The following is a 128325-nucleotide window of genomic DNA, read 5'->3' as shown; positions in this document are numbered from 1 at the left end:
TCTCCAAAACGTATGCGGCAAACCATTCTCCGAGAAGTCTTAGATTCTGTCCGAAGTGGAAAGAGGGAAAGGGAAGGAGGTACTGGGATCACTCCAAAGGTCAAGGCCAAGGAAAGCAAAACAACCACCCCCCAGGCCTCTGACCTTGACCTGTACCATCATTTCAACCCCTCACCTCTGACCTTGACCTGCATCATCATTTCAAAACCCCAGCATCTGACCTTGACCTTGACCTGCATTATCATTTCAACCCCTCACCTCTGACCTTGACCTGCACCATCATATCAACTACTCACCTCTGACCTTAACCTACACCATCATTTCAACCCCTCACCTCTGACCTTAACCTACATCATCATTTCAACCCCTCACCTCTGACCTTAACCTACATCATCATTTCAACCCCTCACCTCTTACCTTGACCTGCACTATCACTTCAACCCCTCACCTCTGACCTTCACCTGCACCATCATTTCAAGCCCCCTGGGGGTCTCCAGGTGACCACCTCTGAGTATTCATTCCTGACCACCTCTCATGCCCTGGGCTTCTTCCCAGCAGTGTGGACACCTTTGGATGTACCCTTTTCCCCTCCCTGAGGGTCCAATCGTGTAGCTTAGAGCCTTCCCTTCTCAGAGCAGAGCCTCCACTCCAAAGCCTCTGCTTCAGCCGTGTCTTCCTCAAGACACAGGCACCCCTCACCCCCATGCTTGTGCTCTCTCCCAAGTGTGACGTGGATGGATATTCTCCATCCTCAGTTCTCTGGCCAGTCCCTGCCCCTTCCTCTCCCCGCCTTGACTTCCACCCTCTGTCCCTCATGTCCCTCCAGGAAGCTAGACCATAGCTTCCTCCACACTAGCCAGATACATGCACCCAGGGCATGAAAAACAGCCTTCCCCCAACCCGGACAGCCCCCCAACTCTTCAGGACCCTAGCGTTCTTCTAGCTCAACAGCCAGTTCCAGACCAGCTGCAAGCTTTAGAGATAGATTGGTTTTCCTGATGAAATTCACTAGCTATTTACCAAAGCCCCTTCCAGTATAGACATATCAGGAAAGAAAGGAAGGAAGAAAGAAAGAGTGGAAGGAGGGAGAGAAGGAGGGAAGGAAAGAAGGAAGGAAGGAAGAAGGAAGGAAGGAAGGAAGGCAGGCAGGCAGGCAGGCAGGCCTTTTAAGGTCAGGGCAGTAAATATAATTCCACTTGGAAGTTTAAGAAAAAAAAGAACCATTTTATAACCAAAGACAAGGCTATCGACTTCCATTCTTGGGGGCACAGGATTTCCTTGTGGGTTATTTCATTCAGTCATTCACATTGGGACAGGCACATTGCTAGTCTCTGAGAATACTGGTTACAGTATTCTCAGGGGTCAGGGCCTAGCCAGTCCCTACCTGGCAGCACCCACATGTCCAGGGCCACCCTTTGCCCTTCCCATAATGGACCACTCTATTCAGGAAATGCAGGTCACGGTCTGGATGGAATGAGGGGGAGCTCTTTGAGCAGCGACCCCTTCCCATCCAGCCTGGCCAGTCCCACCTGCTGGATTCCACCCCAGGGCCTCAGAAGCTGCCCCCACCCCAACCTAGACAGCCCCAGACCTTCTCTTCAGCCTCAGGGCCAAAAACTCAAGTGCTGCTCTGGTCAGTCTCTGGAGACTTCAGTGTGTCGTGTGTGTATGTGTGTGTGTATGTGTGTGTATTTGGAAAATATGGGTTTTTTCTTTTTCTCCAGTCTGTACTAAGGGTGGCAAGGCCTCCACATGGAGACTGTGTGTCTTTGTAGACTTTCCCTAAACTCTCTCCACCATCAGTCAGTCATTGCAGAAGTTTCTGAAGCCCCCTGGACTCTGATGCCAGCCCATCCACTTCACCCACCCAGATGTATCCGCTCAGTGAGGATGGACGCGGCCTGGGCATCCTCCACGCCCCCACTGTCTGTAAATGTCATGCTGGAACGTGCTGCCATGCCAGCCACCCCGCAGTTCCTGGCTGTCTGGGTTTTGAAATTGTCTCTAGAGGGCCGGGGTCAGGGGGTCATTGGGCACAATTCCAACTGTCTAGAATAAAGACCATGGGGCAGCAGGGGGAAAAGAAGATGGAAAGGCGTTTGGGGAAGAGTCTATAAAGAGCAATAAAATAATCGGTCCAAGGGGAAGTCACGAGGCTGTGGTGTGATATTCTTCTCAGAAACATCCCCCCCCCCATGAGACAGGCCACCCACAGGCCCCTCCTGATCCTGGGGCCCCCACTGCTCTGGGCACAGGGAGCTTTCCACTCAGTGTCTAGGTACAAGTTCCCGGCTCCCAACAAGGACATCTCAAAAGATCCGGAGCCCACACACACTCAGGGGCTGCACAACAGATGGCCACCGCTCAAGGTCAAGATTGACCTCCACACTCAATGGGGCAGCTTCCAATAGGGCACCATCTAGAAGCAGGCCGGAGATGAGCATTTGATGATGGATAGGAAAAATGCCTGCACGGGGAACCAGGAAGCCTTTGGTAGCTCCTGCCTGTCATCCTAGCTACTCAGTCAGCCAGTTCAGGCAAGAAAGTCCAGGAGACTCGTCTCCAAGGAACCATCAAAAAGCCAGAAGTGGAGCTGTGACTCAAATGGTAGGACACCAGCCTTGAGTGAAAAAGCTAAGGAACATCACCCAGGCCCTAAGTGGCACAAACACAAGGGGGAGGGTGGGAACGCCAAACAAGGATGTGATTTCAAGTGGCACCAGGTGAAACCTAGGAATTGCTCTTCTTGGAGGCAGAGCCTCCACACACCGGCATCAGTCATTAGCTCTCAGGCCTTAAGCACTCTGAATGGACACTGTAAGTAGCCACAAAGAACATGTAAGGAAGGTTGAGGGACTGAGAGAGTGGCTCAGGTCATTAAAGCATTAGCCTAGCAAACACAAGGCCCTGGGTTCAAACCTCAGTACTGCAAAAAAAAAAAAAATTCAGATGCCAGTGGCTTATATCAAAAAGCTGTACTGGAGGCCTGGCTCAAAATAGTAGAATGCTAACATGGAGTGAAAACAAAGCTGAACACAAAGCTCTGCTCTGAGTTCAAATTCCAATACCAGCACACACACAAAAAAATTCCATCAGGACAACAGTGGAAATTCAAACAATAGATCCTGGCCGGGCGCTGGTGGATCACACCTGTAATCTTAGCTACTCAGGAGGCTGAGATCCGAAGATCGTGTTCAAAGCCAGCCTGGGCACAAAAGTTCGTGAGACTTTTATCTCCAATTAACTACCAGAAAACCAGAAATGGTGCTGAGGCTCAAGTGGTAGAGTACTCACCTTGGGTTGAAGAGCTGAGGGACAGCACCCAGGCCCATAGTTCAAGCCCCACGGCACTCTCTCTCTCTCTCTCTCTCTCTCTCTCTCTCTCTCTCACACACACACACACACACACACACACACACACACAGCCAGCAATCCTTGCTAGGCACCAGTAGCTTGCATTTATAATCCTAGTACTCAGGAGGCTAAGATCTGAGGATCACAGTTCAAAACCACCCTGGTCAGGAAAGTCCCTGAGGCTCTGATATAGCACTAGCCTTGAGCTGAGGAGCTCAGGGACAGCACCCCAGCCCAGAGTTCAAACCCCACAACTCACACACAAACACACACATACACATGCACGCACACACGCACGCACACACACAAAGCTGGCAATCAAGTCAGAGGCATGCTAGAAAGTAGGGAGGTAGACTAACTGAAAAGGCCCTGATACTTTTTTTTTGGGGAAGTGGGGGAAGGGACAGTTGTAGGCACTCTTATCACTTGAGCCACATCCGCCAGCCCTTCTTTGTTTTACTTTCTAGGTAGGGTCTCAAGTTTTTAACCTGGGATCAGCCTCAGATCAAGATACTTCTGCCTATGCCTCCTGTATAGCTAGGATTGTAGGCACAAGCCACCATGTCAGGTTTTTTGTTTTTTATTTTTTTCCCCTCCGTCATGGGGCCTGAACTCTGGGCCTGGGTGCTGTCCCTCAGCTCTTCAGCTCAAAGGTAGTGCTCTATCACTTGAGCCACAGCGCCACTTCTAGCTTTTTCTGCTTATGTGATGCTAAGGAATCAAACCCAGGGCCTCATGCAAGCACTCTACCATTGGGCCACCTTCCCAGCCCCCCATATCTGGTTTAGAAGTTGAGATAGATCTACTTTTCTCTTGGCTGGCTTTGAACTTGACACCTGATTTCCACATGCTGATTGGCTGGGATTACAGGTATGAGCCAGTATGCCCTACCTGATACTTTTGCTAAATGGAAAAATGAATGAGGCACATAAAAGTAGAACATCTCACACACACACACACACACACACACACACACACACACACACACACACACACACACACATACACACACACTTCTTCCCTGCTGGAATGTGATCACCAGTGGCCTTATATTCATCTGGGCTAGGATGGGTAGCTACTGAATGAATTTGGGAATGGATGGTTGAAAGGAGGGGCCTCCAGTTGCATGGAAGCACAAGAGTGTGTGGAAAATGGTGACCACGGAGAATGGCTAAAACCTTAGTAGGGAGGGCACAGAGAACAGGATTTCAAATACATAGTGTTGGGGCAGGAGGTCTGCTGAGCAATTTGATCTAAAGGAAATGAAAAGGCCTTCAAACCCACTCAGAACCCACCCACCCAGCTCCCAAATGCACGGGAAGATTTCTAGCAAGTTCCCCCATCTGCCTCAAGTCTATCCCCACCAAAGAAGAAATAGTGGGCTTCTCTTCCCCTGCCTCAGTTTCCTTCAATTGCACCTCTGTTGTGGGAAGGGCAACTTAGTGGACACCTGGACATGCTGTGGCCACTGCCCATTGTCCTCTGAGTCCCTGGAGAGTCCCTTACAGGTCATTTCTGCTCTGTGGGACCAGCGCCTGAATGCTCTGCATGCCCCTAAAAATCGTCACTCCCCACAGAAAAGGGGCCCACCCATTTCTTGACCCTTCAGGGCCAGTGGGCAATTAGGATATGTGATTGCCTCATAATAACTTTGCCTTTTCTCCAATTAATCTGTGTTTGCTGGTTGACTTCGGGGTGTGGATGGGGAAATCACCTTCCTTCATACAATGTATACCATATACTGTCATTCTGCAGAGAACGGGCAGAGTCCAGGCAGTCATGTGATCATGGCTATATTTGAGAAAGCAGGAAATGATATGCATTGCCTTATTGAGTTCATGAGAAAACCATTTTTAAGAACCTGCCTGAGGACTGCTTGGGAGACAGAGATCAGGAAAATATAGGTCCAAGACTAGCCCTGGCAAAAAGTTAGTGAGATTCTACCCCATTGCAACAAATAAGCTAGAGGGGGTGACAGGTACCTGCAATCCCAGCCACTCAGGAGGCATAGGTAGGAGGATCATGGTCTGAGGGAGGCCCTAGCAAGTAAACAAGAGACTCTTCCTGAAAAGGGGTTCAAGATGATGGAGTACTTGCCTAGCAAGTACAGGACCTGATTTCAAGCTCCAGTACAATCAGAAACAGGGAAGGGAAAAGGAAGGGAGAGGAGGAGAGGGAAGGGAAGGGAGGGAGAGAGAAAAGGAGGGGGAGAATGAGGAAAGGAAGGAAGGAAGGAAGGAAGGAAGGAAGGAAGGAAAGAAGGAAGGAAGGAAGGAAGGAAGAAAGGAAGGAAGGAAGGAATTGTGAAAGCGGAGAGGAATAATCAAACTACAAAACATCCCTACATTTAATTTATTTGGTAGCACCTAAAATGAAAGAGATTATATGCCTTGAGATCACAAAACCTTGAGACACAGCTCTAGCAGACTGCAAAATAGCATTCCATTACCATTCACAGGAGAAAACGAGAAGAGCCAGCAAAGCCCTAGGTTTCTGTAGCAACATGCATATGTATACACAGGCAAAGAGAAAACTCTGGAAGCCAGCCCATGCAGATGACAAGAACAGTCCCCTTTGGGAAAGGAAGTGTAACCAGGTGATTGAAGCCTTACCCATACGGCTTGGTTGGGTTCAATTTCTGTGTGTGTGTGTGTGTGTGTGTGTGTGTGTGTGTGTGTGTGTGTGTGTGTGTGCGCGCGCGCGCCAGTCCTGGGTTTGAACTCGAGGGCTGGGTGCTGTCCCTGGGCTTTTTTTTGCTCAGTGCTCAATACTATCATTCTACCTCTTGAGTCACAGCTCCACATCCAGATTTTTGGTGGTTAATAGGAGATAAGAATCTCATGGGTGTAAGGAAAGGCACAGAAATAGAGAGACAAAGGGTGAACAAACGCAGCAGTGGTGCTCACTGGACACTCTGTTGAAAATGAACTATACAGGGGCTGGGAAGGTGGCTCAGTGGTAGAGCGCTTGCCTTGCATGCCTGAGGCCCTGGGTTCGATTCCTCAGCACCACATAAGCAAAAAATCTGGAAGTGGCGCTGTGGCTCCAGTGGTAGAGCGCTAGCCTTGAGCTGAAGAGCTGAGGGACAGCGCCCAGGCCCAGAGGTCAGGCCCCACAACCGGACCCAAAAAAAAAAAGGAAAAAACAAAAAGAAATGTACTCTGTACCCGATTTATGTAGCTGTAACCCCTTTATACATTACCTTTATAATCACAATTTTAAAAAGTTGTAAAGAGTCTCATGGACTTTCCTGACCAGGCTGTCTTCCAACTGTGAGTCTCATATCTCAGCCTCCTGAGTAGCTAGGAGTGGGCCACCAGCACATTTCTTATAGATGAATATTTACCACTATTTGTTCTTCATTTCATGGCCCCATCTCTGACCAAAAAAAAAAGATGCTCACTGAATGCTGGTAGCTCATGCCTGTAATCCTAGCTACTTAGGAGGCTGAGATCTGAGGATCAAGGTTCAAAGTCAGCTTGGGCAGGAAAGTCCATGAGACTCTTATCTCCAATTAACCACCAGAAAACCGGATGTGGCACTGTGGCTCAAGTGGTAGAGCATGTGCCTTGAGTTGAGGAGCTGAGGGACAGTGCCCAGGCCCAGAGTTCAAGCCCCATGGCCAAAAAACAAAAACAAACAAACAAACAAAACATTAACTTTGAATTTGAGAGTATGCCTCTAGCTCACCGGCAGATGAGAGTGAGGCTGAGGGTAGCAGGGTGGCCGAGCTCTACGTTTACGTGTCTGTGTGGCCGGTGCTCTAGGGCCCAGCAGTGTGGCAGTCTCCAGCCAGGCCCAGGGCCACTTGCTAAACCCCAGACACTGAGCTGACCTCAGCAGTGTCTCAGCTGGAGTGGGGGAGGCTCCTGACTCTTGGCTCCAGGAATTCCACAGAGACAGCTCATGAAACTGGAGAAGCCTGTGGCGCATGATTGTCTCCATCCCTCAAAGAGAGTATTTTGAGAAGTCTAATTACATAGTGGGGTTTTCATGGGATGAAGAAAGAGGGTCTAGATAAGCTCTGGCTGAGAAGGTTGGCTGGCCCGTCGTGGGCAGCTCTGCGGGGCTAGTGTGCCCCCTGCAGGCGGATCAACATGGCTGCAGCCACATGTTCCTACAGCCTGAGGAGGGTACCAGGGCAGCCCAGGCATCACCCATAGAAGATACTGACCTGCTTGCTGTGTACCCTGGGGTGAGTTGTTGACCCTCTTTGAGGCTCATGAGCCTCAACAATAAATGAAGAACCATAATGCCCATCTTGTGTGCTTGATGTAATTATTAGAATTGCAAATAACCCCAATGGGGTCATTGCTGAGTGCCAGATTACTAATGACTAAGTAATACGTTTTGCACAGGGCCTGGTATGTAGAAAGGCCTCCAAATGTGGCTGTGTCAGCAGCTCCATCATCATCGTCATTTGCATGGCATATAAAAATGCCACACAGCAGGTTGGGACTGGTGGAAGTCTGGATAGTGGTAGTTGATTGATCTCCCCAACCCCTTCTCCTCTCTCTCTGCTCACTCTGACCCTCACCCTTTCTTCTCTTCCGGTCCTTACAAGTCACCCAAGCCCCGTGATGTATCTGGAAGCTCCCTAGTGCCTAATAACTTTTGGGAGACAATCAGGAGCCAGTGAGGCCTGTGGCTATGAAAAAGATGGGGTATGATGGCCACAACTGCATTTCCAGCACACTCAGAAGTCAGAAGGCTGAGATAGGAGGATCATAAATTGGAAGCCAGCCTGAGCTCCATACCAAGACCCTGTCTCAAAATAAATAGATAACTAAATAAATATTCTAACCAAACCAAAAAGATACACGAGAGATGTTACCCAAAGTAGGCAAAGGAAGGGAAATTTCTGGGCTGCACCAGGGTAGAATAGGGGAAACTAGGAGTTCATGGGGATACAAAGTTCAGGGTTCAATCCTCAGTACCCCCTAAAAATAAAAATAAAATTAAGAAAAGCAACAGGGACAGGGGGTGGGAGGAGGTTGCTCCTAGTTTCCTTACTGACTGGGTTCTCTTGTTAGTTTCTGAGAGAATACCTAAATGCTTTCATTTTATTTATCCTAGGTTTTTGTTTTCTTTGATGTGTTGTACTGGGGTTTGAATTAGGGCTTCAATTTAGGGTCTCCTGTTAGTGCTCTGCTTTTCGCTCCAGGCTGGAGCTCTACCCCTTGGGCTTCAGCTCCACTTCGTTTTTTGCTAGGAATTAGTTTTTGTTTTTTGTTTTTTTGTCAGTCGTGGGGCTTGAACTCTGGGCCTGGGCACCGTCCCTCAGCTCTTCAGCTCAAGGAGAGCACTCTACCACTTGAGCCACAGTGCTACCTCTGGTTTTCTAGTGGTTTATTGGAGATAAGAGTCTCATGGACTTTCCTGCCCAGGCTGGCTTTGAACTGTGATCCTCAGATCTCAGCCTCCTGAATAGCTGGGATTACAGGAATGAGCTACCAGCACCCGGCTTTTGCTAGATATTTGGAGATGGGGGTCTCTTAGATTTGTCTGACTGGGCTAGCTTCAAACCATGATTCCCAGATCTTAGTGTCCTGAGTAGCTAAGATTACAGGTGTGAGCCATGGATGTCTAGGCTCATGGGTGTTTCTGCATTAAAAAAAAAAATGTTGCATTGCAGAATGTAATTTCTTACTACTAGTAATAAGATCATCTGATGTTTTCCCCTAAATTCAATGCTTCTTAATTGGTCAGGTTGCTATAAATTACAAGATGCTACAATATAGTTAGTTGTACAAATACAATGCTTTTTTGGTTTTTTCCCCTCTTTTCCTTTCTCTCTTTCCTTCTTCCTTTTTTCCTTCTTTCTTCCTTTCCTGTCATTTATTTATTTATTTTATCAGTCCTGGGGCATGGACTCAGGGCCTGACCACTGTCTCTGAGTTTCTTTGGCTCAAGTTTAGCACTCTACCACTTGAGCCATAGTGCCACTATAGGCTTTTTTGTTCATGTGGTACTGAGGACTTGAATCCAGGGCTTCATGCATACTAGGCAAGCATTCTACCATTAAGCCATGTTCCCAGCCCCTTTCCTTTCTTTTAGACAGGTTCTTGAAATGTAGCTAGGGCTGCCCTTGAACTTGATCCTCCTGCCTCAGGCTCCCAAGTGCTGTGATCACAAACTTGTGTCCCCATATCAAGCTTGGTTTTAATTTCTAATTCTGTACTTGATTTCCAGTGGTGAGGGAAAATTTTGCTCCTGAAGCAAAATTCCCACCCAAGGTTGTTCAGCTACCCACTACCCAAAACCTAGAAGAGTCTGTAAAATGAGGAGTTATTCCAGCCCCAAGCTCTGTCAGAGGACTAGAGAAACTGCTTGCATAAACACATTCGTAAGCAATGAGATTAGACACAAACATAAAGCATCTAGCAAATGTCTCGATGAAAAGCAATATGTCACTCTCTAGACAGAAACAAACAAAGCAAAACCTGGGGTCTTAGTGCAAGGACACCTTGAGAAGATAAGTCAGGAGCAGCCCATAAAAACCTCTAAGTCCCACCACAGCTGTGCCTTCCTGGAATCCCCAAAGCTCAGAACGGAGGCACAGCTACTCAGGAGTTTATTATTCCCCCATAGCTTTGAGCTCCCCAAATCCCCATGAAGCTCAGGAATGATGTGGCTGTGGGGCGTGTGGGCCCATCAGCTCCAACAGCCATTCCATAAATCAAGTTCGCACTTCTGCTGGCCTCAGACTGCTATTCCCAAGGTGACCTGGGAAAGCAAAAGCATAGCTGCTCATCTAGGGGTGGGAGACATCTGCCTTTCACCTCAAAGAACCTTGACAATGCCAACAGGACCGGTTCTCTAGAAATAGATCCTTGCACACTCTTCTACTTTTCCTTCATCTCAGGAAGACTTCAGGGAGAAAAGGATGTCTTCCCGTGACGTCAGCCAATTGAGAGTCTATAGAAGAGCTAGGATTCCAGGTTTCTGCTATCACATCAGGATTGGTCTTCATTGTTAATTCTGGTCTTGATTTCCAGCCCTGAACAAAAGCTGAGATGACCTCAACCTTGTCACCAGTGACCTCTCAGGTAGCCATTAAAATTCTAGAATGTAAGCCGGGCACCGGTGGCTCACACCTGTAATCTTAGCTACTCAGGAGGCTGAGATCTGAGGATCACGGTTCAAAGCCAGCCCAGGCAGGAAAGACCGTGAGACTCTTATCTCCAATTAACCACCAGAAAACTAGAAGTGGCACTGTGGCTCAAGTGGTAGAGCACTAGCCTTGAGCTGAAGAGCTAAGGGACAGCACCCAGGCCCAGGGTTCAAACCCCACCACTGACAAAAAAAAAAAGTTACTCCAGACGCCCGTGGCTCATGCCTATAATCCTAGCTACTCAAGAGGCTGAGATCGGAGGATCACAGTACAAAGCCAGCACAGCAGGAAAGTCTGTGAGACTCTTGACTGACAATAAAATAAAATAAAATAACCAAAGATGGGAGCTGGGAATGTGGCTTAGTGGTAGAGTGCTTGTTCTAGCATGCATGAAGCCCTGTATTCAATTCCTGAGTACCATATAAACAGAAAAATCTGGAAGTGGCGCTGTGGCTCAAGTGGTAGAGTGCTAGCCTTGAGCCAAATAAGCTCAAGGACAGTGCTCAAGCCCTGAGTGCAAAGCCCCAGGCCTGGCAAAAATAAATAAATAAATAACCAAAATTGAAAATGGAGCTGTGGCTCAAATGGTAAAGCAACTGTGAGCAAAAAAGCTCAGGGACAGCACCAGGGTCCTGAGTTCAAGCTTCAGGATTGTCAAAACAACAACAAATAACCAATGTTAGAAGGAGCTAGAGGTGTGGGCTCAAAGGTTTGAGTGTGCAAGCATGAGGCCTTGAGCTCAATCTCTATATGGAAGAAAAATAAACCTCACTCCTGGGAAGGGCCAGAGAGGACCTTCATTTGCTGGGGTATCAGAGGAGACCAGGTGGTTTGAAACACCAAGGCCACACCCACCCAAGGTAATGAAATGTCCTGCTTGAGGCAGGCTCTGAGAGGACTCACAGCAGGGCACTGGAAAAATAGCAGTTCCAGTGACTAAAATGAAATCTTAAAAAACTAAATGGAGAATTGTATGATATAATCCTAAGTAATATGCTTTTTTATATCTTTTTTATTTCAATCTTATTGTCAAGGTGATGTACAATTACATAAGCAAGATAGTGAGTACATTTCTTATCCAACCTGTTACCCCCTCCCTCACTTTTCTCCCTCTTTCCCTCCCCCAGTCCCCAAGTTGTATACATTATTTCCAACTTAGTGTTTGTGAGTGTCACTGTTGCATTGGTTCCCTTTTTGTCCTTTGTCTCACCATTTTTTGCTCCCCTTCCCTAATTCAGAGAAACACACCCAGGGTACCAAAATCAAACACACAAACAACAGGGGATAAACCACAGGGGTAAGGTGGTTTGTTGTTGTTGTTGTTTCTAATTCATTCTTAATTTAAAAACAAAAACTAAACAGAAACGCCTCCCCCACAGGCCTGTCAAGAAGCGGGATGGCTGTGCACTGCGGAGCTCACCGGCTAAGGCAGCCACCGACGGCGCAGACCCAGGCACGGCACAGCTGCTCACCGTAACGGTAACGGGGTTGCTGCTCACTGGTTTGCTTTCCACTGCAGTGCCCAGCGCTGGGAAATGGATGAATGAATGAATGACACCTTTGCCAGTGCAATCTATGTGATCACTTAAGTTCATCCACCACTTGCCCCCATTTGCTAGGACTGAAGGGCTCTCTGAACAAAACCCGAATAGTCACAGACGAGTCGGAGTGTGGAGGTAAGACTGACAAATGTTCAGAATAAAAGGCTTAAAATCTGGGCAGAAATTTCCCTGGGGAAGGCTCCGCCCTCCTTGTTGGCCACACCCCTAACTCCTCCCCCTTCTCAACGAAGGTCACCCGCAGTGCGGGAGAGGCTAACTGGGCGCGCACCGTGCAGGACGCAACAGCGCATGCTCACTACGGTCCTTCTCGTTCTCTCCCATCCCCGCCCCCTCAAGGAAACCGGAAGCCGCTTTCCACTCGGTGGTTCCTAGCGGATAGCGGGCCCGGAGGGGTAACCGGGTGGAGACGCCGGCTCAGGGCGGCCGCCGCGGTGCTCCACGGGATGCCGGCGGAGAATGACCTCAAGGTTGAGGGGTGGGGCTGACGTCACGGGCCAAGATGGCGGCGGCGGTGGTCGCGGTCTCCTTGAGGCGCTGGTTCCCGGTTTCCGCCCGCGGCGGAGCCTGCCTGCAGGTGAGCCCCGGGCCCGGAACAGCGGGAGGCTGGCGGGCCCCCGGGGCCTCCCGGAGCGGAGGGGGCCGCGGAGGGACCGAGGGAGCTGCGGCCCCGGCGTCGGGGCGGGGGAGGACCGCGGACCCGGCCGCCGGGCCGCCGGGCTCGCCGCATCGCCGGCCGTTATCCCGCGCCGCCGCCCCGCGCGGGCCGGGCCGGGCCGGGCCGTGTGGAGACGGAACGGAGAGGTGCCGAGCCGCCCTGGCCCGTTCAAGGTCACCGGGCGAGCCAGGGCCTGGAACTCGAGCCCGGACCCCGGGACCCCGGGTCTTCCGTTGTGCCCCGTGGCTCGCAGGGCGGAGACTCGGGGACACCCCTCCCTGTCACCCTGGAAGGGGCCGGCGTGCTTCCGACCCCTCGGAGGTGACACGAATGACCTCGGCACAGCTGACCCCTAGGCTGACGAGGCGGAGCGCGCCCGCCCTCCCGGGCCACACCGACCAGCGACGCCGAGCACGTAGACGTACGTCGGTGATTGATCCTAGCTGCTCAGGAGGCTGAGATCTGAGGATCGGGCTTCAAAGCCAGCCTGGGAAGGAAAGTCCCTGAGACACTATCTCCAATTGACCACCAAAAAGCCAGAAATGGAAGCGTGGCTCAAGTGGTAGAGCCCTGAGTGGAAAAAAAAGCCAAATGAGAGTGCCCAGGCCCTGAGTTCAAGCCTTAATACCGGTACTAGCACGCAAGTATTTACACACACACAGCCAGCCACTGGTGCCTCTCACCTGTAATCCTAGCTTCTCAGGAGGCTGAGATCTGAGAATTCAAGGTTCCAAGCCAGCTTGGCCAGACAAATCCCTGAGACTCTTAACTCTGCTCAGCTGTCACTTTTTAGGAGGAGTCTCTCCTGGAGACCTCATGTAGAATTGTAGTGGCAAAGCCAGAACTACCAGGCTTATTTCTTTTACCTGGCACCTCCTCATATATAGTTTTATTTTGGTTTGGTTTTTTTAGCTTCTGACACTGGTTACACATCTTCCTCCAATTACTATGTAATTGAGGAGGTTGGTTGAAGCGTGTGCCTGTTTTACACTTGTTCCCCCAGGGCTACTGTAATTATGTATTGGACAATCAAATGAATCTATACCCAAGCCCGCTGCCATGTAAGAGCTTGATTATTATGGCTGTTCCTTGAGTCTGTTGGAAGAAAAACATCTTTTTTACTGTTGGATTGTGTGTTTGCTTTTCACCACTTGAAAGGTAGCTAAAAGGTTGAGCATTGGAATCAAGTGATGTGTTTGCAACCTGGTGCTGTTAATATGGATTTATTCTGTAATGGGAGCTGTTACATTTTTTTTCTGTGGTGGTAGGGCCTGAACTCTGGGCCTGGGTGCTGTCCCTCATCTCTTCAGCTCAAGGCTAGCGCTCTACCACCTGAGCCAGAGCACCACTTCTGGCTTTTCCTGCTTATGTGGTGCTGAGGAATCAAACCCAGGGCTTCATGCATGCCAGGCAAGCGCTCTACCACTGAGCCACCTTCCCAGCCCCTTGTGACATTTCTCATGAAGATATTACAGACATTGGAGGTGATTTGGCTTGATGTCTGCCTCTTGGTAAGGGTTCATTGATTGAAATCTACAGGACAGACTTACAGATTTCTTAGGATAGTTTTTAATGGATCATACATACCAAAAGCCTGTGGATTAACCTTTGCACAGGCTTCAAGATGAGCAAAACTAATTGTTTTGATTCTGGTTTCATCTCTAAGTTGTGGGGATATTGTTGTTGTTGTTTTCATCCAGTACTGGAGTTTGAATCCAGGACTTGACACTTGGCCCAGCTTGTTTGCTTGGCTGGTACTCTACTACTGAGCCACACCTCCAGCCAGACTGTGCTGTTACTTGGAGATGAAGTCTAGTGAACAAGCTGACAACAAACCATAGTCCTCCAGAGCTTAGCCTCCTGGGTAGCTAAGATTACAGAGGTGATCCAGTGTCCAGTTTCCCTAGTTGTTTTGATCCCAATATCTTCTCTAGTTGAATTATAGGCACATGCCCTTCTCAATAATGTTCTTGAAGGGGCTGAGAAGGTGGCTCAGTGGTAGAGCGCTTGCCTTGTATGCATGAGGCCCTGGGTTCGATTCCTCAGTACCACATAAGCAAAAAGAAGCCGAAGTGGTGCTGTGGCTCAAGTGGTAGAGTGCTGCTAGTCTTGAGCTGAAGAGCTGAGGGACAGCGCCCAGGCCCAGAGTTCAGGACCCACAACTGGACCCCCCCCCCAAAAAAAAAAAATGTTCTTGAAATGGTAAAATAATAGCAATGGGTAGTAGATTAGTGGTTGCTGGAAACTGAAGAATAATGGTGGGGGATGGGCTGGGAAGGTGGCTCAATGGTAGAGTGCTTGCCTTGCATGCATGAGGTCCTGGGTTCAATCCCTCAGCACCACATAAGCAGAAAAAGCTAGAAGGGGCACTTGAGCTGAAGAGCTGAGGGACAGTGCCCAGGCCCAGAGTTCAGGCCCCCCGACCGGCAAAAAAAAAAAAAAAAAAAAAAGAATAATTAGGGGTGTGGGAAGAAAGTAGGTGTGGCTAGGAATCATGGAGATGTGTGTGTTCTACATCTTTACCATCAATGTGAGGATTCTAGCGCTGTGGTATGCCACTGTTTTGCAAGGTGTTCCCATCAGGGAAGACTAGGTACAAAGCATGTGAGATCATTGGTATTTGTTGCAAATGCATGTAAATTTGTAATTATTCTAAAATAAAAATTGGGATTTGCCAGGTGCCTGTAATTATTCTAAAATAAAAGTTAGGATTTGCCAGGCGCCAGTGGCTTATGCCTGTTATCCTGGCTACTCAGGAGGCTGAGATCTGAGGATCATGGTTCAAAGCCAGCTCTGGCTGGAAAGTCCGTAAGACTCTTATCTCCAATAAACCACTAGAAAACCGGAAATGGCACTATGGCTCAAGCGGTAGAGCGCTCTCCTTGAGCTGAAGAGCTGAGGGACAGCACCCAAGCCCTGAGTTCAGGCCCCACAACCAACAACAACAACAAAAAATTGGGATTTGTTTTATGCCAGTCCTAAGGCCTTGAACTCTGGGCTTGAGTGCTGTCCTTGTGAAGTGTTTGTTTGCTTTTGTTTTTTTTCCCTCAAAGCTAGTGCTCTATCACTTGAGCCACAGTTCCACTTCTGGCTTTTTTTGTGCTTAATTGAAGAGTCTCATGGACTTTCCTGCCCTAGCTAGCTTTGAACCATAATCCTCAGATCTCAGCCTCTTGAATAGCTAGGATTACAGATGTGAGCCACTGGTGCCTGGCTAAAATAAAAAAGATGTTCTTAAAAAAATAAATTGTAAGCCGGGCGCTGGTGGCTCACGCCTGTAATCCTAGCTACTCAGGAGGCTGAGATCTGAGGATCGCGGTTCAAAGCCAGCCCGGGCAGGAGAGACTGTGAGACTCCTATCTCCAATAAACCACCAGAAAACCGGAAGTGGCGCTGTAGCTCAAGTGGTAGAGCGCTCGCCTTGAGCTGAAGAGCTGAGGGACAGCGCCCAGGCCCAGAGTTCAAGCCCCATGACCGACAAAAAAATAAATAAATAAATAAATAAATTGTAGGGCTGGGAAGGTGGCTCAGTGGTAGAGCGCTTGCCTTGCATGCATGAGGCCCTGGGTTCGATTCCTCAGCACCACATAAGCAAAAATATAAAAGCCGAAAGTGGCGCTGTGGCTCAAGTGGTAGAGCGCTAGCCTTGAGCTGAAGAGCTGAGGGACAGCGCCCAGGCCCAGAGTTCAGGCCCCACGACCAGACCTAAAATAAATAAATAATAAATTGTAAGAGCAGCCGGGCACTGGTGGCTCACGCCTGTAATCCTAGCTACTCAGGAGGCTAAGATCTGAGGATCACGGTTCAAAGCCAGCCCTGGCAGGAGAGACCGTGAGACTCCTATCTCCAGTAAACCACCAGAAAACCGGAAGTGGCGCTGTAACTCAAGTGGTAGAGCGCTCGCCTTGAGCTGAAGAGCTGAGGGACAGCGCCCAGGCCCAGAGTTCAAGCCCCATGACCGACCAAAAAAAAAAATTGTAAGGGCTGGGAATGTGGCTTAGTGGTAGTGTGCCTGCCTAACATGCATGGGTTCAATTCCTCAGTACCACATAAACAGAAAAGGCCAGACGTGGCAATGTGGCTCAAGTGATAGAGTGCTATCTTTGAGCAAAAGAAGCTCAGGGACAGTGCCCAGGCCATCAGTTCAAGCCCCAGGACTGGCAAAAAATAAAAAATTGTAGGTATGGGCTGAGAAGGTGGCTCAGTAGTTAAAGCACTTGTCTTGCATGCCTGAGGCCCTGGGTTCAATTCCTCAGCACCACATAAGCAAAAAGAAAAAAAGCCGGAAGTGGCGCTGTGGCTCAAGTGGTAGAGCGCTAGCCTTGAGCTGAAGAGCTGAGGGACAGCGCCCAGGCCCAGAGTTCAGGCCCCATGACCGGACCCCCAAAAAAAAAAAATTGTAGGTATAAGCCGGGCGCCGGTGGCTCATGCCTGTAATCCTAGCTACTCAGGAGACTGAGATCTGAGGATCGTGGTTCAAAGCCAGCCCGGGCAGGAAACTCCATGAAACTATTATCTCCAATAAACCACCTGAAAACCGGAAGTGGTGCTGTAGATCAAGTGGTAGAGCGCTAGCCTTGAGCTGAAGAGCTGAGGGACAGCGCCCAGGCCCAGAGTTCAAGGCCCCCGACAAAAAAAAAAATTGTAGATATACGATAACGTGTATGACTCAGAATCATCATGCTGAGTGAAAGGAGGTAGACACAGAGGCAGGTATGGTGACAGCAGGGCAGTAGCTGGGCATGGGAAGGGGCCTGGTGGTGAAGCTTAAGAGACCCTTTGGGTGGAAACGTTCTGTGATGGGGTAGACTAAGACTGCTTTGTCAGGACTCACAAATTATGTGCTTAAAATTGGTGCATTTATTGAAATTAGTCATACTGTATTAAATCTAACAAAAAAGTCAGAGCCTTCCTCTTTTCACTTCTTCTGAAGTACCACAAGGGGGTGACAGCAGATGTGTCACAAAATAGGGCTCCTGGTGCTTTGGCCAGCTTAGTGGTTAGATCAAAGATAAGCTTTCCTCTTTACCTCATCTTCATGTGTTTTCTTCTTTTGTGCTGGGAACTAAAAGCTACATTTCCAGCACCACCTACTTTGAGCCACTTTTACAAGCAAGTAATAGCATTGTATTTTTTGTAGTCACTCAACCTTCCTGAAAGCCCTATGGGAGCTGCTGCTGTGGAAGGAAGGAGGCAGAGGTAGACAGTGGAAGAGGAAGGACAACTCTCTTCACCTGACCCACCAGCAGCAGCCCCAGAAGTGACCCAGGATTCTGTGGTTCACAGGGTGAAATCACTGCAAATGCTGCCAGTCATGGGGAGATACAGAAGCATGTCACAGAGAGCAGAATGAAGCTGTCAGTTCCTCATACTTACTTTGGGTTCACAATATTCTTGTCAGGTTTAGTACCCTTGCTTGTTTGTGGGGGATTTTTTTTGGTCAGTCATGGGACTTGAGACTCAGTGCCTGAGTGCTGTCCCTGAGCTTTTTTCCCTCAAAGCTATCGCTCTACCATTTCAAGCCTCAGTGGCCACTTCCTGTTTTCTGGTGCTTTATTGGAACTAAGAATCTCATGACTGGTGGCTGGTGGCTCATGCCTGTGATCCTAACTACCCAAGAGGCTGAGATCTAAAGAGTGTGGTTTGAAGCCAGCCCTGACAGGAAAGTCTGTGAGACTCTCATCTCCAATTAACCACTCAAAAACTGGAAGTAGCTCTGTGGCTCAAGTGGTAGAGCGCTAGCCTTGAGCTGAAGAGCTGAGGGTCAGCGCCCAGGCCCAGAGTTCAGGCACCATGACCCCCCCCTCCCCCCGCCACGTGCATGCGCACGCGCGCGCACACACGTACACACACACACAAAATAACATTGTATTTTTAAATCTAGTTTTAGAATGCAAACGTTGATTTAATAACTATCATAGTTTTCTAACTGGATTGTCAGATCTACTCTGACAATTCTCCCTTTATAACTAATTTATATCTTTGATCCAAAATTGATTGTGTCATTTTCCTTCATTTAAGTGTTCCCAGTTGGGAGTAGTGGTTTATACCCGTAATCCCAGGACTCAGCTAGACAAGGGAATCAAGTGTTTAAGGCCAGCCTGCATTACTTAGTAAAACCACTACCACCCCCCACCAAACAAAGGTGGAGTGGAGCCATGGCTCCACTGGTAGAGTATCTGCTTAGCAAATACAAAGTCCTGAATTCAAATCCCAGTACCCTCAAAGAGCAAGGTTCTTTTGTCATTGCTCTTAGGGTAATATGAAAACTCCATTTGTAAGTTCACGTTCATTTGCTCCATCCTTCCTTAGCTACCTGTCTCCCATGTACACTGCTCAGGTAGTCCCAGGTGTTCCAGCTTCCCTTGCAGCCTCTGCATCTCCCAGCCCTGTGAATCAAGCTTCAACCATTGGCTCAAACATCACTCTAAGACCTACTCCAACCTTACAAAGGCCTAGGCTACTAAGTTCACCTGGGATCCTCTGACCTCCCACTGTCCAAAGTCTGAAAGGTTCATCCAGATAGCTCCTCTGATCTTATACTGACTTAAGTCTGGATGTTCACCCAGAGCCTCCTTGACCTTTCCCATCAGGATTGCACTTGACTTAATCTTGTTCAGTCTGTTCTGTGGAAATTCGGGTCATGTCCACGTAAGTACTTATTGTAACCCTAGCCCTGACATGGTTTGAAGCCTCTGCCTCATCACAGGTACATATATTGGCTGGTAGTGAGCCACTGCCTCTGCGTGAAGGCCTTGTATCAGTAATGTGTGATCTCACATTCACAGTTTTATCACGGTAGCCTAATAGAAATATCTTCATCTTTTTTTCCCCCTATTTTGTCTTCTTTAAATGTTAGGCCTGCCGTGGGATCCAGACAGCTGCAGCGACAGCTCCTCGTATCAAGAAATTTGCTATTTATCGGTGGGATCCAGACAAAACTGGAGATAAACCTCGCATGCAGACATTTGAAGTTGATTTGAATAAGTAAGTATCTCTGTGCAAGTTACGTATGTGATAGAGTTCCGTCTAAACTGAAATAGCAATGATGACCTGGGCAGTAGATAAGAAACAACAAGTACCTCTGGGCCCTAAAGAGTGACCTGCAGTGAGCAGACCTAGCTGAGAATGACATTGGAAAGAGACAGCACTGGTGCGCTGCCTGGTTTGTTTTGTTTTGTTTTGTTTTGTTTTTGACAGTCCTAGGGCTTGAACTCTGGGCCTAGGTACTGTCCTTGAGCTTCTTTTGCTCAAGCCTAGCACGCTCTACCACTTGAGCCACAGCGCTCCTTTCAGCTTTTTCTGTGTATGTCGTACTGAGGAATGGAACCCAGGGCTTTATGCATGCAAGGCAAACAGTCTACCACTAAGCCACCTTCCCAGCCCGGCTGCCTTGTTTTGCCTCAGTGGAATAGCCTAGGTAAAAGAAGCCTTAGGAGCCTTACAGTTTAGGGCTACAATGATAACTGGAAAATGAGGGACAGATCCTGGAAAGAAGCAAACTGTGGGAGCAGAGACTTAGGAACTGCTTGTGTCCCAGACAGTCTGCTGAAGCCTAACCCCACATGGTCCCTTGGGAGGTATTAGGGGAGGGAGATGTGCGGGTGGGGCCTTCAGATGAGATTTGAGCCTTAAGGAACTGACCTCAAGAAGATCCCTCTGCCTCTGAGCACACACTGCAGAACACTGTAAGAACACTGGGAAAGAGGGACAGAACCCTTGCCAGAAAGGACCATGCTGGGAGCCTGAACTTAGACTTCCCAGTCCCAGATTCAGGAGAAACAAATTTCTGTAGCTTAAGCCATCCAGCCTGTGGTATTTTATGTGGCCTGCAGAGAGTAACCTTGAAGTGACCCAGCTGTTAGAATAAGCAAACAAGGAAATTTTTTGGGGGGAGGGGGGTCCGTTCGTGGGGCCTGAACTCTGGGCCTGGGTGCTGTCCCTCAGCTCTTCAGCTCAAGGCTAGCACTCTACCACTTGAGCCACAGCACCACTTCTGGCTTTTTTCTTTTTGCTTATGTAGTGCTGAGGAATCGAACCCAGGGCCTCATGCATGCAAGGCAAGCACTCTACTACTGAGCTAACTTCCCAGCCCGCAAACAAGGATTTTAAAGCAGTTATTAAATAATTGTGCTTCAAGGTTAAGGAAAATATGCTTATAATGAGATGGAAAATATCAGCATAGGATTAGAACTATTAAAATGGACAAGTTGAGGCTGTATATGGTAGAAAATACGTGTATTCCTAGCAAACAGGGAGGTAGGCATACAGGGATCTTTGTTCAAGAGTAGCCTGGGCAAAAGTTATCAAGAACGAGCCAGATGTGATGGTGCATGCCTATAATCATAGCTACTCAAAAGGCAGAGATAGTAGGGTAGAAGTTCAGGGCCAGCCCAGACAAAGTTACCACTAGACCTTATCTGAAAAACAAGGAAAAGTATTGGGGGCATGGCTTAAATGGTAAAGTGTCTATCTAGCAAGCACCAGACCCTAAGGTCATTCCCAGTACAGCACAAAAGGAAAAAAAAAATCTAGAACCAAAAAATAGAATCTCTGAATTGGAAATTTCCCTACCTGGCCTTAACTACAAGTTAGAAATAATTTAACAAATTGCCTCTAAAAGACAGATGGTAGGATGGGTTTTTGGAAGAGAAAAGCATCCTTAGTGATTTAAGAATAGTATCAAAAGTATAACGTAATAAAGGATGGTGGCCAGCCCACACAGGAGGCTCAGGCAGGAGCGTCAGTGAAATTGACAACTCTTAGATGTTATAGCTCAATAGTAAAACATGCCTGTCATACATGAGGCCCTGAGTTTGATCCCTAGAACCACAGAATAATTTAGAGAAAATAAAATTGCAACTATCAAGACACAAGAATTATCAGTACAGATCCTGTGGATATTGAGAGATCATCATTAGTAATTTGATGGTAAAATCTTGAAGAACTGATGAAGTGAAATAATCCCTTATTAAGTATAATTCCTCTTAGTTGGTTCAAGCTACCTTCCCAAACTAGAAGCTCACAGTGGTTTGGATTCATTTTCTTATTCTCTGTTTTGATTACTGTCCAGAGGCTGAAAATAAAAGCAAACTTTGAGATAAATTAGAGAAAGCTTTGTAAACAGCTTTAGAAGAATAAAAACAGAAACTTTCAGTTATGGACTTTGTCTCCTAATTTGCATATATCTACTACTTTCTGTTTCCTGGAGATATATATATGCAGTGTCATCAAGAAAAAACTGTAGAGCCAGGCACTGGTGGCTCACACCTGAATCCTAGCTACTCAGGAGGCTGAGATCTGAGGATCATAGTTCAGAGCCAGCTGGGGCAGGAAGGTTCATGAGACTCTTATCTCCAATAAACTAACAGAAAACCCAAGCTGGTGCTGTGGCTCAAGTGGTAGAGCGCTTGCCTTGAGCTGAAGAACTGAGGGACAGTGCCCAGGCCCGAGTTCAAGCCCCACAACTGAAAAAAAAGAAAACACTGTGCTGGGGGGGTGATGGTGGAGGGTATGGGGGGGAGAGGGGGAGAAAAAAAAAAGAAAACACTGTGCTGTAGTTCCAATCTATAAGAAACATGGGAGGCATGGGAAGCTCAGTTACTCAACAAAAGTTCAAGACCAGCCCCAGACTGGTGTGCCTAGGACCCAGTACCACCAAAACAAAGAAAGTTCTGCTTACAATCTGAGGCAGCCAACTCAATCCTATATCCACAGGCATGCTGTCGAATAGCAAGGAGGCTGAACTTGCATAACTGTTTCTTTGTCAGGTGTGGTCCCATGGTATTGGATGCTTTAATCAAGATTAAGAATGAAATCGATTCCACCTTGACCTTCCGAAGATCATGCAGAGAAGGTAAGTGTTCTATTCCAGGCAGGCTGCATCCCTCCAGAGAGGCTCAGACTCCATGTAACAGAGATAACGGAGAGAGAGAGAGAGTAGCTGCAGCTCTGCCAGGGGCCTGGCTGCTCCTGAGCCTTTTTTGTGGTGTGTCAGTCCTGGGCCTTGAACTCTGGGCCTGCGTGCTGTCCCTGAGCTTTTATACTCAAGACTGGTGCTCTGCCACTTGCACCACAGCCCCACTTGCAGCTTGGTGGTGTTTATTGGAGATAAGAGTCTCACAGGCTTTCCTGCCCAGGCTGGCTTTGAAGCAGGATCCTCAGATCTCATTCTCCTGTGTAACTAGGATTACAGGCGTGAGCTGCTGGTGCCCTGCTTGACCCTTCCTTTTTCTGGGTAAAAATGCCCAAAATTGAGACTGCAATGCAAATTCTTAGTTCCTGTCTGGAGCATTCTGTGACATGGTGACTGCATCTTGTCGTCCCTGTCAGCTGCTGTGCCTTGGGGGCTGGTGAAGATATGCTGGCTTGCCTCGTGCAGAGCTGAGCTCATTGCAGAGGGAGCAGCCAGTTCCTGAGACCTGCACACTGCCTCTGGTGTGGGGCAGCGTGTGTATACCCTGGGCTCCCAGCATGCTGTGCACAGTTCAGCGTGGAAGATGTTGAACCAGTGCCCTCACTGTGTGATCACTGTGGAGAGAGTGAAACTCCTGCCTCAGTAGCCATGTTCTTACAGTACACATTAGAAAATAATTACTAGGAAGTGGCGCTGTGACTCAAGTGGTAGAGTACTCGCCTTGAGCTGAAGAGCTCAGAGACAGTTCCCAGGCCCAGAGTTCAAGCCCCACTACCAAAACAAGAAAAGAAGGAAAATAATTATGTGTACAGGGATGCTTTTTTTTTTTCCCCCAGTCTTTGTGCTAGAACATAAGGCCTGGATGTTGTCCTTGAGCTTTCAAGGCTAGCACTCTACCACTTGAGCCACAGCTCCATTTCCAGCTTTTTTATTTTTCCTGTAATTAATTAGAAAAAAACAGTTTCATGAGGCTAGGTGCCAGTGGCTCATGCCTGTAATACTAGCTACTCAGGAGACTGAGATCTGGGGAGGTGGTTCAAAAACAACCTAGGCAGAAAAGTCCCCGTGAGACTTATCTCCAATTAACAACTCAAAAATTAGAAGTGGCTCAAGTGGTAGAGCGCTAGCCTTGAGCACAAAAAGGCTCAGGGACAGTGCCTAGGTCCTGAGTTCAAGCCCCACAACCAACCCCCCCCGCCCCCCAAAAAAAAAAAAAGTCTCATGGACTTTCCTGCCTGGACTGGCTTCAAGCTATGATCCTTGGATCTCAGCCTCCTGAATAGCTAGGATTACAGGTGTGAACCACTGGCACCTGACCACAAATGATTTTCTAATATGAATTGAAGGGCTGGGAATTTGGCTTAGTGGTAGAGTACTTGCCTAGCATGCATGAAGCCCTGGGTTCAATTCCTTAGTATCAGATACACAGAAAAAGCCAGAAGCTCTGAGGCTCAAATGGTATAGCACTAGCCTTGAGTGAAAGAAGCTCAGGGACAGTGCCCAGGCCCTCAGTTCAAGCCCCAGGACTGGGGGGGTGGGGGTGTGTGTGTCTGTGTGTGTCTGTGTGTGTCTGTGTCTGTGTGTGTCTGTGTGTGTCTGTGTGTGTGTGTGTGTGTGTGTGTGTGTGTGTCTGTGTGTCTGTGTGTATTAAAACTCAAGGTGACTTAAAAAGTTCCACAAGTGGCAAAAATTGCACATGGTTCTATGAAGACTGTGCATTTCTGGGAAGCTGGAAGGTGCTGGTAGGACTGGCCCTTAGTAAACAGATAAGAAAACTTAAACGCAGAAGTAATTAGGGGGCTTCTGCAAGAATACCAGGAGTCAACCAAAGCGGCAGACTCCAAGGCCACACACACGAGCTCACCAGGCTTGGAAAACCTGGGACAAAACAAAAACTGGAGGGAGCTTGCTTCTACAGGTCCCAGAGCTATCTTCCTAGTATGTAGCTTTGCAAAAGAGAAGCCAGGAGAGATGTCACAAGAAGTCAGTCCTGGCTGAGGTCCTGGGTGGGTGCCTGGTTTTTATTTGCTTAGCTAAGAGAAAACCGGAATTCATACTTCTCCTTGGAAAGTCAGTGTTGAGTCTTTTTTTTTTTTTGGTTGGTCGTGGGGCTTGAACTCTGGGCTTGGGCACTATCCCTCAGCTGATCTTCAGCTCAAGGCAAGCACTCTACTGCTTGAGCCACAGTGCCACTTCCAGTTTTCTAGTGGTTTATTGGAGATAAGAGTCTCACGGACTTTCCTTGCCCGGGCTGGCTCTGAACCGTGATCCTCAGATCTTAGCCTCCTGAGTAGCTAGGATTACAGGCGTGAGCCACCGGCACCCAGCAGTGTTCAGTCATTATATTGGGAGGGAGGAGTCGTTCAGAGCCTGAGGCATCCACGGTACTGCTCTGTATGGACACAATAGATAGAGTAAGAGCCCTCCTGGTAGACTGAGCTGACCTCCATCTGGACACAACCAAGATGTGTTCACTGGGAACTGTATCTACTAGAATTTGAGTTCAGGGGGCTGGGAAGGTGGCTCAGTGGTAGAGCGCTTGCCTTGCATGCCTGAGGCCCTGGGTTCGATTCCTCAGCACCACATAAGCAAAAAGAAAAAAGCCGGAAGTGGCGCTGTGGCTTAAGTGGTAGAGCGCTAGCCTTAAAAAAAAAAATCAGGCCGGGCGCTGGTGGCTCACGCCTGTAATCCTAGCTACTCAGGAGGCTGATATCTGAGGATCACAGTTCAAAGCCAGCCCGGGCAGGAGAGACCGTGAGACTCCTATCTCCAATAAACCACCAGAAAACTGGAAGTGGCGCTGTAGCTCAAGTGGTAGAGCGCTCGCCTTGAGCTGAAGAGCTGAGGGACAGCGCTCAGGCCCAGAGTTCAAGCCCCACGACCGACAAAAAAAATCAGATCTGGGAATGTGGCTCAAGTACTACCTAGCAAACTCAAGACCCTGAGTTTAAATCCTAGTACCAATAAAAAACAAAAAAGGAGGGCTGACTATTCTCTTGAAACCCATGGCTGTATCATGGAGGTAGCACTAGTATAGGAAATCCACAGTCTGACATACAACTCAATCTGCAGCCTCTAAGCTCAGGGTTCCTCATAGGCATAAAACAGCTTTTGGAGCTCCAGCTCTTAGATCTGCATTCTAGGCAGGAAGGAGGAAAAGGCAGCAGGCATGTTCCATGTCATACCTGCTGCTGTGTTAGAACTGCAGTGGCCTAGAAGGAAGGCTGGCAGGGGGACCGGACCTGGCATGGGTGAGGACAAGGCACTGGTGCTTCTCTCGCAGGAATCTGTGGCTCTTGTGCAATGAACATCAACGGAAACAACACTCTAGCATGTACCCGGAGGATCGACTCCAACATCAACAAAGTGTCCAAAATCTACCCTCTTCCACATATGTATGTGATAAAAGATCTCGTGCCTGTGAGTTTCCACATCTCTTCCAGGTGTTGAAGGGGCTGTGTGTGTATGTACGTGCCTGTGTGTGCACATACATGCTTATGCATGTCCAGTCAGTTCTTCAAGCTGGTTCAGGGTGTTTACAGCTACTCTTGGAGGCAGATGGTAAAACAGCTCAATGGGGTTATCTCCCTCCGTGTGGCTACAGAGCAACATTAAGAGCATTAGGAAACTCTGAATGGCAGGAGATGAATGCCTAGAAAAATCCTCCCAGTGTATTCAGTGAGGTTTGGTCAAGAGTCATGGGGCGTGGCACTTCTGACTTAGAACAACCCCAGAAGTGAAGGGTGAAGTAGAAAATGGAACTGTAGAGCGGTGCTGACTGGGCTTTGTTCCCATCCCCTTCCTCCAGCTGCCTACCTGACCTGTTCTTGAGGCAGGCGGGAGAAAGGATGCAGGGTTGGACTGCACCGGCTGGGTGAGGGAGAGGTTTTCTAACCGGCCTCAACTTGGCCTGGACTCCTCCACACTTCTAGTTTTCCATATGTCCCTGCCCGGAAGCAAGGGCTCCTGAGTGTGGCATGTGTGTGTTCGTGGGCAGTAGAGTAGGCAGGGACCACAAAACAGGGTGAGCGGAAGCTGGCAAAGCTGACCTTCCTCCTCCTCCTCCTCCTCCTCCTCCTCCTCCTCCTCCTCCTCCTCCTCCTCCTCCTCCTCCTCCTCCTCACATAGGATATGAACAACTTCTACGCACAGTACAAGTCCATCGATCCCTATTTGAAGAAGAAGGACACATCCCAGGAAGGCCAGCAGTATCTGCAGTCCATAGAAGACCGGGAGAAGCTGGTCAGCAATCGTCCTTAGCACTGGCGTGAGGGGAGGTTGCTGGGAAGGTGGGGGCAGTATGCATGCAGACCACTTAGTGTATTGTAACACAAACTTTGAGACAGGCAGAACTAGCCCAGAGCCCTGTTCTTCCTAATGCCACACTTAGTGACCGGTGCGACTGGCCCGGTCTGATTCCATATGTCAAGTAGAGACTTCTCCTATGCTACTTTACCTCCTCTGAGAAGTCTTCTCTGATTGGCTTCTCCCTGCACATTGCAGGTGGAGCCCCAGCTGTGTGGTTGTGGGTGCCAAGGCTGGTACTGCCTCCTGTTAGCCACACACTCTAAGCTGGCCTCGGGGAACTGTTCCCATGCTGCAGAGCAGACCAAACTCCAAGGTCCTAAAGGGCAGACACTCTTTAGGACCTCTAAACTTTCATCCTGATGTGAGTTGTATGAGTGGATTAATGAATTGTGCCTTCTAGGACTGGAGGAATATTCAGCCTCTTTATAAATATAAACTGTTTTGGAGAGTGCTAGAGGGCCTGGTCTGTCGTCATGGAGACGGTTGGGGTCCAGTGATCACCTTGCTATTCTGTGTCACACAGTGCACATGCAGCTCCTCCTGCTGCAGTTTCTAGTTCCCAGAAAGCCCTGTCAGTCTGGGGCCATCTTGGAACCACTCCTAGCTTACCTAGTCAACTCACATTCTTCACCCCTTAAGGTGGTACAGTTAGAAAAATCAACTGCCAAACATGTTTCCTAAACAGTAGAAGTTTACTTCTTTGATAAACATGGACTGGGAATAGAGTTCAGTGGTAGAGCACCTGCTTAGCATGCTCGTACCAAGTCCCAGCCCAGCACCACACAGACACCAGCATTTGTGTAGCATTTCTTGATTCCTTAAATTAATATGCTATGCTTAACAAATAATTGAAAAACACAGGAAGGTTTTTTTTGTTTTGTTTTTTGTGGTGGTGGACATGAAAACCAGGCCTTGGTCATAGTAGGCAGTGCTCTACCACTAAGCTACACCCTCAGCCCTCAGAGAACTGATTCCTATCGATAATTCCACCTCCAAAGTAACATTCATGTTGGGCGCCAGTGGCTCACATCTGTCATCCTAGCTACTTAGGAAGCTGAGATCTGAGGATCATGGTTCAAAGCCAGCCTGGGCAGAAAAAGCTGTGAAACTCTTATCTCCGATAAACCACAGAAAAACCGGAAGTGGCACTGTGGCTCAAGTGGTAGCGCACTGGCCTTGAGCTGAATTGCTGAGGGACAGCACCCAGGCCCAGAGTTCAAGCTCCACAACCGACAAAAAAAAAAAGAAAGAAACATTCATATTAGTGTTTTTCTTTTTTAGTTGTGTTTTGTTTTGTTTTCAGTTTTTATTTCTGGCTGAAACCCAGGCCTCCCACATTCTGGGTATGTGCTACTGAAACCCAGGCCTCCCACATTCTGGGTATGTGCTATGCCGAGCTACCAGGTCTGCCTTGAGCTTCAGTAATATGCACAGGCATTATTAAACATTGCACTGTTCCTGAACAGTGAAATTGTTTCCAATTCTTCATTATCAGTAAAGCTAGATGAACATCTTTATCCTTAGGATTCTGCCCCAGAATTTTGATTTCCTTTTGCAGACTTTTGTATAAATGGGCAGAAGGAAGTGCTCCTTGTGTGGCTCTGGTCCTTTGACCCCACATGTTCCAAATTGGTGGGAGGTTGCCAGCTGTCGGAAGCCTGGCCCTCCCACCGGCCATCTGCGTGGAGTGTAGGCCTGGGTCTCAGCCTTAGGGATCTTATCTCTTACCCTCTGTCCCCTTAGACACCTGTGTGCCCTTCTGTTTTGTTGTTTTTCATCCATTTCTGTTGTTGCAAAGTCAGAAAGCCCTGCTTGCTACAGGACTGGCTGGACAGATGGAGCCTGTGCAGCAGGTATAAGAGAAGCGGGAGGCCACGGGTCACATCCAAGCCCTGTGCTCACCCTGGGCAAGGGCTTGAACCTGGGTTCCTCACCTGGAGTCACATACCAGCTCCGTGCTCACCCTGGGCAGGGGCTTGAACCTGGTTCCTTACCTGTGGGCAGGAGCTTGCTGGGGAGTGCTCACTTCCTGGGAAGTGCTGTGCCAGCAAGAAAGGCCCAGTGAGGGAAGCAGGAGTGGCATTCCCCCCGGAAGCTGGTGGCCTCTGCCCACACTGGGGTGGATGGCCATCTCAGGCCTTTGCAGTATGCTGTTTCATGTCCTGTTGATTTCCTTGTCTAGGTAAGCAAGGTGTATTGTTTGTTAAGGATGAACACATTTTCCAGGGACTGTAGGACTGCTGAGCTCCAATCCAGCAAGGTCTTAGATTTAATTACACATCTGCAAACCTTCCCTAGGACTCTGCCAGGAATACTCATAGGCAGGCAGGCAGGCCCTTTGTTGCTCACCAGCCCAGGCTCTGACCCCTTCTCTCCCCACAGGACGGGCTGTATGAGTGCATCCTCTGTGCCTGCTGTAGCACCAGCTGCCCCAGCTACTGGTGGAATGGGGACAAGTACTTGGGGCCTGCAGTCCTTATGCAGGTGAGGCACCCCTGACTACTTCACAAGAAATTGTGAGTCCAGTAGCTGGGTGTCCCAGAGGGCTGGGGACCACAGGCCAGCCATCTGGGGTCCTTCACCCACATTGGCTGCAGGCACGATGGCTGGCTGCATTGGTTCACTCAGCTCTCGGTACATCTGGAGCTTCATCTCAATGCGTCTTTGTAGCTGTGCGCTGAGGCTTACCCCATGGACAGGCATGCTTTTTAGGAAACCCTGCCTAGACATGCACTGTGTTCCTGGGCTCCTCCCTGTACCCATTCACTTACCTGCATCGGGTCAGCAAGCTCCCATCTCCTACTCGGAAGGCTCGTGAACGAGGAGCAGCTGCTCAGCTCAAAGACAGGAGAGTCAGGGTCTACAGGTTGCCTAAAGAGAAAATAGGCCTGTCACCATCATCCTATGTACAAATCACTGCATAGAAAATGACTTTATTCCCAGAAAGCTCCTTCTTTTCAGATTTGTGGTCAGTTTTTTTTTTTTAGCATCTCAAAAGACAACTTCATATTTCTCATTTCCCCACAGAAAGGAAGTCACATAGCTATGTGACCGCAGTGTGGGAAGCTGGACAGAGAGTCAGGTGTACTCATGGTCACTGTACTCTACAGTGTGGGGAACTGTGAACTGTGTAGCCGGGCCGTGCTTAGCGTGCTGGCCCCTGGGAGTTGAAAGGTCAGGGGCTGGAGATGTGGCCCAAGGGGTAGATCCCCTGCCTAGCAAGTAAAGGCACTGAGTTTCAACCCCAGCACTGCAACAACAACAAAAAAAAAGATCAATGAGTGGGACCAGGGCCAGCAATAGCATTAGTTTGCTGGGCAGCAGTGAGTCCAGCACGGCAGGGGCTTGAGACAGAGGAGCACATAGCCCAGCCCTGCCACTCCTTACAAGCTGGGCAGGATGAAAGGACTAGATGACGCCCCAACAGTAGTAATTAAGTGCTGAGGCACAAGCACAGTGTGGGCCCAAGCCTTGTAGGGATTGCATCAAGCAGTCATAAAAGAATGGGGACCCGTTCTTGAAAGGCCAGCAGGAACTCAGGTTAGCGAGAGGATCGCCCCACTCTGCACTCACAGAGCCCTTCATGAGCCCCAGTGCTGCTTCAGCCTGGCTCTGCTCGGAACAGCCTGGCTGACCCAGCCCTTCCTTCCAGGCCTACCGCTGGATGATCGACTCCAGAGACGACTTCACCGAGGAGCGTCTGGCCAAGCTGCAGGACCCCTTCTCTCTGTACCGGTGCCACACCATCATGAACTGCACACTGACCTGTCCCAAGGTACTGGGGCCGGTGGCCCTCTGCCAGGAGTAGCCTCGCTCCCCCAACCCAGTTGGTGATTTGAAATGAAAGGGGACTGGACCAGTGTACCTCTGGGGGCTCCACCAGCCCCTCTCAGAGGAACACGTCTGTGTTCGTGGGCAGCGGGGGCTAAGTCCCTTCCTGCTCCATCTTGCGGTAAGCTCTAACCCAGTCCCCTTCCCATAGCCTATCTCTGTGGAGCTCCAGCCACCGTGGTCTTTACCCCACCCCTTCATCCTATAGCTCACGCCCTCCATATCCCCATCCCCACCTTATACAGGACCTCCCTCGTCCCTACCCTGAGGAAACTGCCCATAGCCCATTACAGTGGGGTGGCTGGTCATGGACTGGCTGCTTCTATCAGGTGCCAACCCTGGTCAGTCCTGGCCCTTGGGGAGGAAGAGCCATGTACTTCCAAACACAGCTGCCTTTTGGGTGGAGGCCCTGAGCAGAGCCGTTTCAAGTCACACAGATGGAGAGCTGGGGAGCTAGTGAGTGAACGATAGAGCCGAGCTGCTTATCAGATTCCTTATTTCTTCCTGGAATCCTCTGTGTTCCCAGCTCCTCATCTGATACTTCCCAGAGAAGCACACTGGGATCCAGGGTGCCTGTGCCCACTCTCCATGCAGCTCTGCCTGGCCAGCCTGCCTCCCGTGTCACATCGCTGCAATTGCATCCTCTCACCTCCTCTCGAGATCTTTCCTTCTTCCTTTTCTTGTGCATAGCACTTCATGTCAGTAGAGTTGCCCTCCTAGGATGAGGGCCCCTTTGCTCCCTCAGATAGGGCCCTGTCTAATTTTGCCACTGACTTCCCCAAGGCTGGAGATCTCTGGGTCATTATCAAGCCCCCCGCAAGCATGTCATGCTTCAGGACAGACTGCAGCCACAGCCCTCAGACTGGCCTCTGGGACTCGGTGTGGTATTTACAAAGGGCCACCAGGTCTCTTCCACCTGCTGTGGAGAGCTTCGATATGCCCGCCTGGGCCGGTGTTGACACTGGCCTGGGTTCCTAAGGGAAGCATTACCAGGCTGTGTGGGCAGTCAGAATACACTCTGCCCTGCCCTGTTTGTCTACGAGGGTGAGCCACCTGGAAGGAATTGTGTATAGTGGGGCTTCTGCCAGAGCTGCCATTTTTTAATATGCCCAGGTAGACAAGGAGCTCTAGCCCTGGCGCACTGCTGGAAGGACTTGATTCAGAATACTTGAATACGGATTCATTCGCCTCAGCCAACGACTTCACCATTGCCCTCTATACTGTACCCTTCCCACTGACACTCCTCTTTCCTCTGTAGGGGCTGAATCCAGGGAAAGCAATTGCAGAAATCAAGAAAATGATGGCCATCTATAAGGAGAAGAAAGCTGCTGCTTAGCTCCTGCCCACGGCAGGTGACCAGCTCAAAGCTGAATGTAATTTGCATCTAACTTGAATTCCTCCAGAGGATTTGATTTTCCATGAATGCAGCCAGTGTGACAAAAATGTTAAGAAATAAATGTTACTATACTTTATTAACAGAAGAGTGCGCCTGTGCCTTTCTGAGTACGGGGACCCTGAGTCGTGCCTGGGGTCCTTGTCTTGGGAGAAGGGAGGGCTTAGGAGACACAGAGAGACAGGGTCCTGCTCCCTTGCCACTCCATTCTCCCATGTGTAAGGTGGGGTTCTGTGGGAGAGCTCCTATGTGGAGTCAGAACACTCAGCACGTCAGCTAGAAGTGCAGTGGCATCCACTTTCTGCAGGGTCAGGATTCGTATGTGTAAATCCAAGTCCTGGTGTCTCCTGTGTTGGGAAGGTGTGCAGTGACCAGGCCGGCCATGACCTGCTCGCTTCCACAGGTGACTCAAGGAACTCAGCACTGCAACACTGGCTCCCCCATGCTGTGTGCTCCCATGCTCAGATGCCAGGTGGGAGGCAAAAGGTAGAAGCCTTTCCAGACTCCCCAAGCCCCCACCTCCTTGGATAGCTTTGATACTACAAATGAGTGGCAGATATAAAACTCCCTTCAAAGGTAATGTTATAGCAGCTCTCATTTTTACCCACCTAGGCATGTGGGACTCCAGTGTAGATTAAGAAACCGCATGTGTAAAGTTTACCTTCTTGCATTGGGTCTGCTTAAGTGTCTGACATGATTAATCATAACAGGCTGTTAGTTTGTACCAGACCCCAACAGACTAGGCTAAGAGCCAAACTGGAGTTCCCCCAAGTCACCAAACTGAAACTTGAGCTATCTGATCTTCCAAGTAGTCAAAAGAGATAACACGGCTGGGAAGGTGGCTCAGTGGTAGAGTGATTGCCCCACATGCATGAAGCTCTGGGGTCGATTCCTCAGCACTGCATAAAGCAAGATAACAGCCCAGTCTCCCACTCCCAAAAGCCAGTTTCAGCAGCCATGACAATGAAGCTCCTTCTGCCTCTCCCCCTACACAAAAGAGGCAGTGGGCTAGCAGTCAGTTCTTTCCTTTTTCTGGCAATACTGGGGTTTTGAACTGAGCGCATCCTGTTTGCTAGGCAGGTACCTCTCCACATAACTACAACCCCAAGCCCTTTTTTGCTTTTGATATTTTTTATAGAGAACCTACTTTTTGCCCAGGCAAGCCCAGACTGAGATCTTCCTAGTTATACAAAATAGCTAGGATAACAGCATGTACCACACCACACAACTATTGGTGAGATGGGGTCTCAAACTTTTTGCTGTGGCTGGCCTTGAACCTCTGTCCTTCTGACCCCACCACCCAAGTAACAGTTCTTTTGTTATTGTTCTATTGGCTCCCGTCTTACAAGAATAGCATCTGTGAAATGACCGGTCCAATTTTTATTTTTTGTTCCTGCTTTCCTCAGTCCTTCTCTGTCAATAAAACCAATTTCCTCTGCTTGGTTCACTGGAATGTTAATTTTATGGAATGAAGAGTTGCCTAGTTCTATTTCTTTTTTTTTTTTTTTTGGTTGGTCATGGGGCTTAAACTAGGGGCCAGGGCACTGTGCCTCAGCTCTTCAGCTCAAGGTGAGCACTCTACCACTTGAGCCACAGCGCCACTTCCAGTTTTCTGAGTGGTTTATTGGAGATAAGAATTTCACAGACTTTCCTGCCCTGGCTGGCTTTGAACCGTGATCCTTAGATCTCAGCCTCCTGAGTAGCTAGGATTACAGGTGTGAACCACCAGCACCTGGCTGAAGAGTTGCCTAGTTCCAAAATCAAAAATAAGGCTGAGGCAGAAAGTCTGGGGCTAGCCTGAACTACAGAACAAGACCCTGACCCAAAATTTTAAACAAAAGGAAACTGGGCATCGGTGGCTCACACCTACAATCCTAGCTACTCAGGAGGCTGAGATCTTAGGATCAAGTGTCAAAGCTGGCCAGAACAAGAAAATCTGAGCCTCTTATTTCCTATTAACCAACCAAAAGCTGGAAGTAGAGGTATGGCTTAAATGGTAGAGTATTAGGCTTGAACAAAAAAAGCTCAGGGACAGCACCCAGGCCCTGAGTTCAATCTCCAGGCCAGCCTACATACAAAAAAATTAAAAATAGAGGCATAGCTCAGTGATAGGACAACACTTGCTTAACATTCATGAGGCCCTGAGTACTCTCCTCAAAAAGTAAATACCACAAAAAGTAAGTTAAGGCTACTGTTTTAAGCTGTAGCCAGAATCCCAGGTGATCTCAGAAACAAAGACTTCTAGTATCATGAGGCAAATAGCTAAGAAAATAGACTGACTCGCCAAGAATGAACCTTAACATTTCTTACAAAGGGACAGTATTAGCCCAGTGGCCTACACCTGCAATCCCAGCACTCTGGAAGCAAACACAGGAAGATCTAGAGTTTAAGGTCAGCCTAATGCTATACAATGAGACCCTGTCTCAAACATTAGTCTCAGGCATTACAAGAGAGATGACACACAGGAAGTTTGAAGTAATAAATGTTTAAAGGGCCAGCCTCAGGAAACAGAACCAGGAAGTAAACTGAAAAGCTGCTACAGCAAGTTTCCCTCCAACCAGTTCCTTTTAGATGTTAAGTTACTGGTTAGGGAGAGAGAGAAAGGTACTGTCCCATCCCTTCATGGAGGCCTTGAAGAGCCACAGAGCTCCTTAATGAGTAGAAAAACAAAGGGCCCGTGTGGCAAATAGAAGTCCTGAAACTCACCATAGTCCTTGTGTTTTGGGTAGGCCTAAATGACAAGTGTCCCCATGTCTTAATACCTATCTTTGCCTCCCAGAACCATTATCTCTTAATTAGGGGCTTCAGGAAAAATCCTAGCTGCCCAAGAGATCTCAATTCATAGCCAGCCAGTCGAGGAAAGTCCTGGAGACTTATCTCCAATTAGTCACCAAAATACTGAAAATTGAGCTGTGGTTCAAGCAGTAAGGTACTACCCTTAAGCAAAAAGGCCAGCAAAGCTAGACACTGATTTGTCAGGCTGTAATCTTACCTACTCTGGCCCAGGCAGCCCAGGTAACCACCAGAAAACTAGAAGTAGAGCTGTGGTTCAAAGTGGTAGAGCACAAGCCTTGAGTAGAAAAGCTCAGAGATAGGATCCAGGCCTGAGTTCAAGCCCCATGACTGAATTTTAAAAAGGCAAGCAAGAGTCCTAGGCCCTGAAAAAAAAAAAAAATCTTAAAGTTTTACCTTCATTTCCTGTATGGGAGCAGGAAATGTTTCTCCCTTGCAGTTTTGCCCTACTTTATCTCATTGAACTAAAACAAATCCTTTCTAAAAACTTCCCCTGGAAAGCTCCTGGTTGTGAGACACCTTCAAATGCTTTTCTCTATAGATCTCAAGTTCCTGTGATTTTACATAGAAACTAGAGGAGCTGAGGGAACTCAAGTCATCTGTCTGCCAGTAAGAAATGAGAATGATTTATATCCTGAAATCTAGAAGCCAGGGTTACAATTTAAAAGGCCAGTCAAGGTGGTTCACATGTATAATCCTAGCTATTCCAAAGGCAAAAAAATTAGTGAGACCCTCACCTCCATCAATAGTTAGGCATGCTGCACAGACCTGTCATCCATGCAGGAATAGAAGGATCATAGTCTGAAATTAGCCTTGGCAAAGTGAAATCAGGTTTTTAGACCCCGTGCATTCCACACGTCAAGTCTGGCCACTCTCCCTCTCCCCCAACAGATGCCAATAAAGAGACCTGGTGCAGGGCACTATAATCCTGGCTACTCAGAAATCTTGAGATCTGAGAATCACAGTTCAGCGCCACCCAGGGTAGACAAATTCACACGACTCTTATTTCCAAATAGGAAAAAAAAAAAAGCCAGAAGTGGCCAGGCGTGGTGGCTCAAGCCCATAATCCTAGTTACTCTGGTGGCTGAGATCTGAGGATCACAATGCAAAGCCAGCCTGGGTAGTTAAAGTCCATGAAACTCTTTATCTCCAATTAACCCCCAGAAAACCAGAAGTAGAGTCGTGGCTCAAAGTGGTAGCATACTAGTCTTGAGCAGAAAAAACTCAAAAATAGCACCCAGGCCTTCAGTTCAAGCCCCACAACTGACCCCCCAAAAATGCCATAAGTACAGTGCCAGCCATGAGCATAAAAGCCAAGTGAGAGTTCAAGGCCCTGAGTTCAAATCCCAGTACACACACACACACACAGGCACGCATGCACGCAAGCACGCTGGGGGGAGGGGGGAGATTGAGATTGAGAGATGGGGACAAAGGACATGGGATATGGTAAAGGGCAGAGAAAGGAGATTTATTACATGGCAGCTGCAGGAAGATATCACTTCAGCACATCAGCATCTTCAGGGGTACAGATGTGGGATATGTACCTATATAGACAGGGAACTGGGGGAAAGAGCAAAGATATGCACTGTTAAAGAGTCACTGCCACAGGCTGGGCCAGGGTGGTTATCTCAGTCCTTGCTCAAGAAGGTTATCTCTGCCTTCCCGGAGCAGGATAACTAGTCTTTGTGCCCAGTGTACAGTCAGTCCCAAGGAAGCTCTGATGCCCTTAGGGGCAGACTCAGTTCCCATAAAGACATTATTGATGAGTGATGACATGTCCTTCCAGATTCCAAGGTGACTCCATATACCAAGGAGGCAGAGATGACAGAATTTTCTCCTGATTTTAGTTAATTCATGGGCCAAGCAAAAGCAGCTTTTTAACCTTTTACAAAAACATGAGACCCTAAACCCCTAATAGCTATAGCAAAAAGGTGGGGGGCATGGCTTAAATGATAGGGCCTCTGCCTTAGCCAGCTGGAAACCCTGAGTTCAAACCCCAGCGTTGCCCAAACAAACAAACATGGCTGTGGTGCAACACTAGAGCTTGGCATGTGCTAGGCCCTGCTTTGCTCTCCAGTGCTACAAGGGAAAACAGAAATGCTAAAGGAATCTTTGCCCTTAACTGTAGCATACAAATTCCTGAGTTCCTCAGTAAGACAGTACAAAGACAGGCATTAAAACTTAAAATTCAGGGTTGGGAATGTGGCTCAGTGGTAGAGTACTTGCCTAGCATGCATGAAGCCCTAGGTTCAATTCCTCAGTACCACATAAATAGAAAAGAAGCCGGAGGTGGCACTGTGGTTCAAGTGGTAGAGTGCTAGCCTTGAGCAAAAGAAGCTCAGGGACAGTGCCCAGGCCCCAGGACTGGCAAAAAAAAAAAAAAAAGTTTAGAATTCAGAAATAAGAACCAAAAAAAAAATAAACCTCAGAGCCGGGCACTGGTGGCTCATGCCTGTAATCCTAGCTACTCAGGAGGCTGAGATCTGAGGATCACGGTTCAAAGCCAGCCCGGGCAGGAGAGACTGTGAGACTCCTATCTCCAATAAACCACCAGAAAACCGGAAGTGGTGCTGTAGCTCAAGTGGTAGAGCGCTCGCCTTGAGTTGAAGAGCTGAGGGACAGCGCCCAGGCCCAGAGTTCAAGTCCCACTACCGACCAAAATAAATAAATAAATAAATAAACCTCAGGCCCACTCACAGCCAATAGTCAGCACTTGAATGGCTATGTCTGTAGACAGCATCTGAATCCTTAATTTAAACCTAATGGCAGAGGAAGATCCAATATCTTGGATTTAATGATAAGTGGACTTTGCTTTTTTTTTCTTTTTCCTTCCTTCCTTTCTTCCTTCTTTCTTTCCTTTCTTTCTTTTTCTTTTTATGAAAGTCCTGGGGCTTGAACTTAGGGCCTAGACACTGACCCTTTGCTTTTTTTGTTCAAGGCTAGCACTCTACCACTTGAGCCATAGTTCTACTTCATTGTTTTTGGTGGTTAATTGGAAATAAGAGTCTCATAGACTCTTATCTCTTCTCAGGCTGGTTTTGATCCAAGATCCTCAGATCTCAGTCTCCTGAGCTGGGATTACAGGTGTGAGCCACCAGAGCTGGCTGGTCCTTGATCTTTTTTTTATTTTGGTCAGTCGTGGAGCTTGAACTCTGGGCTTGGGCACTATCCCTCAGCTCTTCAGCTCAAGACGAGCACTCTACTGCTTGAGCCACAGCGCCACTTCTGGTTTTCTAGTGGTTTATTGGAGATAAGAGTCTCACAGACTTTCCTTGCCCAGGCTGGCTTTGAACCATGATCCTCAGATCTCAGCCTCATTAGCAGCTAGGATTACAGGCGTGAGCCACCGGCAGCCAGCTATGGTCCTTGGTCTTTTAGGCAAGGCTGAGAAAAGTCATTTCTCCTCTCAACGCTCACTAGCTATCCAGTGACTGACAGCCTCTGGCTACTCAAATCTACTTCCCTTCCTTGTTCCAGAAAACTGCAAGACAAATGGCTGGAGGCCACTTTACTAGGTGTCTAGACAACTGGAATCTTACCTTGGGGTTGTCACTAGTTGAGCAATATTCCTTTTTGTTGCAAAAATCTGGCAAAACGAGAGGAATGGAGAAGTGGGCCAATGCCCTGGAATTTACTGGCCCAAGTTAGTGCTTCCTGGCTCTCCCCAGCTAGCGCCTGTGTAGTATGGTCACCACACAGGACCCTCAGGAGGGAGCAGCAGCCCTGGAAGGAAGCTGTTAAATCAGTCCTGGCCCACATGTGACTGGAAACTTGTGCTGTGGTTTATCTGAGAGGAGACTCCAGCCCACAGACTGCCGGGATGGCCACAGTGAGAGCCACTTCCTCACAGGTGAGCCAGCAGATGGCAGGGCCAGCCATCTCTGTGGCTTGGAAGGAAGCTTCCTCTGGCCTCCTGCCTCATCCAGGCGGTGCTGAGCCGCTGCAGGCGGGCCTCCTCCGCAGATGGCTTGAGATGGACTCACTGCAGTGGCAGGTGGCAGTCACCAGAGGGACAATGTGACCCTCTGTTCTTGTGTGGCTTAACCCAGCACCAGGATCTGACATCAGCTGGCCTCCGCCAAGCACCTGTCACCTCATTTTGCAGGGGAGGGCGGAGACTCAGAGAGGGAAAGTAACTCTGTGTGCTCTCGTTTAGGCGTGCCAATAGCAGCACTTAAACTCCCTGAGCTGTTTTGTTCAAGGCTAGCACTCAACCACTTTGAGCCACAACTCTACTTCAGCTTTTGGCTGGTTAATTAGAGATAAGAATTTCACAGACTTTCCAGCCCAGGTTGGCTTTCAACCACAATCCTCCAATCTCAGCCTCCTGAGCAGCTAGAATAACAGGCATAAGCCATGGGCATCGGCTCCAAAGTGATGGTCTTAGGCTCACACAGCTGGAAAGCAACTGACACATGCAGGTCTGTCTGTTGCCTGAGCCCAGTCCTTCCAATGGTGCCACACTGCCTACTGGCAAGGCCAGCTGAGCTAGCCATTTCCAAACCCAGCCTCCTGCTGCCCCAGGGGGGATCTGGGACCCTGGCAAGGTGGCCTGCTAGACACCAGACTAAGCCTTGGGGTTGGGGAGAGGACCTCAAGTTACACAGCCTGTCCATAATGGAAGTATCATTTGCCAGTGAAATTCCTGTGCCCCAGGTGGCCAACACAAAGGACCTCCAGCCTGTTCCAACAGCAATCTGCCCAGCACAGCAAGCGGCTTCTCTGTCCCCAGCTGCCCAGCTGCGAAAGGCCAAAGGCTCCTGTGTTCAGGATGCCACACATTCCTCTACCTCTACACTCCATCCAGCAAGTCCTGGGTAGCTAGCTCTTCATGACAGAACTGCCATGGTCTCCTACACTGGAGAGCACTGGAGAGTGCCCCCTCCCCAATCATACCCCACCACAGCTCTATCTTTTCAGCACTTTCTTTCTTTTTTTGGGGGGGGGGTCTGGTCGTGGGGCCTGGGCGCTGTCCCTCAGCTCTTCAGCTCAAGGCTAGCGCTCTACCACTTGAGCCACAGCGCCACTTCCGGCTTTTTTCTTTCTTTTTGCTTATGTGGTGCTGAGGAATCGAACCCAGGGCCTCATGCATGCAAGGCAAGCGCTCTACCACTGAGCCACTTTCCCAGCCCCTTTTCAGCACTTTTTAATATCAGCTGTTTTTGAAAATTCTAATAGTAGGAAACTGTAGAGACAGGAATTAAGGAGAAGGTAGTAGAGGCAGGGCCATGACAGGGTCAGGAAGTCAGGACCATGGGTTCAGGGCTGAAGGACAGGACCTTGGAGCAGGACTATAGGGACAGGGAAAGCAGACAGCAGACAGGGATGTGTCCATTTGGCTCCCCCCGGTATTCCTGGCGCCTAGAACATTTAAGTGACACTCCACAATTGACATGGGACAAACTGACTAGAGAGGACCTGGGCCAGGCCTGCCCCCTCCCCCCCCCCCAGCATGAACTTCCCCTGATTTTCCCTGAGGTCTCATAGATGCTGCTCTATCCAAAGGCCATCGACTCTGCAGTCTAGGGGCCACCATACCCTGTCCTGTCACTGTGGGAGAGTTTGGTACAAGTATGAGGAAGTCTGAGGGCTCCGGGCCTCTCACCAGTGTAGGGGTGTCTGTGGGTCAGGCCATGAAGCTTCTGGCCTGGGTGATATCCCACCATCTCTCTCTGGCATTGTCCAAGTCTCTTGGACCTGGTAACCCTGCTCCCTGAGTCCGTACACATCGCTGTGAGGCATCTGTGGGCAAGTGTGTCTTCCCGTGTGGCAGCCAGGTGCTGTGCCCTAGGCTTCACATGTGTTCTCATGGGATGCTTGCACTAGCCAGGCATTGCCAATGTCACTGTCATCCTACAGGTTAGGAAATGAGGCTCAGAGAGACTGGTTGATTTCCTTATGGTCACACAGCCTAGAAGAGAGAGGCCAGCTTCTACCAGGAGGGGTAGTCCCCAGTCGCGGTAGTGTGTGCAGCGGTGTCTGAGGCAGGCCGAGATGGTGGGAGGGGTGGGAGTTAATATCTGTCTCCACCTCTGCGTGTCTGGGTGTTCATCTGGAGGAGGCCGGCTTGGACTACAAGTCCCGGCAGGCTGAGCGTGGCGGCGACTGACGTGCAGGAGTGGGCGGGGCCTTGGCGGCCGCAGAAGCACAGACTGCGGCACCTCGGCGCGCGCCTCCGCGTCGTGCCTGTGCCCGCGCCCCCCGCCCGCGCCCCGGCCCCCGGCCCGCACCCCGCTGCCTCCGCGCCCGGACCGCGCCCCCCGGGGCCTGGCGCACGCCGGGCCGGCGATGAGCGCGAGGAGCCAGCATGAGCGCAGGTGAGTCGCCCCGCGGGGTGGCCCGGTGCCCGGCACGGGCGGCATCCCGCCGCGGGGCCGCCAGCCCGGCCCGGGGCCGCCGCCTCTCCCCGGGCCTTCCCGGAGCGGCCGGGGCCCGAGGGCGCCGCGCGCCGCCGACCCGCGCCCCGCCGGGCTGCTGGGCCTCGGGGTCTGCGGGGCCCCCCCGCCCCGCTCCTGCCAGCTGATCCCACTGCAGGTGGGGGCGCGGGGCGCCGTGCGGGGGCCTCCGGGCACCCCCCCCCCCCCGGCCTGGGCCCACTGGGCCGGGGACGCCGGGTCTCTGCAAAGCCTGGGGCCCAAATGGCGTCCGGGACCCTGCCTCAGGCTCCCGGAGGATCCGGGGACCACACCCTCCCGGCCCCGGCCCAGGCCGGGGGGATGATAAGCTCCTCCTGCCAGAGCCTCGTTCAACCCCGCCTGCTGCCCAATGAAGCCCCAACCGCCGCCTCAAAACAGTGCAGCTGCGGGCCGGGACACCTGTACCTCTCCCTCCACGTCCCCATGCAGGGAGGGAGGGAGGGGGAAGGATGCAGACTGTAGAGCCCTTGCCTAGTGAGCAAACAAAACAAAGATTAGTGAATACATACATACATACCAAAAAAAAAAAAGAATAAGGAAAGATGGCCTTAGATTCAGATTCAAACACCAGTCAGACAGACATGGACACATGCACCCGGCCACAGGAGAACCAGTCAGGGAGGTCGGAGCTGCCACCCTGGACCACTGCCTGCAGATCAGCAGGAAGCTGGGCTTCTGCAGGAAGGAAGCAAGAGGTTCCCCCAAATGGCTTTGACTCCAACCCCTCTGCCCCACAGTCTTGAAGGCATTGCCCCAGGGGTGTGAGCTCAGACCAGAGCCAAGTCCAGCCTTGGCCACTCATGGATATGTGACATTGTGCATGCTGATCAACCTCTCTGGGCCTCTTCTTTTTTTTTTTTTTTTTGGTGCTGATACTGGGGCTTGAATTCAGCCTCAAACTCTCCCTTGGCATTTTTGCTCAAGGCTGGTGCTCTACCACTTGAGCCACACCTCCACTTATGGCTTTCATTGGTGGTTAGTTGGTGATAAAAGTCTCATGGACTTTTCTGCCCAGTCTAGCTTCAAATTAGGATTCTCAGATCTCAGTCGTCTGTGTAACTATGATGATAGGCGTGAGCCACCACTGCCCAGCTCTTTATTTTTTAAAATTGATATTTGTAATGCTGGTGACCAAACTCAGGGCCTGGTACTTGCTTGGCAAACACCCTACTGCTGGACTACAGCCCCAGCTCCTGTGCCGCATTTTAAATGGGGATCTTACGTTTCACTGAGTCTGTGAAAAGTAAATTAAAATCCACTAATTTCTAGCTGCTTCTCCTTTTAAGTTCTATGACCCTGGTTTGGCCAGGAGTTAACTGCTGTTCCTCACTTTCCCCATCTGTAAAAAGGGGAACTGATGGTCTCCCTCTCAGAAAGCTATGTGGATGAGTGAGTGCTCTGTGTCCCACAAGCCCTGGAGCCCTAACACTGCAGGACAAGTGCAGAGGAAGTTCTCAGCCCAACCAGGCCCGCCCAGGCCCGAGCTCACCCACTACTAGGGATGGCTGAGCCGTGGAGACTTGCAGGGTGACCCTGAGCCACCAGAATTGTAGATAAGCAGACCCACCCAGGTGTTTTGACAGGTGTCCTGCAGGACAGCTGGACAGTGTGCCCTCAGCTCTTTGTATGTGGGAAGAGGGGCATCCTAGAGGGTTTGAATTCCTCTTTCACCAGCTCTTCTCCCCCTTTCCTGAGATTGGCTGGGAACAACAGATGTGTAGTAGACACAAGGAAGAACTTCCCAAGGGGAAGAAGGAGCACTGTTCAGATCCTGGGGTGCTTGAGGAAGGGGGTAGCACTTGCACACCTCACAGCAGACTGAGGTGGGAGGGGTGTGGAGAGACCCCACAGGTATGCACTCAGCCAATCAATGCAGGTGTGAGCAGAACCCCAATAACACCTATATAGCCAACGAAGGCAGGGAGTACTTTGGAGCAAGACAGGCCCCTGGAGGCTCAGGGTTCTCATTTGGGAAGCCAGGTAAGAACCCACCCCACCCTGCTGGCGTGGGTTGAGTCAGATGGGCACACAGGTGACTGAGGCCTTCGTCCAGGCTCAGCCAGGCCTAGCTTCTTTTCCAGCCCCAATAGTCTGGAACACAGGCTGGTCTGAGGCAACAAAATGGCTGTGGGGATGGACAAGGGGTGGACAAGAGGAAGCCAGGCCGGAAAGTGGGTTAGGCACTACCACGCCTCCCAGCAGGGATCCAACCCCCTGTGCAGGTATCAGGACCTCTGGCATCCCATCCTACAGATGGGCGATGGAAGCCCAAACAGGCTGAGGCACATGCCTCACTAAACACAGCCTGCTTGGAAGAGAGCCAGGAAAGCCAACTCATGATGAAGGCGTGGCTGGTGACGGTGGCTTTTGGCAACTTAGTCACCTCTGTGCCTCGGGACCCAACCACAAAACCAGGATGAAAGCAGTACCTGCTTCAGAAGGTTCTAGAAGGGATAGAGGAGCTGCCCCAGGGGGCCCCTCCATGCACCTCACAGGCACCCAGATCAGCTCCCAGGCAGATGAGAAGCCCCACTGCCCCACCTGGGGGCGCTGTAGTCTCTGGCTCTCTGGCAGGCAAAGGCTGTGGCCTGGCGGTGGCCATGGTACCTGTGAACCAGGAAATATGGAGGGTGCCCACTGTCTGGATGGGGCTCCTCTGTCCCACCCTGGCCATGCTGGAGAGCAGAGGCTGTGCTGTTTGGGGAGGGAAGGCAGACTGCCATCATTCATGCATGCATTGCAAGTGTGTGTGTGTGTGTGTGTGTGTGTGTGTGTGTGTGTGTGTGTCCCGGCGATCAGCCTCCTCCTGGCTCTGTGTCACTGCCATCAGTTTTCTGAGGCAGTGGGCCACCATGAGCAGGCGGGGGCACTGCCACAGATGGCTCTCCTCTCCAGTCCTTTGGTTTTTGCGTCACCAGGCAGAAGAGGCCTCAGGCGGCACAGGGCACATGCGCTATTCATTTTCCTAACTTGCCACGTGACTCCTGAAGCCCAGGATCCCGCCCTGGCTTCCTGGCTGCACTGTTGTCTGGTGGCCTTTGTAGGAAGAGCTTGGTGCTGAGCACCCTTGGGGGTACCGAGGAGGGTTAAGTGAGCTAATTTGTCACTTGGGAAGAGGTTGAGTGGCGATAGCTGTTCTTATTGTCCTGACTAGCACAGCAGTTATTTGCACCTTGTCTCTAGGGATCTGGGACAGAGAGGGCAGGGCTGGTCTGATGGGGATGTGTGGCTCTGGCAGTAAGGTATGCACAGGTGGTGTGGCAGAGCCAAAGCTTAGTTGCAGCTAGTGGTGGGGGTAAGTCCCTGAAAATCAGTTTGGAAGGTTGATTGATTTCAAGGATCAGCCATGTCCACTGCTGCTGCTTCTCAGTGGGCTCAGGACTCAAGTAGGTAAGGCTCTAAACCTGGGAAGAGGAGAGCATCCAGGAGTGCATTGAGCATGCCCAGAAGCTGATACCTCAGAACCACCCAAGCCCTGGCTCACTCACGTCCTCTACCATGGGGTAAGGAGCTGAGAAGGGCTGGGCAGTCAGGGGACTTTGCAGCTAGAGGGCCTGGCAACCTAGTGCCTGTGAGGAGCCATGGCTGGGGGTGTGGCTCAAGCTTCTGCCTAGCAAGCCCAGGCCCTGAGTTCAATCTCCTGTATCACCAAAAACCATACCAACCAACCAAACCAGAGACAGCCTGGCTCCCTGGGAGCATCATTGCTGCCCTACCAACACCTCAACTTCTTTTGGCACTAAATAAACCCTTGTTTCATTTTTAAAAACAAACAGCCAGGTGCTGGTGGCTCACACTGTAACCCTAGCTAATCAGGAACTTGAGATTTGAGGATCGAGATTTGAAGCCAGCCTAGGCAGGAAAGTCTGTGAGACTCTTCAGTTAACCACCAAAAAAGGTGGAAGTGAAGTGGAAATGTGGCTCTAGTGGTAGACCACCAGCCTTGAATGAAAAACCTCAGGGACAACATAGTATCCAGGCCCTGAGTGTAAGTCCCTGCAGAGACAGAGACAGACAGACAGACAGACAGACAGACACACACACACACACACACACACACACACACACACACAGCAGCCTTTTGATCAGCCTGCCTAGGTTTGTATCCTTGAGCTACCATATAGTTGCTGGTGATCTTAGACAAGTTAGTGAACTTCTCTGGGACTCTGCTTTTCTGCACAATAGAGGTAACCCTCGCAGGATTCTTGTGTTCTCTGTGTGCAAATAAGAGAAAAACACACATTAATAAGCTTCAGGAAATATTGACTCGATACTGATTTTTTTATTTTTTATTTTTGTAAGTCGTGGGGAATGAACTCTGAGCCTGGGCACTGTCCCTTAGCTCTTCAGCTCAAGGCTAGCGCCCTACCACTTGAGCCACAGCGCCACTATGGATACTGATTTTTTGTGTGTATGTCTGGACGTGCACTGGTCCTCTGCCCTTCGGAGACCTCAGCTCTCCAAGAGAGGAAGGAGGAAAAGTAGCCCTTGGTGCTATATCCCAAGCCTCAATTTAACTGTAAAGAGTTCCCTGCACACCTGACATTTCAGCGTTCTGAACTTGATTTCTCAGTGTCTCCTCTGAGACACTGAGCCTGTGTTGGGCACTGAGATTGAATGAGGATGAGCAGCCCTGACCCCTGTCCAGTGTGGGGTGGGGGAGGAAGGGACGGTGGGACACAGCCTCGTGCAAGCCAGCAGCAGGACGAGGGAGCCAGCATGCTCACCAGGCCTCCCAACCCTGGGCCAGACTCAAGAAACAAGACTCTCGAGTAAGAACCAACGGCACACAGGCCCGAGGAGACCTGGTGATAAAGAAACGGCGTCGTGATGCCCGTCTGTAATCTTAGCTGCTCAGAGGCTGAGGGAGGAGCATCTCCAGTTTGAGGCTAGCTGGAGCCGAGTTAGCAAGAGTCTGTTTCAAAATGGCTGTGGGTGTGGGACAGTGGTAGAGTGCTTGCCTAGCGTGGACAAGGCCCTGTACCAAAAGAGAGGGAGGGAAGGAAGGAAATAGAGAAGGAAGGGTGCCTGCCCCCCCCCCCACGGTGTGTCTCCTTCCTGTCCAGACAGCAGCCCGCTCGTGGGCAGCCCGCCCAGCTATGGGACCCTGACGATAGAGACATCGATCGATCCCCTCAGCTCCTCAGTTTCATCCGTGGTAGGTGGACATAGTGGGCATGGGGTGCGGGGATACTGCCCAGGCCACCGCCCTCTGTGTCCCAGCCCCACCTTCTACCCACAGAGGCTCAGCGGCTACTGTGGCAGTCCATGGAGGGGCATCGGCTATCACGCCGTGGTCTGGATGCTGGCCGGGATCCCTTGGCTGCTGTTCCGCTGGAAGCCCTTGTGGGGCGTGCGCCTGCGGCTCCGGCCCTGCAGCCTGGCCCACGCCGAAACACTCGTTATCGAAACAAGAGACAAAGAGGTGAGCGCCGGGCTCCTCTGGGATGGGCCAGCCAGGACCAGGATAGGACCTCAGCTTTCTCACCCGGGCAGTGGGGGACGGGACTGACTGGGTGCTTCCCATGGGCTCCTACGCAGCCTCAACGTCTGCCTTCTCCAGAGGGGCCCCTGGCTGTGGGATGGGCCTGGAAGGGCCAAGCAGCGTCCATCCCAGAGTTGAGGCCATACCTCTGTGTTCCAGGATAGCTCGTGGCAGCTCTCCACTGTCCAGGTGCAGACAGAGGCCATCGGGGGCAGGTGAGGCAGCCCTCCACAGCTCCGGCACGGCACCTACATCCCAGGGAGGGGTGATTGGGGCTCTTTGGGGACCCGAGCCACCTTAATAATCTCTACTCCCTCCTCAGCCTGGAGCTGCCCCCACAGGCCCAAGCAGAGGATGGCCGGAGCCAGGTGGCTGTGGGGACAATTCCAGAGAGCACGTGGAAAGACACTGCCCCGCTCCACGGGCAGGAGGAGGCAGTGAGTGCCCCTCCCCTCTGCTTCACACTGGGCACGTGTGTCCCTCATGCCCCCTCGCTCTGCTGCCCCAAATATCTGGGGTACGGTCTGACCTCTTGACACTTCCAAGCCTCTTGTGTGTCCTGCGATTCTGTCATGGGTGGGCTTCCTTCACCCCCAGCACTCCCCAGGGAGCTGGGTCCCTCCACCATACAGCAGCCTCCTCACCGCCGCTCCCCTCCTTCCAGAAACAAGTTCTGCGGTACTACCTCTTCCAGGGCCAGCGCTACGTGTGGATTGAGACTCAGCAAGCCTTCCTCCAAGTCAGGTAGGAGCCAGGGCAACAGCCCAGGCCACCTCCTGGAAGGGACAAATGCTGAACCCGGTACCTGACTCAGCCCTTCCAGGGTAGAGGCCACTGCCTACAAATGGGGCAGGGACACTCCTCCCTCAGAAGGTCCTGTTAAGGGTGGAGTGTGTAAGAATTCCTGTCTGAGCTGGGCGCTAGTGGCTCATGGCTGTAATCCTAGCTACTCAGGAGGCTGTGATCTGAGGATCATAGTTTGAAGCCAGCCAGAGCAGGAAAGTCTGTGACTTATTTCCAATTAACCACCAAAAAAGCTTCAAGTGGAGATGTGGCTCAAATGGTAGAGCACTAGCCTTGAGCACAAAAGCCCTGGGACAAACCTGGGCTGGTGGCTCACACCTGTCATCCTAGTTACTCAGGAGGCTGATATCTGAGGATCACAGTTCAAAGTCAGCCCAGATGGGAAAGTCCATGAGTCTTTTACCTCCAATGAACCATCAGAAAACTGGAAGTGGCACTGTGGCTCAAAGTGGTAGAGTGCTAGCCTTGAACAAAATTGTTTAGGGACAACACCTAAGCCCCAAGACAAGACTGCAGAGCTGGGAACATCTTAAAGATGATGCCAGACAGTGCTGGGGGAGTGGTAGGGGATGTGGTATCCAGTCCATTGTCCCCTTCAGCACCAGGACCTTAGGACCCCAAGGGAACTCTTTAGGCCAGTGCACAGCACACCCCAGGCTCCCAGCCATCGTGAGTTGTGGCTGCTCCTGGGGACGTGGAGGTGGGTTGTCCTCTGGGCCTCAGCTTCTCTATCTGGGTGGTAGGGGGAAGGAATGGTTGGCTAGACTGTGGATTCTGCCCCAGTTGGGGCATTCAGAGCTCACAGGCAGCGAGGCATGCTCTCAGCAATTACACCAGCAGAACTTGGCAGCGGCCATGCCACATAGTGAGTGCCTAGCCCTGCCCAAAGTACAGCACACTTACGCTGACTCACAGCTCACCACAGCTGGAGGACACTGAGGCACAGAAGTTCAGTGTCTTAAGGAGGACCCTTGTCACTAAGTGACAATGCTCTTGTCACTGTTGATGGTGAGACAGTCTTGGGGCCCAGCCTGAGGAGCAGAAAGAGAAAGCTGGAGCTGGAGCTCCTGAAGCACCTGCCTTCTACCCAGAGCTTAGTGAGGCAGAAGGGGCCCCAGCCAGCGGGGGTGAGGGTGCAGAGCGCAGGCCCGTCGCCCACACCACCCCACGTCCCTGCTCCACCCTTGCCAGCCTGCTGGACCGTGGCCGCAGCTGTGATGACATCCACAGCTCCCGTTCCGGCCTCAGCCTCCAGGAGCAAACTGTGAGGTGAGTGCCACCCTGGGCTCAGGTGCCCTGCCAGCCAGGACCTGGCCTTGTCCTCTTCCTCCCACATCGCAGTGCTTTCTTGGGGCCTTGGTTTCCCCAAGGGAAATGGGAGCTGCACCACCCTGGGAGGGTCCAGCTGTGTACCACCGGTGGCCTGGAAGCTCAGCCGCTGCCCCTTACAGGAAGAGCATATACGGCTCCAACGTGATCGGCATCCCAGTCAAGTCCTACCCGCAGCTCCTGGTGGACGAGGTAACCCTCCCTTCCCCGGAGACTCACCCATTGCCTTTTCGGCAGTGGGCAGTAGACAGTCACCCAGACTCTGCCCCATGAGCCATTGAGAATCCAGGTCTAAGATGTAGAAGCTCAAAGCTTGGGCTCTCTGAGGGTGGGGTGCAGCCTGCAGGCTAGCTAGGAAGCAAAAGCATGCAGCCAGTGCACCTACCAAGCGCCCTCCAGCCTGGGGCTTGGGGCATGCTGTCCTGTGTCCTCACAGAGCCCTGGGAGAGGCCTGCGCCTGCAGGTTATTCACACAGAGGAGGCCGCACTTCATTGTGGGGCCAGGACATGGCCCTGTTTCTGTCCAACCCCCTGCCCAGGGCCAGCCAGGGTGGAAGGAGGGGCCACAGACCCCAGCTGCTGCACCTGACAGCCTGACACTCAGGCACTGTGTGGCAAAAGCTAGCAACTTCCCCAGTCCATGCCTTAGTTTCCTCATCTGTAAAATGGTGATGGCTTGGTAGAATTGTCATTGCCACGTGTGGCATTTAGATCTCAGTGCTTAGCAGGGCTGGTGTGTAGGGGCTCAGCAAATGCCATTGTCCCCTTTATAGCAGTGAAGCTGGTGGCCTGAGGGACATCTGCTGGGGTGGATATAGGTTGGCAGCCACGACTTGTGACTGGCCTGTCCCAGGAACATGGGTCTTCACGCTGCCTCCTGCCCATCCCCAGGCACTGAACCCCTACTATGGGTTCCAGGCTTTCAGCATCGTGCTGTGGCTCGCCGACCACTACTACTGGTACGCCCTCTGCATCTTCTTCATCTCTACCATCTCCATCTGCTTGTCGCTCTACAAGACCAGAAAGGTAAGCATGGGAGGTGGCAGGGGTGAGTGGGCCAGTCCCCAAGGGCCACTGCTCAACCACCCTGTCTTGTCCCATTGCCACAGCAAAGCACAGCTCTGAGGGACATGGTCAAGCTATCTGTACAGGTGTGCGTGTGCCGGCCAGGGGGAGGTGAGGAGCTGGGGAAGGAGGGAAGCTGGGAGTGGGGGTACAGCTGGGCCACACTGACCACCATCTGCTTGCAGGGGAGGAGTGGGTTGATTCCAGCGAGCTGGTGCCTGGAGACTGCATGGTGCTGCCCAAGGAGGGCGGCCTGATGCCCTGTGACGCCGCCCTGGTGGCTGGCGAGTGTGTGGTGAATGAGAGCTCTCTGACAGGTAAGCCCTGGCGCTGGCCCACACCGCCCACCCCGGCCTCTGCATTGTGTGAGTTTTAGTGTGACTTTTCTCTCCTTTTCCTGCTCAAGTCATAATCTTGGCTGCAGTAACTCCATTCCCTTGGTCTGTGTGGTTTTGGCTCTCTGTGCCTCAGCCTCCTCTCCTGTACATCTCAGTCACTGCAGAGCAATGGTACAGAGCAGGCCCCCAGCACAAGTGAATCATCATCCATAGCAAGGTTTCCCTAAAGGCCTGGCCTCCAAACACCCAGGAGCTCATGACATGCCAACAGGACCCTGCTCACAAGCCCAGAGCAGCCCCTCGAGGGGTCCAAGATGTCCCAGACATTGTTTCCTGGTTCTTATGGACTGTGTGCATGCTTGCAGTTCTTTCACTTGTGTACATGGGTTCACGCTTGGTGTGAGGATCTCCAGTTCCAGGCCAGCTTGGATATGTGACAAGATGTTATCTTAAGTAATAAGAATAATAGTAGCAGCTGGGTGCTGGTAGCCCACGCCTGTAGTCCTAGTTCCTCAGGAAGCTGAGGATCGCAGTTCAAAGCCAGCCTAGGCAGGAAAGTCCATGAGACTCTTATCTCCAATTAGCCATCAGAAAATTGGAAGTGGAGCTGTAGCACATAGTGGTAGAGTGCTAGCCTAGAGCAAAAAAGCTCAGGGACAGCGCCCAGGCCCTGAGATCAAGCCCCAGGACTGACCAAAAAATGAAAGAATATTGGGAGTGATTGGTGTGATACTTGGTTTTGCCAAGCTGGCCCTCTTCCATGGTCCAGTCACCTCTGCCCACCCACTGGAAGGTGGAGACCAATCCTGGCTTATCCCTGAGTCCTTGGCAGAACCTGCATGCAATAAGTCTTAATAATCCTGTCTTCATTGGCCATAGTTGGTGGGTAGTCTGCCAGGCAGCCTGTGCCAGCCCCCATGCAAATACCTGCACTGGCCTGAATTACAGTTCGTGTCACACACGTGGCAGCCCCCAGCACTGGCCCCACTCCCCTGAGTTGGTTCCTAGGAACCAACCTAGAAGACGCCCCCAGGGTGTCTCACTGTCCTCATGAAGACATAAAGGGCCCTCCCAGGTCATGGGGCTATGAGTTCCTGTTCGCACCTGGTTACAGAGTTTAAGGAGATTTAGGTCTGCAGGAACAATTCCAAGCTCAACTCCTGGTGTGGGTGACAGGGAGGGGCCTGAGGCTCCTCCTGGGCCTCACACCATGCCCCTTCCAGGGGAGAGTGTCCCAGTGCTGAAGACAGCCCTGCCACAGGGGCCCAGAGCCTACTGCCCAGAGACCCATCGGCGGCACACACTCTTCTGTGGGACCCTCGTCCTGCAGGCCCGGGCCTATGTGGGGCGCCACTCCCTGGCAGTGGTGACCCGGACAGGTGTGTATTCAGAAATGGGAGGAGCGTCAGTTCAGCACCTCCAGGAGAGTGCCAAAGCAAGGCAGGATCTGGCCCACTGCACACAGCCCTCCACATCCCTGTCCTGCAGACCTGCCGGGAGTGGGGGGGGGGGGAGGAGGGAAGGGGGAGGATTACAGATGCTGGGAGGGGGGTTGGCAAGCAAAAACCCACCCAATTTTTAAATGTTGTCCACTAATTATATATATATATATTTTGTGTGTGTGGGCGGGGGGGGGTCCGGTCGTGGGGCCTGAACTCTGGGCCTGGGCGCTGTCCCTCAGCTCTTCAGCTCAAGGCTAGCGCTCTACCACTTGAGCCACAGCGCCCCTTCTGGCTTTTTTCTTTTTGCTTATGTGGTGCTGAGGAATCGAACCCAGGGCCTCATGCATGCAAGGCAAGCACTCTACCACTGAGCCACCTTCCCAGCCCTAATTATATTTTTTTTGTGCCTGTAGCGGGACATGAACTTGGGGTTTGAGTACTGACCCTAGCTTTTTCACTTAAAACTCTTGCTCTACACTTGAGCTATAGCTCTACTTCTAGCTTTTTGATAGTTCATTGGAGATAGTTTCACAGACTTTCCTGTCCAGGTTGGCTTTGAACCACAATCTTCAGATATCAGCCTCCTGAGTAGCCAGCACTGCAGGCGGCAGCCACCAGTGCCTGGCCACTGATTCCATTTTTAAAACTCCTGTGGGGTCTTAGCAAGGCTTGAGGGTCCAAATTGCATGGAGTTTGCCCATGAGCATCATGTCCCGTCATGCCAGAGGTGCCGGTGGGGGTGGCGGTGGGGGGGGCGGGGGGGGAGGGCCTGTCCTGACCCTGCCTCCCCTGCATTGGCATCCCGTCTGTTCTCAGGGTTTTGTACAGCCAAAGGGGGGTTGGTAAGCTCCATCCTGCACCCCCGGCCCGTCAGCTTCAAGTTCTACACACACAGCATGAAGTTTGTGGCGGCCCTCTCTGTCCTGGGTGAGTGGGCCCCTGCAAAGACCCCCCGCCCCCCCCAAGATCCGACTCCACACTCATCCCTTACTGTTCCCCCCAGCTCTGCTCGGCACCATCTACAGCGTCTTCATTCTCTACGGGAACCGGGTGAGCCCTGGGGCCGGGCGGGGCGCCCTGGGCTGGTCTGCACACAGGCCCTCTGTGTGCTGACAGTGGTGCCTCCTGCCAGGTGCCTGTCAAGGAGATGGTGATCCGTGCTCTGGACCTGGTAACGGTGGTGGTGCCACCCGCCCTGCCAGCTGCCATGACAGTGTGCACACTTTATGCCCAGAGCCGGCTGCGCACGCAGGGCATCTTCTGCCTCCACCCGCTTCGCATCAACCTGGGGGGCAAGCTGCGGCTGGTGTGCTTTGATAAGGTGGGCAGCAGGGGTGGGCGGCAGGGGCGGGCCTATGGGGCAGGAGTGGGCTCTGCACAGCCCTCCTTTTCCCCAGTGACCTGGCCAGGCGGGCACCACAGCTGCATCCCTCAGACTGTGGGTGAAGGGTCTGCTAGACTCCTGGTCCCATCCACAGTGGAAACCTAGAGACCCTCATACGCAGCCCAGCTCCTTCCCTCGCCAGCCCTGGGCTGGCACATGAGGGGTCTGAAGTCATTGAACAAGTCGGTACTGAGCGCCTGACCAGCATGGACACTGCATGTCCCCATTCAAATGAGTGAATCAGAGCACCAGTGCTCCAGAGATGCAGATGGCGGGGAGGGGTAGGGAGAGGAAAACGGGCATAATGGACACTCCCTTCAAAAGAGGGCTGTCGCCGGGCACCAGTGGCTCATGCTTATAGTCCTAACTTCTCAGGAGGCTGAGATGTGAGGATTGGGGTTCAAAACCAGCCCAGGCAGAAAAGTCCCAGTGAGACTTGTATCTCCAATTAACCACTCAAAAACTGGAAGTCAAGCTGGGGCTCAGAGTGATAAAGCACAAGTGGTAGAGTTCAAGCCCCATGACTGACAAAACCAAAAATTTTTTTAAAAAAAGAGAAAGAGTTATCAAGGATGGCCCCTGCGATCCAGTCTGCAGTGACCTCCGCTAAGTCTCACAGAGCAGGCAGGGAGAAGCAAGAGGACCCAGACCCAGACACTGTGCCCAGGGCCCAGGCAGAAGTAGAGGGGACATGACCAGACCTGTGATGTGAGCAAGTGCCCCGATCGCAGAGGCCACGGGTTGTGAGTTGAGGAGGGGAGCCCTAGACACCCAGCGCCCAGGCTAGCGAGGGAGCTGTGTGTAAATGGACAGTGAAATCCAACATTAGAAAAGAAGGCACTTGCTCATTCATTCTTGCATTCAGCAAATAGATTTAAGTTCAGGCCAGCTTTTCATCTAGGGTCCACAGCGAGCAGATGCAAGGGAAGCAAAGCCCCCATGGGTGAGACCCGAGGAAGTGCCAGACAGTAGCTGGGGAGAGGGAGGGGGCAGGACACATGGGCACCCAGCAGGTGCACAGGAGTTACGGCTGGGTCCTGGCTGTAACCTGTCTGGCCTGGGCACCCAGCTCAGCAGGACACAGCTCATTGAGGACTCGCCCCTGTCCCCCACAGACGGGCACCCTCACTGAGGATGGCTTGGACGTGATGGGGGTGGTACCCCTAAAGGGGAATGTGTTCCTGCCAATGATCCCGGAACCCCGCCACCTGCCCGTGGGGCCCCTGCTTCGAGCACTGACCACCTGCCATGGCCTCAGCCGGCTACGCGATTCCCCAGTGGGCGACCCCATGGACCTTAAGATGGTGGAGTCTACTGGCTGGGTAAGGACTAGGGCAGCTGGGCCTTGTGACCTCCACTCAGTCTTCTTGCCGGGTCTGTAACACCCATCGTCAGTATCATGGCTGCGGTGCACCCACCATGTGCCGTCCCCCGCTGTTAGCGGTCCTACCAAGCTTAAAAACTTGCTCCCTGGGAAGAAAACTGAAGTTGACCAATTTGAATACTTCGCCTACTGGCAAAGGCAGAGTTGTTGGTTTTTTTTTTCTTTTTGGGTCCGGTTGTGGGGCCTGAACTCTGGGCCTGGGCGCTGTCCCTCAGCTCTTCAGCTCAAGGCTAGCGCTCTACCACTTGAGCCACAGCGCCACCTCCGGCTTTTTTCTTTTTGCTTATGTGGTGCTTAGGAATCGAACCCAGGGCCTCAGGCATGCAAGGCAAGCGCTCTACCACTGAGCCACCTTCCCAGCCCCAAAGGCAGAGTTTTGAGATTTTGTTTTTATTGTATGTTTTCTTGTCACTGGTGTTTGAACTCCAGGCCCTTTCCTGCTGAACCATGCCTCTAGTCCAGAGCCAGAGTTTGGCCTTGAGTTCACCCAGCTGCAAAGCCTGTGTTCTTAGTTTCCATGCTTTCTTGTCTCCTGCGGGGGAGGTCTCTCAAGCATCTAGCTCAAGTCTTTCCTGAGAAATCGGAGGACTGGAGACCACCTCACCCTACCCATGCCTACCAACTAAAAGCCCCGAAGACCCCTTCACCTATCTCAGGGCCGCGGAGGCCACCAGCAGCTCCTTCCTGTGAACCCTTGATGTGGGCCACGCCCCTCACTGCCAACCTCTGTCTGCCTCCCAGGTCCTGGAGGAGGGGCCGGCTGCAGACCCAGCATGTGGAGCTCAGGTCCTGGCAGTGATGAGACCCCCAGCTCAGGAGCCCCGGCTGCCCAGAACGGTGAGCCTCAGGTGACTGTGGGCATGGGACTCCAAGAGCAGAATCCACAGCCCCTCAGCTCCTCTGTCTCCGCAGGAGGAGACCCCGCAGCCAGTCAGCATCCTTTGCCGGTTCCCCTTCTCTTCGGCTCTGCAGCGCATGGACGTGGTGGTGACGTGGCCGGGAGCCACGCAGCCTGAGGCCTACGTCAAGGGCTCCCCGGAGCTGGTGGCCAGCCTTTGCAGCCCCGAGACAGGTGAAGGGACAGGCCTAGATTGCGGTGGGCGGCATGGAGGTCCCGTGGCTCCACCCCCAGTGACACCCTTCTTCCTGCAGTCCCCTCCAGCTTCGCCCAGGTGCTGCAGAGTTACACCGCTGCCGGATATCGTGTTGTGGCTCTGGCTGGCAAGCCACTGCCCATTGTGCCCAGCCTGGAGGCTGCCCAGCAGCTGACAAGGTAGGCCACACCTGGCATGGGGAGGGAGCCCGTAGTGTGGCCAGGTCCAGGGAAATTACCTCAGCTGCCACCCCATGGTCTGCCTCCCTTCCAGGGCCACTGTGGAGCGGGAGCTGAGCCTCCTGGGACTGCTGGTCATGAGGAACCTGCTGAAGCCACAGACCACCCCCGTCATCCATGCTCTGCGGGGGACCAACATCCGCACGGTCATGGTGACAGGTACCGGGCCTGCGGAGCAGCATGAAGGGAAGCCAGCAACTCCCTGTGCCACCTTTTGGGGTCCAGGCCCTCTCCAAACATTCATGGGTGCTCACGGTGCCCTCACCCATGACAGATGAGGAAACTGAGGCTGAGAATGGAGTGAGACTCTGAGAGCTCTGCGGCCCAGCTCCCCTGCCAGCTGGCCTCCCTGGGTCTCAGGTTCCAGCTTTGAGAACTGGGGAGGTGATGCCAGCCAGCTCAAAGGTTGTGACAGTCTCAAGGAACAAGAAAGACGCTAGCTGGGGTGGAATGGCAGGAGCGAGTAGGTCTGTGTCCTCAAGGATTACTCCCCCACGTCCTGGCGCAGCCCTCCACACGCATGCGCACTCAGCCTAGCAGTTACACGCATGCACACAGTATCTGGAGCGCGGATGGGCCCAGTCCTGGTTTCTCTGAAGTCCCTTTGATGCCTGGTTTTACCAACTGAGAAGCAGAGCTCCAGATCCGGCTAGCTCTCTCATGCTCTATTGGCCAGCGATGGCAGAGGGCGGGTCCGCAAGGCAGTGTGAGCAGGGGCTGAGCAGCATTAGACACTGACCTCCTCTGCACCCCCCCAGGGGACAACCTGCAGACAGCCATCACCGTGGCTCAGGCCTGTGGCATGGTGGGCCCCCAGGAGCATCTGACCATTGTCCATGCCACCCACCCTGAGCGAGGGCAGCCGGCCTCCCTGGACTTCCTGCCAGTGGAGTCCTCCACAGCCATAAATGGGTCTAAGGTAAGACTGACCCAGAGGGCCCCCCCCCCCAGCTCACCTCACCCAGGCCCCGGCACTGCAGGGTGGGCAGGGGCAGCTGGGGAGCTCAGGGAGCTCCCGGGGCTCTCCGGATCCTGTCCAGGTTGAAAGCTTCACTGTGGAGCCAGAGCCCCGGTCCACCCACCTGGCCCTCAGTGGATCCACCTTCAGTGTCCTGAAGAAGCACTTCCCCAAGCTGCTGCCCAAGGTAGGGCACCCCGCTCCCCTGCCCACCCCACCCCTCAGCTCTCCACAGCTGCCTCAGCCCTGCCCTCTCTGCACCCCAGGTCCTGGTGCAAGGCACCATCTTTGCCCGCATGGCCCCTGAGCAGAAGACAGAGCTTGTGTGTGAGCTCCAGAAGCTCCAGTGAGTGCTGCGCCCGCAGGGGTGGCCAGGGCCCACAGAGGGGAGCGTGCCTGTCATCCTGTCCCCTCCCCCTCCTCGGCAGAAAGCTACTCCCCTCAAGAAGTACCCAGATGAGGCTTAGCGGACAGGGTGGGGGTGTGAAGCAGTGGCAGATTGCTTGCCCAGGACATACAAGGTCCTTGGTTCAATTCCCAGTAGCACATAAGTGAAAAAGTATCAGGACTGAGTGCAGTAGTTCATGCCTATAATCCCAGATACTCCAGTAGATGAGATCATGAAGATCACAGCTCAAGACCCCATCTTATCAAGTAAGTTGGGTATGGTGGTTCACATCTGTTATCCCAGCTTACCTACCTGTGCTTCAAGCGGAAAGCAGAGGGAAGAGGATTGTGATCTGAACAAAGATGCATGACCCTACCTGAAAAAGCAACAAAGGGTGTGGCGTGTCTCAAGTGGTATAGCACCTGCCTAGCAAGCAAGAGGCCCTGAGTTCAAACCTCACTACCCTCCAGAAAGGCAAAAGCAGCAGTACTGGGCAGGTTGGCCTCTGCCCTCCCGGGAGTCACAGCACTATTACTGCGTCACAGGGGCATGAGGACCCAGCTATTTCTGTTCTGCCAGGACCCCTGTGAAGCAGACAGATTTCACAGGCCTGTCCATCCCATCAGGTATTGCGTGGGCATGTGCGGGGATGGTGCCAATGACTGCGGGGCCCTGAAGGCCGCTGACGTGGGCATCTCGCTGTCCCAGGCAGAGGCCTCTGTGGTCTCGCCCTTCACCTCCAGCATGGCCAGCATTGAGTGTGTGCCTGCCGTTATCAGGTGAGGCCCGGCAGGGCTGGCAGCGCGGACCGGGAGGGGCCCGACAGCCGGCCTGGATCCTGATTCCATCCCCACCACTTAGGGAAGGTCGCTGTTCCCTGGACACGTCCTTCAGCGTCTTCAAGTACATGGCCCTCTACAGCCTCACCCAGTTCATCTCCGTCCTGATCCTCTACACGGTGAGTGCCAGCAGGGCCCGTGCGAGCCCAGTGCCCACCCAGGGACAAGACACACAGTGCAGTCAAGAGCTGGACAAGTTCTGGATGTGTGGGGATTCGGACCCTGGTCCTCCCTCTGTCCTTCCTGCTGAGACTCAGGCAGCGAACCTCATGGGTCCTTAGAAACAGCAGCAGCTGCCGTGTGCTAACTTGTCCCTAACTCCAGTAGCACTAAGTCTGCAAGGGAAACTGAGGCAGAGCCAGGACCCCTACCCCTGCCCCTTTTCCATGAATCCCTAAACTGCCCTCGCCCACGAGCTCTGCCCCAGACCTCACTGTACTCCCACCCCTGCTCTGAAGGCGTTCAGAGCAAGACAGTGCACAGCGTCTCCAGATCAGGGACGTGTCCCCACCAACCCAGAGGCGCCACAGGCGGAGCCTTGGCCTCCATCAGAGGGGAGGTTGCTGCCAAGACCAGCCCGAGGCAGGATAGTGCTTCCGGCATCAGACTGGGGGCTCCCCGGAGCTGGGTTCATGTCACCCACATCCGATGGGGTGACAGGAAGGTGCCTGTCCTGTCAGACTCCCCAGTGACAGGTTGCGGGGCCAGGTCTCAGTTTCCCTCTGGCCTCCTTCACCTGCTGCAGATCAACACCAACCTGGGAGATGTGCAGTTCCTGGCCATCGACCTGGTCATCACCACCACCGTGGCGGTGCTCATGAGCCGCACAGGGCCAGCGCTGACACTGGGGCGGGCGCGGCCGCCCGGGGCGCTGCTCAGCGTGCCTGTGCTGGGCAGCCTGCTGCTGCAGGTGGCCCTAGTGGCTGGTGTCCAACTGGGGGGCTATTTCCTGGCCATCGCCCAGCCCTGGTGAGTAGCAAGTGGCTGGGCTCCCCCAAGCCCTCCCCAGCCTCCTTCACACCACAGCTGTCCCCTGAAGCCCAGCCCTGGCTCCCCAGGTTCGTGCCTCTGAACAGCTCAGTGCCAGCACCTGACAACCTGCCCAACTACGAGAACACGGTCATCTTCTCCCTGTCCAGCTTCCAGTACCTCATCCTGGCTGCGGCTGTGTCCAAGGGAGCGCCCTTCCGCCGGCCGCTCTACACCAACGGTGCTGCCGCCGGGTGGGGTGGGCGCGGGGCCGAGGGGGCAGCTGGGGTGTGGAGAGGGGGCTCCGAGTGGAGTGTGCGTGTGCGCATGTGTGTGCATGTCCCGGGGCGCGGCTCCCTTTCTGACGGACTCCCCCACCCCCAGTGCCCTTCCTGGTGGCCCTGGCGTTCTTGGGCTCTGTCCTGGTGGGCCTCATCCTGGTCCCCGGCCTCCTGCAGGGGCCACTCGGACTGAGGAACATCACCGACACCTGTTTCAAGCTGCTGCTGCTGGGCCTGGTCGCCTCGCACTTTGTGGGAGCCTTCATGCTGGAGGTGGGGTGTCCCCCCCGCGGTGGTGACATCAGGAGGGCTGGGGGTTCCGCCTGGCTGCCCCCCCATACCTTCCCTCCCCACCTCTGCAGAGCGTGCTGGACCAGTGTCTCCCTGCCTGCCTGCGGCAGCTCCGGCCCAAACGCGCCTCCAAGAAACGCTTCAAGCAGGTGGAGCGGGAGCTGGCTGAGCAGCCCTGGCCACCGCTGCCCGCCGCGCCCAGGAGGTAATGCCGGCCCTGGGCATGCTGGACCCCAGATGGCCCTGCCTCAGCCGCCTCTGGAGGCGTCTCCTGCCATCCGCTCCACAGCACGGACTTGGCCATTTTCACACTCCTGCCCCGAGACTGCCTGGCCCAGCCTGCCCCATTCCCGGCCTGGGAAAGTGTTGACTGTTGTCCCCTACTTACACCACCCTGTGTAGAGACAGCGGCCAGCTCCACTGGGAGCCTCTGTCAGTGTAGCAAATAAAGTGATATTTTCCTGGCTTGGCCACACCTGTTTCAGACCCTGCCATGGCCCCCTCCTGGCGCCCAGCTGGCCTTGTGTTCCTGGCAGCCGTGGTGCGTGCATGCATGTGCTTTCTAGTACTGGGGTGCTGGGGTCTGAACTCAGGGTTTTGCACTCTCCTATGGCTTTTTCACTCAAAGTAGCACTCTATCACTTTGAGCTATAGCTCTGCTTCCAGCTTGTTGGTGGTTCATTGGAGAAAAGTCTCGCTGCCTGGTCTGGCTTTGAACTGTGATCCTCAGATCTCAGCCTCCTGAGTAGCTAGGATGTCAGCTGTGAGCCATGGGGACCCAGCCAGCCCTCACCTTTCAGGTTACAGCTGCAACTCATTCCAACACAGGGACTTGCAACAGGACGCCAGGGGCAGCAGTGAGAGCAGGTGGCTCAAAGCAGGGTCATCCCACTTTCCTGGGAGAGCAGGAGTGATGGGCACTGGCAAGCCACGTTACAGGGCACTGTTCCTCTCTTCCTCCTCCCCTGTCTGCCACCCCCGCATCCTGGGATGGGTTTGGTCAGTTCCTCCCGTAGATAAAATCTAGGCTCTGAGCCTGGATCTCCCAGCCAGCCCCAAACACCATCCCCTGGGGAGAGTGGGTGCGGCTGACTTCATCCCACCAGCAGGCTCTGGGCCAGCCCCTCTGCTCTGGAGATGCAGCTGGGTCTGGCTCCTCAGAGCAGGGATGCACAGCAAAGGGCAGCTTCCTGCTGGCCTCGTTACTGGAAGCCTGGTGCAAGGCCCAGGCCACCAGGGTCCGAACACAGGGAAAGTTGAATGAAGTTGTGAAGAGGCGGGCAGGGCGATGGATGAGCCCAGGCCAGTCCTCTCACAGACCTGCCAGTGACAGGTGAGCAGGAGAGCCGCTGTGTACGTGAAGGAGGCCTGCCTGCAGATCCGTCTGTCATTGGATGCAGGGGAGGGATTATGAAGCTTCCTCTGAGGGAGTGACTATCTCCTGTATTTGCTTTAAAAGTTTGTTGTTTTTAATTTCTGGCACCTGTTTATCATGCCTGGTTTTTGCCCTTATCTATCCTGCCTTACCTCCGCTGCCCTTAGCAAATCAACCATGAACCCACTGGACAAGCTCTCCACATCCAGAGCAGTGAGTAAATAACTGCTCTAATCCAGCCTGAGGCCAGCTGCTGGTGCAGAGGAGCCCTCAGCGCCCCCTCCCTCCCACTTACAGCTGCCACTCCCAGTCCTTAGGGTCTAGAAAGGTGGGCAGGACCAGCTGGACATCTTGAAGCCCCGGTTCCCACCCATCTTACCCACCTCCCTTTCTTCTTTTTTTTTCTTTTGTCGATCATAAGGCTTGAACTCTGGGCCTGGCCACTGTCCCTGAGCTCTAGCTCAAGGCAAGCGCTCTACCACTTGAGTCACAATGCCACTTCTGGTTTCCTGGTGGTTAATTGGAGATTGGAGTCTCATGGACTTCCCTTGCCCAGGCTGGCTTTGAACCACAACCCTCAGATCTCAGCCTCCTGAGTAGCTAGAATTACAAGTATGAGCCACTGGCACCCGGCTTCCTTTTTTTTTTTTCTCCCCCGTGCCAGTCCTGAAGCTTGAACTCAGGGCCTGGACACTTTCTCTGAGCTTCTTTTGCTCACTGCTAATGCTCTACCACTTGAGCCACAACTCCATATCCAGCTTTTTTTTGTAGGTTAGTGAAGTCTCAGAGACTTTTCTGTGCAGGTTGGCTTCAAACCTTAAGACTCAGATCTCAGCCTCCTGAGTAGCTAGGATTACAGGCATGAGCCACCAAGCACCTGGCTTAGTTTCCCGTGTTTATCAAGCATAGGAGATAGTATTTCTGCCAGGTGTTTTCCCCTCCTCCCTCCAGGACCAGGCCCATGAGGAATGATGGGCGTTGGGAAGGGCTGGGCCTGGCCTACCGCTGTCTGGGCTGCTATGAGGCAGTGAAAACAGTACATTTATGGGCTCAGCAAGGGGGCACTTGGGGACAAACGTTGTGCAGCACATACTTGGTCCTAGGGGAGCTGTGGGCAGGCCCACAGTCCACATGTTCACAGGGGAAGTCAAGGGCTGGAGGACTGGAAGTTGGGCACTGAGGGCAGGGGGGGGTTGGGACGTTGTGAATTTGGATTTGGATGTTGAGTGAACCTGATATCTATAGCGCTCAAGTGGTACAACCTGCTATCTATGAACACATTTGTGGGGCCAGGCGTCATGACCTCTCAAATTGGGGACATGCCCTGGTTCTGTCTCTTTTCCTAGATCCTGGGGTGGGAGGGGGACAAAGGCAAAGTTGGGGGTCCCAGTGAGTCATCTGGAAGAGCTTCCTGTGCTGGGACAGGAGGGGCCACTCTTGGATGGCTGGGCTGTGGATTGGGCCCTCACAGCCCTCTCCACTGTAGGCTCAGTTTTGAGGTCACCTCCACTGAGCTGGGCGTGACACAGGGACCTGCAGGCAGTGCCAGGTCCGGAAGGAAGGAAGGAAGGAGGGGGGGGGGGGAGAAGGAAGGAAGGAGGGAGGGAGGAAGAAAGGGGAGAGGGGAGGAGAGGGGAGAGGCTGCTGGTTGGAGTCATCTGGGCAGGATGCAGGCTGGGGACCCGGGAGATCAGAGACCCTTGGAAGAGGGAACACCAGGCCCCAGGTGCGCCCCAGCGCCAGCCGGGGCTCCTTCCAGCGGAGCTGCCTTGGCTGACTCCTGGGGGGCTGGGACGCCTGTGGCGTGGGGTACAGGGGCGCTGAAGGAGGACTAGCGATGGGAGGACCCCTCACGCGGGCGGGAACCGCGGCAAGGCGTGGGGCCAGGGCGGCGCTCGCGTTAGGACCCAGCGGCTCCGGGCTGGAGGCGGGCGCCGGCCCGTCGGGGGCCCGGAGGGGGGCTCGGCGGGCAGCGGGCTCGGGGCGCACTCGGGGCAGCCACTGGAGCGCGGCACGGTGGCCGGACAGGTAGGTGCCCGCCTGGCTCCTCCGAGGGACCCCGGGGGCCCCAGGGGCGGGGGTCGTCGGACACTCGGGACCCCGATCCACGGGGGGCAGCTGCTCCGGAACAGATGCTAAGGGGACATCGGGGAAGTTTGGGGTGGCTTTGGGGAAGAGTTGGGGAGGGTCGGGGGAGGCTGGGCTTGGGGAGCCAGAAGTGGGGGTTCGGGGGCGCACTTTGGTCCTTGGATGGAATGCGGCGGGCGGGCGGGGGGCAGCGGAGCAGCCGAGGCAGAAGCAGACGCGGGACAAAGAGCCCCCAGATGTGCGAGGCCGCGAGCCGCCGACGCGCAGCCGCGCCTCGGGGTGCAGCATCGGCCCCCGCCCGGGGTCTGGGCCAGCGTGGGCGCCGCTTCTCCCACCCAGGGCCGCAGAGAGGGGCGCAAATGCGGAGGGGCCAGAGGTTGGGGGGGCCGCCTCTGGAGCCGATCCAGTCCTCCCGAGACCCCCCCCCCCAGATCCACAGTCTAGAAGTGCTTGGAAAAGTAGGATTCCCCTCTTTAGGTCCACTGCTAGCCTCTAGAAGACCCCTTCACCCCCCCAAGCTCCTGGGGTGTCCTCCTGCCCAGGATACCCCAGGAGGGTGTGTGTGTGGGGGGTGATTCTTGAGAGGATGGCTCCTGCTGCCAGTCTGGAAGGTGGCATGCGCGCCGCTACCATGAGCAGGGAGGCTTGGGTTGTCAGATGGGCCCAGACCACCTTAGAGAACTAATGCAGATGGACAGGGGCCACGAAGCCTGTGGAGCTGGGGACATGCCCTGGTTCTGTCTCTTTTCCTAGATTCTGGGGTGGGAGGGGCCAAAAGCCAAGTTGGGGGTCCCAGTGAGTCATCTGGAAGAGCTTCCTGTGCTGGGACAGGAGGGGCCGCTCTTGGATGGCTGGGCTGTGGATTGGGCCCTCACAGCCCTCTCCACTGTAGGCTCAGTTTTGAGGTCACCTCCACTGAGCTGGGCGTGACACAGGGACCTGCGGGCAGTGCCAGGTCCGCTGTGCGGCCAAGACGGGAGGGTAGATGTGCCCAGGAGCTCCTGAGCACCAGGGACCTGGTAAAAAATGATGGACTAGTGCCCTCACCCCAAAATGATACACATGTCACAGTGTCTGGGGGGTGTAGAACCCCTGGGCTGGGTGACATCACCACCTTCAATGCCAAAAAGCATGCCAAGGTCTGGAGGAGCCCTCCTCAGTCTCCTTCCTGCCTAAGTGCGGCCTGCTGTAGTCACGTGAGCCTGGGGTGAAGACCGCCAGGGCTTGGGAGGCCTGGAGCTGGCAGGAGAGGGCTCTTCTGGGGGTTGGGAGCCTGGCTGCACTGGGGGCCCCTCAGGCTGCATGCATGTGGTTTCCTGCTGAGCAACATGCTCAGGACCCAGGGGCTAATTGGGAGCAGGTGGTGGGCCTGGCAAAGGCAGAGGCGGGCTGAGCTGTGTGTGGAGGCTGTGATGGGGGTTGGCCAGGACTGGGACTCTGGGGGGATCAAGGATTCTGAGAGTGCATGAGGCTCCACCCCCAGCTGCCAGGGCAGAGTGGGCATGGGTGTGGCCAAGGAGAGACTGGCTGGGCTGGGGAAGAGCCCTAGAAATGTTCCCCTGGTAAGGTAAACAGGGGGCAAGGGCAGTCTGGCTATTTGTCAGGACCAGTCTTAGGGCCAGACTGCAAGTCTTGTACCAGTATGGGGAGTTGAACTCGGCACCTTGAGCTCTCCCTTGGCTTTTTCACTCAAGGCTACTAGCACTCTACCACTTGAGCTGTAGCTCCACTTTTTAGTTAGTTGGAGATAAGAGTCTCATGGAGGGCTGGGGATGTGGCTCAGTGGTACAGTGCTTGCCTCGCATGCATGAAGCCTGGGGTTGGAGTCCTCAGTACCACATAAACAGAAAAAGCCAGAAGTGGCACTGTGGTTCAAGTGGTAGAGTGACAGCCTTGAGCAAATGAAGCTCAGGGACAGTGCCCAGGCCCTGAGTTCAAGCCCCAAAACTGACCTTCCTCCCCCTCCCCAAAAAAAGTCATGGATTTTACTGCCTAGTCTGCCTTCAAACCTTGATCCTCAAATCTCAGCCTTGTAAGTAGCTAGAATTACAACTGAGCCACCAGCACTGGCTTACTTCCAGTCTTTGGCTGGTTAATTGGAGACAACAATCTCTCAGCCTTTTACCTGGACTGACTTTGAACTGTGATCCTTAGATCTCAGCCTCTCGAGTAGCTAGGATTACAGGTGTGAGCCACCAGTACCCACCTAGTATTCCCTCTTGACCTGAACCCCCAAGCAGGGACTTTGGATGTCTCTCCAAATAGCCCAGCCCCTACTCCAGGTGCTCTATTCTGAGGCTTAATTTGGGGTCAGAGGTGGGCTCTGCGGCCTGGGGTCACTGGCCTGGAATACACTCTCCTTTCCTCTTCTTCCAGCTGCCCTCTGACACCACTCAGCCTCCTCCCTCAAGGGCCATGGGAGCTGCTTACCTCTTCCTGCTCTTCCTGCCTGGTACGTGCTCCTGGGGCCAGGGCTGGCTCCCTGTATGAGACAGGAGTGGGGTTTGTGGGGGAGAAGCTGACAGCCTTTGTCATGACCCTGCCATGAATCTATGGGCAGAACTCTGCTTCCAGTCCTCAATAGGCTGCAGGGTCTGCACTGTAACTGGACCAGCCTGGAGCCAGGGTAGAGAACAGGGAGGGGAGGTCGCTGAGACAGGGAGGCCATTAGGGGCTCTACCCACTGTACTGTCTTGACCTTGGAGAAGGTCATTAGTATCAGTGTGTGGCACAAAGGCTCTTCCAGGTCCATTCAACAGATACAGATTGATCCTACTATGTGCCAGGCACTGGGCCAAGCCCTAGAGATATAGCAATGAAACAGGCCAGGAGTGGGGAACCTCTGTCAGACCCAAATGGCTTTGAGGGTCTTAAGTGGCCTGTGGGCTGGACATCCCCCAACCTTGAAGCAGACAAAGCCCAGGCTAAGGAAGAACAAGTGGCAAACACTGAACAAGTAGACAGATACATTTCAGATGGAGTTGAGTAGGATGATGGAAATAGACCGAGAACTAGTGGGTGCAGGATGGCCGGTCTGCAGAGCTGAAAGTTCAGGTGAGAACTGAACTTAGGGGGAATGGAGTGCAAAGGCTCTCGGCAGGCAGGAGCAGCCTAGGGCCTTTACCATGTTGAAGGAGTTCAGACCCCCAGTTTGCTAGTCTGGTTGTAGTGTCCTAGGCTCTTGCAGTCTGCTCGTGACCCACTTTGCTTCCCAGAAGTCCTTTGGGCCGCACTTCCCTGCAGGGAACCCACACATGCTCTGCCTCCCCCCAGTAGGCCTACTGGCTCAAGGCCAGTACGACCTGGACTCGCTGCCCCCGTTCCCGGACCATGTCCAGTATACCCACTACGGCGACCAGATCGGTGAGGGGCCCTCAGCCTTCCATGCCAAGCCTGGCTTTGAGGGGGGGGGGTGATCCCTGGCTCACACAGGACCTCATTTCGGGGAGGGGGGACACAAGGCAGCCTGACTCACACCAGTTCCGCAAATGTTTTCACTTGCAGACAGCCCAGACTACTACGATTATCAAGGTAAGGGCCAGGATGGGACAGGAACAAAGTGGGAAGTGGGGGACCCTGGAGGTGAAGTAAGGAGCAGACCCCTTGTCACCCAATGCAGAAGTGAGTCCCCGCCCTCCAGAGGAGCAGTTCCAGTTCCAGTCCCAGCAGCAAGTCCAACAGGAAGTCATCCCCGCTCCTACCCCAGGTAGGCCAGGGCTGTGCCCCCCAGCTCTCCCAGGGCATCTGGGCCAGGGCTCAGGTGACCTCTGCCCTTGCTAGACTCCCTCCCAGGGGCTCCTCACCTTCTCTTCTCTATCTCAGAACCACCAGAGCCACAGAATGCTGAGATTGAACCCACAGAACCTGGGCCTCTTGGTAAGAGCCTCCTGACAGCTGGGGAAACAGAGGCATGGCTCCAGAAGTTGGGCTAGAGTTGGCAACAGTGTGGGTCAACTTGCAGGACTAGGCAGTGGGGCAGTGGAAGGGGAGGGGTGCTGGGAGATGTACCTGTGCTTTAGGGTAGCATTTTCAGACCCTCAGGCAGCTCAGAGACCCTATCCTGTCTTGGCTGGCCTGGCCAGAGGCCTGGGTCATGGTCTCAAGGATGCGGGGAGGTCAGGGTCTATGCTGAGGGCTTCCTGCCGGCTGGAGTTACTGAGTGGTGCCCATGTCCAGGCACCGGGAAGCCCAGGGGTTAGGGAGTCCAGGCCGGCTGAGGCCGAGAGCCTCGGGGCAGGCTGGGAGCATGAGCCTGAGCTCGCTCACGAAGGAGGCAGAGCCAGCGTGGAGTTCCTGAGGTCTGCAAATCTGCTGGACTTCCACTGCCTCCTGAGGTGGCTGTGTGTGTGTGTGTGTGTGTGTGTTCGCTCTCAGATGTTTGACAGCGTATTTCTGAGTGTGGCAGTGTGTATGTGTGGTGTAAGACAAGGTAACTGTACAAGGTCTACCTGTGCATGCTGGGTAGTGAGGTCTGGGCCCCTGTCCATATGGGTGAGCTTGGGGGCGTTCCCTCCCCTCCTGAGCCCCATCTGTGCCCTAGACTGCCGTGAGGAACAGTACCCGTGCACCCGCCTCTACTCCATCCACAAGCCTTGCAAACAGTGTCTCAACGAGGTCTGCTTCTACAGGTGAGCAGCATGGGGGCATCTTCAAAGCGCTGGGTGGGGGCGGGACAGGTCCAGACACCAAGGTTGGAGTTTGGAGTATTGAGTTCTGCAGTAGAACTTGACTCTGGGGGTGGGCCTGGGCTGTCCCACGGGGTGCAGGTGGAGCTGAGCCTTCTTCCCCCTTCCCTCCTCCTCCCCTCAGCCTCCGCCGTGTATATGTGGTCAACAAAGAGATCTGTGTCCGCACTGTGTGTGCCCATGAGGAACTCCTCCGAGGTAGGACTCCCCACTCTTTCTGCTGCCCACCACCATCCGTGTTCCTGGCAGATTACATATCTGTGCCCACTTGCCCAGCACCCCGATTCCCCGCCCTCCACAGCCCCTCACGCCTGCACCCTCACCCTTCCTCCTCCCTGCCCCTACAGCTGACCTGTGCCGGGACAAGTTCTCCAAGTGCGGTGTGATGGCCGTCAGTGGCCTGTGCCAGTCTGTGGCGGCCTCCTGTGCCAGGAGCTGCGGGGGCTGCTAGGGGGGAGCTGGTGCTGGCATCGCGAGCCCCGCTGGACCCTGCCTCTGGCCTTGTCTGACTTGGTGCTTTTCCCCCACCCAACTCCTTTTCTTCTGTGCAGTGGCTCAGCGTGGGGGTGGGGGCCTGCCTGTGGTGCTCCAGGCTCCTCCCTAGCCCATGGCCACCCCAGTGCAGTGAGAGCCCCCCACTGCTTAGTCCTCATGGGGAGCATTCAACGCCTCGGGGTGAGGCCTGGGCTCCCGTGTGCCTCCTCAGGCCCACTGAGGGCAGTCACCTCTTTACAGCCTCCCCAGAGGTTAGCGACGCCCCTCACCCCAGCTGGCCTGCTTGGATTTGCTAACAGCCCCCAGGCATGGACCACTTTTGTTTTATACAAAATTAAAAGTTTTTACAAAAGACCCAGGGTCACTTTTCTACACAGAGCACAGAAGGAAGAGCCTGGCGGAGAAGAGGGAGTATTCAGGTAACTGCCTCTGCCCCCTCTGGCTTCAGCTCTGGCCTACCCAAATGGGCAACACACCTGCCATCATGAGCGTGCACGCGCATGCGTGGTGGGGGAGGTAGGAAGAGCAGAAGGCCCCCGCGCACAGCATTCTCATGGTCAGGGCTGCCTGGCCTGTGTGGACGAGTCACCGGAAGGTGTGACCACGCTGTGAGGCATCAGGTGAGTGGCAGTGGAGGGGGAGATGGGGAAGGCAGAGATGGGGGAGCCACTGCAGCCCCTCTCCCAGCCTGCCCTGCACACTGAGACACCTCTCACTGCCACCGGTGGGACCCATTACACAGAGATACCACTGCGGCTGTGCAGCAGTGCTACCTGGCACCTCTTGGCAGAGCCAGAGTGAGCCCCAGGCCTACTGTTAGCCTGCCCTTGCTCACCTCACTGCGTCGGAGCCCTGCTGTGGCCAGGGTGGCCCTGTCCTGAGGGAGGCCAGAGAAGGGCAGGAGAGGTCTGCTTGGGAAGAGTCAAGGTGCCAAGCCAGGTCCCAGCCCAAGTCTTGACACCTCATCTGTAAACGAGGGGCCCAGGACACCCTGTGAGGTTGGCAAGTCCTGACTGGACACAGACAGGCCTCTGTCTCTGGATTCCCCGGCACACCCACAGGGCCCGGCCCTCCTGCCCAGGCCCCTCCCTCCACCCTATGCCCCCCAGGATGAGCCTTGCTGATAGAGGAACAAAGAACCTGAGCCAAACAGATTTTAGAAAACAGGTCTTGTGACCAAAAAACACCAGTTCTCAATAGTTAACATTACAAAAAGGTACAAAAATACAAACACTCTAAGCTCACTAACAAATTCTGAATGGTGGCGGGGTCTCTGGAAGCCAGTCAGGGCCCGGGTGCTGCCCCTACCCTGCGCTGAGTACCCCTCTTTCCCATGAGCCCTTGCCCCAGGGCTAGCTGGAGTCAAGGGCTCTCCCTGACCAGACTTTGGCTCAGTGCTCTCAGGAGGACTTGTCAAATCTAAAGTGGCTTTTCCCAGGGCAGGAGTGCTGAGGTGACGACGCTATGAAGCTGGGGTTCGGGGGGGTCTGGAGATGGTGTCCTCCCAACCCAGCACTGGCCCCCTCTCAACAGGCCCCTGTTCTGTCTCACACAGGCTGTTTTCTGGGAAGGAACTCATTTCTCTGGGGTGCCGGAGGGCAGGGAGCAGGATCCTGAGCTCCTTCGAAGCTCCTGCTGCAGCTGCCCCTTCAGGGTGGACACCTGGGGAAGAAAGGGCAGGGAAGTCTAGGTCCTAGTGTGATTTCGGAGAGAAGGAGGGAGTCAATGGAGAGCCACTCAGCCACAGCTTTGGGGACACAGAAGGACCCAATGCTGCCTGAGGCAGGGCAGGTGTGGTATCCCTAAGAGCCAGGATGGCCTTCCTTCCTCTTTGCCCCTTATAGCAGTCAGGTGCCTGCCTGTTGAGCATCCTCAGGGGCTACTCCAGCCCACCTCTGGTGGGCCTAGCTCCAGCCTATGCTCTAGGCGTGGACACGTGACCAGGGCAGCCAAGCCCTGCAGATGTGACTGCATCAGGCACAGTGATCTTGCTGGCCAGTGAGGATACCCCAGGGCTCAGGCTGGTGCCACCAGGAAGATAAAACCCTCCCTTATCTTTTTTTTTTTTTGGTCAGTGGTGGGGTTTGAACTCTGGGCCTGGGCACTGTCCCTGTGCTCCTCAGCTCAAGGCTAGTGCTCTACCACTTGAGCCACAGCACCACTTCTGGTTTTCTAGTAGTTTATTGAAAATAAGAGTCTCACAGACTTTCCTGCCTGGGCTGGCTTTGAATCATGATCCTCAGCTCTTAGCCTCCTGAGTAGCTAGGATTACAGGCGTGAGCCACTGGTGCCCGGCTCCGGGCTGGCTTTGAACTGTGATCCTCAGATCTCAGCCTCCTGAGTAGCTAGGAGTACAGGCGAGAGCCATTGACACCCGGCCTTCCCTTATCTTCTAGAGCAGGACAGAGCCTTAGGTCTCTGGGACTCTGGGAACCTAGAGTCTCCTAGGCTCCCAGGTAGTAGGGAGAACAGGCTAGAGCTGCTGAGGCTACCTGTGCCACCCAGGGAGAAGGCCTGCCTGGGCGTAAAGCCAGGGTGCAGGGTGAGCCCCGTGGAAGGACTGAGCCTGGGGAGCATCACTCAGACTCCTTGTCCGAGTGATGTGGCTGGTACCAGCACTGATCCACCTAGCCCTCTGCAAGTTACAGACACCATCAGCTATTTATGTGACCATCTGTGACCAGCCCTTTCCTCTAAAGCCCCAGTTTCCACCCTGGCTCAACAGCCCCCCCCCGCCCCCCTCCCACCCCCCGTACTGGAGGAAGGGCTATACCTGCTCCTCCAGCCCCCGGACCCGCTGGCGGTGGATGTGCTCCCGCGCCTCCAGAGCGCGCTCCGTCTGCACCTGGGCCCTGCGCAGGTGTGCCACCTCCTGCTGTAGCTCCAGCTGTTGCTGCTCGTCCGCCTCCAGTGGCCCTGGGCCATGGTTCTGCTCCAAGGCCTCCACCTGGGCCTGCAGGATGAGCCACACTTAGGATTCTGGCCCAGTATATGCTGCACATAGCTTCCCTGAAGCATGGCCAGGTGGGGTGAGGAAATCCTTGCTTGTCCCCACCTCACTGGCTGACTGTGAGTCTAAAAATCCTGGGTCAGGCTGTATCCTCTGTCTCTGTGTGTGTGTGTCTCTGTGTGTGTCTCTCCTCTCTCTCTCTCTCTCTCTTTCTCCCTCCCTTCCTCCTCTCCTCTCTCCCAAAGATTGGCTCATGTATACTCAGGAACAAAAGCAAGCCCACCGGTAATCACCATGTTGACTTGATGCAAACGCGCAGTCTCACTACTCTTAGACCTGCATACATGAAAACACCTGGACACAAGCACACGTGCCGCGGGTGTGGGAGATGGTTCCATACACAGGCAAACTCCTGTGGACACTCCCACCTCTTCATGCCCACCTGGGGATGCACAGCTCCCCGCAGACAGACTAGCAGTCCTCTCTCCACGTGAAGAGTCCCCTCCACCCGTAGGAACTGCTCACACTTGACTAGGAATGGATGGAGTTGGGGACCAAAGTGAGGGAGAGGGTGAGGTGCTGGTGGCAGGGGCGAACCTCCAGCTGCTGGATCTGCCTCTGGGCCTCAGCCAGCTCCAGCTCGACCCCAGTGAGGGTGCGGCCCAGGCGGCCCTTCTCGGCACTCAGCTGCACAGCGTCCTCCCGGCTGCGGAGCTTCTCGCGTTCCACCTAGAAGGGAGAACAGAGGCAGATGCCACGGCCAAGACCTATCCAAGCCAGGATCCAAAGGCAGCGAGGGCGCCCCTGGTGAGTGGCGCACCTTGTCAAGCGTCCTCCTGAGGGACACGCGGTCCTTGTCCAGCCGCTGGGCTGAGCCTTCCACTCCGTGCTTCTCAGCTTCCAGCTGTGCCAGGGCACGCTGCAGGCTGCCCAGCCGCTCCTGCAGCCGCTGCCGCTCATCCTGCAGCTTCTGCACCGTGCGTAGGGCCTCGGCCTCACCCTCCTGCCGCTGCTCCAGCACCTGTAGCAGAGGTCAGGCAGTTCTCTTTGTGCCTGTTTCCACATGTGTATAATGCGGTGGTGGCCACGCTGGCCATGCCCCTCCTGGGAGCTTAGGCCAGGGGGTGGGTAAGGCTGCAATGGGTGGAAGGCACCCAGCACGGGCCTCACCTCCCGCAGTTGCTGCAGCTGCCCTTCAGCCTCTGCCCGTTGCAGCTCCAGCTCTGCCAGCTCACCCTGCATGGTCCGCACCTGCTCGCCCAGAGAGCTGCTCTGCTTCCGAGCTTCAGACAATGCCTGCCGGGCAGCATCTAGCCGTTCCTGGGGAACAGAGGTGGATGATGCGAGGCCAACCCTAGGGCTCAAAGGCAAAAGAGTCCCCTCTCCTCTATCTCTGGGCAGGGTCACAGTCCACAAAACTGGTGGGCATATTGTGGGAGCCTTTCACACCCTAACTTCCCCCACTTATCTCTGCACTGGGTCTCTACCAGTGTGTTCCTTCTTTCATTGGGTCTCCTTCATCATGCCAGAGCCTTCCAATTGGCTCCTGCTCCCCTGACCCCACTCTTCCCTCAAGCCTGCTCTCACTGGTTGGCTCTTTAAAACTCTCAGCCAGAAATTACGTAATCACTTAATCACAATAAAAAAAGAAAAAAAAAAAGAACCTCGGGGAAGGTAGGGAGGGAAGGGATAGTAGGGGGAAAACAATATGGAGGGGGTAACAATGTTCAAGAGGAAGTGTACCCATTACCTCACTCATGTAACTGTAACCCTCTGTATAGTATCTTTACAATAAAAAAAAACAAAAAAAACAAAAAAAACTCCCAGCCAGGGCTGGGAAAGTGGCTCAGTGGTAGAGCGCTTGCTTTGCATGCATGAGGCACTGGGTTCGATTCCTCAGCACCACATAAGCAAAAAAGAAAAAAAGCTAGAAGTGGCACTGTGGCTCAAGTGGTAGAGTGTTAGCCTTGAGCTGAAGAGCTGAGGGACAGCGCCCAGGCCCAGAGTTCAGGCCCCACAACCAGACCCCCCCAAAAAAACAACTCCCAGCCAACAGCCCATTGTCTGGCTCACCACTAGTTGGCTCGCCTTCTCCACCACCAGAACCTGTGATCACCATACCTGGAGTACTTGTCGGTCATGTTCGCAGGCAGTTAGGGCCTTCTGAAGGTGCAGGTTCTTGTCTTGGGTGCTGGTGAGGCTGGCACTGCTCTGGGCCAGAGCTTCAGTCAAGCTCTGGACTTTGCCCCGCAGGATCCCCTCACTCTCCTCCACCTTGGCCAGGGCTGCGTTCAGGCGCTCCACCGTCAGCTGCAAGGTTCCTGCCTTCGCCTCGCTGTCTGCCACCTGGGAGGACAGACAGGATGGCAAGGGCTGCACTCCCACTCTGGGCTCCGACAGGTGCGCCCAACCCAAGCTCTCCGTGGATCCTCATTGTTCCTGTGCATTCCCTCTGACAGCCCACCGTGGGTTAACTACCTACGTCCACAGCCCTGAAAGCTTATTGTCCCAGACCCCATATACCTCTTCTCCCTGTTGCCTCTGCCACAATCCTAAAATGTTGTTGTGTACTTGTTGTAAGTGTCCATGCAAGACTAGTGTTATTGAACATGCCAGTTAGGCACTTCTTAGCAGCCAAGGCACAAAGGGAAATGTGGAATCCTCATGCTAACTTGCCCGTGTCCCCGAATGCAGGCTCTCATCACACAGTCCTCAATTTTATTTATTTATATTTTGGCAGGGGTGGGGGAGAGTCCTGGGGCTTGAACTATCCCTGATTTTTTATTTATTTTTGGTCCTGGGGCTTGAACTCAGGATCTGGGTGCTGTCCCTCAGCTCTTCAGCTCAAGGTGAGGACTCTACCCTCATCGCAGCACCACTTCCAGTTTTCTGGTGGTTTATTGGAGATAAGAGTCTCACAGACTTTTCTTCCCAGGCTGGCTTTGAACTCAATCCTCAGATCTCAGCCTCCTGAGTAGTTAGGATTACAGATTTGAGCCACCATTGCCTGGCCCCAGAGTTTCTCTTTTGCTCAAGGCTAGCACTATATTTCAGCCACAGCACCACTTCCAGCTTTCTGTGTTTATGTGGAGCTGAAAAATCAAACCCAGGGCTTCATGCATGCTAGGCAAGCACTCTACCACTAAGCCACATTCCTAGCCCCCTAATTCTTATTTATGGCAGTTCTGGGGGTTTTACTAGGACTGTGCATTGGCTAGGCAAGAGATCTACCACATTTCCAACTCTTCTTTTTTTGTGCCAGTCCTAGGGCTTGAACTCTGGGGCCTGAGCACTGTTGCTAAGCATTCTTTGCTCAAGGTTAGTGCTCTACCACTTGAGCCAAAAATCAACTTCCAGCTTTTCGGTGGCTAATTAGAGGTAAGAGTTTCATGGACTTTCCTGCCCAGGCTGGCTTTGAACTGTGATTCTCAGATCTCAGCCTCCTGAGTGGCTAGCACCACTAGCACCTGCCTTTCTCTTTGCTGTAGTTATTTTTGAGATAGAATCTCAGGCTTTTTACATAGGTCAGTCTCGGACTACTCACTTCTTACACAGTTGGGATTACAGGCACAAAGTACCATGCCTTGCTTATTCTTTGATATAGAGTCTAACTTTTCTTGCTTAGGCCAATGTCAAGAGGCAATCCTCCCAATCTCTACCTCCCAAGTAGCTGAGATTACAGACATGAGCCACCATGGCTAGCCTGATATCTAACTGTATCTGCCTTCTATTAGCTATGTGATAAACAAGGATGAGCCATGTGCCAATGGCTCATGCTGAGATCAGGAAGATCTCAGGACCCCTTCTCAACCAACAGCTGGGTGCAGTGGTACCTTCCTGTCTTTTAGCTATATGAGAGGTTAAAACTGAGAGAATCCTGGTTCTAGGCCAGTCGAAGCAGAAAAATCTGCAAGACCAAGACTATCTCAACAGAAGAAGCTGGGCATACCTGCCAGCTAGTAACAGAAGCCTAGAACAGGTGGATTGTGATCCAGGTACACATTCACGCAGTGACATCTCAAAAATAACCAGTCAAAGGTGGGCACCAGTGGCTCATGCCTGTAATACTAGCTACTCAGGAGGCTGAGACTTGAGGATCCTGGTTCCATGCTCAGGAAGACACATCTAACAGACATTTGTCTCTAATTAACCAGCAAAGAGCAGGAAGTAGAGATGTGGCTCAAGTTGTAGAGTGCCAGCCTTGAGAAAAAAGCCAAGCAAGAGTGTGAGGCCCTGAGTTGAAGCACTACTACTAAAAAAAAAAAAAAAATGCCGGGCCCTAGTGGCTCATGCCTGTAATCCTTGCTACTCAGGAGGCTGAGATCTGAGGATTACAGTTCAAAGCCAGCCCAGGCAGGAAAGTCTGTGAGACTCATTTTTTTTTCTCTTTGGTCGGTCCTGGGGCTTGAACTCTGGGTTTGGGCACTGTCCCTCAGCTCTTCAGGTCAAGGCGAGTGCTCTACCCCTTGAGCCACAGTGCCACTTCCGGTTTTCTAGTGGTTTATTGGAGATAAGAGTCTCACGGACTTTCCTGCCCGGGCTGGCTTTGAACCACGATCCTCAGATCTCAGCCTCCTGAGTAGCTAGGATTATAGGCATGAGCCACCAGCACCCGGCTGAGACTCATTTTTTTTGTTGGTCATGGGGCCTGAACTCTGGGCCTGGGCACTGTCCCTCTTCAGCTCAAGGCTAGTGCTCTACCACCTGTGCCACAGCGCCACTTCCCGCTTTTTCTGTTTATGTGGTGCTGAAGAATCAAACCCAGGGCCTCATGCATGCAAGGCAAGCACTCTACCACTGAGCCACCTTCCCAGCCCCAAAGTCTGTGAGACTCTTATCTCCAATTAACCACCAGAAAACTGGAAGTGGTGCTGTGGCTCAAGTGGTAGAGCATTCAATTTGAACTGAAAAAAAGGTTGGAGGTATGGCTCAGAGGTGGTGCGCTCCTGCCTAGCAAGCACAAGGCCCTGAGTTCAAACCCCAGTACCACCATCACCACCGCCACCACTAGCAAGGATGACCATAATACTTGCCCCAGGGCTGTGGGGGTCACATGGTCTCTGTAAAGTGCTGGGATAGGGTATGCAGATGGAGGGGCTGTGCACAGGGGACTCACCTGTCTCTGCAGGAAGTCCACCCGGTCCTGGAGGGCCTGGGCCTGGGCCTCGCGGTCACTCAGGCCCAGGCGACTGCGCTGCAGCTCCCCCTCGAGCGCGCGCCGCTGCAGCTCCAGCTTGATGGTGCGGCTCTCACAGGCATCCAGCACCTCCTTCAGGCGCCGCTTGTCACTCTCCAACTTCGCCTCAGTGCCCTTCATCTTGCTCATCTTCTCCTGCAGGTGGAGGAGGCTCAAGCCCAACAGGCCCTATCTACCTGCAGTCCCTCCCACACCACACTGCCCTTAGGACAAAGCAGGCCTTGAAGAAATTTTGACTCCTGAGGGACTCCGTTTCCTCCACCGTTCACAGGGTAAGAAGATTTAAAGATCCCAGAACACTGTCCGGTTATGGTTAACAGGTCATGTGACCTAGGATCATCCTCCTACCCTCTGACCCTGTGTCATTGTCTGTACATTGGAAGACTGGACTGTGTGCCCATAGAGCACCAGGGAGAGGAGTGGAAAATGCAGATTCCAGGGCCTTTCCCTGCTCCATGGAATTGCTTTCCAGAATGGCAGGAAGCTGCATGTGTAACCTGAGCTGAGCTGGGCAGCACTGCAGGCCCCACTGTTCTATGGTTTTAGGGGTAAATCTCTGTCCCTAGTCAGTGGTCAGGCAGTGAAGGGAACGTGGGGAGTGGAGACAGTACAGGAAGATGAACTAGGAGTCCTTCAATCCACACTTCCCCTGCAGACATGGCGGGTCAAGATGTCACTGTAGCCCTCCAATCCCACCCAGCCTAGCCCTCACTTAGGGCCGCATTCTGCCTTGTCTGGCCTAGGAGCCCCCACTCTGGCTCCTGCCCAGCTTTGTTCCTGGCCTCCTCCCGGGCCCCTGTGGCTGGGCCTGAGGCCAGAGCTGAAGCCGCAGACATAACAATTCAGTTCCAGCCTGGCCCTCAGCCAGAGGCAGGGGTGGGCTGCAGGACAGGCCTGGAAGGCCAGGAAAAGGAAAAGCAGGGGCTTTGGTTTCTAAAGGCAGGGCTGTCATCACTAAAGCATGGGCCTTCCTGCCTCAGACACACAAACAGACACATACACACACAGCCGTGTCAAACCCAAGAACACTATTCACATAGCTATCCAGAGACCCAGACAAAATGAGAGACTATTCCTAGTGCCCCCTGTACAGAAGCCATGCACAAGAAGCAGACAGCAGACAGGCCAGAGGCCGGACTTGAGTCTGTGACTATCAGTTTCAAGCCCAAACCCTTTCCCTGCAGCTGAGTGGAAATGAGACCCAGAGCTGAGTATGCTCTTGTGGAAAAAGGCACAGGCTACTGTGGGAGACTGCAGAGAAATGGAGGGTAGGGCTTCCACATCCACACAGGCGTACAGGTTCCCCACCTGCCCCCACTGGCCCTCAGCCCCTGCCCACCTGGCTGGCCCGGAGCTCGCTCTCCATGGCCTGTAAGCTCCTCTCCAGTGCAGCCACCTGGTCCAGCGTGGCCCTGCGCTCCCGCTCGCTGCGCCGCACGCTCTCCTCCTGCAGTGCCAGCTCCGCTTGGGCCCCACTCAGCCGCCCATCCACACTGCGCCGGGCTGCAGCCACCACCAAGTCCCATCAGGCCTGACACAGCCCTGAGACCTGAGTCAGGCCACAGAAGCCCAGCCTGCATCCCACCGACCATACATAGCCTGCATGCTTGTCTGTGCCCAATAACTGCAGGTCTGGACAGAGGGTAAGGCTGACCTGAAAGGACTCCTGGAGGAGACAGCCTAGAGCCAGGTCATGGACTGGGGCAGGGCCAATCCCCAGCCTCCCACCTCAGTAGCCAGGGGCACAGAGAGCAGGGGTCCTGGGATCAGCCTCACCTTCCTCGCTCTCAGACACGGTCTTCTGCAGCTGCCTGACCCGCACTACAGCGCTGTCCCTCTCAGCCTCCATCTCAGCCAGCTGACCATTCAGGGCCCTGGTCTGGGCCCGGAGTTCATCCTAGAATCCCAATGCAAAAATGGATAGCCCAGCTTTGACAACCCACAGCCCCTTCAGGGCCCCAGCTCCCAGCCTAGCCCGCCACGCCCAGGCTCACCCGCTCTCGCTGGGTGCTCCGCAGCTCCTGCAGGAAGTCCCGGAGGGCTCCCCGCACCGTCTCTGGGTCCAGGTCTGGAGACACTGGGGAGGTGACAGGTCCTGGGGATGGTGGCTCGGACCCAGGGCTGTGTTCCAAAGGGTTGGGGCTGCTGAGTCCGTCCCCACTTCCTGGAAGAGAACACACTCAGGGATGCAGGAGCCCTAGGTGGTGGTGTCCCATGCATCCTGTACCTGCTGTGTTCAGGAGCGTGTATGAGCCTCCTAGAACAAACCAGGCCACAGTACCCTCTTGCTTAACACCTCTCACCAGCCCTCACAACCTTCACACAAGCTCAGCTTATTTGCTATAGCTTAGAAACTTTGTTGCCTTCTCCCGCATTATCCTCTCATCTTATATGAGCTGGCCACTCTGCATCATCACCTTTAGCTCTCACGTTCTTTTTTTTTTTTTTTTTTTTGTCGGTCGTGGGGCTTGAACTCTGGGTTTGGGCACTGTCCCTCAGCTCTTCAGCTCAAGGCGAGCGCTCTACCACTTGAGCCACAGCGCCACTTCCGGTTTTCTGGTGGTTTATTGGAGATAGGAGTCTCACGGTCTCTCCTGCCAGGGCTGGATTTGAACCGCGATCCTCAGATCTCAGCCTCCTGAGTAGCTAGGATTACAGGCGTGAGCCACCAGCGCCTGGCCAGCTCTCATGTTCTAGAACATTCCCTGTTCTAGCCCTGAGGCCTTCATGCATGCTACTGATTCTTCTGTTTCTCAGTACCCAGTCCATTTGTTAGGCTACTTCTCAGAGGTCTCCCTGACCTTGAGAGGTCCTAGGGGTCTGATATCTCCTCCCCACTCAACCCATGTCAGAGGGCTAGGACCACATTATTCCTGTCTACCATGGTGTCCCCAGGACCCAGGCCATGGGTGGCACTACCAGCCTTATTTATTTTTTTGCCAGTCCTGGGGCTTGAACTCAGGGCCTGGGCACTGACTCTGAGCTTTTAGGCTCAAAGATAGTGCTCTACCACTTGAGTCACTTTTGGTTCTTTGGGTGCTTAACTGGAGATAAGAGTCATGACTTTCTTACCCATGCTGGCTTTGGACTGTGATCCTTAGATCTCAGCCTCCTGAGTAGTTAGGATTACAGGCGTGAGCCACTGGTACCCAGTTCATTTTGACTTTTGGAAACAGGCTCTTGCTATGCAGCAGGCTGGCCTCCAACTCTCTATCCTCCAGTCTCAGCTTCCAGGGTCCCTCAGCTAGGACTTCAGGTATGTGCCACTGCAGCGCTCCTGCTCGGACACCACTGCCATTGAAACTCTGGGCCTTATGGCAGCCTTGGCAGCCTCTGTGCTGTTGACTGCCTTCCTACAGACTCATCTTGTCCACAGTGCCTAGGATCCTAGGAGGGACCAGCTGTGTACTGTGATCCTCCAGATCTCAGGCTCCCAAGTGGCTAAAGTTACATGAGGTATCACTGACCAGCTCTAATCTGTTTTCCATTTCTATAGAGTTGTCAATTCTAGATCTTATACAAATAAGACTCATATTTGTCAATTTGTTACTGATGTATTTATAGTGTCAAGTTTTATCTATGCTGTAGCATTTATCAAAATGTCATTCCTTCTAAAGGCTGAGTTATATTCCATTGGATGGCTATCATGTTTTGTTTATCCTTTTGTGGTGAGCATTTGGGGTGTTACCACATACTGGCTATTGTGAATCATGTTTCAGTGAGCTCTGATATACAGATAATCTGTTGAAATAAAGTCTTCAATTATTTTGGTTAGGGGCTGGGAAGGTGGCTCAGTGGTAGAGCGCTTGCCTTGCATGCTCAAGGCCCTGGGTTTGATTCCTCAGCACCACATAAGCAAAAAGAAAAAAGCCAGAAGTGGCACTGTGGCTCAAGTGGTAGAGCACTAGCCTTGAGCTGAAGAGCTGAGAGACAGTGCCCAGGCCCAGAGTTCAGGCCCCACGACTGGACCCAAAAAAAAAAAAAAAATTATTTTGGTTATATACCTAGGGTCTTGTGGTAACTTTACTTTAGGCTTTTTGCCATTTTCTAGAGAGGCTGCACAGATCAGCAACGTCCTTTGCCTTTTTCCCTGACAGGTTCCACATCAATCACATTTCTAACTGCTGGTACTATGTCTGAACTACTAGCTCTGGGAGCAGACACACCCCTGTTCTGTCTGCTGCTCGATCCCCAGTGTTTAAGGGTTCTTGGCCTGTACTAAGCACTTGAAATACTGAGTGAGAAAGAAGAAATATGATCCAGCAAGGCAATTAGGCTGGCTGTGCCTGTCTGGGAGCGGTTTCACCATCCTAGGCCTGCTGTGGCCTCCCTGAGCTCAGATGGGAGGCTGAGGACTAGAGAGGGCAGGGTTCAAAAACTCAGAAGAGGAGTTGGAAAATTAAGAACCTTTCCTAGCTAGACAGATCAGTGAGGGGGAAGAGCTTGGTGGGGGCGTGGCCAAAGGAGGGTGGGCCCTACGAAGGCAAACGCAGTGGTGCAGTGGGCATGGCCTCCCCAGTACCAGCCTGTATGCATTCCTCCCCACCCTCCCAGCCTCACCTCCTACAGGTGTATCCCGGGCAGGGGAGCCCAGGACTAGGGAGCCCAGCACTGGCCTGGGGGCTGGGCTGGGAGCTCGGCCTAGACCCAGGCCTCTGCGCAGGGCGGAGCGCAGGCCACCCAGCTGGGTCTCCGCCAAGCGCCGCTGTGCCTCCACGCGGGCCAGCTCCGCCTCCAGGCCCTGTGCCCGACCCTCGGCTGCACTCAGCCGCAATGCCAGCTCCGTAGCCTCAGCCCGGGCTGCCTCCAGCCTCAGCTCCAGTCCTCGGGCAACGTCCAGCTGCTTCTTCTCAGCACCACGTGCCTCCTCCAGAGAGCTCTGCAGACCTCGCTCTCGGGCTCTGAACTCGCCCTCCTGCTCCTGCAGCTTCCGCTGGGATCCCTGGAGCTGGGACAAGGCAAAGCCAGAAGGTGAGGGCCACAAGGCCACCCCCACCCAATGGCCCACCTACCCGGCCCAGCTTGGTGCCCACTACCCCAAGTGACCACAACTGTTCTTTAGTGATCTCCACCCAAGCAAGAGGGAGCAATAACAGTGTGGGATTAATCTTCTACCTTTTCCTCAGTGTGTATCGTTTATCAGTAATAGCAGCTAATCTATAATGGATGGGACTTGACAGTACCAGGCTCCCAAATAAACGCACTACTCTGAGTCATCCTAACTCTACAATGATAACAGTGAGGCACAAAGAAGGTAACTCATCTGAGGCCACCCAGCTTTTGTGCTACAGAGCAAGGAGTCAGAGCCTGACACTCTGGTTTCAAAGGCTGTTCTTGGCCTTTGGGCACACAAAACTTAATAATTATCTCCACACCATTGGAGTATTAAAGGCAGTGTGTGGCTACCCAAACACAAACACCACCCTTTGCTTTAGAGAATAAGCACCATCAGTTCACTGGAATTCCATGTACTGAGCACCAACCACCTGGAGCCAGGCATTGGGCCAGTGTCTTTCCTTCCACCACTCCTGCTGCGCTGGCTCCTCTCCCACAAGCACACTAAAGCACAGAGATTAGGAGACTGGATCACACAGTGGAGCCACAGCAGTGAAACAGCCACAAGAGGCTGAGTGGAGAAAGTGCTGGCTTTTAAGGGTCAGACACATCTGGGCAGCTGTGTGATGTTGGGTAGGTGCCTTGGCTTCTCTGTACCCCGGTGTCTGGTTCTCCTAGTAAATGTGGCTAGCAGGACCTGCTGTATGGGGCTGCTGAGAGGATCAAACAAGGTTGCCTTTGTGTCCACATACATTACGCCCACAGTTATTAGGGGAAACTCTGGGAGTGGAAGATAATCACAAGTGCTGGGAGGGCATTCTTAAAGGACTCTAGCACTGGAGGACCCATGTACTTTCTGCTGGAGGGAAGAAGAAGGTAGAGAGCACCCCCCACTTCCAGGCAGTCTGCCCTCCTGTCCAGTTACCTCCTGCCGCAAGGCCTCCAGGCTGGCCTCACCCTTCATTATCCTCTGCCTGAGGCCCAGGGCCTCCCACCTGCTCTCCTTCTCAGCCCGCTCACCCAGAGCCAGGCGGCCCTGCAGCTCTGCCAGCTCCCGGCCCAGCCTGGTATTATCAGTGTCCAACATCTTCATCTGTGAGAAAGAAAGAGCAACAAATGGTGAACTGTGCCCCTGTGCCCTGGCCAGTCCTGGCCCAGGGGACACTCAAGACTCCCTGGTCTTGGGACACACATATCAGCTACCACTCCAAAGGCAAGGAGAGCCAGCCTTGAGCAACCTCACCAATGGCCATGTAATTCTTGGGCCCCAACAACCCTCCACACAGGTAGTAGGGGAATTGAGCCCCAATCAGATCTGGAGTTCACGTGGGTAGGGGAAGGGAGCCAGGGATTTGAGCCCTAATCAGATTTGAAGTTCCACGGGGCAGGAGCCCCAGCCCTGGGGCCACCTGTCATCTGCAAATACAATTCAGATGTTTGATGTGCTTACCCTATGTCTAGCTGTGCTAAGTAAGCAACTTCCTTAGGGCTTGAATTCAGAGCCTCACACTCCCTTGGTGGCCCACTACCATTTGAGCCTCCACCTATGGCTTTTTGCTGGCTATTTGGAAAGAAGAATCTCATGGATTTGTCTGCCTAGGCTGGCTTTAAATCAAGATCCTCAGATCTCACCTTTCTGAGTAGCTAGGATCACAGCTGTGAAACTAGCACCTGACTCTGTTGCTATTACTTGTTTGCTTGGGTTGTTTTGTTTTGTTTTTGGTGGCAGTACTGGGGTTTGAATTCACTTTTGCCAAGCAGGTTTTTTGTTGTTTATTTTGTGCTGGTCCTGCAGCCTGAACTCAAGGCCTGGGTGCTGTCACTGATTTTTTTTTTTTTTTTGCTTAAGGCTAGCACTCTAGCACTTGAGTCACAGCTCCACTTCTGGATTTTTGGTAGTTAACTGGAGGTAAGAGTCTTGTGGACTTTCCTTCCCAGGTTGGCTTCAAAACATGATCTTCAGATCTCAGCCGTCCCAGTAGCTGGGATTATAGGCATGAGTCACCAATGCCTGGCAAGGCAAATGTTCTTACTACCGCCTTTTCAAGATACAGTCTGGCTTCTTGCCCAGTCACACACCTGGACCATGATTCACATATATTAGGCTTCTCATCATAGCTAGGATAATAGGTGAGCACCATCACATTCTGCTCTCACTTGAGAAAGGGTCTTGTGAACTTTCTTGCCCAGGCTGGCTTCAAACTGTGATCCTCAGATCTCAGCCTCCCAATCCTAGCTAGGATTACAGGCATGAGTTACCAGCACTGGCATATTATCCCTTTAGCAATAAGAAAACTTGCTGAAGGTCACTCAGTCCACAAATAGCAGGGCTGGGTTTTGATTCCAGACAAGTGGAGAGAGTTCTAGGTCTGCTCTCCAATGAGTTCAGGTGGGGACAATGCCTACCTAACTCCATGGGAGAGAGACTGAGGAGTACCTGCCGCCTGAGCTCCTGCAGCTCACGCCGGGCCTCCAGCCGAGAGCGCTCCACCTCCTGCAGCCCAGCCCGCAGCTCCCCGGCCTCCTTGCCCACAGCTGTACGCGCCTCCTCCAGAAGGGCCAGCTTCTGTTCCTTATCTTCACTGGCAAGCTTCAGGCTAGAGAGGGTGAGGCACAGGTTTCCTTGGGTAGTGGGAAGAATGGTCTGCGGCTCTATGCAAAAGGCTTCCCTCTGATCCGCGGTGCTGAGCCACAGGGCTGTGGGTAGGCCCTGGGCAGGGGAGGTGCAGTGATGCTGGGAGGAGTCTGGCTGGCATGTGTGGGAGCTGGTGGGTTCCAAGTACAGATCCAACCCTGCCTGCTATGTCCCTCTTCTGAGTAGGAAAGCCACCACTGATGACTCTTGTGCTAGATTGTGGCTAGAAACCAGACCATCCCCACCCGGGCAATTTCCCTGGCCCCATGGTGTGACATCAGGTTCCAGGGGCAAACAGGCCTCCCAAGCCCCCACCTGATCCGCTCGCTCTCGGCCTTCTTCACGGCTGCCCGCAGTTCCTCGTTAGAGCGCCGCAGGGCCTCACGCTCCTTGATGCCCTCACTTAGGCTGCGCCGCAGCTCACTGGCCTCCAAGCGCTGGGCTTCTTGGCCCTCCTGGCTCTCCCGCACCTTGCGCTGCGCCTCTAGAAGGTCCCGCCGCAGCCCGTCACGGGTGTCCTCCAGCAGGCGCAGCTGAGTCCGCAGCTCTTCTGCCTGTGAGTCCAGTACAGGGGCGGGGCTCCGTCAAGCTGGATTCCATGTCCATTCCTGGGGCCCGCCCCTTCCTCCGAGGTGACTCTGACCCCGGGCTGTAAGTGATGATTTGGGGCAAGGCATGCTGAGGTCTGGGCCTGAAATAATTCACTGGAGTCTTCCGGCAGATAATAGCAAGAGGGCAAGGGAACCCCACCCACCCTTTCAGCCCCTCCATGGCTCCCCTGCACACAGCAGATGCTGAGCTAGCCATCCATCACCCCCCAGATGCAGGGACAAAGCTTAACCTTCTGAGATGCCCACAGCAGGTCCAAGATAGCACATGGTAGGATATCTGGGGAGCATGGGTTCAGGCTCACCTCACGGAGGGAGGCCTCCCGCTGCCGGCCCAGGTCTCGGGCCTGCTCCTGTAGCCTCTTTACCTCCTGGGCGTGGGCACCAGCAGCCTCCTCAAGCTGGGCCCGGAGGTCCCGCAGCTCAGATGTCAGGGCATTCACGGTGCTCTGAGGCAGACAGGCGGCTCAAACTTGTTCTGAAGTGTGTCCCCCCACCACTATCTCCAGCCCCAGGGGTTAAGCTGTCCACTTCTAGCTCCAAACACAGCCCCTCTCCTTGCCTGCCAGGCCCTGCTTATTCAGTGCCTAGTGGATGCTATCCACATGGCTGGCTCTTGCTCCAATAGCAGGGCTAAGGCGCAGCCGTTTCATCTCCCTTGGGCAGGGGCCCCAAAGGAAGAGCTGAACTCTCCCCCCCACAGCCTAGAGGCTTCCACCAGGCTGCCTGGTCTATCCTCCAGGTCAGATATGCCCCCAACCCTGGTAGAGGCCAAGCTGCTTACCCGGTCCTGCTCCTGGCGGCTCTGAGCATCTCGCTTCTGCCGCTCCATTTCTAGAGAGATGGCGGCCAGACTGTGCCGTGTCCCCATTAGCTTCTCTGACAGCGCTGTCTTCTCAGATTCCTTCAGGGACAAGGCCTGGGCATGGGCAGGGGACATGGGGCTCAGTGGCCACAGGTGTATACACCCCTCTGCTGCCTGCCATAGGCTCAACAGCACAATCAAGGCCCCTGACAAAACTTGACTTAGCTATCTATCACTGACCTGCCACACTTACAAGGAACCAGTTTGTCACTATACTGACTTTAGCGTTTACTTCTCTTTGGTAGTACTACGATTTGTGTGTGTGTGTGCTGGTACTGGGACTTGAATGCAGGGTCTGGCCATTGTCCCTTAGCATTTTCATTCAAAGTTGGCATTTTACTTCTTGAGCCACAGCTCCACTTCCAGCTTTTTGGTGGTTAATTACAGATAGAGTCGTATTGACTTTCCTGCCCAGGCTGGAAAGTCCTTAGATCTCAGCCTCTTGAACAGGGAGGGTTGTGTGAATTATCAGTGCATGGCTGGCACTAGAGTTTGAACTCAGAGCTTCTTACTTAGGCAAGTGTTTTACCACTTAAGCCAAGCTCCCAGCCCTTTTGGCTTTATTTTTCAAACACAGCCTCCTGTGGCCTCTGACCACCAGTCTCCTATCTATATCTCCTGCATGCTAGGATTACAGTGTGTACTACCACATATAGCTTATTGGTTCAGATGGTGAGGGGTAGGGGAGGAAGTCTCATTAACTTTTTGCCCGGGCTGGCCTCAAACCACAATGCTCCCAATCTCCACCAAGTAGCCAGTATTCCAGGTATGTGCAACTATGTCCCACACTCTCTCTCTCTCTGTCTCTTGAGATAGGGTATCACTATTATCTCAGACTGGCCTGTAACTCTTGATCCTTCCACCTCAGCCTCCTGAATGCTAGAATTACAGGCATGTGCAACCATGCCATCATCCCCATCTTATAGATGAGGAAACTAAAGCTCAAAGAGGGAAATGACTTTCCCAGGTGACACAACAGGTGAGGGGAAATGAATACCATTTTCACTGCCTTCCCAGCATTATAGGAAAGTCAAGAATTAGCTCTTGCCAGGCGCCAGTGGCTCACGCCTGTAATCCTAGCTACTCAGGAGGCCGAGATCTGAGGATCTCAGTTCAAAGCCAGCCCTGGCAGGAAAGTCCGAGAGACTCTTATCTCCAATTAATCACCAGGAAACCAGCAGTGGCACTGTGGCTCAAGTAGCAGAGCGCTAACCTTGAGCTGAAAATCTCAGGGTCAATGCCCAGGCTCAGAGTTCAAGCCCCATGACCGGAAAAAAAAAAAAGAAAAAGAATTAGCTCTCAGGCAAGGCCAGTTGTGCCTGTAGTCATCATGGCAGCTGCCCAGAAGGTGACTCTGAGGATGCCCGACCCAGAGGGGTTGGAGGAGGGACAGGAGAGTGCAGGATGCTTTCCTAGTATCACTGACACTGTGAGCCAGACCTAGGCCTTGTGATGTGTTCCACATCCCTCCAACTCCCATCCCACAGATGAGGGAACTGACGTTTGAGGGAACATGACCCACCCCTGGGCTCCGAGCCCCAAGACTTTCCCCCAAGTCACACACCTGCTGCTTCTCACTCTCAGCCAGGAGCAGGCCCTCATCCCGCTCCTGCTGCAGGGCAGCAATCTCCTCACTCAGCTCCTCCTTCTCAGCCTCCATCCGGGCCAGCAGCTCCTCCCGCTCCCGCTGCAGCTGGGCCTGCAGCTGAGTCCGCTCTGCCTGCAGCTCCCGCCATGCTGTCTCCTGTGGTCCAAGCCCAGTCATGTGACACACCAGGAGGGGCCCAGGAAGCCCCTCCCATTTCTCAGGGGCATTCAGCAAGGGCCCAAGTGTCACACAGCTAAGAAACAGGACCAAGTCACTGTAAGGTGGGCTGTGACGAGGACACTAGGACTATGAAAGCCCTGAGAGCAGCAGCACCTGCACTGGGTCAGAGAACCCTCCAACCAGGTAAGGAGAAGCGAAGAACTCAGGCCAGGAACCTAGTCCAGGAAAGGCCGGGAAAGGCTCTGGCAAGACACAGGGATTGTGAGAACAGTGAGGGCAGCAGGAGCCTCAAGCCCAGGTGACAAGGAATATCTAAAGTTTAGATGAAGGCCTTTCAGACATCTGTGGAACAAGGATCAGGGATGAATGTGAGGAATGAATGGGTCTGGGGCCCAGGGGAGGCAGAGGACATAGACAGGAGGGTACAGATTCAGGGATATTCACAGGCCACACTAAGCAGAGCAGGGGACAAGAGTAGTAATGGGTTGGTATCAAGGAGTCTGGCTCACTGAGGACAGTGGGCAGGAGGGCCCATGGGCAAAGGACAGCTCACTTAAGGAGCCAAGGACAGCTGTCCGGCCCAGGATTGGCCTCTAGAACTTGGTGAAAAGCCAGCCATGGTGGCCCTTCTTCAAGTGCTGTGCTGCCACCTGCTGGAGACATGTGATGTCTACCAGGATCTGTGGAGACCCAGAGGGGCCCAGGGCCCTCTCTACTCTATAACAGGTTCCTGAGACTGTGGAAGTAGCCCTGTCCAGGCTGGGTGTCTCAGAGCCTTGTCTTGAGGGCCACTCTGGAGAATATTGTAGTGTCAGTAAGAGCAATTTTTGTTTACCAAGTGTCAGTCTCCTTATATAGGTTATCTGACACCATCCTAGTACCTCCCATCACCTACCCCATCTCTATAAATGGGGAAATGAAGGCACAGAGACCTTAGGTAGCAGCATTAGCATGTAACCAAGATCAGATTCAAATGTAGGGAAGGTAAATCCAGAGCCAGAGTTCTAATAACTTCCCTGGCCCTGCTTTCTTACATGCTCAGGTCCCAGAGTAATCCTCCATGTTAGCAAATGAAAGCGCACATCTGCTACACATTATATTGGCCTTTCTCAAATGTAATTGTAGGTGAGCTGTGGCAGGGTTGGGTCACCAGTGTTGACCATCAATCGGCATATTTGATAAGGACACGGGCTACAATGGTCCCACATGTCCCCAGGGCCTCGAGGGCAAACAAATGTGGAAACTGAGGATGATTTCTCTGGGGGAACAGAAGAGTCAATGAGGTGACAGTCCTGCCCACCCCCGCGCAGCTACCCAAACCTTTTCCCGCTGCAGCCGCTGCACATCTTCCTCGTGGGCTGCCCGCTGCTCCCGCAGAGAGGCCTGCGCCTCTCGCTCAGCCTGTACCAACTTCTGTGCCATCAGCTCCTTATCCAGAGCTGCTTTCTCTTCTGTGGTTATCATCTGCTGCCGCAGACCTGCCAGCTCCCCTGCACAAGGACAAGGAGTGGAGGAAAGGACAGGACAAGATCAAAACTTCCCCTGAGACAGGCTGGACCACATGGGTAAAACCTTCAGAGGAAAGAAGGTTCCCCTGGCACCTAGGCTGGGTTCCCTTGGAGAACTGACTCACCCTCTCTGAGTCTGTCTTCCCGCTGGCTGTCTCCCCTCTGCCTATCTAGAAGATTGATACGAAGGGTCCCACAAATGGAAAGGATGTCAGAACTATAACCACCACCATCACTGAATGCTTACTACAGGTCAGGTACTTGGGCAACACTCAAGCACAGCCATCATTTCAGCTCTAGTTTATCCTCATCCCGATGAGGCTCTGAGGTCACCAATCTCTCAAAGCTGCCCAACTTTTCATAGAATGTCTCCCTTTAACGACAGCACTATAAACCGCTGTTAGTACTCATAGATGGAACACTGCCAGGTGAGCCTCACCTGGAACAGGTGAACACACTTCCCTGGGGGGGACCCAGGACCCCTAGCATTTCCCTTCCTAGATGCAGACAGGAAAATTCATTTCCATGCATAAGTAGGTGTTTAGTGTCTGGTGGACAGGGAGGGCCTGAGCACTGAGCACGGGTGGGGAACGCAAGGAGAGAGAGCAGTGGGGAAAGCGACTGATGGCTCAGCAGGGAATCAGATCCCCAAGTGCCCCAATGACGAAGAAACAGCAGCCACTGGTGGCTGAGCCAAGCCCCGTGCCAAGTTTTTCACATGCGCACTTCACCTTGACCTGGCAACAGGTTTGGAAGGTGGTACTACTTCCTATATCAAGACCTTGTGGGCCAAAGAGCAAAGGGGTCTGGAACTCAGGTCAGCTGCACAGCTAGGTCCCACCTTCTGAGATGCCAGAATCACACAGGATGCAGTCAGGGCCAGAGCCTGGGGTCTCCCAGCCCCTTATACCTGTCAGGGTCTCCTTGGCCAGCAGCAGGGCCTGTCCATCAGCTTCTAACTGCTCCCGACGGGCCTCCAGCTGGGCCAGCTGCCTCTGCACCTCAAACAGGCTGCTCTCTAAGGCTTCCTTCTCCAACCTGCAACAAACATAATCCGAGGCCACTGCACTAGCCTTCCCAGTCCCAGGTAACCCCAGGTGGCTGAGGGTGTGGCTAGCATGGGCCTCATGCCAGCCTACCTGTTTTGCCTGTCCCAAGCTCCCTGAGCAGGAGCTAGGCAGTGTTGGCAAGCTGGGCTCCTAAGAAACTGCTCCTATGGGCCAAGCCAGAGCTTGGTCAAGAAGTACCCTCCCCTCCCCGGGTAGAACCCCATCCCAGGCCCCTGGGGGAGGCTGGGCAGAGCGTGAGATCTCACCTCAAGCGTGATGCCTCCTCTGACAAGGTCCGGCCTTCACGCTCTGCTGCAGCCAGCTGCACAGCCAGGCCAGCCCGCTCCTTAGCCAGGGCTTCCTTCTCCCGGGCTGCCCGCTCCAGTGCCTCCGCCTGCCGCTGGGATTCCCGCTGGGCCTGCTCCAGCTCCTGCTCCCGCATGGTCAGCTGCCTGGAGAGCTGGCCCCACCCAGGGACTGAGCAGAATCCCCTAGAATCCCCCACTCTGTTCACCTACTTGGGATCTGGCCCAGCCCTGGCCTTGCAGACAGAAGACCTATGTTTGAGCCCAGGCTCTGCCCTGATGTGCTGTATGGAGGACAAATGACAGCCTTTTCTAGACCTGCAATGCACATGTGTGCAAAACCAAGGGCTTCCTTTACTGGGTTTTGAGAGAAACTTTGCCCCCTAAGCCTTTGGGGGAGCGGAATGAATAAAACACAGAAGGCTGGCTGCTCTGCAGGCCACAGCGGGAGGAGCTGCAGCTGCCTCTGGTACCTGGTGCTCCATCTTCTAAGACAGTTCTCCAGCCCTGCAGGACTGTCACTGCATGACAGCCCTGAATCCCTCAAACCCCAAGTCCCTTCCAGCTGTGAGGTCTCAGTTGTACAAGTCTCCACCTATTTTCACGACAGCTCTGTGCGAGATGGAGGCTCAGGGGCAGAGTCCCCTCTGCAATGTGCTCATGTGGGATTTCTCATTAGAATGGCCCTTAGTGCTAAGACCTCTGGGCTCCAAGTTACAGATGGAGTGATGAGGAATGAAGAGGTGGGTAGCTTATTCAAAGGCTTCAGCTAGTGGAGATGGGGTGGATATAAATCCAGAAACTGGGCCTGGGTGCCTGGGTTCCTCCACTCCTGCCTTGCCCCACATGTGCATGGGGCTCAGCCTACCTGGGCCAGCTGCTCCTGCAGCCAGCTGCGCTCACTGCGCAGCGTAGGGAGCTGCTGCTCCAGCGCCTCCCGGGCTTGCTCAGCTACGTGCAGGGAGCCCTCCAGGCCCTGCCGTTCCACCTCCTGCTCTAGTCGCAGCTGCTCCAGCCGTTCCTGCTCCTCCAGTGCCAGGGTGGCCTCATGTTGGGCCTGCTGCTGCCTGCCCAGCAGGGCTGCCTTTTCCTCCTCCAGCTGGAGGGGATGGGTGAGGGTAAACAAGGGTCCTTCCCAGGATCAGGGATGCCTCTTCCACCCTCCTAATGATCCCAGCTAGTCACCCATAGCTACCCTAATAGACCTGCCTTTCTAAATACATGAGAAAGAATATGGAGACAGACCAAGACAGGAGAGGCAGATACTAGGTCAGAAAGGCACAGAGTATAGGGTCTGGGGTGGTACAGTGGGGTCTCTGGGTAGGGGAGGGCAGGTAGAGCCAATGCAGTGCCCACAGTACGCGGTGTACCTGGGCAACATGACGGTTCAGCTCCAGCTTGTCCTGGGCAAGGCTTTCATTGAGGGCACTCAGCTTGGACAAGGAGTCCCGCAGGGAGGCCTCTTCTGCCCTCAGCTTGGTCAGGGACAGCTCAAGCTCCACACGGCCAGCCTCTGCCTGTGGGTGGGGACCAGACAGTAGTGCCACTCAGACAGGGAGAGATGGATAAATGGGGAGAGACAAGAATGGAGACAGATCCTTGAAGGTGGGGCAGGGAGCTAAGAGTAAGATGTAAGGAGCTGGGACAGATCCCTGCAGAGGAGGGCTATAGCCTAAGAAGCCCAGTGAAAGAAAAGACCTAAGACAAGGCTGCTCAAGAATAGCCCTGCCAGGCAGAGTTATAAGTCAAGAGGATCCCCAAGTGGATATCCAGGATCCAGACTGCAAGGAGGGGGCAGGCCCTGATGAGGCCTCTCAGTACCGTGGCCCCAACTCTCAGAGACCCAGATGGGACTGGGTAACCGACAACCTGTGTCCAGAGATAGACTGAATGACTCTGTGCTCCAGGCACTGGCCCCAGGGATATGCCATTATTGGAGGTCAGTCCAATGCTGGCTAGGGCCAGAGGTCAATCTGTGGCCAGTGAGAAGAGTCAAGTCTATGGCTATGCAGCCAATAGCGACCCACCTTGGTCAGCACCTCGGCCACCTCAGCTTTTTCAGCCTGCAGCATGTCCCGTTGCAGTGTGGTGCAGCTCAGCGCCTCCCTCACTGCCACCAGCTCCTTCGCCAGCCCTGAGCGCTTCACCTCCAGCTGCTCTAGCTGTTTATGGCTATGAGACAGAAGATAGGAGTGTCTCCTGTCACTTCCTTCCCCTGAGCTCCGACACCCTACGGGGTGCTGTGACACACTGAAGCAGGAGCCTGGGGACAGAGCCTCCCCGATAAGGACAACCAAGCCTCTTAGCTCTGCGACACTGGACTGGGCATCGATATTCACAAGGGCAAAATGGAGTAGCAGCTGCTTTATGCAATTGTCCTGAGGACGCCGGGCACAGGCTCACACCTGTAATCCTAGCTACTCAGAAGGCTGACATCTGAGGATCGCAGTTTGAAGCCAGCCTGGGCAGAAAAGTCCTTGTTAGACTCAAAAACCAGAAGTGGAACTGTGGCTCAAAGTGGTAGAACTCAAAGTGGTAGAACATTAGCCTTGAGCAGAAGAGTTCAGGCCCAGTGCCAGGCCCTGAGTTCAAACTCCACAACCAACAAAAAAAAAAAAAAAAAGAAAGAAAGATATTGTCGTAAGGATAAAACATGGTTACGATGCAGGAAGTACTTCAAACATTACCTGACACATCTTTCTAGGGATCCTGAGAAACAGGAATAATATCCACCACCACATCGTACTAAACACCATCACCACTTAGATCTCAGAGAGGTAAGCAGTGCAGGTTTAAATCCTGGTTCTTATACTAATTGTGTGTCCTGTGGCAAGTTTCAGGACCTCATTGTGCCTCAGTTTCACCCTCATGAAAAAAGGAGATAGTACTTTCTAGATCAGAGCTCTAGCATCAGGGTAAAAAACCTGCGCCTAAAATGGTAATAATACAACTGTAACATGCCACTGTCACTTCCAATTTTAAAAATACAAGTATCAAGCTAGGTGCCAATGCCTTATGCCTGTAATCCTAGCTACTCAAGAGGCTGAGATCTGAGGATTATAGTTCAAAGCCACCCCAGACAAATAAATCCAAGAGAATCTTATCTCCAGTTAACTACCAAAAATCTAGAGGTGGAAGAGCCTTGATAGAAAAGCTAGGGGACTGTACCTAGGCCCTGAGTTCAAGCTCCAATACTGGTAACCCTCCAAAAAAATTAGTATCATTAATATTGCTACTTTTTTTTTTTTTTTTTGGTCCGGTCATGGGGCTGAACTCTGGGCCTGGGTGCTGTCCCTCAGCTCTTCAGCTCAAGGCTAGGGCTCTACCACGTGAGCCACAGCGCCACTTCCAGCTTTTTTCTTTTTGCTTATGTGGTGCTGAGGAATCGAACCCCGGGCCTCAGGCATGCAAGGTAAGCGCTCTACCACTGAGCTACCTTCCCAGCCCCAATATTGCTACTTTTAAATGTTGCTTCTATTCTCCTCCCAGTTTTCTCATCCCATGTCAGTGACACACTCCCTGAACCCCAAAGTGGGGCAGGTTGGAAGATCTTGCATGAGTAGTGCCCAAGGCCTCCTTAGGCTGACTCCTGGTGCTCGCCAGTCCCAGGGATGCCATGGAAACCCAGGGGTGCACTGGAATAGCCCTGACCAGGAGGCAGGGAGGGGCCCACCTGCGCTCCAGCTCCCTGCGTGCACGGGCTCCATCTTGCACTGCATCCTCCTGCTCTTCCTCCAGCTGGTCCCGCTGGCGCCGCAGCTCCTCATGTGCGGCCTGAAGCTTCTCCAGCTCCTGGCGCAGCTCATCAGCCTGCTGCTGAGCCACCTGCAGACTGTGGGCCAGGCTGCCCTTCTCCCTACAGCACAGGAACAGGGAGCAGAGGGCACTTCTGGAGCTGCTCCCTTCAGGAAGGTGGCTGGGTGGCCACTCTAGCCACAGGTCATAGCTTCTGTCCTCCAAGACACCTGCCTCCTGGAAGCCTTGCTGACGCTGCCTGCATTGATTCATCTTAGTCCCAGCTCCCAGAACAGGAACCTGCCTTTCCTTCCCCAGCTGCTCACATGGAGGCCAAGGGGTGGACAGAGGTACTAGCAGGTAACTTCACCAGGTACAAGAGAGCAGGACTGGCTCCTGGGACCCACAGACAATTTTGTGCCAGTTCTGCTAGGCCAGGAAATCTCACACTAGGTATCTATCACCTTTGATTCTGGGAAGCCTAGGAGAGAAAGATCTGTCTAGACCTGAGAGGAGGCAGCCACTGGACAACCCAGAAGGCTTGCAGACAGCTGTCATCTTCCCCAGCAGACATGAGCAGTGTTGGGGTCTGGATCTATAATACCTCCATCCAGGCCAGAAAATTGAAGTTTAGGGCTGTCCTCCTGTGTCATCTGAAGTGGCATCCCCTAAATATACTATATACCAAAGCAAGCAGTGGGTGGGGAAAAAACTCAGAACATGCTATTAAGTAAAAATAGCAAAATGCAAAAAAGGATGTTCACTGTGAACATAGCTATTTAAAAAGCCCATCTTGTGGCTCATATCTATCCCCCCAGCTACCTGAAAGGCAGAGATTAGAAAGATGGCTCACAGACTAGGCAAAAAATTAGTGAGAACCTCATGTCCACCAACTAGCCAAATGTAGTGGCATGCACCTATAATCCCAGCTATAGGGGAGGCATAGGTAGAAGAATGTCTGTCTGTTCCAGCACTCGGCAAAAACTCAAGACCCTATCTGAAAAATAAAAAATAAAATAAATAAATAAATAAAAAGGGTTTGGGTATGTGACTCCAGCAGTAGAACATGTGCCTAGTAAGTTCAAGGAGCTGAATTCAAAACTCAGTATAGCCAAATAAATAGCCAATCTCCTCCTATACATAAAAACCATGGACTTGTCACCAGAGGGACCCAAATTCCAATTTCTACCTTGCTGCTCCCTATCACTCACAGTTTGAGTTTGGGAAGGTCTCTCAGCTTTCCTACAACGACAGTTTCAAACTACAGGAGTCACAAATATTCATATGAAGGGCATACTCACATACATTCATACGAAGCCATTAGCAAGGGTCTGGCACACAGTAGGCCTTCCTATATATCTACTGTATTACTTTGCTGCCAGGAAAGGGTAAGCTCAAATCAGTGATCTATGAGGATAGGGTGGGCAGGAGAGGTGATAATAAGATCCTTTTTTTATTTCCCCTCCATTTTTCAAACTTTTTGTTAAATACTTCTATTTAGAAAAGAAAAATCAAAAACCAAAAACCATTAGGTAGAGCTAGGAATGTGGCTTAGTGATAAGAATGTTTGCCTAGCATACATGAGTCCCTGGGTTTCATTCCTCAGTACCACATAAAAAAGCCAGAAGTGGTGTTGTGGTTCAAGTGGTAGAGTGCTATCACTGAGCAAAAGAAGCTCAGGGACAGTGCCCAGGCCCTGAGTTCAAATCCTAGAACTGGAAGGAAAAAAAAAAAAATTAGGTAGCCAAAATGGGATGTGAGTTTTTTGGGGGGTGGGGAGTCGGTTATGGGGCCTGAACATGGGGATTGGGCATTGTCCCTAAGCTCTTTTGCTCAGTGCTAATGTTCTACCAGTTTGAGCCACAGTTCTACTTCTGGTTTTCTGGTGGTTAATTGGTGGTAAGAATCTCATGGACTTTTCCTGCCCCAGCTGGCTTCCAACCTTGATCCTCCGATCTCAACATCCTGAGTAGTTAGAATTAGAGGCATAGCCATCAGTGCCCAGTGGGATGTCATTTTTTCTGCTTAAAAATTTCCAAGATGCTGTTCATAATAACCAAGATATGGAAACAACACAGATGCTCCACTACAAATGAGTGGATCCAAAAATTGTGGTACCTATATACAATGGAATATTAGGCAGCCATTAGAAAGGACAAAATAGGGGCTGGGAAGGTGGCTCAGTGGTAGAGCGCTTGCCTTGCAATGCATGAGGCCCTGGGTTCGATTCCTCAGCACCACATAAGCAAAAAGAAAAAAGCTGGAAGTGGCACTGTGCCTCAAGTGGTAGAGCCCTAGCCTTGAGCTGAAGAGCTGAGGGACAGCGCCCAGGCCCAGAGTTCAGGCCCTACAACCAGACCCAAAAAGAAAGAAAGAAAGAAAGAAAGGAAGAAAGGAAGGAAGGAAGGAAGGAAGGAAGGAAGGAAGTACAAAATAATGGCATTTGTAAGGAAATGGATGGAACCAGAGCAAATCATTTTGAGCGAGTAAGTCAAGAGCAAAAAGCCAAATGGCACATGGTCTCCCTAATATGTGGATGCTAAAGCCAACATGCAAAAAGCTATGACAAAGTAAACAGGCCTGGAGAAACAAAGGACTTTCACTCATCATATCATTGCTAAATGACTCCATGTTCTTGACCACATATATAGTGTATGTATGTGCGCATCTGAGGGAAGCTAGGAGGAAGACACAGAATCAGAGGGAAACTGGGGCTGGGAAGGTGGCTCAGTGGTAAAGCGCTTGCCTTGCATGCATGAGGCCCTGGGTTCGATTCCCCAGCACCACATAAGCAAAAAGAAAAAAAGCTGGAAGTGGCCCTGTGGCTCAACTGGTAGAGCACTAGACTTGAACTGAAGTGCTGAGGGACAGCGCCCAGGCTCAGAGTTCAGGCCCCATGACCGGACCCCCCCAAAAAAAAAGAATCAGAGGGAAACGGGAAAACATACAACAGAGGGGCCCATCAGCTGCACTGACATAGATAAAAATGAACTAAGCAACTCAGAGGCAGCGATGGGAGGGAGGAAATGAGAATGAAAGAGGGGACAGCTTACACTAAGCAAAAGGAAAAAAATATCACCTGATGTAAAAGAAATTGTTGTATTGTCAAAGCTCATAGAACACACAAACTTTATAGAACATGATAATGACAATTTGCCTTGTGAAGGTTAAAATGTGTTTGTGACTTTAAGTATCACTATTCCACAATACTGTGAAATATGTGAAATTTATGTAATCACCTAATCTCAAAAAAAAAAAACAAATTCCAAGATGAAGCCAGGTGTTGGTGGCTCATACGTGTAATCCTAGCTACTCAGGAGACTGAGATCTGAGCATTAAGGTTGGAAACCAGCTGGGGCAGGAAAAGTCCATGAAACTCATCTCCAGTTAACCACCAAAAAGGTAGAAGTAGAGTTGTGGTTCAAATGGTAGAATGCTAGCCTTGGCCAAACAGAGCTCAGAGACAGCATCTACACTCTAAAAAAAAGTTCAAGCCTCAGGATCAGAACACACACAAATACAAAATGTCTCCAAGATGGTTGGGGATGCAGCTCAGCAATAGAGTGCTTCCTAGAATGTGCTAGGCTGTGTGTTCAATCCCCAACACCAGAAAATAGATAAATAACCTCCAGGAAACAAGTCTAGAACAGGGAAAACAACAGAATTCTCTAAGGTGTTAATATGTTCTACAGCTATGTGTGACTCTGGAGCATTTGAAATGTGACTAATGTAACTGAGGATCTGAATTTTCACTTTCTTGAAGTTTTGACTTAAGTTATTATTAGTAGTAGTATTGTAGTACAGGGGAATGAACCCAAGGTCCTAATAGGGAAGAGCTCTAATACTTGAGCCACACCCTGGCACTTTTAATAGGCAGTAGTGAGCCCCATACAATAGAGAGCCTCACATCAGTGGCTCACTACAGCTACTCTGTGGCTGAGGAGCTGTAATCCCAGTTACTCAGGAGACTGAGATCTGAGGACCATGGCTCAAAGCTAGCCTGGGTAAGAAAGTCTGTGAGATTCTTATCTCAAATTAACGACCAAAAAGCCAGAAGTCAAGCTGTGGCTCAAGTGGTATAAGTCTAGCCTTAAGCACAAAAGCTCAGGGACAGTACCCAGGCCCTGAGTTCAAGCCCCAGTACTGGCACCAAAAGGAGAAAAAAAAAAGGCAATTGTGGCTAGTTGTGATCTATCTATTAGAGTCAGGCCTTAAGCTCTGCTTGGCTTGGGGGGACCTCAGTCTCAGACACTAATCAAACTACCCCTCACTCAACCTCCCCAAATTCCCTGCACACCTGCTCAGGAGGTCATTGGCACTGCGCAGCCGCTGGGCCTCATGCTGGGCATCCTCTTGGGCCTGGGTGGCACCATCTGTCTTGTCCCGCAAGAGCTGCAGCTGCTCCTCTAGGGCTCGCCGCTCACCCTCGCTGTCACTAAGCTGCTTCCGCATGGTACCCAGCAGGTCCTGGCTTGCTTCATAGTGCCCGCGCATGTCCTAGACCAGAGTGGGGGTGTCACCGGAACAGGGGAAGCTCATCTATGTTGTGCTAGTTCCATAAGACCCGTGTGAGCAAATTCTACTTCTTTTCTGTGCTTGAGCCAAACTTCTGAGCCCTCACTTCCCTGGGGGCCTAAGTGATTCCAAGCTGAACCCCCAGGAGATCAGAAAAAAAAAAAAAAAAAAAAACACCTATGTTTTTCCTCCTGGGCTTTGACTCCACCCCTAAAGCACCCAGGTTCCTCCCCCTTGCATTCTGGTTCCATTCAGACTCCAGTGCCTCTGCCCCAGGTTCCCAAGCTCCTCTCATCCTCTACTCTGACCTTTTCTGCTAGGTTCTGGTTTGTACAGTCCTGGACTGTATGACCAGCTCCTCCCATACCAGGTTCCACCCCCATGGCCAAACACCTCCCATTCAGAGCTGAGATTGGGTCCCAGGGCTCTGCCCGTTCGCCTCCCCCCCTCCCCTCCTTAATAATTTCTCAGGGTCTTGGCCCCACTCCTAGGACCTAAGCCCCAGGCCCCAGCTGCAGGGGAATGCTCTGGCTCCCTACCTGGACCTGCAGCTGGCGTTTGTGCAGGGCAGAGTGGATCAGGATGAGAGTGGAGGAGTCAGAGCAGGCGGGAGATGGGCCTCGGCGTGGTGATCGGCCACGGCCTGGTGAGGCACGCCGTGGCGGAGACGGGGTCCGTGGTCCTGAGAGCCCTCGCAGACTGCCGTCAGACACATCGGCTGTGCGATCGGAGCCGCTTAGCTGGATGCCACTATCAGAGTCAGACAGGACGGCCTGGAGGTGGATGGCATAGGAGGCAGGATTGGGGAACCATGGGGTTAGCTGGGTAGGTAAGTTAGTCTTTAGGTAAGTTAATACCTCTTCAAAGTGTCCTTGCTGGTAGGCACCAGTAGTTCACACCTGTATTCCTAGCTAATCAGGAGGCTGAGATCTGAGGATCTGCCCTGGCAGGAAAACTCTGTAAGATGTTTATTTCCAATTAACCACCAAAAAGTTGAAAGTACAACTGTGGCTCAAGTGGTAGAGCACTAGCCTTGAGCAAAAAAGCTCAAGGAAGGTGCAAAGTTCTGAGTTCAAGCCCCAGGACCAGAACCCTTTACATCGCCCCCCCCCACGAAGTTCCCTTGCTTGAAGCAGCTTTCCTGAGTGCACCCCCTTTACCAGCACTGCCCACAGCTAGGCAGGTAAGGTGTCTATTGGAAAGACATCATTCAGTATGTCTATCCAGTACTGTCTGTGGCTCCCAGAGCAGAAGCCAATGAGCTAGAAGAGCTGTGGGACAGCAGCATGAAGATTCCTAGCCCCACACCCCTTCCAGTTTGGTTCAGTGGGCCTAGAATGGCATGCCAGCTCTACAAAGGAGTTTTGTCCCTACCTGTGCCAAATCCCTCAGAGTCTGCTGCAGCCCCTCTCCATCCTCCACCTCCAGGGCTGCCTGCTTCTGGAGTGAGACAAAGAAACAGTGGTCACGATTTGGTCCTAGGTGAGACTCTATCTGCCCTCCACCCTTCAGGTGGCCTCAATGTGGGCCCCACAAGCAGCCCTGCTGCCCTCAATGAACAGATGAGGAGCCGAGAAGCAGGGCCTTATCTCAATCATACAAACACCAGGAGAAGAGCCCAGGCCCAGCCACAGAGGGAACCAAGTCAGGCAGTGAGTGCCCTGGAAAGGAATCCCTCTGGTGGGGAGGTGGAGGAAGGACTCTCTTGTCTCCAGGCTCGGGGCCTTCCAGGACTTGGTTTCCTCATGGTATAGTGAGTGGGATGTGAGGATCAACATCCTTACATCAGCCTGGTGCCTGCTCTGAGGGGTGACACTAAGTCTGAATGGGATGCGCTGGAGGCCCAAGCAGCCCAGTACTAAGTCTGTGGCCATGGCTCTGGTTGGTCCCAGGGGCTACATCTCACCAGGGCCTCCAGCTTCTCTGACAGTGTCTTGTTGACCTGATCCTTCTCCAGGTTCTGGTTCTGGAGGCGCTCCACTGCCAGAGCCAGCTCTGTCACTCTAGAGGTAAAGAAGCAACAGAAGAAGAATGAGGTAACCGCCCATCTTCTCCTCAAATCCACCAGCTTGTATCCTTCATGCTTCTCACCTCCCTAGCTATGTGATCTTGAGCACAACCCCTGGGACCCCAGGCTTCCCATTTGTAAAATAAGAATGAGGAAAACAGTCTAGGACTTCCCCAGGAGGCAGGAGTTGGGGGTCATGGAAGATTGAAGTACTGGCAATGTACACTCATGTACACTCGGCACAGCCCTCTAAATCTCAAACGGGGATCCTGGGAAAGGCTGGCTGAGCTCCTTCAGGCCAGCACAGGGAAAAGACACTCCAAGTGACCCCTCTGCAGGGAAGCTAGCCTTGAATGACCCTTGCTACCACCCACCTGGCACTGAGGTCAGCCTTGTTCAAGTCACTCTGCACCTGCAGCTGAGTCAGTTCCTTCTCTCGAAGTACCTTGACCCGAAGCTGTTCCTCCAACTGGGCCTGCAGCAGCACCTGCTTCTCCAGTGCTGCCTCAGCCCGGCTCTCTGCCAGCTGCAGGCCTGCACTCAGCCCCAAGCCTGCCTCCTGCACGCCCCGTGAAGTCCGGGCCAGCTCCCCACTCAGCTGCAACAGGTCCCTAGGGTGGAACACAGGACAGGGAATGGGATGAGAGCAAACTGCAGCTCCACTGCCATCTATCACTATCAAATTAGTGAGTAAACTGTGAATGAAGCTGTTGGAAAACAGGCTCTGCACTACACAGCTGACAGTGAGAGCACTCACAATGAAGGACAACAAGCTCAAAACATAACTGTAGAGGCTCTTGGCCTTGCCATTCCCTCCTCTAAGAAGGCATCTTACAGCTAACCTCAGTAAAGGAATAGCCCATGTACAGGTGATTCTCTGTGACATTACCATGTAAAAAAATGCTGGAAAACAACCTAAATATCCATCAAAAGGGTATTGCCAATAAATAAATGACGGTATGTCTATTCATGGCATACTGTCACTGAGAACCAACAGGGAAGTCCCTCTTAGCCTGACATGGAACAACCTCTCAGTATAACAGGTGTCAAAAACATCTTTAAGAACGAGAGAGATATTACTGGGAATAGCGGTTCAAACCTATAATCCTAGCTATTCAGGAGGCTTAAGCAGGTTGTTCTAAAGTTCCAGACCAGCTTGAGCTATAAACCTTCATGCCTATAAAACCCTAGATACTCAAGAGGCTGGTTTGAAGCAGCCTGGGCAGGAAAGTCTGTGAGACTCTTATCTCCATAAACTATTCAGAAAAAACAAAAAGTGGAGCTGTGGCTTAAGTTCTAGAGTACTAACCTTGAGCACAAATAGGCTCAGAGACAGCACCCAGGTCCTGAGTTCAAGCCCCAGACCCAGCAAAAAAACAACAGCAACAAAAACAGCAAAGCAATCACTGGTCATTGGTTACTCATACCTGTAATCCCAGCTTCTCAGGAGCTCCCAGGAGGCTGAGATGTGAGATTAAAGCCAGCCCAGGCAGGAAAATCTGTGTGACTCTTATTCTCAATAACTCCAACCCACCCCTACCCTTCCCCTAAAAAGCCAGAAGTGGAACTCTGGCTTACGTGGTAGAGCACTAGCCCTGAATCTTTTGTTTTGTTTTGTTCTGTTTTTTGGGTCCAGTTGTGGGGCCTGAACTCTGGGCCTGGGCGCTGTCCCTCAGCTCTTCAGCTCAAGGACTAGCTCTACCTACCACTTGAGCCACAGCGCCCCTTCCGGCTTTTTACTTTTTGCTTATGTGGTGCTGAGGAATAGAACCCAGGGCCTCAGGCATGCAAGGCAAGCGCTCTACCACTGAGCCACCTTCCCAGCCCTAGCCCTGAATCTTAGAAGAACCTCAGGGGTAGTATCCAGGCCTGAGTTCAAGTTCCAAGACAGTATGCACGCACGCGCACACACGCACGCACACACACACACACACACACACACACACACAAACACACGCACGCACGCACACACAAAACAAAAAAAAACACAGGGGCTCCCAATCAACCCAGACACCTACTGTTGTGTGTGGCTTTGAGGATCACTCAACCTCTCTGAGCCTCTGTGTCCTCACTTGCAAATAGGAAGCATTACAGTTCCTACCCTCAGAGGAATCCAGTGACTCTTAGAAGAAATTATGCCTATGAAAGCCCTCGCTGCAGGTAAACCTCAGGCAAGAGTTTATTATTACACTAGTTGCTTCTCTATCTCCACGGGGCCTGACTCCAGGTGTGAGGAGTTGAATTGGACTTGGAGAGGGATCTGCTAGCGGGTGCTACAGCCTCCTGAGCCGTCCCTTGCCCCCAGCCAGGCCTCACCTCTCCGTTCCCATCTTCACCTCGCTGACCAGCCGTCGAAGCCCCACAACCTGCCTCCACAGGAGGAGCAGGCGGCTGTGCTCGCTGTTGAAGTAGGCATTGAAAGACTGGGGGGAGAAGAGACAAGAGAGGGGCTGGGTGTGGCCAGTCCACTTCCCCTGTGCCCCTAGGTCTGACCATGATGGAAGGGACAAGGCCTGGGCAGGGGTCTGGGGGCGGGGTGTGGTTTCTGCAAGCAGAGTTTCAAAGCAGCCCATTTGAGCTCCTAAACCTCCTGCTCTTCCTGCCCAAGGAGCTCACTTTTGGTGCCACTGCTGGTGGCAGTGTGGCAAGGAAGAGTAGAAAGTACCAGGGACTCAGCTGTGTGTCCTAGCTGTGACTACAGACTGGTTAGTTAACCTCCCTTAAAGGAGGAGGAGGAGGATGGAACCTATATACTTATTATTATGAGCATTAGAAGCAAGTGTGCCTGGCACATGGCATGGTCTAATAAAGGCCTGCTGTTACACTGATGGCTGTGATTCTCCTAACGTGCTCATTTGGCCCGGCTCCCGTGCTCTCTACAATTGTCCCCACCCAGGTCAAGCTCCCTGGCCAGCTCCCAGCACACCTCCTCCTCACGACGCCACGCTGCCTCCCGCTGTTCCAGCTCCTTGCGGCTGCGGGTCCAGTCACTGGTCACTTTACGTATGTCCTCGCTCAGAGCCTGGTTGGCAGAGCCTGCCTGGTCCAGCTGCTCTCGCAGCATAGCATTCACCTGGGCCAGGCTGGCACTCCTGAGCATAACAAAGGGGCAAGTGGGTACTCCCTCCCTAGTGGGGAAGGGGGGCCCTGCCTGCCCTGTGCCCTCCCTGAAGCACCCTCACCTCTGCTGCTCCTCCTCCAGGCGAAGGAGGGCACTCTCCAGATCTCGGCTGTGCTCTGTGTCCTGGGTAGGGGTGAGGAGCATCAGGTGGGAGGCTGAGGGGAGGAGGAGGGAGGAGGCACCTGCCTCTATCCCACCCTGGTACCCACCCTTAACCGCTGCTGCTCCAGCTCTGTGGATCTGTCCAGAATCTGCTGTTCCAGCTCTGAGCACTTCTTCTTATACTGCAGAATCTGGGGATTGGAGGGAAGCAACATTAGCCCCTGAGGGGGGTTGAATGGGGGCAGGACAAAGGAAATGAGGGCAGGAGTGGGAGGGGGTGGCCCTGACCTTGGCCTGCAGCCGCTGTACTAGCTGGGCCTGCCGCTGCTGGCCCTCCTGGTAGGCCTGCAGCTTGCGCCGGTAGGAGGCTTGCTCCTCCTGCAGCTGCCTCCGCAGCTCCACGCTCTGCCGTACCAGCCCCCTGGGCTCCGGCACCTCCAGCTCCCCAGACTCCAGCCGCACAGCCTGCTCCAGCTGCAGGGAAGGGCCCCAGGTGAGAGGCCTGCAAGGCCTGAGGAGGCAGGCACAGCCTCTGCAGGGGTGCCACCCACAATGCCTTGCAGGCTGACAGTACCTGGAGGGGGCAGGGGGAGCAAGCAATGTGGGCAAGCTCAGGACGCAATGCACATGTGGGACATGCAAGGGACACACGAGGCTCATGACCACATGCATGCAAACCAGAAATGCACCTGGGGGTAGACATAGAGCCTATGGCACTGTGTGCTCTCCTCCAAAACACTTAGCCCACAGTGCTTTATGAGGATTACACTGGTTGCCATGTCTCCTCCCACTCTTAGGAAAGCCTGGAATTTTTTCTTTTTTCCTTGTTTCGTGTGTGTGTGTGTGTGTGTGTGTGTGTGTGTGTGTTGGTACTAGGGCTTGGACTTGCTAAGGCAATGTGCCACCTGAGCCACAGTCCCTTTTTTGCTTTGGTTATTGTTGAGGTAGGGTCTTGCTTTTTGCCAGCATTGGCCTGACAGGTCTATTTTATATTTCTAGCTATAGGTGAGATGATAGGCCACACTGAAACCTCCAGCTTTGTATTCTGTTGAGAGCAAGTCTTGTGAATTTATTTATTTATTTATTCATTCATTCATTCATTTTTATTTTTGGCCAGTCCTGTGGTTTGAACTCAGGGCCTGGACACTGTCCCTGAGCCTCTGTGCTCAAGACTAGCACTCTACCACTTGAGCCACAGTACCACTTTCAGCTTTTTCTGAGTGGTTTATTGGAGATGAGTCTCACTGACTAGTTTCAAACCATGATCCTCAGATCTTGGCCTCCTGAGTAGTTACAGGCGTGAGCCACCGGCACTTGGCTGCCTTTTTAACTTTTTGTTTAGGCTATTCTCAAACTTCTATCCACTCAGTCTCAGCTACGATTACAAGCAGGAGCCACAGCACTTAGCTTAAAAGCCTGAATTTGCCTGGCGCCAGTGGCTCACGCCTGTAATCCTAGCTACTCAGGAGGCTAAGATCTGAGATTGTGGTTCAAAGCCAGCCTGGGCAGGAAAGTCCATGAGACTCTTATCTCCAATAAACCACTAGAAAACCGGAAGTGGCCCTGTGGCTCCAGTGATAGAGAGCTTGCCTTGAGCTGAAGAGCTCAGGGACAGCACCCAGGCCCAGAGTTCAAGCCCCATAACCAAAAAAAAAGCCTGAATTTTTATTCCCATTATACCTTAGTATCTAAAACAGTGCCCATAGGGTGGTATGGCTCATACCCAGTAAATACCTGAGATCATGAATCAAGCATAACTACATAGGGAACTGTTTTGAGTCTATTTGAATCCTGTTTTGAAGAACGCAGACAAGCACACACACACACAATGCATGCAGATGTTCTCAAATGTCCCAGGGTGACAGACAAGCTTTCCCCATATACACAGCATTAAGATCCAAAACATCATTGTCTATAGTGCCTGCTTCAAGTCCTCTCACCCCTACTCTTCCTTAACTCCTAGGAGCCTCTGCCCACTTCCTGCACCACCGTGTCATCCCTTAGATGCTGTGGGCACAAGATGCCTGTCCAACTAGCAAGTGGACACTCTCAACCCATGTAAAACACCTGCTGGTCCCAGTATAATAAGGAGGGGCCAGCCATGGCAGCATGGGAACTTCATGAGCTGGAAAGAACACAGGCTAAGGCTGTGGGGGAGCTAGTAGTAGGAGGTTCTGCCCAACGGTGGCTACAGGCCCCCCAGCAAGTGTCTATAAAAAGCCTGCCAAGTGGGAGTGGAGGGTAGTATCCACATCCATCCACAATGGGGCCCAAGAGGGGTGTGTGGATCCTGTGAATGAGGTGTATTTAAACATTTATCTCCACATGGGATCGTGTGTGTCTCTGTAGGGTGCATGTCAATTCATCATGTCTTAGCTTTCATGTGGATATGGCCTGGGTGCACTGAATGCGCAGGTCTCAGCTGTGGTATAGGTAATGCAGCCATTTGTGTGTATACCAGGGCACAAGTTGATCTGTCTGTATCCGGAGGGGGCAGGGGCACCACTGTGAGAGTTCTAGAAGTGGGTTTGGGTTCTACATGTGTGATGCATGACAGGGACTATGTTTTGTGCATGTGTATCATTGCATAGCTTCTGGGGGGTGGGGGATTATGCTGACTTACACTCATGGGACGCAACATGTGGTTGCATGGCCTGGGCTAACCCTGGCAAAAAGTAAGACCCTATCTCAACAATAACCACCAAAGCAAAAAAAAAGGGAGGCGTGACTCAGGTGTGACCACTGGGGAGCTGCTCTGTACCTGTGTGGGATTGGGTGGTACTTGTCTGTGGGTATAACCACTTCATGGACCTGAGTGGATCTGTGTGGTGGGTTGGTGTTTCTGGGTAGTGTGTCCTGTGGGTATCCAGGTTGTGACTTTTTTGTTGGCCATGGGGCTTGAACTCAGGGCCTGGTGCTGTCCCAGAGCCTTTTTGTGCCCAAGGCTAGCACTCTACCACTTTGAGCCACAGTGCCACTTCCATTTTTTTTTTCCTGGTAGTCACTTGGAGATTAAGAGTCTCATAGCCAGGCGCCAGTGGCTTATGCCTGTAATCCTTAGTTATTCAGGAGGCTGAGATCTAAGGACTGCAGTTCAAAGCCAGCTGGGATAGGAAAGTCCCTGAGATGCTTATCTGCAGAAAACTGGAAGTGGTGCTGTGGCTCAAGTGGTAGAGCACTTGCCTTGAGTTGAAGAGCTAAAGGACAGCACCCAGGCCCCAGAGTGCAAGCCCTACGACTGACAAAAAAAAAAGTCTCACAGGTTTTCCTGCCAAGGCTGGCTTCAATCCATGATCCTCATAACTCAGCCTCCTGAGTAGCTCAGCCTCCTGAGTTGCTAGGATTACAGGCATGAGCCCCTGGTGCCCAACTTTAGGTTGTGACTTTCATGGTATATGCTTTGTACTTCTCTGTGACCCCAGTGCTTCTGGTTTCTGCGATGTAGAGGGGAACCCCTCCCCCAATGCTCAAAGACAGGCCACACCTCACTCCTCACAAAAAGCAGCTTTTCAATTTTACTTGCAATTCAAAAGGGAAGGAGCTGCCACAAGCCAAGATGAAAGTTTACTGTCTCCCTTAGCAACCATAATCCTCCCTATCCCCAATCAATTCACACAGGCCAGGTTACCATAGATACCGTGGAATCCAGGAGGGTCTGTCCTCTGGAGCCAAGGCCACTCCCTCCTTCCCTTTCCAGCTGCTTCCCCTACACCGGCGCCTTGGGGATCCTGAGGTCCTTTCAGCCTGCAGGACCTACAGTTAATAGGACATGGATCCAGACCTATCACTCTACTCCCTGACTCAGGGGTGCTGTAGAGTTTGAAGGATAAGAATAACCTCTCTAAGTGCCCCCAGCCCAGCCAAGTATGGCCACAGGGGCAGACTCGGCCACCTGCAGGCACTGGGAGATATGTCCTGTGACTGCACTGCCATGTATCATTCTGATCTCAGGGGCTCAGTTTCCCCATCTGTAATAAGGTATCCCTGGTCTCTGTGAACCCCCTCTCCAGGAAAGGCCTGAGTCATTCTCACCCAATTTCTGCCTCTAGGTGGGACCTTACACTAATTCAATGTTGGTTCAAATACCAGGTCTCTGTGCATGCTAGCCAATTTCAATCCTTTGACAACACAAAGGAACTTTCTAGATTAATTCAGCTCCCACCCCATCCCATGCTCGCCCCAGCTGCTAGGTTCCAGAAGAGAAGGGCCCTGCCACCTCTCACTCTTCTTCTCTTCCTCTGCTGGCTTCAAAGTCACTGAAGATGGCAATTGAAAGGCTGCCACTAGGGGGGCCGGCACTGTGCCAAGGGCGAACAGAGGCCTAAACGAGAGTAGGCTGGCTCAGGGCCCCATCACCAATGACAATACAGGACTTGGGCCAGCTATCCTCCATACCCCCTGCAGACCCTGGAAGAATGAGTTCTGTATTATCCCAAAAAGCTAGAGGCCATCTTGGGGGCTGTTCCTCAGCAAGTCCCAACAAGTGAAGGGATTTGTCCGGGCTAGCAGCTACCAAGACCCAAGCACACCCCACAGCCACATAGAGAAACATGTATTTCCCTTCACAACACTGGTACAGAAGACTCTGCATCAACAGGCCCAACTCAGGAGTCCTGGGACAACTCCGGCACTGCCACTCACACACAGAGGTCTCTAGGGAACCCCTCAGGGCTTTTTTCACACATAGGAAACAAGCATAACAAAGAGCCTGGGCTGGAAGCCAGGAAACTCGGGTTTTTGTTTGAACTGTAACCCAAGCATAGTTCTTTCCCTTTGTAATTCTCCATTTTCTCCTCTGCTAAATGGGCATCATATGGTCCTGACCTAGATACATTACATGTAAGGGACCTATTACATACTGGGCACATAATAGGCACTTAAGAAATGGTTACTGTATTACAATGGTTGTTACCACCACAGCCTTCCATCTGCACACGTATCTTCCATCCTTCATGCAAATCTCACCAATCTTCAGCCACTATAAACATCTCCAGGCTCACATGCCACAAGCCTGGGTCTAACACACAACACCTGCATACAAAGCATTTTTCATCCTTGGTCCTCACCTACCTCCCGCCCTGAGTGACAGGAGTCCTGTTTGGACATGTAGACAGACCTAGCTAATTCTTCATTCCCTACCCAGGCCTCACCCCTAGAGGGAGCCACAGCAGATGCATGACAGCTGTGCAGGATGACACAGGTGCCTATCCCAGGCCATCCAGCCACTTTCTCAACCCAAAAGCCTATAGAGATGGGAACCCATGATGTTCAGAGCCCCAAGGGGCAGGAAAAGCACTAAGGATCTTGTTCTCTGCGTCTTAAACCCCATGTAGGCCTGAGGCAGATAAAAATAAAACTCCCCTGGCACCAAGCACTTACTCCAGTATCTCCTTGATTCCATGCAGAAACTCTGCAGCATGCTGCCATCCCCTCTACAGAAACAGGCTCCCAGAGGGGAGTGACTGGCTCAACACTGTTCAAGTTGGCAGGACTGCAATCTGAATCCAGGCCAGTCTGTCCCTGGGCTCCACCCTTGCCCAGGCTGTAGGCCTAGGGAGATGTGATCCTTCCCTGGCAGCAGGGGAGCCCCAGCCAAGCCCCCAACCCGCAGAAGCACCCACCCTTTCACTGGCTGCATTGTACTTAATGGCAAGCTCATCACGTTCAGCTCGGCTCTGGGCCAGTAGGTCCTCCACACGGGATAGCTCTTGCTGCAGCAGCTGGTTCTCTTCCTGCAGGGACAGCAGCGAGGCCATCTCTGGGGCAGGCAGTAGGGCTGGCAATGGACAGCAGACACACAGTTGGCTTCTGCCAGAAGCTGGAGGCCCTGGTGAGATGCAGCTTCCTGGGACCAACCACAACCATGGCCACAGTGGAACACCCTCCCCTCACAGGCACCCCACTCATCTCTGGGGATAAAAGGAACCTGGATGGAAGTGGCTGTCACTCCAGGCCTGAGTGGTCAAGAACTAGACCTAAGTAGAAATAGAGAAGGTGTGGGCCTGCAGGGATGGGAGGTACAGGAAGGAGACTCTGTCTAGAAGTCCAGTGTTTGTCTCTACTACCCTACCCTTGAACACAAAGCCCCGAGTCCTTGCTCCTTCCTTCTCTGATAACTAGTCTTCTCAAGCCCCTGTTTTGCTCATCTGTATAATGGGTGGAATGGTAACCAGACCCTGTCAAGGAAGTAAAAAATTCAGGGCAAGGCATCTTGTAACTTCTAAGATTAGGGCTCAAGATAGTGTTCGTCAAATGTTTTGTTGTTGTTGGGGTTTTATTTTTGGTCAGTCATGGGGCCTGTCCCTGAGTTTTTCACTCAAGACTAGCACTCTACCACTTTGAGCTACAGCTCCACTTCTGGTTTTTAGGTAGCTAATTGGAGATAAGAGTCTCATGGACTTTCCTTCCCAGGCTGGCTTTGAACCATGATCCTCAGATCTCAGCTTCCTGAGTAGCTGGGATTACAGGCATAAGCCACCACTGCTCTTCTTTAACCCTGGGAGAACAGGACACACACCACAGGCCTCACACAGCTGGGCTGAATGCTAAGCCTTCTCATCTCTGGGGCTATAGGGTCCCAATGTCCCTGATACCTGATATGGGAGCAGACATGCAGACTGTTACGAAACACCATAGGCACAGCGGCCAGCACAGCAGCCAAAGCCAAAACACATGCCCGGAGAGGGTCTGCATGAGGTTGTATGCACTGCCTATCCAGGAGAGCAGGGCGGTCAGACCTCTCTACAAGTCTGGTGTGAGCTGAGCTGCCTCTGCCCCTCACTGTAATCTCAAGCCCAGCCACCCACATTCTGTTTGGGAGGAACAAGGCATGTATTTGTGTTTCAGTTTTTGCAGAGGGCTGTAGACAAGCCAAGAGGGACTAGTTGCATTACAGGGTGATAGTTAAGTGGCAAATGATATGTTGGCCTCCATCTTCTCCTCCATGAAATGGGTCCTGGTGAGTATTCACAAAACTGACATTAGTATCTCTTTCATCTTATCTGAAAAAGGAGGCATGAGAAGAGGGACACATGGGTACTACAGAGAAGGGGGGTGGCACCTGGGCACTCAGGCTGGGAGAAGTTGCGGGTGACAATCTCTCTGATGCAGGCAGGCAGGCTGGCAGGTTGGGAGGCCTGAGCTGGGTCCTGAACACTCAGGTCCTTCTCCTGGCCTGGCCCCAGGACACTGCTCTTCAGTGTCTGCAGGAGAAGAGAGAAGACTTGTAGGAACTTGGGACCCTGAGCTGCCTGGCCTGGAGGGAAAGAGGCAAAGTCCAGTGGCCCAAATATGTGGGCCCAAGAAGATCTCGGGAGAACCAGCCTGGGAGTTAGAATCACAAAGAGTTCCCTGGGCGCATATTCTTATCAGACTCCTGCCCAATGAAAATGGCTCCCTGAGGGCCAATTTAGGAACCCCACACCTGGGGCAGCAAAGAGGATTAGGGGCTCCAGTCCAGCTCCCATCCAACGACAATCTTACTGTGCCAAAGATCAACCCAAACTCTCAAATGAAGAAGTAAAACCCTTTCCCTTACCACAGAGTACTGGAATAAGGGGGCCAAAACCCTGTACCCAGTATGCTCCTGTGAGCTGGGGCCCAGTGCACTCCACCACTACAGCCTCCCCGCCTCCCCCCCCCCCACACACACCCTCAAACGCTACCTCCCACCTGCTCCCAGCTCTGAGCAGGACAGGTTTATTGGGGACCCACCTGGATAACGTCCTCCAGTGCCAGCTGGGCCTCAGGCAAGCTCACTAGCCCCAGGTTCATGGGGAGGCGGCTGTAGGCCTCCCCAATCCCCGTCCCTAGGGCCCCAAAACCAGCTCAGCACGGATAGTGGCCTCAAAGCTAGGCTGCTGCTGCGCTGGACACTGGCAGATTAAGCTTAAATCCGGCGCGTTCCCACGTGACCACACCATGGGCGGGACTTCTCCGGAGCGAGCGGGAGAGGCGGGGAGCGCAGCGGGAAGCGGGGGCCGGGGGCAGAAAGGAGGCGGCGGAGGAAGCCAGAGGGCGGGGAAAGGAGGGAACCGAAAGGAATGAGCCTAGAGAGAAAGGGGAATGCATGGAGCAGAAAAGGAAGGGGCAGGATTTGGAGGAAAAGCAGCCCCCTCCTTCCTCTCCCCGCCCTCCCAGGGGGCGGGGTCAGAAGCCCGAGACCGGAAAGGCCAGCGTCCAAGGTCTGCGAGAGCGTCTGCGCTGACCCCGAACCCGGCTCGCGGCTGGGGCGGTCGGCTGGGAGTGTATTTACAGGTGCTGGGGAAAGGCCTCTACACAACAGGTACAGGGCAAAGAACGCGGTCGGCAGGGCCGTTGTAAGCCTGCTAGGACCCACTCCCATGCCACGGCCACCCCGAACCGGCTGTGTGTCCCACGGCTGCGGGGTCTCTGAGCCTCAGTGTGCTAGCGAGTAAGACACTTATGACACTGGCCCTCACTTCAACAGCACGTGACAGGGTGCCCGGTTCATGTCGTGAGCATTCCACAAATACTGATTCTGTTCACTTGAAAATCTAACATGCAACCCCTGACCCCGGGTCCTCCCAGGCTCCTCCCTGCAGCTGAGGCTGCGGGGCGCAGGGGTGAGGCCCACAGCTCCGGAGTCCCACCTAAGGGTGGGTGCAGTGAGGAGGTGGCAGCATGCATGCCCTGTGACAAATTATCTCTGTAAGCCTCAGTTTGCCCTTGGCAAAAATGGGCAGGAGAGTACCTCCCACATCAGGCAACTGCAGATTAAAATGCATTGAATATGGTCTGCTTCATAACAAAAAAAATAAATACAAAAAAAAAAAAATGTACTGGCCAGGCAGCAGTGGCTCACGCCTGTAATCCTAGCTACTAAGGAGGCTGAGATCTGAGGATTGCGGTTCAAAGCCAGCCTGGGCAGAAAAGTCCATGAGACTCGTATCTCCAATAAACCACCAGAATACCGGAAGTGGTGCTGTGGCTCACGTGGTAGAGCACTTGCCTTGAGCTGAAGAGCTGAGGGAAAGGCCCAGCCAGAGTTCAAGCCCCACGACTGACAAAAAAAAAAAAAGTATTGAAAGGATAGCCTGGTGCCTGTGGCACACATGCCTATAATCCTAGCTACTCAGGAGAGTGAGATCTGAGGATCTTGATTTGAAGCCAGCCTGAGCAGAAAAGTCTGTAAAATCTTATCTCCAATTAACCAGCAAAAAAGCTGGACTGGAGGCGTGGCTTCAGTGATAGAGTCCAAGATCCTGAGTGCAAACCCTGGTTCTGGCACAAAAAGAGTTGAAAGGTCAGGCAAAGGATTGAGAACCACATTAGGCAGGCAGTGAGTCCTAGTACTGCTGTTCCTGTCTTCATTAGTATCCCGATGTAGGCCTTGGCCTCAAGGTGCCCTCTATTCTAGGGGGCAAGTTCACCTGAGTTCATTAAATCCTTACCTCAACCCATTTCCACGTGAGCACACTGAGGTGCAGGCAAGTTGGGGCACTCACTTATTCAAGGTGAGCATAAATGCATTTAAACGCACATCCGTTCAGACCAGATCCCTTATGCTCAACTAATGAATCTAGAAAAGCAGAGCATGCCAACCCAAGTGCCACCAAGGTGCTATGGAAAGCAAGCCAGCTTTAGACAAAACTATGCTAGACAGGCAGTTGCCACTATGAAACTAAAAAACTGAATGTGGTGATGCACATCTATAATCCTAGCATTAGGAAGGCAGAGGCAGGAGAATAAGACGGAAGTTTTAGGTAACAAGACCTTATTAAAAAAAAAAAAAGAGTACAGAAAAAGAGCCAGAGCTAGAGCTAGAGCTAGAGCAAGCCAGAGAAAGAAAGAGAGGGGGGAAGGAATGAAGGAAGGGAGAAAGGAGAGAAGGAGGGAGGGAGGGAGGGAGGGAAGAAAAGAGAGAGAATGTACAAGGATCCTCCACCTCCAAGCTGTAGCACCCATAGCCAGGGTAGAGGGAGTCTGAACACCCTTGAGCGACGCTGTCCAGCCCCTGCATGTAGAGCTCACCAAGCAGATATGCTTAGTGAATGGAACTGAATTTATTTGTTCAGCCTTCATACCAGTGTTGTAAGGGATGAGGGAAGGGTACTAGATGGGGCTCCAGGTAACACCAACTCTGGATTCAACCCTAACCCTCTCCCATGAGAGTCCTTCTGGGTTCTTTGGGTCCTGAGAAGTCACAGCTAAACCTTGTATGGATGTACACTGCTCCAACCTCTGCAGCATTTGATTTTTTTAAGAGTACACTTTATTTTTACAGAAGAGACATATAACAAGGAAATCAAAACTTTGTCAATGAAAAAGGAGTCATTTTCTCTGCAGCCAAATCTGATTGCAACTGAATCTCAGTTAATTTCAAAGTCATTTCTCTATAAAGGGCACCACTCATTTTTAGGTCCATTTCCACCATTTTCTTCTTTTCTCTCTCAAATTCCTTTCTGAACAGATGGATTTTGTCCTCTGTCTCTGGTGAAGTAGGCTTGGTACTACTATTTTCTTTACTGGCTTCACACTTTTGAACAAAGTTGCTTTCAAAATTGTGTAAGGTTACCGTAGAAAAAGAAGCCAGGGTGACTAGTTCATTCTCCAAAGTTAATGCAAAATGATCAACTAGGAGATCCTCACTTCCTGACTTTAGTTTTTGGAAAAAGCAATTGATAGGGAGAAGTCTAGTAAGATTATGAAGACATTGGAACAAAACTGTTTGATTCCTTGTATAGATTGTTAAAATTCCTTTAAATGGTGTTTTTGGTTTCCAGTTTAGGAGAGTCCCATAGACATTTCTTGGCTCTTTACAAAAGCACATTTCTGGAAATTCTTTGATGACTTCACAGTTCATGCATTCTATAAGCCACATCTTCATTAAATTCAAGGCACCACCGGATGATGATGTGAGTTGAAAACAGTATTTGTTCAATACTGTGAGATATGCAAAAAGATCTTCCATGTGCTCTATCAGTTTCTTCTCTGGAAATGTCAGTAGGTATTTCTCACTTGAAAGATCTTTGAGACTTATACAAAGTCTGCCACATGGAATAAAACGATCTTCAGGATACTTATCAGTATCTCTTTCTTTAAATTGTAGTAGCACGACACAACAAAATTTATTGAGTGCTAAAAGTGGTGAAAGAGATGTTACACCAGTAATTATCTGCTCACATTCTTTCTTAGACGGCTGTTCACCAATAAAGCTTTCTTCCTTGTTCAACTTGATCCTTTTTGCCTCAGATCCTACTTCATGTGGCTTTAAGTATGGTTCTGAGAAAGAATCCATACTCAACTTAATCACCTTATTTTGACACTTAATAACCGGAACAATGGAGTTATAGGATTTGTCTACTAACAATGATAAAGTCACATCATTCAGGGATAGCTTTAAAGAAGATGTGGGTTTTACTCCAACAATTAAGCTACCATCCAATATACGATACCATATCTTCTCTATTTTCTGTTCTGAATGTTGAAAAACATCTGGCAACTTTTCATTGAAGGTACTGACAAAATTCTCTTCTTCCCCACAAAAAGGAACAAGACATTCCTCCTCTGCATTTAACGTACTGTCAGTTTGAGTCAAGTTTATTAAAGCTTTGCAAGATTTCAAAATAAATTTTTCCTTTAGCAAGATATGCTTCTTGAATTCCTGAGTTAAACCCAAACCTACTTCTATTCTTCTTTGCAGAGGTGGAATCACCAAGCAACGATTCTTATGTTGTTCTTTAAACAAATCATCTTCATAGAACGCCACTGGTGTACTTGAATAGTTTATCTTGTCAAGATCTGTTAGTTCAAACGAAGACAGGGAATCTGAATTCAAAGAATCCTTAAAAAGGAGCAGTACCTGTTCTCTTCCAGTTCCAATGAAGTCATCTACCAGTACTAAGCTAAATTTATTCCACTTAGCAGTAACCTGAAAGTTCTTTTTTGAAACAGCACAAGCATGATCGGTCCTAAATAAAACAATGAAAAATAATTTTCCTTCACCTGGGTCCAAAGATTGAACTGTACAAGGATCTTCAAATGGAAGCTGGCACACACTTTTAAGTGTTCCATTGTGACATGAAATGAGCTGATTCTTTCGAGTAAGGGCAACCAGAGATATTCTTAACTGATTGTTGACAATCTCAGTTGTACAGACATGAATATAAGTTACCACATTACTATAAGCAGGAGGAATAATACAGGTATCAGTTAATATTTTTTTACTTTGAAGAGAATACATACAAAACTTACTATTACAGATTTTATAATCTGATTGTAAAAGCTTTGAGGTATATTCCATTTGCCCCAAAAAAACCATACCTAGATTTTGGATCTCACCTGCCCACTGAATAGAAGACCAATTAGTTGATATGCTAATGATTTTGCCAATTTGGGAAGAGATACAGTAGAATGTCTTGACGTATTGCCATAAAACTAAAGGACCATTATGGACTCTTATGCTATCATTCATCTCATAGCCTAGACTAAAACTTAAACACTTTTCAAATTTATTGGTGCTGTGCAAAAACAGCAAATAATATTTGAAAACACCATTCAATTTTTTGTTTTGTATCAAAACAAAAGGAAGGTTAATTCCAGTTCTGAAATCTGACACACAATTGCAACATATAATTTTTAAATGAGAACTTGCTTTCTGTATGTGACAGAATCCAGTGGACTTCAGAGCAAAGGTTCTGGTTTCGCTGTCAAATACCATCTTTCTGACATGTAGTATGGGTGTCTCTGCTGACATTTTATCTGAAAAATTCTGGTTAGACAACTGAAAAATAAGGATTTCCCCATTATAACACACGACCCTTTCTTGTTGATTAAATGACATTGCTCATTTGCCAATCAGAGGCTCACACTTGTATTCTTAACTACTCAGAAGGCTGAGATCTAAGATCATGGCTTGAAGCTAGCCCAGGCAGGAAAGTCTGTGAGACTCTTGTCTCCAGTTAACCACCAGAAAATTAGAAGTGGCACTGTGGTTCAAAATGGTAGAGTAGCCTTGAGTGAAGCTTAGGGACAGTGCCTAGTCCCTGAGTTCAAGCTCCATGCCGACAACAACAACAAAAATCAAGTCTTTGCATTGATCCAGCTTGCAAATGAAAACTGATTCCAATTGATGCTTTTAATCAATGGCTGCATTCCTTTCTCAAGAAATACTGCCACTATTTTCTTCTCCTGGGAGTAGTGCTAGGTACTGTTCTTAGCACTTCAGATTCATCCTTTTATTCCACACGGTGTCTTCATGCCATAGGCACTATTAATATTTACAGATGAGGAAACTGAGGCACAGTTTCAGGGCTTTCTCAAATGCCTGGGTGATGTAGCCACATTACGGAAGCCCCACCCGGTTGCAGGATTTTGTGACTCCAAACCTCCCGCCAGCGCGCTGCATCCCCAGCATCCGATTCTTAAAAAAAATAAAAAAATAAAAGAAAATAAAATAACTGAATTCCTCACAGGAACCTAGATGTTATATCTTCAACATCTGTTATCATTCAAACGTAGTTTGTCCCCTCCAAAGCTCATATATATATATAGAGAGAGAGAGAGAGAGAAACATGCACATATGTAGACATACACATATATGTATATATACATATATGCATATCTATGTATATGTCTACATATGTGCATGTGTGTGTGTTTTATGGTACTGAGTAAGCTTAAACTCAGGGCCCTATACTTGTAAGGCGAGGACTTGAGCCATAGAATGTAAGAGTGGAGAGACAGTGGGATATTTAAGAAGGGAATATACTAGGATGTTATTACTGAGTGGTAGAGCATTGCACTGCATGTGCAGACTCATGCATTCGTGCACATACACAGTTAGAAAAAAGAGGGAAGGATTTGGCCAAGAGGGTGAATACCTGGGTTCTCAGGGGACTGGGTTATTTATCACAAGAGTGGGTTGTTATAGAAAAGGTCATGTTCCTTCTTGCTATTTTCTTTCCTCTTTCTTTTTTTTCTTTCTTTCTCTCTCTTTTTCTTTTATTTATTTATTTATTTATTTATTTTGGGTCCGGTCGTGGGGCCTGAACTCTGGGCCTGGGCACTGTCCCTCAGCTCTTCAGCTCAAGGCTAGCACTCTACCACTTTCTGTTGTTGTTGTTGTTGTTGGCCATGGGGCTTGAATCCCTGGCCTGAGTGCTGTCCCTGAGCTCTTTGGCTCAAGGCTAGCGCTCTAACACTTGAGCCACTGCGCTACTTCTGGTTTTCTGATGGTTTATTGGAAATAAGAGTTTCACAGCCTTTCCTGCCTGGGCTGGCTTTGGACTGTAATCCTCAGATTTCAGCCTCCTGAATAGCTAGGATTACAGGTGTGAGCTATTGGCACCCGGCTTTATTGCTCTTTTCTGCAGACATCTGTGTATCTTCTTTTTCTACCACGTTGTAATAAAGTACAAGGACTCTGCCAGATGTAGCCAAGACCATTTCTGCACCAAAGTGGGGATCAAGTCACCAATGTGAGATTCGCAGAACCATGAGCTAAATGAACTTCTTTCCTCTCTAAATTACCTAATCACTATGACAGTATCTGACTGCATGGCCCACAGTCTTGACAACACCTCATCATCTATGGTAAGACCTGCAGTGACTTCACAATTCAGTTTCAGTTTCCTCCTCTGTAACATGGAGTAATTGGTACCTGACAAAAACATGAGAATTAAATAAGATAATCCTTACCTAAATATGTTGTGTACCTAAATGTGGTATGGCAGAAAATGGTGTGCGTTTATCAAAAAGTATTTGGCTATGTGATCAAGTCCTGACCAACAGACTTAAGACAAAGAATGTGAGCCAGCTCAAAGTAGCCTGTTAAAACCTCCCAAGGAATTCTCTCCTTCCCCATCCACTAGCTGGAAGAAAACCCTAAAGTAGTAGGAGCCACAAGATGGGAAAGGTGTGGGTCTCTACGTCTCTATAGAAAGCCACCTGACAAACACCCAACAGGGCTTCAGGAATGAGAACTAAACTTCTATTGTGTGAAGGTTCTGAGGTTTCAGCAGCTATTGTTACCTTAATTACTACACACAGCTGCACAGGGACAAGTGTTGGCTATTCTTGTTGGTGTCATTACTATTCATTAGTATTACTGCTCTTCCAAGTGTCCAATCTAGAGCCTGTGCCTGCTTCTCATTCCTCAGCCATTGTTCAGTGAATAATTACAGGGAAATAAAGACATCCTTTGCAGTCATTGTCTTGATTGGCTCTGCCACCCTCAGAACATTTATCAGGGCTCTCTGCAGTGGCTAGACAAAGAGCCCCTAGACCTTTGAGAGTTGCAGACAACTGGTTTACTTAATATACACTCCTTTATTTTCTGGATGCTAGCTAGAAATTATAACAAAAACATTGAACCAACCATGAGTTGTGCCCCAAAAATTACATCTGAACTTTTTGTGTTTTCTTATATTTGTGCTCTCTTAGCAACCCTAGGAGACCAGTTCTGTTCCCATTTTACAGAGACCCAGGTCTTCCTGGTTCCTAAATTTTATAAAATTACCATTAATTAGCCTCTACTGTGTGCTAGGCACCATCTTGGTCTCTCTTTTTTTTTTTTTTTGGTCAGTCGTGGGGCTTGAACTCTGGGCCTGGATGCTGTCCCTCAGCTCTTCAGCTCAAGGCTAGCACTCTAGCTCTTGAACTACAGCGCCACTTCCTGTTTTCTGGTGGTTTATTGGAGATAAGACTCTCAGGGACTTTCATGCCCAGGCTGGCTTTGAACCATGATCCTCAGATTTCAGCCTCCTGAGTAGCTAGGATTACAGGCGTGAGCCACCAGCGCCCGGTTGGTCTCATATATGCCATATAAACTACTACTTTGACTGCTGTCTCCTGGGGTGGGGTGGGGGGGTCTCCTGCTTCTACTCTGGACTTCCCCCTCCCAACACACACTATTCTGCATACAATTCATGTCCCTTCTCTACTTAATCCCCCATTCATGGCTCCAGTAACATCTAAAATGAAGTTCAGAGTTCTGCCACAGCCTACAAGAGTCTGGTCTCAGCCCCCGAACTCTTCTTTTTTAATCGCTTTGTTTTGGTTTCAGTGGTTTTGGGACAGTCTTACTATGTAGTGCGAGCTATCCTCTAATTCAAGATCCTCCTGAATGTTGGGATTACAAGAATGTACAACCTCCCCAATCATGCCGATCTTGCATCCTCAAACACATGCTCCACCAAGATCTTTGCATCTGGCATTTTCTCTGCCTGGGATGCTTGTCTTCCTTTGGATAATGGACTGCTGTTTGGCTCAAAAGTGTTATCATGAGACAGTTAACCCTGACCTCCCAGCTCAAGTAATCTCTACTAGTATTCATTTATCCTATACATTGTTTTCTTTCTTTTTTTTTTTTTTTTGGGGGGGGGTCCTGAACTCTGGGCCTGGGTACTGTTCCTCAGCTTTTCAGCTCAAGGCTAGCGCTCTACCATTTGAGCCACAGCGCCACTTCTAGCTTTTTTCTGCTTATGTGGTGCTGAGGAATCGAACCCAGGGCTTCATGCATGCAAGGTAAACACTCTACCACTGAGCCAACTTCCCAGCCCTACATTGTTTTCTTCTAAGGGTAGGCACCCAGCTGGCTCTGTTCATTGCTACCTCCACAGTGCCTATGGCCTAATGCTCTATGAACAGTTGTTAGATGATGAGACAATACAGAAAATCCAAAAAATCTAAAATGCTCCCAAATCCAAAACTTAAAAAAAAAAAAAAAAAAAAAAGATATTTTGGTGTTACTGGAGAGTTAGAATTCAGGATCTTGCCCTTGCTGAGCAAATGTTTTATCACTTGAGTCATATCCTCATCCCCAAAACTATTTGTGTGTGTGTGTGCACGCACGCACACACACATAGCTAGGCTAACTCAGGCCCTCTCACTCATGCTTGGCTTTTTCACTCAATGCTGGTGCTCTACCACTTAAGCCACAACTCCACTTCTAGATTTTTGCTGGTTAATTGGAACAAAAAAAAAATTGGGCTGATTATAAATCATGATCCTCAGATCTCAACCTGCTGAGTAGCTAGGATTATTGGCATAAGCCACGGGTCCCCACATGATGCCATAAGTGGTTCACATATCTGATTTCATGATGGGTCACAGTCAAATCACAGGGGCAGCCCAGCATGATGGCACATGCCAATAATCCAGCACTCATGAGGTGGTGATGAGGATTAAGAGTTTAAGACAGGGATATACACAAAAACCATGACTCAAAATACACACACAAATTGAACGCAGGCATTCTAAAAAACCATAGCACTACTTTGTGTTATGTGGATAAAGGTTTGTTTTTTGCCAGTCCTAGGACTTGAACTCAGGGCCTGGGCAGTGTCCTGAGCTTCTTTTGCTCAAGGTTAGACTCCACCACTTGAGCCACAGCACCACTTTTGGCTTTTTCTGTTGATGTGGTACTGAAGAATCGGACCCGGGGTTTCATGCCTTGCTAGGCAAGCACTCTACCGCTGAGCCACATTCCCTGCCCTGGATATGAGTTATATGAAACATGTTATTTTGTTTAGACTTGAGTCCAGTCCTGAAGATATAGCCTATATGCAGCTATTCCAAAATCTAAAAGCAAAACAAAAAACCTGCAACAGCTCTGGGATAGTCAACCTGAAAAGAAACTGCCTTAAACAGGAAAAAGAAGGCAAGAAAAGGCAACAATTCCCAGACTCCATCTGGGGTCACGTGAGGCACGTGTCGTCCAGGATGGAGACCCACAGTCTGGGGTGCCTATCTGAGTCCCCCATCGGATCCCCGGGGCTTGAGGGCTAGGCGGGGAAAGGCAAAGCGAAGGGAAGGGTGAGGTGGGTGTGGGAAGCCCCGGGCTGGCTTCTGGCGCCTTTCCTGCGACCCTCGACAGCCGCCCTCACCCTGTTGCAGCCTCCGCTCCCGCAACGCAGTTTCTGATCAGCGACCCCCCCCCCCCCCCCCCCGCTCGCTCCCCTCCCCCGGGAGCTCGGCTCGAAGCTCCGCCGTGGGAAACGGGAAATCTCGGCGTCGGCAGCCGGCCGGCGGGGCCCTCCCGCCCCCAGCCTCCAGACAAAACCGGAAGGGCTGGGGAGGCGGGGTCGCCAGAGGGGTCACAACACCCCTCAGCCTTGGGAGCTCGTGCGGAGCGGCCGCGGGCCTCGGGCCCCGCCTGGAGACGCTGCGCAGGCCCCGCGGCCTGCGCGTCCGGGACAGCGCCGCGAAGGCCGCGCGGGGCTCGGAAGGCGGCTTGCCCGGGAAAGGCCTCCCGCAGCTCCACCGGGCGGCGTGTGTGGGGGCGAGGGTTCCTCAGCAGGGCGCTCGCGGGAGCCTGCGGCGCCGCGGCTTCCGGCGGCCCGCAAAAACCTCGAGAGATGGGAGGCACCGGGCGCGTGGGACCCAGGGAGCCGCCGGGTACGGCGGGGTAGCGCAGGGCCCCGCGGGCTCCTCGGCCCCGAGCGCCCGCCGCGTTCCCTCCCCGCGCGCACGCGCGCCGATGGCCCCTACCTTGGCGCATCGCCGCAGCCGCCGCCACCGCCAACGAGCGAGCCCAGCCGGGCCTGGGGGCGGGGCAGGAGCACGCGAGAGGCAGGCCCCGCGGGGGGGCGGGAAGAGCAGCCACACACCCGATTGGGGGATTCTCCAGGGAGGGGCGGGGCCAGAGGCACCCGCCACTCTTACCCTTCGCGCCTTCCGCCCAACTGACACACCGGACATCAGCGCGCCCCGCAGCGTCCCAGCGGTGAGGTGACAGCGCCAGGAGGCCGCCCAGCCCCGATGGCCGGCCCAGTTCCACGGCCTCACTGTAGGCAAAGATGAGCGAGCCGGGCGGCGTGAGGAGTGGCGTGCTCCGACCAGGCCTTGAGCGCCGCGGGAGCGAAGCCCTGGGCTTCCAGGAGTCGGTGTCTTCCCGATGGCTGCGCGGCCCCGGAGCGGGCGGCCGCCGGGCTGGCCTTCACCGCGCCGCACTTGGTGGCGCCCCTTAAGTGGGACAGGGCCGCACGCCCGTCTCCACTGCGCCAGAAACAGTACTTGGCGCTGGGCCTCCGGGCCCTCGGCGGCCAGCTTTATACTGGAGCGCTTGACGAATCCGTTTCGTCTTCTGAGTGGGGATCTCGGGGCCGCTGACCCGCTCCTGGAGCGGGTCTGCGTATGGAATGGCAAGATGGATGCTGCAGCCTCAGCCCACTTCTGGCGGTGTGACAGCAGCTAACTTCTGTTTCTTCAAACTCTTCCATACCTTATGGACACAGCTCGTTCCCATCACCATCGCCCGCGGGCGTCCCCACGCGACAGCAGCTAACTTCTGTTATTAGGGAATTTGATTCGCGAGATACAGAGAAGCCACACTTTTAAGAGGTCAAATGGGGAGTCTTTATTAAAAGGCCTGCGACTGCAAGGGTGTCCCAAAGACTCGCAGCCCTGAATGCAGCGAGCACTAGGATTCTTAAACCTTCCAAAAGTATTATACAGAAGCAAAGCAAACCATCTAGGGGGAAAATTAGGGGCAATCAAGGTGGAAGCAATCCAGGGCAAGACTTTGCCGGAGTTTAACAACTCACGTGACATCTGTAATCCAAAGAATATCCTAGATCTCCTCTAGAGTTCTCAGAAAGTCCACACCATCCATCAAGATGGTGCCATTTAGACTGAGTGGCCACATTTCAGTTTCTTCAAACTCTTCCATACCTTATTCACAAAGCTCGGTCCCATCCGCGTCTATGGCCGTCCCCACACGACAGCAGCTAACTTGTTTCTTCAAACAGTCGGCTTGCTCCTCTAGCAAGGAAATGACTGTAACCACACACGCACCATCAGCCCGACGTCCAGAGTCCGTCAATCGGGGTCTTCGGCACACGGCCTCCCTCAGGCAGCAGTGCTTGGTTCCGAGCACCCTGAGTGGCGGGAACAGCATCGGGTGCCTAGCACCGGCGTCGCCAAGCTTGCCCCTCACAACAAGCCTGTATGTGTTGATGTGCCCTCGGTGGTGCTCCAAGCAGGACAGCGAGCGTCACACAGCTTCCCAAGTAGCTGCTGCATGGCGGTCGCAGCCGAGAATATCGGAGCTGCTGAAGGCCTAGACCGTTCATGGAGTCATGCCGTGCCCGACCCCACCCCCCTTCCGCTCCTGGCGTGGGCTTCCGCAGACTGCCCCTTCCTCCGTTCCCCAGCCGGAGTCACCCTGGGCCGCCCCTCCCCCAGGCCTGGGCTTCTGGCCTGGGCGGTAGCCGCTCACCCTGCTTCCCTCCTCGCGCAGGCGCCGTTGCTGAGACTCTGCTTGGCCAGTGCGCAGTAGCCTAAGGGCTCTAGGGGCATTTCACCGCAGGGAGCAGGGCTCAGTAAAGCATGTTTGGTTTTTGAGGCTTTTGTGTTCATTGTGTGCCCTGTCAACTCTACACCTACTATCCTCCTTCCTCTCCGCGTCACATCTCACTCTGCCCATTCCCGCTGCTTCCCCACTCCCAACAGTGTGGTTTACTTTCCTGTCTCTCTCTTGTTTCCAAATGTGTACCAGTATCCAGAAAGGCCAGCAGCCCCCCAGCAGGTAATTCTGGGTTTTGAAGTGGTTAGGAGGCTAGAATTTGGGGAGATGAGTGGGAGGTGCATTTTGGGGAAAACCAGTACTGAGGGCTCATGTCTAGCACTCTTAACTCTCCTCAACTTTTGTCCTGGCTCATTTTGAACCTGTGTTCTCTAATGCTAGCTGGGATAAAGAGGAAAAAAAATAAATGTTCTAGGACAGTGTTTTCCAAATTATAACCAATGAGTTATAAAATCAGCTTGCTAGATTTTTATTTTTTGGTCGGTGGTGGGGCCTGAACTCTGGGCCTGGGCGCTGTCCCTCAGCTTTTCAGCTCAAGGCTAGTGTTCTACCACTTGAGCCACAGCACCATTTCTGGCATTTTCTGCTTAGGTGGTGCTGAGGAACTGAACCCCTCATGCATGCAAGGCAAGCACTCCTACCACTGAGCCACCTTCCCAGCCCCAACTTACTAGATTTTGACAAGCATTTTTAATGGGAAGTGTAAGGTATATTAAGTAGGTAGGTTTCATTAGGTAGCTGATAAAGAGAACACCACATGGTAGTCAGGCAGGAAAAGTTTACTGAACTGCTGCCCCTTCTGTCTCAGGAACAGCTCAAACCTGGACATATAGGGCCTCCAGTCAGTCCTTGGAATACTCCAGTATAATCAGGAAAATATAATATATAAAATAATCAGGAAAATAGTGGGTGTTTCAAGATCTTAGGTAAATGCTGTTATTCAGCCCAAGGGGACTTTACATCAAGAGCTGCCTTCTACTGTAATGATTCCTAGAGATTGTAAATGTATAGATTTTTTTTCTCCATCCCTTTAGCAGAACAGGATAAGGAAAATTTTTCCTTTACTATCCCAAGCATAAATAAGAACCTGCAAAGTATTACCAATGGAAAGTCCTACCCCAGGGAATGCTTAATTCCCTACTATGTCAGGAATACATAGAGGCTGTTCTACAACCTGTGCAGGAATCTTTCCCAGATGCATATATTATCCATTATATGGATGACATATTGTTAGCTTTACCTGATGAGATGTTAGACAAACTTTACACAATGGTGCAGGAGAGACTATTAGTTTCAGGTCTTTAATAACAGAGGAAAAAGTCCAAAATGCCTCTTATCTGGGAATCAGAATACTGGTAATGCCATTATCCCACAGAAGATTCAAATCAGAATAGATGCCTTGAGGACCCCTAATGATTCTCAAAAGTTGCTGGGTGATATTAACTGGCTACGTCCCTCTCTGAAAAACCCAACTTACAAACTACAGCACCTCTTAATATTTTGCAGGGAGATAGTGACTTAAATAGCACCTAAGGGCTGGGAAGGTGGCTCAGTGGTAGAGTGTTACCTTGCATGCATGAGGCCCTGGGTTCCATTTCTCAGCACCACATAAGCAGAAAAAGCTGGAAGTGGCGCTGTGGCTCAAGCAGTAGAGCGCTAGCTTTGAGCTGAAGACCTGAGGGACAGTGCCCAGGCCCGGAGTTCAGGCCCCATGACTGACAAATAAATAAACAAAATAGTCTCCAAGCATTAACCCCACAAGCTCAAGAGGAGCTACAATGTCTAGAATAACATATTCAAAATATCCAGTTAAAAAGTGTAGACCTGGGAAGTGGCGCTGTTGCTCAAGTGGTAAAGTGCTTGCCTTGAGCTGAAGAGCTGAGAGACAGCACTCAGGCCCAGAGTTCAAGCCCCACGACCAATTAAAAAAAAAAAGTATAGATCTGAAATCTTTAGTACAATTGTTTTTTCCTACCCCACATTCCTCATCAGGATTACTAGTTCAGGGAGAAGGATGGGTAGAATGGATTTTTCTCCCTAATAACTCGGATAAAAAGTTAGAGGCTTGGGGCTGGGAAGGTGGCTCAGTGGTAGAGTGCTTGCCTTGCATGCCTAAGGCCCTGGGTTCGATTCCTCAGCACCACATAAGCAGAAAAGAAAAGCCGGAAGTGGGGCTGTGGCTCAAGTGGTAGAGCGCTAGCCTTGAGCTGAAGAGCTGAGGGACAGAGCTCAGGCCCAGAGTTCAGGCCCCACGACCGGACCCCAAAAAAAAAAAAAGTTAGAGGCTTATTTGGATAAAATAGGTCAAGTGAGGGAGACAAAAGCTTAAAACTATACTAGTAAAGATCCAGACTGTATTATTCCTATGTCATATAAGGAGACTAAAATAGTTACCAGGAAAATCTATCATGGCAAACAGCTCTTTCCAATTATCTAGGACATATGGGATGTCATTATCCAAAAAAAACTTTTCATTTCTAAAAAATACTCGGTGGATTTTGCCAAAAATTGTTAAAAGTTATCGTATTTCAAAAGCGCCTCTCTAGTTTACTGATGGCAGTAAAAGGGGAAAGGCGGCTTATTCTGGTCCAAAAATAAACGTACTTAACTCCCCTTATCAGTCTGCACAGCAAAATGAATCACTTGCCATCACAACTACTCAAGGATGAGCCCGCTTTTTTCATCACAGTATGTGGCCACTGAAGGATCTGCCTCTCCCTTCTCCACCCAATCTTTTTTTTTTTTTGTCAGTTGTGGGGCTTGAACTCTGGGCCTGGGCGCTGTCCCTCAGCTCTTCAGCTCAAGGCGAGCACTCTACCACTTGAGCTACAGCGCCACTTCCGGTTTTCTGGTGGTTTTTATTGGAGATAGGAGTCTCATGGTCTTTCCTGCCCGAGCTGGCTTTGAACCGCGATCCTCAGATCTCAGCCTCCTGAGTAGCTAGGATTACAGGCGTGAACCACCAGCGCCCGGCTCCACCCAATCTTTTTATGTATCTAAAGATGGAATATGAAGGATTGAGTCCTGCCCTATTTGCAAAGCATCTGGTGTGTGCTCATGTGCTTGTCAACAGGCAGGTCATTCTGACGTTGGCCCCCAGGAGACAACAGCCCCCACACCCAGCTTCCACTGTAGGCCCGGCCAAGGACATTGCCCTTGATCCCAAGGAGACCATAGCCCATTTTCTTATTCTCTGCTTCCTTGTTAAGTCCTATATAAGCCCACCCCAAAATCCGTCCCTTGCGCAACCTCCAAACCTGTTGGAAGGTTTGTGCCCTGATGCTCAATAAACCATCCTTGCCAGTTGACTATCAAGTCCGGCCTATTCCTTTTCTGTTCTCCATTTTCCCAACAGCCATGTCTCTTCCTTTAATGAGACCATGACACTGTCCATGACTCGCATTAATTCTCTTTACTGAGATACAAAAGGTTTGGAGAAGAGCCTCGCCTTTTTTGTGATGCATATCAGGGCTCACTCTCTCTGCTTGACCCTTTATCTGAGGGCAATGATTTTGTTGATCAGCTGATTGTACTTTATACATTCAAGCTACAGATTGGCACAATTTAACACATGCTATGCTCCTGCTTAACAGACAAAATTTCATTTAACTCACACTCAAGCTCAATCTATTATCTCAGCCTGTCCTACCTGTGCGCCAATCACTTGGTCCTCGTTTTATCCTGGAACCAACCTTATAGGTTTAAATCCTGTTATAATCCATCTTTTGGTCGATCAAACTTTATACGTCACAACTAACACCTTTTCAGGTTTTATTTGGGCTACGCCTTTATCTGGAGAAGCTTTGAATCATGTAATGAGCCATCTTCTTTCGCTGCTATGGGTGTTCCCTCTACTGTTAAAACAGTCAATGTCCTTGCCCATACAGTACTAAATTGCAAACCTTCCTAAATAAGTGGCAATTATATTACAGGAATCCTTTATAATCCACAAAAGGGAGATAGGTATGTTACTGGGCCTCCAAAGAACAGATAGCAATGGCATTATATACCCTTAATTTTGAAAACTTAAACTTTCCATCCAATACTTCAGCAGCAGAAAAAACTCATCTTTATGTCAACCTATCTAGTGGAAGGATGACACTGATAATAACTGGAAACTGGGAACCGTCGAAGTATGGGGCCATGGTTATGCTTGTGTGTCCACAGGTTCAGCAGACATCTAGCTAACAGCCCAGAAATTAAAACCCAGAAAGGAAGAGAAAATCAACATCAAGGAAACTCTGGTAGAGTCCCTCAAGGATAGCTAAAGGCCGGGGAGAACAGCAGGAACCAGGTCTGCAACCATTCCCACCTGGGGACAGATACTTTCCCAAGAAGCTTAGATACTAAAGGACAATGT

The 128325-nt window shown here is 52.1% G+C and overlaps 5 protein-coding genes across 6 annotated transcripts; 3 read left to right on the top strand and 2 right to left on the bottom strand.

Moving 5' to 3' along the window:
• The first annotated feature begins 12481 nt into the window (after positions 1-12481).
• Positions 12482-32212, top strand: Sdhb (succinate dehydrogenase complex iron sulfur subunit B). The gene is made up of 8 exons (XM_042669763.1): positions 12482-12604; positions 19545-19672; positions 22456-22541; positions 25885-26021; positions 26730-26843; positions 29292-29393; positions 30562-30684; positions 31999-32212. The coding sequence occupies exons 1-8, from the start codon at positions 12530-12532 to the stop codon at positions 32074-32076; spliced, it is 843 nt and encodes a 280-aa protein (XP_042525697.1). The 5' UTR covers positions 12482-12529; the 3' UTR covers positions 32077-32212.
• Positions 32213-41157: 8945 nt separating this feature from the next.
• Atp13a2 (ATPase cation transporting 13A2) lies at positions 41158-60103 on the top strand. Its single transcript, XM_042669780.1, has 29 exons — positions 41158-41243; positions 46409-46500; positions 46585-46767; positions 46987-47042; positions 47150-47264; positions 47492-47571; positions 48823-48900; positions 49083-49152; positions 49852-49986; positions 50070-50136; positions 50211-50342; positions 51587-51742; positions 52622-52732; positions 52809-52855; positions 52938-53126; positions 54305-54511; positions 55315-55410; positions 55486-55645; positions 55726-55846; positions 55941-56065; positions 56665-56825; positions 56947-57051; positions 57131-57210; positions 57879-58031; positions 58114-58210; positions 58837-59060; positions 59150-59301; positions 59445-59614; positions 59704-60103. Exons 1-29 carry the CDS (start codon positions 41234-41236, stop codon positions 59839-59841), a joined length of 3510 nt encoding a protein of 1169 aa, XP_042525714.1. The 5' UTR covers positions 41158-41233; the 3' UTR covers positions 59842-60103.
• Positions 60104-62990: 2887 nt separating this feature from the next.
• On the top strand, positions 62991-68625 carry Mfap2 (microfibril associated protein 2). 2 transcript variants are annotated; one of them, XM_042669782.1, is made up of 9 exons: positions 62991-63035; positions 65472-65547; positions 66372-66458; positions 66600-66626; positions 66715-66801; positions 66918-66971; positions 67636-67723; positions 67905-67978; positions 68128-68625. In XM_042669782.1, the coding sequence occupies exons 2-9, from the start codon at positions 65511-65513 to the stop codon at positions 68229-68231; spliced, it is 558 nt and encodes a 185-aa protein (XP_042525716.1). In that variant the 5' UTR covers positions 62991-63035; positions 65472-65510; the 3' UTR covers positions 68232-68625. The 2 variants fall into 2 exon arrangements, with proteins under 2 accessions (XP_042525716.1, XP_042525715.1); XM_042669781.1 differs by having other exon boundaries at positions 66369-66458.
• An 800-nt stretch (positions 68626-69425) lies between these two features.
• On the bottom strand, positions 69426-111537 carry Crocc (ciliary rootlet coiled-coil, rootletin). Its single transcript, XM_042669778.1, has 37 exons — positions 111410-111537; positions 110757-110898; positions 109318-109472; positions 103985-104170; positions 103804-103887; positions 103656-103717; positions 103400-103565; positions 102790-102896; positions 100848-101084; positions 100372-100468; positions 99840-99905; positions 99005-99238; positions 98248-98447; positions 93889-94071; positions 92243-92387; positions 91586-91732; positions 91084-91314; positions 90177-90370; positions 89772-89899; positions 88674-88843; positions 87150-87329; positions 85505-85639; positions 85026-85169; positions 84428-84666; positions 83915-84074; positions 82403-82570; positions 80983-81370; positions 78417-78586; positions 78199-78319; positions 77762-77925; positions 76342-76557; positions 73347-73571; positions 72396-72545; positions 72046-72246; positions 71823-71954; positions 71049-71228; positions 69426-69937 (listed from the first exon to the last, which is right to left on the bottom strand). Exons 1-37 carry the CDS (start codon positions 111467-111469, stop codon positions 69851-69853), a joined length of 6054 nt encoding a protein of 2017 aa, XP_042525712.1. The 5' UTR covers positions 111470-111537; the 3' UTR covers positions 69426-69850.
• Positions 111538-113932: 2395 nt separating this feature from the next.
• LOC122099135 (Fanconi anemia group B protein-like) lies at positions 113933-123557 on the bottom strand. The gene is given in 5 exon segments (XM_042669720.1): positions 113933-116528; positions 121722-122202; positions 122447-122623; positions 122716-122788; positions 123455-123557. Coding segments are annotated over 5 exon segments (3399 nt in total). The 3' UTR covers positions 113933-113963.
• Between the last annotated feature and the right edge of the window lie 4768 nt (positions 123558-128325).

The sequence above is a fragment of the Dipodomys spectabilis genome, unplaced genomic scaffold, assembly GCF_019054845.1.
Source record: "Dipodomys spectabilis isolate Male_0828 unplaced genomic scaffold, ASM1905484v1 ptg000504l, whole genome shotgun sequence".
In the NCBI taxonomy this organism is placed as follows: Eukaryota; Metazoa; Chordata; class Mammalia; order Rodentia; family Heteromyidae; genus Dipodomys; species Dipodomys spectabilis.
Note: the sequence above shows the minus strand (reverse complement) of the source record. Positions and strands in the feature narration are given on the sequence as shown.

Bases quoted from the DNA above. Each gene is read 5' to 3' on its own strand.
- Atp13a2 (XM_042669780.1), top strand. The intron at 51,743-52,621 runs GTGTGTATTCAG...GTCTGTTCTCAG, and splicing joins GGCAGTGGTGACCCGGACAG to GGTTTTGTACAGCCAAAGGG. The intron at 55,646-55,725 runs GTGAAGGGACAG...TTCTTCCTGCAG, and splicing joins CCTTTGCAGCCCCGAGACAG to TCCCCTCCAGCTTCGCCCAG.
- Mfap2 (XM_042669781.1), top strand. From the start codon at position 65,511: ATGGGAGCTGCTTACCTCTTCCTGCTCTTCCTGCCTG. The intron at 65,548-66,368 runs GTACGTGCTCCT...GCCTCCCCCCAG, and splicing joins CTTCCTGCTCTTCCTGCCTG to TAGGCCTACTGGCTCAAGGC. The intron at 66,459-66,599 runs GTGAGGGGCCCT...TTTCACTTGCAG, and splicing joins CCACTACGGCGACCAGATCG to ACAGCCCAGACTACTACGAT.
- Sdhb (XM_042669763.1), top strand. From the start codon at position 12,530: ATGGCGGCGGCGGTGGTCGCGGTCTCCTTGAGGCGCTGGTTCCCGGTT. The intron at 12,605-19,544 runs GTGAGCCCCGGG...TTTAAATGTTAG, and splicing joins GCGGCGGAGCCTGCCTGCAG to GCCTGCCGTGGGATCCAGAC. The intron at 19,673-22,455 runs GTAAGTATCTCT...TTTCTTTGTCAG, and splicing joins TTTGAAGTTGATTTGAATAA to GTGTGGTCCCATGGTATTGG.
- Crocc (XM_042669778.1), bottom strand. From the start codon at position 111,469: ATGAACCTGGGGCTAGTGAGCTTGCCTGAGGCCCAGCTGGCACTGGAG. The intron at 99,906-100,371 runs GTGAGATGTAGC...GTCTCACTCCAG, and splicing joins CAGAGAAGCTGGAGGCCCTG to AAGCAGGCAGCCCTGGAGGT. The intron at 77,926-78,198 runs GTGAGGCTGATC...TGGTGGCTGCAG, and splicing joins CGTGTCTGAGAGCGAGGAAG to CCCGGCGCAGTGTGGATGGG.